This window comes from Parambassis ranga, chromosome 19, assembly GCF_900634625.1.
Source record: "Parambassis ranga chromosome 19, fParRan2.1, whole genome shotgun sequence".
Classification (NCBI taxonomy): domain Eukaryota; kingdom Metazoa; phylum Chordata; class Actinopteri; family Ambassidae; genus Parambassis; species Parambassis ranga.
This window is the reverse complement of record NC_041039.1, coordinates 9222035-9343930: the sequence shown is the minus strand read 5'-3', so window position 1 is coordinate 9343930 and position 121896 is coordinate 9222035. Positions and strand designations below refer to the sequence as shown.

Here is a 121896-nt window from a genome sequence, read left to right as displayed (position 1 = left end):
TAGGCGTTTTGGGGTTGGCACGTACATATGCCATAGGTGTAATTGTAAAATTAATTCTAAAAATCATAAACGCAAACATCTCAATGCTATCTTGATCAACGGAAGGACCTTAAGGCAGCGTGAAACCGGATGCGATGCTGCTAAGGAGCATTGCAAGACTGGGAGTGGGACACACTGGATTAAACAAAACCCTGAAACTAATAGGTCAACGTTATCTAAGAGAAACATGTTTAGTATTTAGAATTTAGTTTTTTGTTGTTGTTTTTATGTCTTACCCACTCAGGCTCACACGCCAGTATAATACAGGTGGCGGTAATGCACCTGAGAGTAGGATGCCACCCGCCTTTAAACAAGCAGAAGAAGAAGAAAATAATGTGACGCTGGCGTACGTCATCCGCTCCGCCAGTGTTTTTGAAAAAGCGGCGGTTACAGCTCCATCCTTATTGATGAAGAGATAGTAGTATTTTATCTCAGCTTTCCAGCACAAAAACAAAACGTAAGTCACCCGTTTTCTTATTGTCGGTATCGGCAAGAAGGTCTGATTTTTTTGCAACGTTTATGGTTTTCTGTAGTGCTGGTGCTGTCGACTGAAACATAAGCTATGCTATGTCAAGTCGGCTAAAGCTAACCAGTCACAAGTTTGATAGCTAGCTAGCTAGCTGAGTGTGTATCGGTTTGATGTTTGTACTGTGCAGCTGTGTAGGTTTTGACCCGTTTGGCTTCTTCGGTCTTCAGAAACTTTCTGCCAGGGAGATTATAATAATTGTCTATATGCCCTGAAATCTACCTTGACTTGTGAATATATTGAAGATAACAACACAATAGACAGACCAACGCATACAACACTGTCAAAAGCAGTTCTCAGTACTGCTCTAACGTTTGGGTTTGCTGTGTTTACTCTCATCCTTGTGTTTTGCAGTGAAGCTGGAAGCGCCTTCACTACTCCAGGACCATGCAGTTGCAGCGGCATTCAAAAGAGCAAGGGCTTCTGGGTAAACTGCATCCTAAGGAGAAGAAGTTGGAAGGGAAGACTTTTTACCTTGACAATGTAAAGAAACGCTCAACAGCTCTGCTTTTAGAGGGCATATCACTTCTGGGAGGAGTAAGTATATCCAAAGATAGCGTGCCAGGGGGTTCTTTAATTTAAAGGAGCTGATAGACATATATGTATATATGTGTTTATATGTAGGAGCTGATTTTTTTTTATTATTTTTAAATTACCTGCAAGAATTCGTCAGCACCAGTGCTGACAAACACTGTAATTTTAAAGAGGTAATCATCTGATCTGTCAGAAACAGTCAACACTTTAGTGATGTCTATCAGCACAAACTGATGTTCAGGTGTTTGTTTTTTCTTCTCAGAAGGTTGAGAGTTTTCTGCACAAGGATGTAAACTTTGTTGTGACTGGAAACCAAGAGGGCCTGAAGGCAGAGAAGTCTGTGGTTACCAAAGGCGAAGGAAATAAAACCAGTGAAGGAACACCACAACGGCAGAGCAGCCTCTGTAACGACAAACAGCAGCCACAAACTCCTAGACCAGTGGTACTTAACATTGCTGTGCATGCTTTAAAACATTTGTATTGCCATCTTTCTAGCTTTTTGTATTGGTTAAACATTACAAATAGTTTTTCATTAACTTATTTGGATGATCCCAGACTGTGTTAGTAAAGTATAGGTTGACCCAAATATACTTTATGTCTGAACTGTCTACAGGTTTGTGGCAGCCGTGGGAAAGCTCTGCTTGAAAAAGCCATTCGAAACAATGTGAGTCAGTGCAGCTAAAACATGACTTTACCTTCCGGGCACACAGATATCTTTATCTTTGGATTGTGTTCTAGGAACGACTCCAGGGGAGCAGCGTTTTGTCTAATGCTCGGTCATGGGGAGTCGAGATTTTGTTTGTGGATGGTATCCTTTTGACTAAATGGAGTGGTGGTCAGGGACATGCAATGAACCTCTGCCTACAATAGATGGCACTATGCGAGTGCTCATGTTTTCTTCTGCAATGTTGAGTCAGTCGGCTACTTAGAAAAGTTATGTTGCTCGTCATTTCTGTTACACAAGGTTTTGAGTTTTTTACATTGTAGTTTCTAATTCTCTAAAATGTAAATATGCAAAGATGTCTTGCACAGTGTTTCTCACAACCTTGATAAATGTTTAAAAATCTTTGTTGTTCCTTAATGTGGTGTCAGATGTCCTTTTATATTTGAAACGGTTAACTCGAGAGAGCTTCAGTGCTAAACACAAAAGGCCAGAGGTAAGTTTGTTTTCTTTTCACATCATTCTTATCTGACTTTCTGTTGCTTTGTGTTTTCTGTTGTTTATAAGGAACTGTACAACTTTCCAAGATAGGAATATATTTCTTTTTAATACTTTTTCCTGTTTTATAGCAGAAGACTTGCACCAAACAAGGCTGTCCGTCTGTCAAAGGTTTGTTCATTGCATACATTTTCTCACAACGGTTACTCACTACTATCGGTATATGTGGCTGATTTGTTCCTTCCCATGTCTGTTGTCCACAGCTGTTGCTTTGAGACCTCCCTATCTTAAAATTGAAGACTTGAGCAGGTGAGTCCGCTGTAGAAATCCTCCATTTTTAATCCCTGTCTGTCAAAAGACACAAGCTAGATGTCGGCGAACCAGGGAGAATATTTTTTAGCCTGCAAATGCACACGTAATGGCTGTTCAGTATCAGATTAGATCCCTTTTTTTCAGGTCAAGCATAATGACACTGAATGAACAATGGGCAGCAGTGATCTGTCCCGTTTTTGTGCCCCTTCTGCCCCACTGGGTGCTAGTTCTGCAGGTGTACATTTCAGCCCAGATGATTTTCTTAATTGAACTTGTTAAGAAGTCCCATCATGAAATGTGACAAGGCCCCAGTGAAGCCGCTCCCCAGGAGTCCAGAGCTCAAAGCGGATAAAATTTCTATTTGATGAGGCTTTGCAAGCTCCGCTGCCTGCTCCTGCAGGGGACCTCTACATGCTAACAGGTCTTTTCATTTGCCCTCTTATTTCAGTTAATTGAAGTGCTCTGGCTAATGTATCAGCCCATTGCTATGAGATATTGAACCCATGACATTCAGAAGCTGAGATGGGGTTGATCTGTGATATATGTTCACACATGAAATCTTTGCCAAATGGCTATTTTCTGTTAAAAAATATATAAGACAGTGGGAATACATCCTATTTGTTTGATCAACATGCAGTTTTCATATATATTCAGTCTCCTATTTTGTATGTAATTCTTCTGTTGTTCCTACAACCAGGAAATACAGGCCTTTGCACATGCAGTCTATGACCTTCCCCAATCTGTGGTACTGTGGCCGATTTAGTCCTTTTGAGTCTCCTCCTACTCCTCTGCTTGAAAAGCAGACAGAGCAAAGGGAAAACACAGCAAGGTTTGTGAGACATTGTTTAAATGATGTTGACCATTACCGTAAATTGCAATGTTTAATTACTTATCTGGCATTGATGGTTGTATTTAATTGATGCTGTAAAAGTCTTGTAATAATTCATTTATTTGATTTGTTAAACAGGGTAAAGAAGGTTGAAAGCAGCATTCGAGACAAATCTCAAACCCCGCTCAGCTGTAACCCTTCACCTTGTCGGCCTCGCAAAAAGGACCTGTCTTATTGTGAATGTTGTCAGCAGCCCTTCAGTAATTTGGAGGAGGTGAGCATCTAAAACAGAAATGCTTGGATGTCTTATATTTACACTTTTTAATCTTGTTTTGGTCTCTGAAGCACTTACAGTCTGACCAGCACCGCGCATTTGTGATGGATCCCTCAAACTACAGTCTGCTGGATCAACTTGTGGTTGAAATGGTTCCAGGATTCAACCCAAATCCATCTCTGCAATCAGAGGAAGCACTGAACAGGTCCTCTTGGATTCATCATTGCTAATGTTGAATTTCTATTTTTTATCTAAATTACAATCTAAATTAAGGATTGTCTGTATCCCTCTTTAGACCACCATCACCCATCCATGATGTCTGTGAACTGGAGTCTCTCACTGACGTTGAGATGGAGAACGTAATTCAGGTCCTAAAAGGACAAGAGTCATGTTTTAGTACGCATTTTTCCAGCCTTACGAGAGTCCAACCTTCCTTGTGCCCTGGCGGGCCATCATCAGGAGTTCAGTTTACTATCCCAAATCCAGCTCCGCTACCTGCTGACATTGAGCCTCTCAAGTTTGACACAGAGTGCCAGTTCTCTAATATACAGCCGCACCCTCCAAGCCCAGCCATGCCTGTATTGAATGTTGAACCACAAGCCCAGGACTTGGCTCAGCTTGACACTCCGTGTCCCCTCGCTGACCCTTACTCTTTGCCTCCGGTCCTCAGCCCACAAGTCTACTATTCCTCAATTATGGATCCTCATAGTCCTTACTCAGAACCCCCTGTCCTCAGTCCTCAGCCGCACACTGCAATAGATTCTGTGGAAGGACAAAACTGTGAAATCAACACTGCAGATAGTGCATCTACCCTACTTCGTATCTCTGTGGCTGAGATTAATGCAAAGGGAGAGGGATCTAACCAAGAAGGTCTAATGGGATTCAGTGGACTTGAATGTTCTACCGGGGGTTTGGAATACACTACGCTGTCACCGCGTCGATCTCGATCCATCACACAATTGTCAGCTGTGTCACTAAACCCCAAAAAACGCTGTCGGTCCACCAGCTCTGAACATGGCTCCAGAAAAAGGAGGAAACCTGCAATGTTTGGATACACAGAACAAAGGCATGAATCTGCAAAACCACAAAGTGGCTGCTGTGTATTATTTGACATAGCTTCTCCTCAACATGACACAAATGTCTCTTTGACGTGTACTATGGATGTGCTACCTTCAAAACAGACTTATACCCCACATTGTTTTCCTGCTGTGCCAAGTTTTTCTCTGGCACCATATCAAATTGACTGCTCCTCAAAAAAAACAAACTTTTATCCTCCACTTGACTTCCACAACAATAAATCTCACAGCTCGTTTTCAAGTCAAGACACTCAGCGCTCTCTCGCCCACTCCACCTCCATCTGCATCGACTCAGCCCTCATCCCAGACCCCACCACACTCTCTCCATCATCAGATTCTGACTGGGACTGTGACCTGCTGTCACGGCTTGGCCCATCCTCCGCAGCACCTCTGACGCTCACAGAGCAGAACTTTGAGCTCGACAAAGAGCTGCTCCACACACCATGCCCCTGGATGCACAACACCAGCTATGAGTCGCATTTGCACACTGTCCTTCAGCCTTCACCCCCAGCTGCCTCACTTTGTGGGGATGAAATGGATCCTTCTGCATTTTCCAGGACTGTGGTACAGATTGTTGAGGTTCAGCACTGATTCTTAAGATCTAAGCCACTTTCTAAGAACTGGAAGAATTGTCAGTTAGTGTACACTGAATACATATTGAAGTTAGTACTGATTTGGATTTAGAGATAAATTTCTATTTTTTTATTTTTAAGTTTATAGTAGATGCTGCATTTTCCCCTGATTGTGAGCCACATCTGTAATTTTTCTTCCCAGTGTCCTGCTATTTCTTGTGTACCCTTGAGCCATATTCTCAAATATTCTGTGCTGACTGCGGTTGTTGAGCAGCCATGTCCGGGAACATGTGGTGGTACTGAGAATTTAATGAGGCTTTTCTGAAAGGGGGCATTACTCAATTACTGTAAGTGCTGCTCCTAGATGAGATCCCACATGTGCTGCTTTTGACGGTCATGCAAGCGAGGCGGTCGTACAGTGGAGGACTGACAACCTGTGAGACAAAATAGCTAATTAATGTCAAATAGCTTTTCCTGCTTTGTGAAGGTGTGCCAAAGTACTGGCTTTGTCAAGGAGAGGCAAATGCCTCACAGCTGCAACTCCAGGGAGGTTTATTTATTCATCCCTGACTGTTACATTCGAAACAAAGGGAAATGCCACATGATTTTAGTACTTGCAATGTGAAGTCAAGCCTTTTACAGTGTTGTTAAATAAATGCTTCTTGCCATACTTATCTCCTCTTGCATGTTGTAGCAATGGTCTTGCTCTTGCAGTGAAGACAATTTTTCCTGTCCACTTAAATAAATGCTGACTCTGTATGAGCCAAGTGGAAAGGGAAGGATAAAGCAAGGGCAGCAGCAGGTCGATGTGCCCTGTTGGCTCATCACACCAGCTTCTAGCTGACTAACAATATTTGATATGTCATCTTATCCCAGTTTACATAACCTTTAACTCTCCAGATATGCTGGAATGAAGAGATGAAAGTGAAGAGTGTCGAAAGCCCCTTTAAATGGAGGAGGAACAATCTTGGGCTTAACCTTGGCTTGTTGGTGGCACATTGAGGCACCCCTCCTGGTATGTGTGGATTGTACTAAACTGGTATATTCTAATTTTTCGGATTGGTTGTAACTGTTATGGATCTGCATCCTTAAAAAGTATCCATTCCTAAAGGTCTGCATTGAATGGTGGGGGAAAGGGGGCTCTGAGTTAATTATTTTAAGTTTAAATGTGAACTATGCAGCTGCTTGCACCAAAGATACAAAAATGGTATGATTCTCTAAGCTGAATTCAGAAGAAAAATTCGAAACACTACTTTTAAGGAATTATTGCCATCAAAAATATTGTGGGTAAAAAACTATTTCATTGTGTCGCCTGTATCAGATCTTTCACAAGAATCATAAAACATGGAAATATGTTTTTCCATTGTACTCTGGAGCTGTTTACCCTGTACACTATCAGCTGCTGCGTCTGAGCGCTGCGCACCCGGATCCTGGACCCATCAGGGCTCATCAAAGCGCTAGTGTGCCCCACGTGCTCCTCGTTTCCAGGCCCACGGCTTCTCGCGCAGCCTCACTCTCGTCTTGAGTGAAAGGAGCGCTCGTAACAACGAGACCGACTGACACACAGGTGTGGAGCTCTCTGTGACACCGACGCACACCATGCTGCCTGAACGGAGAGGAGGAGCCCATTTGGGGTGTTTTTAACGCGCCAGAGAGATGCGGGCGCAGCGTTCAGAGGAACCCAGCTGTGGTGTCTGTCCTCACTGTCAACAACAACAACAGTCCTGCTGCTGCAGCTCCGCTCAGGGCTCCTGTCAGTTCGTTTAACGGCGCTGCACTGAGGAAATCACTGGGACTATGTGAGCATCATGCTCGCTGTGAGATGCCTGCTGTTCGCTGCAGTGTGTGCACGGGGCGCCGAGACAGGTAAGCCCTCAAAACAAGGGACACATGCTCAAATGCATCAGAAGTACCACACAATTTGCTGAATCTATAGTATTAAATACATTAAGATGTAAAGTGCAGCTGTTGTGTCCTCCGCAGGTCTGTGGGAATGGGTGAGTCTGGATGGTGGGATCCCTTCTGCAGAAGAGGTCGTTCAGCCCAAGCGACTCCTGCAACAGATCCACTCTGAGGAGGAGCTGCAGCACAGCCGCCTGGACACCCGGGTCAAAAACCACCCAGCTGGCATACTGGTGAGTCCGCCTGCATGAATTTACACCCTGTCTCCAAACCATCCTCACATTTGATTCTCTACATTAATAGTTGAGACATGAATGGCTGCTGGCAGAAGAACTTTAGTACTTTCTCCAAAGTGTCAATGATTTTTACTTCTGACTGCTGTTGACACATTTTATAATCAGATTATTATGATGCTGGTTTTTTTTTACATTTTTTTATATCAGCAAAGAAAACCAGAGAAAATATTTTATTTTTCACATGACTAGTTCTTTGGTGGGATTGCTTCAGCGTCTCTTCTCCTGAGGTGAGTCTGTCATTTTCACCCCACCCTGTGACAAACACACTTTCCAGCATCATGCTCGGGCCACAACAGCCCACCCCCACTCCTTTCGTTTCTTTCCACTCCATTAGATTATATTTCACACCTTGACCTGACCTCTCTTGTTACCTCACTTATAAACACTGTCAGTCAGCGGCGGACCAGTGGTGGATATGACACAGGTTTGGCATTGAGGTGCCCTCTGTGGTCAGTGGGTCGTCTCATAACCTCAGACATGAATATAGGTGTCAGGAACAATGGAACAATGGGCTAATTTGAAGGCATTACAGGCTGCTGATTTGTGCATCTACACATTTAACACCGAACAAAACACACTAACGTCTGGTATTTGTGGCAGTGGGAAAGGGCAGAGTTGAAGTGGGTCAAATGACCCTCTCCGATTGGCATTGGTGTGGCAACATGGCACCTGGGTGGACACACCTTTCAGGTCTATACAGTAATAAACCTGCAGTTGCTGCCATCCCTGTCTTTCCCTGTTCCAGCACTTTAAAGTCTTTTAATTGGTTAGATAAACTGTTTTGTTTCTCCTTGTTTGAGATAAATGTGCTGTCACAGAGGTGCTGGATTAAAAAGGAGGCTCTGCTCTTTAATTGTAGATGTTAGTTTTGGAGCTACATAAATGGTGACACTTTTATTCACCATGCATGATCTTGATTCCGGGTCCTTTTAGCAGAGAGATACAATGACTGCTGCTTTAATTTCACATCATACTGAAGCTCTGGTTTCCTTTTATTTTATTTCCTATTATTTTCATGATTATTCACAGACATAAACAGTTATATAAGCGAGCACATAAATTAAGCTGATATATAGAGAATGTTTCTGTCTAGCTGTGTTTTAGGCTCAAAACAGTCTTCAGACTGCTTCAAAGCTAAGAAAAGGGTTTCTCATGACAAAAGGTATAGGTTTGTATTATCTAACAGCAGTAGGCTTATGCACAAACTTGTAAATGTGAAAAAAAATTGTTTGTGGAGCTGATATTCTAAATTTTGATCAGACTGTGATTATTGATTAATTCTCCACAGTTAGAGCTCTGATAGGTCTTTCTCACTGCTGCTCTCTTGCTCCAATGTGGCTTCTTTATTGTACAGTATATGGACCCAGTGGAGGTTTAGATTGATACCAAGTACTGTGCAGAGAGTGCAGTGTAATACTAATGGGACCTGCCTTGCAGCCAGCCAGTAAGTACTGATGGGAGCCACCACAGAGCTCTGTGGAAAGTGGATGGGCTTCACCTTGGAGCAAGGTTAAACTGAGTCTTTTTTTCCAAAAAGCCTCAGGGATGGATGAGCTGTCAAACCCTGCAGGGGGAGGTTACAGGAGGAGGACATCTTTTATGTTTTGGGAGTCTTTGTTGCTTTTGCAAGCTGTCAAATAATTTCACATTAAGCATCCATCAGTTTTCTTCCCTCCTCCGCTCCCTCTTTATCATATTCTGTCACTTTTTTTCCACACAGTCTTTTTTTTGTGAAAGCTGGACAAATTAGTTAATCATCTGTTTGAGTCAATGTCTGGGAGCAAAGCTCTGCTGCAAAATGAATTAGAAGCAGAGTTTACTGACTTAGAAGCTTAAGATGCCTTTAAATTCTAAACAGTTTTACTGCCTCAGGGTTCACTATTTTTATCCTTTTAAACTCCCACATCTCCTTCCTCTGTTCCCCTGTCTTAGCCGGTCCATTTGGCCCAGAGCAGCTTCCTGGTGGAGGCCTTTGGCACATCCTTCATCCTTGAGTTGGAGCTCAACCAGTAAGTCAGTACACACCTGTGTAGCATTCACACAGACCTGTACCACTCCTGTTTAAATCTTGTGTGAATGTGTTTATCATCACATCTGCTGTCTGATCGACTGCATTTATCTTTTCACATTTTTGCTTTACTTAGCCAACAACTGTATGACTGTATATGTTTAATATTATTCTATTATTCTGGCTTTTCCTTCCAGCAATCTCCTGTCCACAGATTATGTGGAGCGTCATTTTGAAGAGGATGGGCAGCTGTCGCAGAATATGGTATGTTATACAAATAATTTTAGAAAAAAAATTGTTTTTATTGGCTTTATTGCTGGGAGTCAGATGAGAAAATGATCACTTAAATAGCCGGAACACGGTGTGTTCTTGACCATTTATTTCCTGGAAGCTGTGTTGGCGCACACCTTTTGTTTTAAAAGAGGAGGATTATCCTACCGGGGCCACTCTGAGAGGAGTCTGCGTGTTCTCTGCTTGTGCGTGCCTGGGATTTCTCCGGGTTTCTCCAGGTGGGATTTTCTCCCATAAAGACACGCAGCATTATATTTATCATGAGAGTGGGGCCGCTTCTGTCTTCTCATGCTAAAGAAGAACTGTATGTCAAACTTGTGATAGGAGGGGCCAAATTTCAACTTCTTCAATAAAAGAAGGATCATTCGCAAAAACATCCAAAAACCAGGACGGAGGGTTGAATCATTGTCCTCTCTTTAATGAATTAGAAACATGAGTGAAGTGACCTTTTAATAAAGACACAGACGTTTAATGCATACAGCATCTCTTTCTGTCTGTATCCTCTGCTTTATTTCAGTCTGTCTCTCTTCTCGCTCTCTGCCTTTTTTTCACTCTCCCTTTCTCTGCCAAAGAACCACCTGACCAATCAGTAGATGGTTACCACGGTAACCAGCAGTCAGCAGCAGTACCAGCGTGGGTCTTCTTGTCATGGCGTGAGGTGAATTCAAATCTCGTCTGTGTTCAGAAATGACAGAAAAAGAATCTTACATCTAGACCCTATCCTGGCCTATTCAACTTTATCTAGTAATAACTGGATTTTGTGGTCCTCAAAATATTATGCACTAAGTTGAAATATGAAAGCTGATCAGCAGTTTGAGTCCACCTGTGGAAGTGGTGCTGCTCTCAAGTCATCATGGGAATACATTACACAAGATAATATATATATACGTGTATATACATACATACAACAGTATTGCCTGTGTATGTCTAAAACAATCAGTAACTGACAACTGAACAACTAACAGAGGCCCAGCAATAGATCCCTATGGCACACTGTGGAATAATGTGATGCTGTGATTGAGCGAAATATCAAATCAAGTTGTTCATTTCTCTGCATGGATGTTTATTAGTATCAGTTTTGTCACTATGTATAGTAATTTATGATTGGCCGTATGTTTATATTTATTTTCATGACAACCATAAAATGGTTTGCAGATGCCAGATGACTATATATATATATTACTACTATATATTTTATATTCAAACTTACATGAGCTTAACGGGTATATTCTTGCAAATTGCCTCACCGACATGCAGTTACCAACATGCATTTATGAAGACACTGAATTCCCAAATTGTTTATGTGGACGTTTCCTTTGCTGCACGTTGCCTGCCGCCCCTCCCCCCACACTATCTTCTCCATATTGATTTATTTAGTTTTATTGACGTGCTCATAAATTCCTTCTTCCTTTGTGTGTCACTTTTATTGGCCCCCCATTGGCCTAAGCTATTGTGCTGAGCTGGTGGCTGTCTCTTTGGGATTGAATCTGGATGACACACGGCTAAAACCCGAATTGAATTAGGGATAAGAATAGGCTGGAGCTGATAGCAGTTGTTTTATATATTTGCTGAAATACTTGCTTTGTGGATTCCTTTTTTTTTCTTGCCTTCACCTGGGATCAAAATATAATTGGGAATGAATACATACACTGAGCTGAGACTGACACTTTGCATTAGCTCTTGTTGTCTTATTACCTTTCAAATGCTGAGTCCAGACTACACTAATTCTGTTACAGCTGATCATTGGCTTTAATCCTATGTTTCTGTAGGATTATTTTATTCTTATTGTCACTGTCCCAGCACTGATATTTCACCATTAACCCCACTATTTCTTATGCAACAAGCTGTATTTGCATGTGTGAGTGGTCAGTGTTTGAAGTGCATACATCTCTTTAAAAGCACACTCACATTCAGTGTGTGTCTGCTGTGTCAGGCAATTTGATTTCCTCTATTTAGCCTTGTAATCCTACCCTTTTTTTATTTATTATCGGGCTCTGTGCTAAGTGCTGTGGGCTGTCTGACTACTCTGTGTGAATGATGAAGCTCTTTTATTGCTCAATAGAATAGAACTGACACAGCATCTAAATAAGATTCATAACAATACGGGACATATAGTATGTCCACTGTCTGGAAGTCATAAATGAATTCAGGTCCGATTCTGTGTACTGGACTGGAGAGGTTCTTCTTCTCCTCCTCTTCTTTTTCTTCCCGCTCCTTCTTCTTCTTATTCTTTCTTTTCCCTCTTCTTCTTCCCGATCAATATTTCATTTTTTAAATATCAATAACATCAAGTGTATTCATTCATTCCATTTTTTTGCAACCCCTTTAGGATTTTCAGCTTCTTTTGCAACATTTATCAGTGTTAAACTAGTTCAAAATGGACTAAATGCCCTCTCCACCCCCTAAAAGCAACCAGCATTCTGTATTCACTCATTAAGTTTGACAGATGGACAGTTTCATCTAAAACTCCCACATGTTGGCTTTGACCTGGAAAGAGATTTAAAAGGTCTCAGGCATGTGTGTGAGTGGAGTCTGGCTGAAGAGGCTGCACTTGACAGATGAGCAGGCCAGCCATTGATTTCTCATCAACAGGAGCCTACTGTGTGTGAGGCAGTACCTGCCAGGATATAATCCAGCTAACAGCACATCACAGCTGAAAAGTCCTGACTGTGTAGCCGGTGTAGTCAACTGTAGTTTGAAATGAACTCATACTCAACTGCACAGGATCTGTGAGTGGTCATTCAGCTTTGAGTCAGAGTTCAGAGTAAAGGTTGACCAAGCATAAAGGACAGCGGCTCCAAGTTGCCCCTTTTCTTTGTGTTCCGTGGGCCGTGCTTGACAGCAGCCAGCTCGGGTAGCAGACATAACTTATTGGGGTTCATTACAAACACCTGAAACTGACTCTTATGCTGTCACACTTACACACATGCATGCATGGACACACACAATTCTAAGTGACTGTAATCTCCAGGCCCTTGAATGAAGTCTAGTTCATTAGGGATTCTTGTCCTGACTGTAATTCTGTCTTTAGTGTTTGTTTTCCTCTCCTCAAACTACCTTTATTAGCACACACTTAGACACATGCAGGTGTTGCTTGACTGACAGGTCTGAGTCTCCTCTCAGATTGTCGTAATGTGATCGTTCCTGTACTGTGAGAGGCAGTGTAGAAACACTATATTGAAAACATGATCATCCAGCTGGAGCCTTTCAGGGATTTAAGAATAATCTGGTAGACGTTTCTGGAAACCAGGTGTACAGGTAACACCTTTTCAGCATTTCTGCCAAACGTAATGTCTCCAAAAACAATACAAATGAACATAATGGCAGATAGTAAAAAGAAGTCATGATAGTGAAGACATGAAATGACATGAAAAACTGAGAACGATCTGAATTCAGTTTACAATATTTCCACGTTCTGTTGAGTATACTCACTTTACACTGAAACTGGACTCTTTGCCATGTGTCCTGAACTTCCTGCTCCTAACTCAACTAGAAAAGCCTACGGCTTTTGCTTGATGAAGTGTAGGTTTTCCCAGACAATAAGTTGTATAGTAGTCACTGATCTCCTTCCCTTTGCCCATCCCTTCTTGCTGAGTGCAGAGCTCAGGCTGATGGAAAATACCTGGCCTGCATGTGTAGGTGTCAGGAGATCAGTGGCAGAGACGGTGTTGGCTTCATTTTCTGAAATTTGACATGAATGTGTTACTAGATGATGGAGGGTTCGGTGTCTGACTGTAGTCTGTTCTTTGGTTTCAGGGAGGGGAGCACTGCTACTACCACGGGAGAGTGAGGGGGATGCCTGGCTCCTGGGTGGCTCTGTCCACCTGTCACGGCCTGCGGTGAGTCCAAATTTACAGTCTGTGTAACAGCATGTTTAATTAAGCATCAGGCGAGTTCACCTGTCACAGCCTGCAGTGAGTCCAAAACTTATTAACTAACTAATTCACATGAAATGAAGAATCATTCAGGAACCCAAAGTTGCTTTGAAGGTTCTTCTTGTGACAGACATCATACAGTCTGTGTAACAGCATGTTTAATGAACCTGTAACATGTTTTTGTGTTATTCCTCTCACTGCCAGGAGGGGGAGACAAAAGTTCTGCATTTTCAAACTGTATGTTTTGATTTGTAGTAAACACGTACGTGATGAAGAAGAACGTTTTGTGTTTTGTTTTTCTTTAGGGGGATGTTTTCTGATGGAAACTTCTCTTATGGGATTGAACCTTTTGGCACCGGAGAGGTGAGTGAAGAGCTCCACGAGCAGCGGCAAGCTCACACAAAAAAAGATCTTGAAAAAGTGTTTGTCCTTCTCACAAATCTCTGGATGGCTTCCCGTCAGTCCAGACAGTGTTACTCTATCTCTGAATTACTGTATGGAAGGTATTGAGTTGATACATAATCCACCATCACTGAAACACATCTATAACTACATGTATGACAGAAATAAAAGAAAGGAGGAAACATTCTTTAAACTAATCAGATTTGAGTTTCAAATAAATTTTGTACTAAAAAGAAATAAATGTGCAACTGAGTGAGTGAATGAATGGAGTGTTTAGAGTGGAAGAGGCTGAGCTTTTTTTTCCATTAAGGCTCACAGTAATCGAAGTACAGCTCAATTACATAGACTGGAGAGATGGATCAATAGCCTCTCAGCTCCTCTTCAAACTCCCTCGCTCTCTGTCTCTCTCTCTCTCTCCTCAGCTCTCTATCTCAGATGGGTCATTTTCATAAAGTATTTATCCCCAGCTCGAATGTACCACCGTGTCCAGTAGTGTTACTGCCATTATGACAGACCCGTGATTGATTAATTATGCATCAGAGCACTTTTCTCCTGCTGATCTGTCTCTACCTCGCACTGAAGAGCTTTTTACACTCAGGATAAGGAGAAGTTGTTTCAAGTTTGTTGGGATTTAAAAAGTTACCTTTTGCTAATAAACCCATTTTTTTGCCCTGACCTACACATTCAAACTCTCACAGAGGAAAGAGCCTGGCACACATTCAAAGGAAAGTTTAGATTTTGAAATCGATGGACTTTTCAGCTGCAGAGGCACTCACTTCTGTCCTCTCTCCCCTCTCCTGACATCCTTCAGGAGCAGAATGACCACATCGTTTATCGAATGCCCAACATTGACATAATTCCACCTCCATGTCCAGGTAGGACCCCCATCTACCACCCATTGGGATAGGAGGACAACAAAACAGTGTGTGTGTGTGTGTGTGTGTGAGACAAAATTATTTTGTCACACACACCTTACCTAGAGTGTCCTTAAGTTGTCTGTCTGTCCTCCCTGCCCTTGGTAGACATCTCATCTTCTGATTGTCCCCTTACACTCACTTCCCTCCTCCTTCCCCTCTTTCCTTCCTCCTCACCCCTAACTCCCCCCCATTTGTCCTGTTACACTCCCCCTTTTCCTGCTCTCTCCTCCGCTGGCTGTGTGATATTGATCTCTCCTGCTGGATCCGTGGACTAAAATACACAGTTACATCCTTCTATGGACTGATGACTAGCCAATTTGCCCTCTTACTTTTGTGTGTGTGTGTGTGTGCAGGATGCTCCGTGAACAGTACAGAGCCTGAGGGGCAGACAGAGAGCCACAACAAAGGAGACGGAGATCTGAAGGACAGAGACGACTGGTCTGAAAAAGAGAAGCCCATCATTACACAAGGCCTGAGAAGAAGAAGAAAAAGACAAGTTAGTTTTCCTACGAGCTGTATGAGCTCTCGCCACACACACACACACCTCTGTGCACACAGATGGCCTGCCAGGAACATGTTGTGTGTGCTGCAGCAAGTGTCACCATGAGGGGGAAAACATCAGAGATGAAATATGCAAACACAATTAATATTTAACAGTGTCAGATGATGCCAAAGTTCCACACTCATGCTGATAGCCTGTCTTGGCTTTCCTGCTAATAAGAACAGAGTCCAGTGAACACTGGATTGGTTCAGACGACGTGTTTGCTAGAAAACCTGCTTAAGAAGCTAAGCGCTACCAACCTGTGACGCTAATTATGCATAACTTCAAACCCATATGTGTAATAATTTTATTTAAATGGGTTAGTTATTTATAAAATTAACCCTATACATAAACATTGTTTTTTTTTATTGTTGTTTAATTCTGTTAAAGTTGTTGTTTTAACACTAGAGCCTGCCTCAAGTGGTCATTTGAGTAACTGCCATTTTTGATCCTTTCATGTTAAGCTGCTCATTTATGAAATTAAAACTGATACAGCCTCAAAATGAGCTTCTCTGCTAATCACTCCTGATCAAACAATTGCTGAACAGTCCTAATGATGCTGAGATTTAAATCTTACTAAATATCACCTCCTTTTTTGTTGGACTCTGACAGTAATCTGACACGCAAGCTTCGCTTAATATTTCCTGATGCAAAGTAATATGCTGCTTCATGAATGAATGATTGTTCTTCTCAAAGTTGTGTTGCCCTCTCAAGGACAAAGACTAGAGTTTCATCAGCATTAGCGTGTGTGTGTCTGTAGTCAGAGTAATGGTTCCACCATGCTGGCTGTGTGTGGGTGTGTTGTGTGAAGGTCATTGTGACACTGTATTCAAACGTGGGGCTGTGTGGATTTCTTTTGCCCCCTCCAGGTGCGGCGGGGCCAACGCACCGTTCAGACTGAGACCAAGTACATCGAGCTGATGGTCGTCAATGATTATGAACTAGTAAGTGGTGTGAAGACGATAAATTCAGGATGTTGTTTGTGTAAATGTCAGCAACATACAGTTTCTTTTCTCTAGTTTGTGCAGCTTCGACGCTCAACCACTCAGACGAAGATTTTTGCCAAAACAGTGGTAAACATGGCAGATTTGGTGAGAAGCTTTTTTCTATTAAACTTCACAAATTTACCTAAGGAGACAGGCAGTCGTTGGATCCTTTTCAGGGCTGAACAGAGGCCAGGCCGGATTGTGTTGTAGCTTTAGCTTTTAGTCAATGTGTGTGTGTGTGTGTGTGTGTGTGTGATGCAGCTGATTGGACTTTGTCCCAAACATTAATATGAAAGTGCAAAAAAATCCCCTCTGCTGCAGCATCAGCATGGGAAACCCCAGACTCAGTCATGTGGGTTTCCATGACAACCACCTGCTGCCTACCTGATAACTCAAGTATAAAGATGCAATTCTCTTCATTATCTGTAGCACTTACAGTCTAGTGTCCTACAGCACCTGCTGCTGCAGACATTCTCATGTTGCTGTCATCTGTGCTGACTTGGTTGGCGTGTATCTCTCACTGATTAATCCCGTTTAAATTTTTCCAGATCTACAAAGAGCAGCTCAACACTCGCATCGTTCTGGTGGCCATGGAGACATGGTCGGCCGAAAACAAGGTCGCCATAGGCAACGACGCCTTGCTCACCCTGCGTGATTTCATGAAGTACCGCAAAGAGAGCATTAAGGAGCGCTGTGATGCTGTGCACCTCTTCTCGTGGGTTCAGTTATAAGTTATCTCACTCTCTCCCGACTCCTCCACTTTCTTCTCCTCCACTTCCTGCCTCCTGACGCTTTCTGTTTTTATTGCAGCGGGAGGACGTTCATGAGCAGCCGCAGCGAGGCAGCCTACATTGGGGGCATCTGCTCACTCACTCGGGGTGGTGGCATAAACGAGGTGGAAAAACAGTGAATATTAGAGAGACTGTCTACTTAAGATGTGCACTGGTAGAAGTAAATAATACTGTTGATGTGTGTTGTTTCAGTTTGGGGGCACAGGTCCCATGGCTATCACACTGTGTCAGAGTCTTGGCCAGAATATTGGCATGCTAAGGAACAAGGAGCGAACAGCTGCAGGTAAAACAACCTGAAACCCTACACAAGAGAGTCAACCAACCAATGTTTCTAAAGCTACATAACAGTTAGAGTTCAGCAGTGTTTTGCAGACCTTATGTGCTTGACTTCATGAATTGCCATGACTACAAATACATTTTATGTGTGTCCAGGAAACTGCAGGTGTCCGGATCCATGGCTGGGTTGTATCATGGAGGATACTGGGTATGAAATTATTTTAGAATATGTATAGTTAAAAAGAAGATTTAAAAGATTTGTCTCAGAAAAAATATTTATCTTCTTGTGAGATATATGTTCAGTGTGGTGAAAAATATTTATTTAATCTTAGTAGACAGAAAAAACATTTGGAGTTTGTTTACATTAACCAGGAAAGGTTTTCTGTTTTTTTGTCTGTCTTAATCAGCTACTACCTTCCCAGGAAGTTCTCTCGCTGTAGTATAGATGAGTACCTGAGATTTCTCCAGCAGGGAGGAGGCAGCTGCCTCTTCAACAAGCCCACTAAGGTGAGAGATGGCCGTTTTAATCACCAGTATGAGTGCTTACTGGAAATTATGAACTAGATTGTTCTTTTCCCCCTGCAGCTCTTGGACCCTTCAGAGTGTGGTAATGGATATGTGGAGCTGGGAGAGGAATGTGACTGTGGATCTATAGTGGTGAGCTCATGAGGACTTTAGATAATATCTTATCTGAGTTTAGATCCACTTAAATAAATATACATAAAAGGAATATAAACCCTTACTGGTCTGTAGGAGTGCTCTCAGAGTGGAGCCAACTGCTGCAAGAAGTGTACTCTGACCCACAATGCCATGTGCAGCAATGGGCTCTGCTGCAGGGACTGCAAGGTGAGCAGCTTCAGTACATCATACATTAACTGTCTCACTGCTAATCATGCCCCTGATCGACTCGTTATGCCTAACAGTATGAGCTGCGAGGGGTGATGTGCCGTGAGGCGGTGAATGACTGTGACATCTCTGAGACCTGCACAGGAGACTCCAGCCAGGTGGGAGAAGCACGTCTGTTTTTATCAGACCACCTGAAAATGATCTAAATAAGATGTTCTGTTTCTTGCAGTGTCCTCATAATGTCCACAAGCTGGATGGTTACACATGTGATGCTGGCCAGGTGACGTGCTGCTCTTTGTTACGTAAATGAAGCATTCTTCGCGCTCTTCTTCATCATCATGTCCTCTGTGTTTCTCCATCAGGGCCGATGTTATGGAGGTCGCTGTAAAACTAGGGATGGCCAGTGCAGGACTCTCTGGGGCTACAGTAGGTTTGGATTTCTTTGTTTCTTGAAGTTGCACTGCCCTCTTGTGGCCGTGTTACTGTTACTTTTCTTTGGTCATGCTTGATTCTCCCCTCTCAGACTCTGCTGACAGATTTTGCTATGAAAAGCTGAACTCTGAGGGCACGGACAAAGGAAACTGTGGTCCAGAGTCCAACGGGCAAGGATGGGCGCCGTGCCAGAAACAGTGAGTGACATGTATTTAGAGTTCGACATGTAAAGTATATCATGGAGTTCGACAGATTTATTGTTGCTTCCCTCTTTTAGAGACGTTCTGTGTGGCTTGCTGCTTTGCACAAATCTGACAGCCAGGCCGAGGTTTGGTGAGCTGCAGGGGAAGCCCACCAGCCTGACCATCCACCATCAGAACAGATACCTGGATTGCATGTGAGGCAGCTTGGTGGGGTTTAATTGAATGATAAATAAATACAGAAGGTTGTTTGACAACATTCAGGGTGATTTTCTGCGACCATCTTGATCTGCAGGGGCGGTCATGCAGTGCTGGATGATGGCTTGGATCTGGGCTACGTGGAGGACGGGACACCATGTGGGCCCAATATGATGTGTTTGGAGCGCCGCTGCCTCCCTGTCACCACCTTCAACCTCAGCATCTGCCCGGGTTCCTCCACTTTACGCATCTGCTCCCACCACGGGGTGAGTGCATGTCTGCCATTCTGTTGTATTTTGTTGTGTTGCTTTGTTTGAATAAGTTTATGGTCCTTCACAGACGTGCAGTAACGAGGTGAAGTGCATCTGTGATGCAGACTACACTGGGAAGGACTGCAGTGTGTTTGACCCGATTCCCACGCCCACACCACCACCGGGCCCAGAGAAGTACAAAGGTAACAAAAAAACTGCTTGATTGTGCTTCCAGTTTGACTTGCAAATAAAAAGGATGACAACAGAAAGTTCTAGGTTCTCAGCACTCCTACATTGCCCTCAATCCCACAGGTCCCAGTGGCACCAATATCATAATAGGTTCGGTTGCCGGTGCTATTCTGCTGGCAGCAATAATCCTGGGGGGAACTGGCTGGGGATTTAAGTAAGAGCTCCGGCATGCCTCCGTCTGTGTGTGCCTGCTGTGTCCCTCTTTCAGCTAACGCACATGCCTGTGGCTTGCTGCTGAATGCTCCTCTGCTTGCTGCTTGATCCATACTCACAACCAGAGACCACATTGGTTTATATACTTGACGCTGGCGGGCGTGACGTAGATGGTTCGCCATCTGCGGGGCTTGTTGATGATGTAAGCATGAACGATAGCTTCTATTAGCACTGTTAACATTTTGAAACTTCTATCGTGGCATGAGATGACTGAATTAGTGTGGAATACATAATGTTTGGATAATTATTCTGTTTGTTTGTAGCTACATTTATATTATTTTGAATACTGAATTAATCAGTTGCTATTTTAAAGGGGCAAAGTTTAGCCACTTTGTACCACAGGAGGGCGTGACTGCAGGGGTTTCTAACATTTTGTCATTGTCAATGATTTTAGTTGAAGCTATAGTTTACTGGAACTGCAGACTGTGTTAGCCGCTCCTGGCATGAGTGTTACCTTCCATGGAGATAGTTTTTTTTTCAGCATTTGTCAACATGCTTCTCTCTGCACGGCTGGATTTCACTTCCTGTATCTTATTCACACCCTGCCTCTCGCTAGCTTTGCCGTGGCATGCTCTCAGAATGGCTTCCAGAGCAATCTTTCGCCTTCATCTCATATAACACGGAGTGTGTATCCTGTATGATGGCATCAGATCTGTCTGGATAGAGAGCACTGTGGCAGCTTGATGAAGAGATATTTGACATGCCTGCTTTGCTTTTTAAAGCTGTGGCCTGTGCATGGTTTCTTACTCTGGTTCTCTTGGACATGAAATAATATTTTATAATCTTATTGTCTTTCCACCTTGTTCCTGCCATGATGCCAATCCAGAAACATCCGAAAAGGAAGGTACGAGTCCGCCTTTTAGTCCTGAAATGATAGGACCTGAATCTCTTCTCACTATGTCGACATAATGCCACCTGTTTTATAGCAAGACAACCTTTGTTACCTGCTTCACATGTATTTTGTGTCTTTTAACACTTATGGTATACAGCATGAAACAAAAGCCACATACCACGACATTTATATTGTGCTATGCTAGTTTGCATTTCCTGTCCATGATTACCACAATGTGTATGTTCTAATTGGCCTAATTTTTTTATGTGTACTGCATGCCCCTTCGCTCAGTTGGCCGCCATTACTAGAACATACAGTACCTGCTGTTTTGTTTTGTGTTTATTTCATAAGACTTTGAGTAATAAAAGGTAAACTTTAAAGTTTTTGTTTTGACATTTTTAGTGTTCTACATAAGAAAGTCTTTCCACTGCCTCCATCTTTTTTTCTACTTCACATCTTTATCTTTAACCCGTCCTTATCTTCCCCTCTGTTCTGATTTCAGATCTTCAGGAGTCTGACTTGTGTCTCTCTGCTGTCCTTTCTTCCTTACACTGTGTGCAGTCCACTCTGAGGAGACAAAAACAAAGATGTCTTCCACTTACGAGCCCTCACACCTTTTTCTCTTTCTTCATTTATACACACTCCTACCTGTATTAAATGAATCAGTGTGTAGTCGGTGTCAGGGATGTATTGTCCGTTGCGTTTCAATTTTTTTATTCGTCTTTGACTTGTTCTCCCCTCTCGGCTGGATAGAGCTGACCTTCTGCTGTATTGACTGTTTTTCTGCTTTACCCCTTTAAAGTGATTTCATAGAAGAAGGCAGAGCACCTTCTGTCACTCTGGAAGCCGTTCACATATTTAACCTCATAGAGAGCACAGCCACCTCCTCTCAGTAGTGTGACTTTAACTGCAATAGAAGTGTATAGTAATCACCAAATATTGAATGTCTGTAGGTTAAATTTACGTTTGTTTGCTGGATCTTTACATTCCACAGTAACCACAATTCCTCCTTTTAATGCTGCCTTTCCTTCTAAGACAGTAAAGCTACATAATCTGCGATAATGTATGAATGTATAGTTGAAGCCCACAGAGGACGCTCGTTGCGTCTCTTTGACTCTGGTCAAGCTGGACAGTTGCACATGAATGTTTTATCCTCCTGTTTAAAAAGTAATCTATATACAAACTATAATGCATACGAGTATGCTGAACATGGGTGCTGTTCTATAAAGTGTACTGACTCATTTAGAGAGCAGTGACTCACTGCCGCTCTGAATGGAAGCACAAGTCTGGAGAGCGAAGACTCTTCCTGCCTGAAAAATAGTTTTGCTTTTTGTGTGCGAATATTCAGATGTAGAGAAAAAGCAAAATTAATCTCCCAGGATCTCCCTCAAATACACAAAATCCATAAAATTTGCCTTCTGTGTACCAAGTCAGACTGAGGAAATGGTTGAAATAGCAAAAATTAGACTTGAAATATGCTTTATCTAAAAATATAACTATTTAATTCTGACTGAACAATCCACAAACAAAGCAATACATATGATAATGTGTGAACATTTAAAAGAAAAAATACCACAAAAGTGACTTTTCAGGATGACAAATAAAAGCGTGCATCTATTTTACCCTCTCTGTACAGCGGGAGGTGTTACATCAGGTTGACTGATTACTACTAGACTGCAGTTGTTTATATATGAAGCCATTCTTTTACCAATAATGATACTGAACTGAGCACTGCACGGTGCCATAAGAAATACTGAACACTGCCAGTCAACGGTGAGGAATAAGGAATATGTTGACCATTTTTTAAAGATGGTCGCATTTTAACAGCGTGTCAGGTTACTGGGATGGATTTAAAATGTCCTTTAATCACTCTTTAATCCATATACACTGTATAATAAAATATATATATATACATATATATATATACATATACATATATATATATATAAATTGCTCAAGGACAGACAGGCTGAAAGCTCAGGTCACACTGTGTTTACTGTTTGTGATCACACATTGTAGTTGGACTCATTTAAAAAAGGACTTTAGCACCATTCACTGCAGAAGTTAACAGTGACGACAACAGAACTGACTTTTAGTGTAAATACTTATATTACTGTATATTAAAACACATATTAAAACAAACCTGAATAAAATCAACTGTGTGATGACTGTTGTTTAAATCCACATAACAAACAAAGCTCAAACGTTGGTTGGATATTTCAAAACTTCAATCGCTACGCTTTCCTCATCTGAGGCGGAAGGAAGAGACACTATATGACGACTTTTACTGTATTTGACATCGCTATGAGAACCTAAGCCAACTGCTCATATAGCTACACTCAACAAAAATATAAACGCAACACTTTTGTTTTTGCTCCCATGTTTCATGGGATGGACTTGAAGATCTAAACTTCATTCCAGATACACAATATTACCATTCCTCTCAAACATTGTTCACAAATCTGTCTAAATGTGTGATAGTGAGCACTTCTGCTTTGCTGAGATAATCCATCCCACCTCACAGGTGTGCCACATCAAGATGCTGATCTGACATCATGATTAGTGCACAGGTGTACCTTAAACTGCCCACAATAAAAGGCCACCCTGAAATGTGCATTTTGTTTCTGCTTTATTGGCGGTCTGGGGACTCAGAACCAGTCAGTATCTGGTGTGACCACCATTTGCCTCATGCAGTGCAACACATCTTCTTCGCATAGAGTTTATCAGATTGTCTATTGTGGCCTGTGGAATGTTGGTCCACTCCTCTTCAATGGCTGTGCGAAGTTGCTGGATATTAGTGGGAACTGGTGCACGCTGTCGTATACGCCGGTCAAGCACATCCCAAACATGTTCAATGGGTGACATGTCCGGTGAGTATGCTGGCCATGCAAGAACTGGGACATTTTCAGCTTCCAAGAATTGTGTACAGATCCTTGCAACATGGGGCCGTGCATTATCTTGCTGAAACATGAGGTGATGTTCATGGATGTATGGCACAACAATGGGCCTCAGGATCTCATCACGGTATCTCTGTGCATTCAAAATGCCATCAATAAAATGCACCTGTGTTCTTCGTCCATAACAGATGCCTGCCCATACCATGACCCCACCACCACCATGGGCCACTCGATCCACAACATTGACATCAGCAAAGCGCTCACCCACACGACGCCACACACGCTGTCTGCCATCTGCCCTGAACAATGTAAACCGAGATTCATCCGTGAAGAGAACACCTCTCCAACGTGCTAGACGCCATCGAATGTGAGCATTTGCCCACTCAAGTCTGTTACGGCGACGATCTGGAGTCAGGTTAAGACCCCGATGAGGACGACGAGCATGCAGTTGAGCTTCCCTGAGACGGTTTCTGACAGTTTGTGCAGAAATTGTTTGGTTATGCAAACCAGTTGTTTCAGCAGCTGTCTGAGTGGCTGGTCTCAGACGATCTCGGAGGTGAACCTGCTGGATGTGGAGGTCCTGGGCTGGTGTGGTTACTCGTGGTCTGCGGTTGTGAGGCCGGTTGGATGTACTGCCATATTCTCTGAAACGCCTTTGGAGACGGCTTATGGTGGAGAAATGAATATTCAATGCACGAGCAACAGATCTGGTTGACATTCCTGCTGTCAGCATGCCAATTGCACGCTCCCTCAATGCTTGTGGCATCTGTGGCATTTTGCTGTGAGACAAAACTGCACATTTCAGGGTGGCCTTTTATTGTGGGCAGTTTGAGGTACACCTGTGCACTAATCATGATGTCAGATCAGCATCTTGATGTGGCACACCTGTGAGGTGGGATGGATTATCTCAGCAAAGCAGAAGTGCTCACTATCACACATTTAGACAGATTTGTGAACAATGTTTGAGAGGAATGGTAATATTGTGTATCTGGAATGAAGTTTAGATCTTCAAGTCCATCTCATGAAACATGGGAGCAAAAACAAAAGTGTTGCGTTTATATTTTTGTTGAGTGTAGTATTCAGCACAAGATGATCAAGGGCCTATATTCCTTACAATGGTTACACTTACAATGACACATGAACACGAAGTTACAAGTCATGGCTCCCTGTTGTTTTTAACAGACGTAGACAACAAACAAACCTAGCTCAGGGACTCTCCTTTGTTGGTGCAGTTAGAGAAGTCTGTTCTCTGAAGTACAGCAATTTGAAGAGTAATGTAATCAAACTGATGGATCAGATAACTGCTGCTGAATTTCACTCATTCTTACTCATGTCATGTTGGACTCTCCGGCATCCCCTTTCCCCTTTGGCTGCCTCCAGTTAGCGTAGATGAACTCCTCGTAGTCTCCCATACCTTCAAACTCGACATCAGGAGACTCTGAGGCCAGAATTGCAGCTTCTTCTGGTCCAAAAAACTCCTGGATTAAAGAAATAAGGTCACTGCAAAGTGTTACATGTGCTAAACTAAGTTTTTGGTTTGGTTCAAAGAGAAATTCTAAAATATCTACCTCGTCATCCATCTTTAGGAACCTTTCTATGTATGTCAACATCTGTTTTTGAGTGATGGTTTGATTGTAGTATTTAAGGGCCTCCTGTTGAACAGAGACGGATCATAAAGACATGACAGGAAGTCAATCAGACTGTATACAGTATACAAGTTTGAACCAAGCGTGTGTTTTTTTGGAGACATTTGTTTTCGTCTCACCGCCCTGGGTGTATAGTGGTCAGACTGAAGGCCCCACTGTTGGCTGTAGGCTTTGTAGTACAGCAGGTTCTGGCTCATGACCTGGTCTCCAGGTTCAAACAGGAAGTAGCTGTACACACAGGGCACGGCTCTGCGGCCATCGTTCACTGGTCATTCAGTAAAGACATGTTTTAACAGCAGGAAGTGTTGAAGTAGATTCTAGATCAGTGGTGGAAAGCTCTGCAAACTCTAAACTTACATTTGTAATAAGCAAACTGGAGGTAATGGTAAAGAGTGGACACAAATTTCTCCACAAAGTAACCACCAACACTCGGCATCAGGTTTTTTTCACACTTCAGCTTGCACTGTAATATGTCAATGTACACATCTGTAGGAAAACAGAACATAGTCACTTAAAGAGAACAAAAGGCTTAGGACTTATATACTCCCACAAGACCATCTGTTTGCAGTGTCTCATGCATATTTGTGTTACTGTTAAGTCCTGAACACTAACCTGCTATAACTGCATAGAAGTCCCTGTCTGCTGAAAGTTGAATGATTCCATCACAGTCAGCCTGACACAGCTCGTACTCCTGCAGGTAGAGCCTCAGCGCTTCCTCCAAATGCTCAATGCTCCTGCTGTAGTCATGTGAGTTGATGAGTTTCACTCCTCTCACAAAGGGGGCCTGGAGAGGAAAATAGCAAGCAAGAAGACCACACAAACATCAAAGTGCTGCACTCTGCTAGGGGTTAGAGCATCTACAGACCAAATATAGAGTTGGGTTAGGAGTTTTAACTTTTTATCCTTTTTTGTTGTGACAGTTAAAGGACATTGCTGAGCTCCTATCACCTCATAGGGTCGCTCTTCGTGGTCAGTGAGGAAGCCACTCAGGTCATATTGCCTCTTGTACTCCTCCATCAGTTGGAGCATCTCCTGGTCTTCAGGGTTCCTCTGGAGGAAGGTGTAGGCACATGGAACGGCCATCTGCAGGTTGTTCAGCTGCACACACGCAATCACATCTGCCCTTGTATATATTAAATAGACTAGTAACATTTGTTTCTGACAATGTTCTTTTATTGTTTTCTAAAGTATTTTAGGGCCGTGTCAGTGTTACCTTTGAGTGAGCAAAGTGCAGGTATCTGTATGGAGTTCTTTTGCTGAAATCCTCCAGGATCTCTTTGCTGGGAGGAGGGAGCTGCAGCGCCGGGAAGTGCGCTCTGCACTTCTTCTGACAGGACGCTGCCATCATAACGTGCCAGTAAACGCGCAGACCGCTGTCTCCAGTAAAGGACGGCTGCTGGTTGGTGCTTCTGTTGCACTGTAGCATACAATGTCTCACGCTGTCCTTCAGAAGCCTGTGCAAACGCAAACTTAAATCCAAGTAGCGGATCGACTCCGTCCAGTTTCCTGCTGCGTAATGACCCAGCGCCATTCCGTAAGCGGATGTGAGGGGCACGAGCTCCTCTTTGGGATAATTTCTGAAACTGTAGTTTTCATATTGAGCGGCAGTCATATAAACAAAGGTCACACAGAGTGACAGGAGCAGTGATCTTTCCTGTGCGCACAGTGTAACCATGATTAGACAGCGTGTCCTTCTTCTGCCTCCTGTTTTTTCCACAGTCAGTGTGGTGGTCTGGTGAAGCGCTTAGGGGGTCTGTGGGAATTCCGGGATTTGGCCTTTCAGAGGTCTCGGGTTTCTCAGCAGGCCCTACAGCTGCTGCAGCTTCTTTATTTATCACAAGAATAGGCGTGCGTAAAAGTTCCTTGTGTATATACGTACGGGTGCGTTTGGTACCAGCAGGGGGTCCGCAGACATATTTGTTTTGATCACCTTTATCCTAAACTTGTCTAACAGGGACACATTCAGTGGATGGAATTAGTAGACAGTCACACTGGATTGTTGCTAAAACTCAAACTGTTTCCATTTATTCTGGTGTTTTCCATTTATTTAAATGAGATGTTTCACACGTTTCAATGATGGGTTGCTCTGTCTGCCTGTGCTCTGTTGCTCTTCAGGGGCTTCAGGCTCTGGGTTTCTGTAGAGCGCCTTTAGTGCTTAGATTTCTCAAAGTGGGAGCTGGACAGTATCTAAACTTCGCGGCATTAATGAAAAAGTTGAGAGACTTGAGGCTCCCAGGCTGCTTTACGGCTGAGGAGGCTGATCCAGAGAGGCGGACCTCTCCCTCTGTCTCAGTCTCTGCGTGCAGCTGTGGGCAGCGATGCTAAAGAGTCAAGTCAGACGCAAACAACCGGCGATATTGCTTTCAAAATAAAAGCTCACAAATTCTACGCGTTCTAAGGCACGGATGGAAACTCACCCAGGAGCTATAGCCCGCAGTCATTTAATTCTGAAAGTGTGTCAACTAACACCCTTCACACATTTTTACCCCCGACATATACGTTCACCTACTATTCTTTGCGTTTTGTCTTTTATTTGCTTAACGGAAGTGCTGCTTTCTTTTATTGTTGTAAGTTTGACAGGGACGCTTCCCACTCCCACCTCTGACACTCTTTCCACTTTGGAAGAAAGACTGAAAAAACTGTGCACGGTAACCTGGAGATTGTCCACGTTTACAGCATTCAGAGCCCGCAGCTCCACTCCACATCTGCAGCGGCTGCGCAAAGAGTGCGCGCACAGCACCGGGCATCAAGTTATTCCACTGTAATTGTTTTAAATCCTTTTTATGCTGTTAAAAAAATGTTTGCCTTGTGCACTGTGTTTTTTCTCCTCACTACGTGGTTTTCCGTGGAGAGTAACCCCAGCCCTGTGTTGGGAGATGTAGTCGTGGACAGACACTTCATCCCTAAAGTCTGCCCCAGGGAGGTCAAAAACGGAGATTATGTACGTTATCACTATAATGCGTCATTTATCGACGGGAAAACATTTGATTCGAGGTGAGTCCGTCGACATTATTTCTTGAATTATAAGTGCATGTTTTACAATTTTAACATTGTTCTCAAATCTGACAATTAGTGCGCTGCAGAGGCCTTAAACCTACATGCAGCAGAGCCATTTGGAAAATGTTCTCTAAAACTCAACACGGGCGGCCTGCAGTAAATCTCCTCAAAGTACACTTCTGTCACTTTCTTTGTTAACCTTTTCCTCACAGCCACCAGAGAGGAGCAGCCAAAGTCGGCCTGATCGGGGAGGGTCGACTAATCACAGGTGTTGATAAAGGTCTGCAGGGCATGTGTGTGAATGAACGCAGGAAAATCACAGTCCCCCCACACCTGGCCTATGGAAGCACCGGGGCAGGTAAATCCAGATCGTTGTTATAGTATTTATATTATGTATATGGGTATTGACTGTTGAATTACAGAAAAATACAACAATAAAATGCAAATTTAACAGAGAGACACTGTTATCTTGCCAGAAGAAAGTCTGTGAGGATGTGATTCTGTTTTACTTGGTTTACAGGAAACACTGTCAGCGTGTTGATGATTGTAAGTGGCTTGTTCTGTTTGCTCTATTTTCCTTTCTGATGTGTTTGAAATCATATTTTCAGGAGATGTAGTTCCTCCAGACACCACCCTGGTGTTCGACATCCAACTGCTAGATCTGTGGAACAAGGCTGACCTGGTCATTACCAAAACCATCACCACTCCTAAAGACTGCAAACGCTCTGTGATGCGTACCGACTTTGTGCGTTACCACTTTAACGGCACCCTGCTCGACGGCACCAACTTCGACTCCAGGTGAATTTAAGTGGCTGCTTGTATCTGTGTCAGTGACATTTTATCAATTAATTAGAATTAGTAAATTAAAAATAGTAACAAAATACAAATGACAGCCTCTGTGTGTCTGTACTGTGTCAGACAGGGATGTTGTGAAGTTGTGTGTTTGACTTGTATGAGCCCTACGCAGCTACACAAGGAAGCAGACCCACAATTCCTTAGTGGGTGAGGGCTGGATGATCAAAGGCATGGATGAGGGCCTGCTGGGCATGTGTGTGGGAGAGATCAGAAATATCGTCATCCCACCATTCAAAGGCTACGGAGAAAAGGGATCCGGTGTGTACAAATGGCAAATGCATCCTCGCTTTTTCAAAAAGACTCTCATGTCACATAACATTTTCACTTTCTGTCTTCAAGGCACAGAGATTCCCTCCCAGGCGACTCTGGTGTTTGATGTCCTGCTGGTGGACATCCACAACCCGAAGGATAACATCACCATTGAGAACCAGGTGGTGCCCGAGTCGTGCAAACGCAGGTCTGTGGTTGGGGATTTCATCCGGTACCACTACAACGGCACCTTCCTGAATGGAATCCCCTTCGACAGCAGGTGAGTTCAGGTCACGCTGGCTGTAACGGGTTCTTGTAATGCTGCTGGTTTTGACATTGAGGAGGTTTCATCATTGCCTGCAGTTACCGGAGGAACAGCACCTACAACACCTATATAGGGAAGGGCTATCTGATTGCAGGTATGGACCAGGCCCTGCAGGGGGTCTGCACTGGAGAGAGGAGGAGGGTCACCGTCCCTCCACACCTGGCGTACGGAGAGCAAGGAGCAGGTACGTTACTGTAGTGTGAGCAAAGGTTTCTTCTACCTCACAGTGAGAGTCTGCACCAACAGAAATCTTGAAAGTTGACCATGTAAACAATTTCACTTTGTGTGGTCTGTCCAGGTGATGTGATCCCCCCTTCAGCTGTCGTTGTCTTCGACATCCATGTCATCGATTTCCACAACCCTAACGACACAGTGGAAATTCAGATCACACACAGACCTGAGGTGTGCAATGACACCACCGCTGTGAATGACCTCGTGCACTACCATTATAACTGCAGCCTGTTGGACGGCACACTACTCTTTTCTTCGTGAGTCGCCACAGCACCATTTTCATCCTCCACACAGCAAATGTACTTTTAACTTATGTGATAACGTCCTCAGGCATGACTATGAGCACCATCAGGATGCGGTGCTGGGGTCGGACAAGGTGATTGACGGCCTGGATGAAGGCCTACAGGGAATGTGTGTGGGAGAGAAGAGGATGGTGGTAGTGCCACCTCACCTTGGCCATGGAGAAAAAAGCGGTGAGACATCTGCTGTGTGAAGAGTCACACTTTGACAGACAACAGCACGAACTTACACATTCATTTCTATTAATTACTTCCATATTAAATGAAAGTGTTGTGTTGTCATTCTGTTAGTCATTGGTGTCCCTAGCAGCGCTGTGTTGGTCTTTGAAATTGAATTGATCAACTTTGAGAAGGGCGTGCCACCTGGTTACTTGTTTGTGTGGCTCGACGACACTCCTGCAGACCTCTTTAAAGCTCTGGACATCAACAAGAATGGAGAGGTGCCACAAGAGGAGGTAGGTTTGACCAATCACCTTTTCTAATCTGCAGGCTGAATGTTGTCTCATGACAAAAAACTGGACAATTTATGGTAAAATCATCCAAGTGCAAGGCATACATACCAATTAGAGGAGAATGCAGTTTTCACCCCATTTGGTGGCCCCTGGTGGTAACATCCAGAATAACTATAATAATTACATTAATTAAATTCCTCATCTACCAAACGTAAACTATTAAAACATGTTCTGAAAGTCTTCATGAGTTCAGGGAGCTTAAACCCCACCATTTCTATTATAAAAAGCCTATGATGTATTGCTAAAGTGGTAAAGATCATGTGATATTAAATAAAAACTGTACACATGGGACCTTTTAATAACGTCTGTGCTCATATCAAAGTCTTTGATAAGATTTAACTTCTTTTTTTTCTGTCTCCTAAACTCTAGTTTGGGGAGTTCATAAAGCTGCAGGTGTCAAAGGGCAAGGGTCGTATAAAGCCTGGACTGACCATGGAGCAGGTTGTCACTGACATGTTCCAAAACCAGGACCGAAACAAAGATGGCGTTATCACGGACAACGAGCTCAAACTGAAGGTAGATGAGGACAAGGAGCGGGAGCAGGCACGGCACGAGGAATTGTGATGAGGACAAAATACTTTGTTTCTCTCAGGGATAAAACCCCAACACCTTAAAAAAAACAAGCAACAAGTCTTTCCCCGTACAGCGTCATGGTTTAATATTTCCATACCACATTGGACAGTCTTTTTTTTAAAATGACAAGAAAATAGTGCACAGATTTGTGTGTGTGTGGATTTCTGTGTTGTATGATTGTTTGTGTTTAATAATTGTATTTTAGAAAAACCAAACAAAGCACCTTTATCTGTCCCTGAAAATCACATGAATTAAAATGTTTGTAAGAAAACAGTCATCGGGTCAGTTTTTGTCTGCACAGAAAATCCTCTTGACATCTCAAAAACAACTCTACCTGAATATTGATACACTGTTGTTCAATGACTAACATTGACTTTTCATGTCTTTTCTGCACTTTTTGGAGCAAGTTGAAACATTTGCGACAAAAAGGCAGGAGTGCACAAAAAACAACAATCAGGAAAAAGTTCAACTTGGTGAGTGTTTGCTCTTTTGTACAGTCATAGCACCAAAACCAATATTAGATAAATAAAAGTCACTGAGCTGACAGGATCAAAGCTCGGGGGAAATCTGTTTAAATGGAAGGGAGATCAAGCCCTTTTTGTTTAAATAAATGAAACTTAAGATCTCTGATAATAATGCTGCCTGACATCAGGAAATTGTTGTAGCTCTGCATCAAAGCCCAGGAAAAAGTAGGTAAATAAAATACTTTAAAATGTATCAGCTAGATCAGATTAAACTATGTACACAGAGTGAGATAGACAGTACATACAGAACACACACCGAATATGAGGTCCAAGAGTTGGCAGATTGAGACATTTAAAGCAGCTTGTCTTCATCCAGTAAAAACAACAAAATAAAAGTTAGTAACTTGCTAAATGGAGTGAAAACAGGAAAGACAAAAAAAACATACTTCCTTCAGAGGGAGGGCTGCTGGTGTGTAACTCTATCCTCCCTATACTGAGTTACAGGTATGATGGGGTGGCTAATTCCCTGTCAAGTCTATAAAGCTGCCATATTACTTTTTTAGACTTTAGGTAGGATGGCTCTGATTCACAGTAAAAAGAGTGTTAAACTAAAGAGTGTGTGATGTGCACCATTCACGTGCACATGTTAAAATGTTCAGTCTCTATAACTGGTTTAAGGATAGTGGAGACTGTCCAGCATGTCCTGTGCTGAATGCAGTGAACACGTTCCTCTCTGTGTATTTTGTCACACAGTGTCCACTTCTGTTTACTTACTATCTCTTGATGAGGTGATGTGCCCGAGAATGGCGTTTGGAACGTCCATTGTCTCATCCTTCACCAGCACGATGTCAAAAGAGTTGACGTACAACTCTTTTCTTTCTTCCACCTGAGACATTCAGACAATGAGCATCCAGTTTCTGACAGTTTACTAGATAATACTACACATTAATCTCACCTGGTCGTTGAGGAAGCCAATGGTCAGGATGTTCTGAGGCTCAGATACCCCATCAGCCATGGTCAGGTCTCCCAGAGAGTCTCCCAGCAGCAGCACGTTAGGTCGACCCTGTAGCTCTCTGAGGCAAGCAGCATGTGATAGAGCACCTTCCCTCTTGTTGAAGGTGTGGATCAGTTGGCCTTTGAAAGCTTGCAGGATCCCCTAATCAACAACACAGCAAGAGGTGAAAAAATGTCACTGAAAGTCTATTATATGTGCATCACATAAAAGTTAAGAGTAACTCACAGTGTGGTCAAAGTCCATGTAGTTGGAGATGATGTGGACATTTGGATGAAAGACACGGTTCTGTCGGATCACCTCCTCCAGGACATCGCCAACACCAGCAGAGAAGATCAGCAAAGGCACCTGGTTCTCAGCCAGGCGGTCAAAGAACACTTTGTAGCCATCCCTTTAGACAAAAATACACCGGGCATGGTGGTTTAAATAACCACATGCAGATTCTTTTATAATAATAATCTTTTGTCAAGTAGTGTGACAAGAAATTAGATATCCAAAGTAGAATCCCAGCTAATTATTGTCAGTAAATATATATATACTATTGCCTTTTTAAAAATAAAGTATGAATATGCTGTAAGTGTGTACCTCAGCATGGCACTGGATTCCTTCACAGCCTGTGACAGCATGTCTTTTCTGATCCTCTGCTGAATTAGCAGCTCATGGACTTTTGTCCACCTGTAGAGAGCAGCACAAGTATGTGATTTTTACCTTGCTCGTTTTCAATCTGCTCATCTTCCTCTAGTCAAGTCAATGTTATTTATATAGCGCCTATAACAATGAGAACTTTACAGAGAAATCGTAAGAAAAACTTAAATATGGATTTACATTATGTAAACATAATCCAGAGAATCAACCAAGCTTGTGACATATACAGGTTAACACAAAGGATTATTATTTGGATGTGTTTATTTCGTACCACTCCACCATGAGAGGCAGCTTTTCTTCCACACTGCGGCTCGCATCTATCTCTATTGGATAATATGTGTTCATCAGTTCCCGCATCTGCAATGGACCAATAAAAAACACTAAAAAACAGGGTTTCCAGCAAATCATAAACTGAACTGTAATTTGTAGTTTCATCAAGCGTAATTACTGCCCTTATCACTCCACCTTTTTAGTGCAGTCTTCATTAATCAACAACCGGTTATCAAGGATGTCTACCAAAAGCAAGGAAACACAGAAACACAATACAATCCATGTGCAAAGCAGAGTGCAGGCATCAGCTCATAATAATACTGCATGATGAGGATGATGAGATAATCTGCGTGCTTACTGTGGGTGGTGGGAACTCTCTTGCCATTGTGAGCAAATCTGGTCAGTGTCATGTCAAAATCTGAGATTACCTGTAAAAAAAGATGGTGCTAAAAAAATTATCTGTCACTCACTGAAAACAAACCAATGTATAATTCATTTAAGTATACATTAAATGTTTCTAACTCTAAACCATAAAAACAATACACACACATGCCTGGCTACGACTTCCCCTTAGAGCTCTCACTCACCTGCAGGTTTCCTGCACCTGCTCGCTGCATGGCATAGATCGTCTCCTCCACTCTGCCGCGTTCCCTCATCAGCACCGAGCACTTTGATAGCTCCGGGATCTGAGTGGCAGAGATTTCAGTTTTCTAATCCATGTTTATTAAAATATTGACTCACAGATAGAAAGAGGTTTCTGGAGGTTTCTTTATAGCCATAAGCTTAACATTAATGCCAAGCCTATAAAGTTATTAGAGGAGCTTCTTCACCTCAGTTTTGATCAGCTGATGCCAGATGGCCAGAACTGTCCGCACTGGTGTGTAGATCCAGGGAACATGGTATATCTGCAAGTAAAAGTGGAAACATTTCAGAGACATACATTTAGCATGTCAGAACTGATTGTGTTTTAAAGTTGGTTTCATGTTTACATAAAAATATTTTATATTTAATTGTAAATTCAGACTTTTAGACCACTCTGCTTGTAGAAAACTACAAAATAATGAAACATTTTACAGAAATGAAACATTTTATTTTTTTTCCTTTTAGTACCCATGTTCATCTATTATAAGCAGTTATAGAACTATTTAACTGCTTTACGAGCTTCTTCTCGGTCTACACGCTACAGCTAAAAATAACCTGCTGACGGTGCAGTATTGCAGCACAGAAATAATACACGGACTGTTCTAATGCTAGACAAAATTAGCGCATAAAAGAATAAAACAAAACACTTAGTCCTTCGTTATTATTATTATTACACCTAAAGTGTGACAGTATTTGAACGTATTCGGCCTGTCCTGCTACTCTTGCAACGATTACGTAACATCTAACACCAACAACTTACCATTTTCAAACGGAAACGGTTACGTGTCAGCGAAACTTAACGTGCCTTTGAAACAATCGTTATATTTTGTTCATGTATATGTGTCTATATACACATTTTAACTGTGAATACGTGAAATAATCGTTTACAAGCCGCTGCAGCGGTTTGAATGGTGTTTACATTCCTATAGGTTGCACCAAAAAGCTTCCCCCTACCACTGCATACAAAACATGGTTCCGGCCTATATTTGTTCCTATTGCACTGAGAGGATGCGGCGTTCCATACTAACTTTTTATAAATGTTTAAACTTTAATACTGATACATCTGTCGTTGACATTATGAGGGTAATTCTGGCTTTCCCATGTTTGAAATTTAGTGCTTGTACTGCTCCACGTTCCTTATTTTAACACATACTATGAGTTCACTTATTTTTGTATATCGCGTTTATATCAAAGGAGGACATGCCGACCATGAGATATGTTACATATAGGAAGCATAAATCCAACCCCATAACCCGCATAACCCCCCATAACCCCACTTCAAACTAAACGAGCTTTTAAATTAATCACAATCAGAAAATTAAATTCACTAACAGCACCACTAGATGGAGACAAACCTCTATCTTTTCCACCTACTATAAGGCTTGCTATCTAAGTTTTCACACTTTATTCGACGTTTTACTGATAGTAACCTTTTTATTTCCCGTTTTATGTTTTGTTTGTGAAGCCTGTGCTGAAAATTATGAATTTATTATATAATATTATATATTATATTGTATAATATTATCATAATATTAAAGGAATTGTTGATCCCGTCTGACTTACAGCTTCCCTCTTTTAAATCCCCCGCATGGATTGATTTGATCAAATTTACTGGTAGGGGCATTTCAGTGGTTGTTGGATATTGGTGGCGACTGTATATGGAGACATGTCCCCACCCAATGGCTTTAACTAATAAATAAAAACAAGCACAGTAACATATACAAAGAAAATATTTATTTCTGTGCTAAACTCTGAGTTACAGGTTCACCCTGCATGATTCATCACGAGGACAGCTATTTGTTTACATGATATATTGGTTTAAAACTTATTCTCCACGCACAAAGAATCAAATTCCACAGGAAATCTTCTGACACTATACACAATATGTTATAGTGGAACACAACAGAGTTGTGCAGTTTCAACGGAGCAAGGAATACAATGAATGTAGCTCTTTAGTTATACCCGGGACCTGGGGTCCTATGAAACACTTTGGAACAGTGGATAAACAGTGCATAAAATTATATGTGTATTTTACACAACACAACGTCCATTTGATAACGTGCTCTTATTCATTGAGGCAAAAAAGCAGAATAAATACTGCCGGCAAGCAGTGCACACACAAAACGAGTCCACTGAAACCAACAAACCATCCATAAGGTTAGGGAATATGAGCCAGTGTCCCTAAAGCACGAGAACAGATTTTCAATCTGTTTAAGTAAAACCAAACATGCCCCCCCCCCCCCCCCCCCATTTATTTGTGTCTATTTATGCAACAATTTTTTTGTCCAGATATAATATTTACTACTTAAATTCTACATATGAATTGGAATGGCAGATTTTCCTTTAGTCCTTGCTACAAAAACTGACTCTGACACAAAACTATGACACATGATTGTCTGTTTTAACACTTACAAAATGTTCACAGTGCAAAAAACATCAGCAAAAACTGGAGGTAGGAAAGAATTAGATGTAGCAAGAAGTTTGTTGTTACTATTTTTGCACTTACATTTTTTTTAACATTCATCACAATTAAAGCAGACAGAAAGCTTGCTTTGCTACTGTCATTTGGCATTTTTCCTCTGCAGGAATGGACTATTTCAGGGCAAAAGACCATATGCGGAATTCTTGCAGAAGCAAAACGAAGAAGAGCAGCTATTCCTGTAAAGAACTACCTATGCATGCCCAAGGTTCCTGCTGTGGAAGGACATGTTTACATTTATTATAACCTGCATCACAAACGTTGACATCATATTTTCTTAGGCATTAAGAAATGCCACAATTAAGAGGGCTAAGCTAAAAATTAAATAATAAAAAGCTCATGATACTCAACAACATTTGTTGGAAAATATAACAGCAGGCACAGTCCTATAGACAGAATAAATGTAAGGCCTGAGCTCAAAATGTGAGGCCAAATGATAACATCAGAGTGATATTTCTTTAGCCTGTCTGGCTGTTTTTCCTACACATCAGCTCTTAAGGCAAAACAAAACTTGGAAAACAACTAGGTCTATTCATCAGTAGATTAGGATGTGTTGATCAAAGCAGAGTCTCAGCATTCAATCTGAGACTGCAGCTGTCTCCGCAGAGTTAGAGTGCGTCGGTGGAGCTGCTGCATCTGCTGCATGCGGTCTCGGTGTCGAGCCAGGTTCTGGGGCATGGGGAAGTGTTGGCAGCCGTAAAGATACTGGTATGGGATGCGAACATGGCATGCCGCCGCTCTGCACCGTGGCTGAGGTAAAGGAGGCAGCAACGTCCAGCGCTTCCTCTCTGCACAGTAACGGTAGGCGTCCTTGCGGTACTGCCTGTCCACGTTGCTGCTGTTCTTCCACCCACCGATGATGAAGATGTCTTCACCCAGAAAGCAAACGGCAGCACCCTCAGTGCTGAGGACCTCTGACGGGAGGCTGTCGATGATGTCGTCAGAGATGTTTCTGCTTATTGTCTGCTGAGCGGCCTCAACTGTTACCTTGTAGTTCTTTGGACAGCAGGAAGCGGTGTGGTAGAAGCTGGTGGATGAAACAGCCATTTGAAAACTACAGTAGTTATCAAGGAGCGGTAAGGAGTCCACTTCTTGCCACTTGCGACTCTCTGTATCGTAGCAAATTGTCACGGTGCTCAGTCCGTCCTCATCGTCCGTGTCTACAGGGGTCCTGGCCATCACATACAGATAACGATCCTCCACACTCACTGTCTTTACATCTCGTAGGATCTTTGGTGCTGGCTCAAGACTTAACCACTCATCCTGCTCAGGTTCATAGACAGTGACATCCTTGAAGCCTGGACTGAAGTTGCCATGGCCACCGATACTGTAGAGCAGATCTCTGACACATGTTAGGCCGAAAGAGTGTTTGCGGGTGGTCAGGCTGTTGACCTGCTCCCAGCTGTTGAAGTTGGGGTTGTAGCGCTCCATCGTCTTTGCAAAGCCCGGCTCCATGGAGCCCGCCACATAAACATGGCCATCAGTTACAGCAATGGCGTGTCCGTCAAGGTGGTTGTGAATGTGTGGCAGGTTGACCCAACGGTCCTCAGCAACAAAATAGCCCACACACTCACTTAAATAATCTCCCCCCTCTGAAACACCACCCACAACCATGATTACATCCATGTTCTGACCAAAACGTGGCAGGATGGCTGCCGTGTAGGAAGCGCAGAGCTCTGCGCCAGATGACTTTAGCGTTTCATTGCGAACAGCATGGAGCTCCAGAGCATCAGACACCAGCTGCTGACAGGCTGCACTCTGTGCCACCAAGGGCTCCTTTCTCACCCCCTGCATCAGGTAGGACGGACCAATCTGCGGCAGCCTTAAAAGCCTGAACAGCTCCTCAAAATGTTTCTCTTTTTCCTGTATGTTTTGCTGGACCCACTTTACCACAGCCTCAAACAGCTTCTGCTCAGAGTCCACTATGATCTCCGAGTCAGACAGCCAGTCTCGCACCAGGTGGAATGGCAGTGTGTAGAATTCTTCATTGCAGATAACTTTGGGGAAGTTTCTTCTGATGGTGTCTGCAGCTTCCTTAGCCAGCTGGTCCAGTGTGTACATGTGAGCGAGGCTGTGCACGGCCACACAGTTAGACAGGGTCAACTTCTTCATCAGGAACTCGGCACAGAAGGATTTCAGCTGCCCCAGCAGGAACCTGATGGATGCAAAAAACATTTAAACTGAGGGTTCAGAGGCAGATATTACATTTCAATGGTTTTTTAATCAATTCTACTGAATCAACTTTCATCATTTGCCCCAAAATGTAGGCCTTAAGCTGTAATTTAACTGCTAAACTTGCTTTTTTCAGTCAAGCCAGTACAAGGTGTGGTTCATTTAGCGCCAGAAAGAATATGGAACAAATGTTATTGTATGTCTGAAAAGTAGAATCACCTGTCTGCGAGCTCCAACACTTCATGCACATTGGCAGTGGTCACCCTGACTTCTCCTGTGTACATGAACTGTATGACGCTCTCCACAGTCTCTGGCTCAGGTCCCGTGGCGGAGCTCCACTCTTTTAGCTCCACGCTGGCGGACTGTGACTCTGAAAACTGTCCGCCCAGCAACAGCGTGAAGTACTGCGACGCAGCGGACAAAACCGAGCGATGTGCGGCCAACGTTTGGACCCTATTCCAGGAGCTGAAAACCAGATTCACGTCGCAGAACAGCCCTGCCTTCCTCTGCTCATTCTGCCGCCGCGAGAGCTCCGAGCAGTGGGCCGAGCAGGTAAACTCCTCGGCCTCCTCCTCAGGTTCTCCGTCACCTGTTAGCGCTCCCCGAGATCCGCCGCTCTGGCTGCTGTCCTCTGGCTCTTCTGCTGCCATACCGCAGAGAGAGAAACTCAAAGGCAAATGAAATCTCTGCACTATCTTCGGTAAGAACTCATAGGTGTATATAACGCAGGTAAACAGGCATTCAAAGACTGACATACATGCGTTGCGTTCAGAGGCTTGATTGGAAAACAGGAGCACTCACTTCCGTCTTCAAGAATATTCCAAATGTGACAGGTTTGGACAGACGGACCGAAGACACCTCTGTCCGCACAGTGCTGATGGAAATACAAGGGAACTACAGGTCTTGTTGATTTTTCTGTTTTTGTTTTTTTTTTTTTTTTTTGGCGTATGAAAGATTCTTTCTTTCGGGGAAGTTTACCTTTTGTTTGAGGGATACACCGGTTTTACGCATGCGCATTGAGACTTGATACAACTGCTGGTGGTATGCGCCCTTCTGTTGTTTATATTCAGTGCTTTAATTCACATTGCATACAGCTCACAAAAATGTCATCAGATATTGTTTTGCAATACAAATTGATAACACAATAATAAATAACTTAATTTTCGCCATGCAAAGGACAGTGTTGCATTTGGGTACAACGAAAAAATACGACATGTTGGTGATAAGTTGTGTTTCATGCAGATCTTCATCATCAGAGCCAACAAAGCTCCTATCTTAACACTGTAAGACAAAAAAAGAACAATAATAATAATACACATGCCCCTCCATTGTAAAAGACAATATCAAGAAATATGTCGTAATAATAAGGTGAAAACATAGACCGTATAAAAAAACCCATCAAGCAGCAAAGCGCTTCTGGAGGCTGTGATTGGCTTTTGACATCGGACGAGATCGGGCTTCTTCGGAGCTCTCTTTCTTTGACGGCCTGCTGTTTGCTCGTTTCATTGGTCGTGGCAATTGCATCACATGATAAACGAATCAGGAAGTATTTTGGTTACACAAGGCGGAAGCTGAATCTGAAAGTGTTTTAGGGGAAAAGCATAAAACGCCATTATCGAGGAATAACACTGTCATATTTTACCCTTCACAAGGTGGAGTGGATATTCTTGTCCATTCTTGGTAAGAACGCCAACATGGTTGTGGTACATCTTTTGTTATTTTTCGTATTAGCCGACATTAGCATTGCTAATTCATCACGTTACAGGCGAGCTTTAGCCTCGGAGCTAACTTGCTAGTGGTGTTGTTTTTGTTCGTGTAGTTAAGAACAGCAGGTTCAACTGGTTTTGTCATCAGTTTGTTTAGACTTTGTTTTTCTTAAATAATAATATATCAATAAAAAATTAGGGTTGGTTATTGGAGTCAGTGTGGACGCGAGAAAAAATAACAATTGAGTATAAACAGTCACTTTACCAGATGCATTGTTGGCACAAAGTATATGTAAAGTGGTAACAAGGGGGAAAACGTTTTTTGGAAGTGATTACTTTATAATTAAGTTGACAAAATAATGTAGACGTGACGTGAAATTTGCTTCCAATTGGTTTTGATTTGATTGGTCAAATTTAATATTTTGGAAGCCTGGATACTAAGCCTTTTGATGGATAAAAGTATCAATCACATATACCATAATACCAGGGATGCACAGTCTTTAGATATGGTCTGTTTGGACCTTATTTTGTTAAGTGTGTGCATTTAAGATCATGTGTTTCAGACTACAGCTGCTCGTCCCATTATGGTTTTTGCCACCAAGAGTTTGATCTTTGACTTCTTTCACTATAAGTGCCTGTGTTCCCAGACGGTACTTCCATATTTACACCTGCTAATTTCCGATCATCTCATCCTCAGTCTCTTACCTGTCAATGGCTGGGCGAGGTGGAGGAGCGAGCAGGCCTAATGGTGCTGCTGCAGCAAACAAAATCTGCCAGTTCAAACTGGTGCTGCTGGGGGAGTCAGCTGTGGGAAAGTCAAGCTTAGTGCTGCGTTTTGTCAAAGGCCAATTTCATGAATTCCAGGAGAGTACGATTGGAGGTAAGAGACACCTGAACACCAATTATAAAATGCTATAATTCCACCTAAGTGCATTGTTCTTCTTTTTCCAGCTGCCTTCCTCACACAGACTGTCTGCCTTGACGACACCACTGTGAAGTTTGAGATCTGGGACACAGCAGGTCAAGAGCGCTACCATAGCCTGGCTCCGATGTACTACAGAGGAGCACAGGCAGCCATTGTGGTCTACGATATTACTAACACAGTAGGTTTAAGATGAAATTCAGGCATTGCTAAAGATAGAAATTTTACTACTTACCGTACTAGTTTTTTCTGTGTGTTGTTAGTTTGTTAGTTTTGTTAAAAGTTGTGTGTTTAAAATTAGTTGAAACGTATGTATTTGTTCATACATGTGTTGATTTTCAGATCATGTCATAAACATCCTGTCAAAAGTACAAATTGTTCCATCAAGTTTAAAAAAAGCTGTTATTAGGAATACTTTGGGTGAGAACGATACTAATAAAGTGTGTCGGGTTATCAGGATACCTTTGCACGTGCAAAAAACTGGGTGAAGGAGCTCCAGAGACAAGCCAGTCCCAACATAGTGATCGCTTTAGCTGGCAACAAGGCAGACATCGCAAACAAGAGAGCCGTAGATCTTCAGGTATGAAGATTTGTAAAAATGACTGTCAATGAATTTAAACATATTAAATGACAACATTTATACTTAAATCGAAATCTTGTGTGTAATGTCCTCAGGAGGCACAGGCATATGCTGATGACAACAGTCTGCTTTTCATGGAGACCTCAGCCAAGACTGCCATGAATGTTAATGAAATTTTCATGGCTATTGGTGAGTAAAACTTACAATTTTCAGTAAATAAAAGGTGACACTGTTCTGATCAAACTTAACTACAATGACAGATTTCATTTAATTATCTGTATTCCTGTCCCTGTAGCAAAGAAGCTACCGAAGAGTGATCCTCAGGGCGGGGCTGGACCAGGTGGTCGGACAAGGACAGGAGTGGATCTACAAGAAGCTAGCCCTCAGGGCCGCACCAGCCAGTGCTGTGGTGGCAATTAACAAGTACAAAACAATGAACTTAGTAAATGAGCCCTGAACATTATTTTAAGGACTACACATAGCTAAATAGCTAAAACCCAGAGAGGCAGGGGGGGCAGAGCTGCTCACCACTCCTGCACTTAAACTGAAAGTACAGATGAGATTATCTGGATCCTCTTTGATTAAAGGAACTTTTTTTTAAAAAAAAGAATCATAAGCTAGAGGGAATTCACAATATCCCTCACTACTTCTCTTCTGTCTTTCTCCCCATGTAATGTCTGTCTACCTCTCTTTTCATCTTCAGCCTCTGTCTCAGTTGATTGAAAAAAAAAACAGTTTTAAATGAACTTTTGTGAAGATGAGGTTGTCAGCCATTTTTGTATGTGTGTATATAGTATATAAAGCATATACTTATATATGCACTCACACTTACACATGTTCTATTAATTTCCTTCCACACTGATCTTTATAGAAGAAATACCCAACTATTACCAATGCAAAATTACAAATGGTGGCATTGTTAAGGCTTTTGTCTTCTTGCAATTTAGATTTTGAACCACGTTTGCACCTGCTGTTAGCATGATAACATATCTGGACAATAAGATATGCTTTTATCGTATCTCCTCAATTTGCAAATTCGTGACATCCCAGCTTATGGACGTGCCAGGAGACTTGCATACTAAGTCCAGCAAAAGAGTTTAGTAGCTTCTCATCTTCTCAGCATGTTAAAGCTAATAGGGAGACACAGAGGTGTGAAAGCTTGCTGAGTGATGCCTGTCTGGCCATTTGCATACCAGTCCGAATGTGTTTTGTGTGCATTTACACAAATGATGTCTTCAGGCATCCAGATAGAAATCATGTTTTAATGCCAGGTGTTATTCGTTATAGGGACCTGGATAAGACAAAGCTTCAATCTTTGCTCACTGAAGCAGATCACAATCTGATTTCAGACTACAAACCCTGGGAGGTGTTTCAGACCCGTATAGCAAATGCCGTTTTCATTCACTGTGCATTGACAACTGTAATACCAGAGAGTTGTTAGCCTTTTATAAACAAAATGTGAACTTCTAAATCTAAAAAGTAATAAATAACATTCAATGCAATTCTTTGGTTTTGAGTTGATTTGCAGTGTACAGTTTGGCATTAGATGACATTCCTAATGCATTTTTGTGCATGTGCTCGTTTAAAAATTACATTTTAAAAGAAAAATCACAGATACTTGCTGCAAATATCAGCTTTAATTTGAGGTGCTCTTTACCTAACTATAAACAAATGTCTGAATTAAAATGTGTCCATACATTGCAGAGAATTTCTGTTGCAGGTGGAAAAAAACCATCAGTAAACACTAGGTGGCAGCATCACACTTGATTCCTAATACAAAACACTACTGATCGCATGTGTAGCTTCTGTTCATCAATAAACAAAGAGATAGAAGCTGTCATTCACCATTTTTTATTACTTAAGTGTTCCAGTTAGCACCATCAGCTTATGTTCCTGCACTGCTGGACTTTGATTTAAATAATTGTTGTGATGACTAGCTTTGAAGTCCACATCACTGGTTGGAGGCTGATAAATTCCACTTGCATCTTGCCTGGCTGATTTTTTTTTTATGAAATGGCCAACATTTTACAGTGATGATGAGTTCAGTGTGCTTAGATTGGGGGTGGTGGAACAGAATTAACATCTTCACATTCACGGCAGAGCTGCGATTAGCTACAGCTTGAATTGTGCCGTCAGTCTGCCATAATCGCTCAGCCATTACACATCTAAATCTGTGTGCTCTCAAAACGACATGTTACTGGGTGAAAGCTGGGAATCTGCTTTTATTATCTGATAACTGGTGAAACCTTGAAACAAGATACTTATCTACACACTGTGGATAAGTATCTTGCTTCTAGCCCTTTAATGGGATTATTACAACATGCATCTGGAAACATTTATACCAGCTGACAGTCTGCAGATGTATATAATTTAAATATATCCTGTATGTGCCTGTGTTACAGTACAGAAATGTATCCTCTACAACGGCAGTGCACATAAAATGGCAGTTTGACGAATTATGCTGTTGTGTTGCACCCCGTGGAGGATTCAACACACCAAAAAAGACTTATGACTTAACACTAAAAAAGGAATATGATAAGTCTTAATGTTTAATGTGTGCTCAGAAAATCCTGATCCTCCACCTAAACATTAAAAAAAAACCTAAACATTAAATCCACTCTTAAAGCTATACACACAGGCACAAACATGCCTCAGATATGGCAGCATGATTTCTCATTTGTTGAGCTGTCAGTCAAGCTGGGTTCTGTCAGAAAAGGAACTCATTTCATGCTTGGCCTCTGTGAATCATAATGGTGTGAGAGCGGCGCTGAAATTGACTGTGTTTATAGAGGAGGAGGTTTAGAGAATAAAGGAAATGTGCCCTGAAAATCAATGCCATTTTGATTCCTTGCAACAAATGAAACAGGTAATGTGGCCAAACGGTGTGGTTGTCATAACAACAAGAATTTTTTTGGATTAGCTTTAGTTCTGTAAATATGTTTTTGTTTGGGGAGGGGACCAGCAGCTCAATTTTATAGCTCAGTTCAAAAAGGGAAAGAAAATGCTAAGAATTTTCCAAACAGTCACGCTGATTGACTCCCTCTATCTTCCCGGACAGAAAGAAATGTCATTAAACAGCAAGGGCACAGGGACGCGTATCAGGACTCATTCTGTGGTGCACTGCTGATAGCGACAGTATGTGTGATGTGCTACAATAATTGCCTCTTATCTAAAATGAAACATCTAACTGTGGTTACCACCGGATGGGATATGAGTGAGTGAAGGAACTGAGGGAAGAACAATTGAGCGATTTTTATATTTGCTTACTTATATTTCCTGAATGTTCTCATTGTCTCTTAGTGGTTTAAAAGTGTAAACACATAATAAGGGGAGCAGCAGTCTAAATATTCCTGGAACTTCAGGAATACAGTTACATTTTGTTTTAAATATTTGAAATTCTCTCATCCACAGAGGACAACAGCACAACTGATACGGGGGAGATGTTTAGCATTCTCACACTTTCAGGATCAAAATAAAGAAGGTTTACTGAGGTGCTTATTCTTGGCTTACATAGCAGGATTTGTACTGTATTTATGTTTTTACAGTTGCCTACCTAAAATGTGGTCTTCTGTGTCTTTTTTTTACCGCAGTGATTCAGAGACATTCTACAAAACAAGAAAGAAAATTCAATTGTTCAAAGGTTTTAAGCTTTTACAGGCACTTCCTCTTTTAGTGAGTCATGGTCATTTTTTATTGAAAATAAAATGTAATGGGACTTCAATAACACGAAGACAAGGACGAACACTCGAGTAGAGCTACTTTCCCACAATGCATCTTGAAACAGGAATCATAAACTGTTCGTTTGTTTTGATGAGGTATCTTGTTGAGAGCGTTTTGAAATGTTTAGGAGACCTGAAAAAATGCAATCAATCTATTTCAAAGCTTGATTGATTCTTTCATTTGCTGCTACAATATCAGCAGATGACTTATGTCCTTTTCATTTCCTGACATTTGTCACATAGAGCAGACAGGATTAATACCTCTGCCATTTGTAAGCATTACTCATGCGTGACATCCCTGAACTGTATTGAACTGTCCCTGCATAACTAGTCCTACTGGGTGTCAAAAAGTGGACATCGGATGATCTTTACAGCTGACTTCCAAGCTGTGTACTACCGCCATTATCTGACTCCAAAATGGTGCCATTCTTCACTTCTATAGTCCACATCCTTCAAGTGCCATCTCAATCAAACTTTGAAGTCAAAAAGATGGACTGAATACATTTTTAAAAATATGTTACCATGGCGACCAGGTTAAACTGCAACACGTGGTTTTGAGCTGTGGACCAGTGTTATTCTCAATGATTCTAGGCGCAGCAGAATAAAAATGTCCTTTAATGACAGCACTCAAGATGATGATGGAGCCAAGGCCTGGCATTAACTTTGATCGCTAGGACATGTTGATTGAGCTCTGTGGAAATGGAGCAGCCGAGTACACCCTACATTTGGAAATCCAGCCTTAACAACAGGAGACTAATTCTACTTGGATGGGCAAACAGAGTGTGTGCGTGTGTGTGTGTAGCTGCTGTTTTCTTTTGCATCTGATATCTTACTCCCTTGTCTCTGTTTGTATGCGCACATGTGCTCCTTTATTTTTAGGGCTGCTGCCTTGTGTTGGGGTCAAGCAGGGTGCCAGAGGACTCCAACAAGAAGGACATAGCTCAAACTCCAAGTATGTTTCCACCATGCATCCATCACAGTGAAATGACAGCTGATTCAAACGCACACCATCACCAGGTCGGCCACAGCAGACACAGGCATGCGCCCGCGTCACTGTATGCCCGAATTCATCTGCAGCAGGCATCTGCTTTTGAACATAGCCCAACAATGTTAATAAGGGGGGGAGGGATTGGGGAATGAGCTGGTAATAGGCCCCACAGCACACAAACAGGACCTAAAGGTGGAGAGGATTTGACATGTCAGGGAGGCGGAACATTTTCCTTTGACCCCCCAAACAATTCGTCTTAGTCCAAGTGGCCATTATGTTGTAGCAGCGTGGCTTTTATTAGAACAGTCCAGGGATATATATTAGCATTGTTTCACAGCTGTAAAAATACCAGCAGGTGTCTGACAAAGACTTTAAGTCAGGCCATTCAGAAATCCACTTTCACTGCTCAAAAGGAAAAAATAGTGAAACAGATTATATATTATAGGTGTATTTTATTTATATTTTATTAGAGAATGATGTCAATTTTAATAAACCTGAAAATGACCTCTTTTATAACAAAAAAAGGCTGTGTCACAATCTGGATGTTAGAAATGAGTCAGACTCCAACAAAATACACTACCCAGTTGCATTGTGGGAAATGTAGTATGTGATGTTTTGCACACAGTGCGTACCAAAAGACATCTCATCCTCTGCTGCTTATTTTTTTTTTCAGTACTTTCCTTCATATCCACCCTTTCATCCAATCACTGCTGTGAAAACTGAATTACTGTTGTCCTAGTTAAGGTCTGCTCTCTGCAGCATGTCAAACAGAACCAAAATAGAAAAGACAGATTGGCTGATATTATCATACCATAGATATTTAAGCAATAGAATAAGCAACTTGTTTGTGTTCCGTGACAGGGAAAGAGTTATTAAACATATATAGCAGCAATAGTATGGATAAATGACTCCTGTCATAATGAATGACCTATAGTGACCTTTAGGTACACCTTATACCCTGTAAAAAAAGATGCATTTTCCTACAGATATCCTGTAAGAAGTTACTCTTATTGCTCATTCATGTGAACATTTTACATTTCTAACATTGCACCTCTGTTGACCGAGTTCCTCTCTCTCTCTCTCTCTCTCTGTCTCTCTGTTTGTCTCTCATCCCCGCGCGCAGTGATTTTGGTATCTCTGTCGCGCAGGTGGCAGTTCCACAGCGCGCGCACAATAACCGCGTGGTCTTTATCTCCTCTTCTTCTTGACTCGCTCGCGGGACTGAAACGCCTGCAGCTGCGCTCGCTCTGTAATCTGTGACAGCTGGACATGGACAACAGAGGAGCCGTGACACCGTCTCACACAGGTAAGAAGCGGCTTTTTAACGCCGAGCTTCGCTTTAGACACACGTGGATTGTTTATTGTTGTGCTGACTGGTTTTCTTTTGCTTTTCTTTTTGTCAGCACTGAAGCTGTTTTGTTCCTCTTTGCCCTTTAGTAGAAATGCGGTTGTTTTAGCAAATAGGCTGATATATTTGCTACTACATACTTATGTAGAAGTCTAGTTACTGAACCACTGTTTGTAAATGTTTTGGGAACATTTGTGCCTGGATACAAACTATTTACTGCCTTTATTGTTCTTTTTTATCCCCTAAATGTCTCTTTTTAAACATACGAAGGGTCTGGTTGCCTCTATGAGTACAAAAATGGTCTAAGAAGAGTTGTAAAAGCAGCATGCAAAAATCTCTTCATTGATCATAATGTTACCTGTCCTAATCATTTTTAATAATGTCTTGGCACAGCTGTTGTCCCATGGATAGTAGATGTGGGTGTGTATTTAATTATAAATTGAGCATCACTGGGCCAATGAATGAAGTTATTATTTAGTCAAGGTAGCGCCTGAGAGTCTCTCACTGTGTAAAGATGTGCTGCTGTGGGGCAAGTGGGGAATTAAATGTAGAACAGTCACAGTGTTACATATTATTTATATTATTAATTATTACCTGTATGCTTGTCCTGTGATTCTTGTTGGTCACCTTGGTTTTTCACAAAGAGGGAACCATGTTCAGTGTCTTGGAACTTAGTTTTTCTCCTTAAAGTACGTGACATATTTAGGTCAACTTTATCTCAGGTTGAGGGACACGTTGCTTATTAACTGTGTGGTCCAACCAATATGAGTGGTTGACTTTAACACATTGCACCATCCTGCAGATGGTGCATGTAAATATTCCTGGTGGTGGCTGAAAAAAAATGATGGAGAAGCCTGTTGCAGGTATGTTTGCGATGTACTGTGTGTTTAATGTTGTGAAAGGGTCACACCATTGTTTGCCTCACCTAGATGACGTAATGTTGCCTTTTGTGCAATCACTGCCAAGCGACTGACTGTGTTTTATGTCAGATGTGTTTAGCATATACAGTATTTGTGGAGTGGATCAAAATTAATCACTTTGCATGAAAGCAAATTTCTCTGTTGCCCTGGCAAGAAGAAGAAATGAACTCGGTACTTGGTGTAGGTGGGCTTGAGTCTTTGTCTGACATAATGTTTTACTTTGTCAAAAGATTTTTAAAGCAGTTAATGAATTTTTGGCATTTAGTTTAAAAATAGAAATTTTCTGTTTAGTTACTATTTCATTTAAATGATTTACAGCATTAAATATACACAATTTACTATGTATGGGTCAATAATAATCTGGACATTGTCTGTAGTCAGGACAGACTGGCTGTGTTAGGTGCATTCTAATGATTTCTGTTGTGTTGATATCAAGATTTTATGTATTTGAATGTATCTGGATTATCTGGATACAGCAGAAGAGGGAACAAATCAGCTGTCTCAACATCATCAGCACGCCCACTCTTTCACTGTGAATTTCCCCAGGGGAATTACCTGCTGCATTCACACACAGGTTCAGTTGGACAATGCACAGATGTTGTACTGGGGAGTGGGCGCACATCGAAGTCAGTTTAATGTCTGGCCTGACCGACTCAACCATTTGTGTTCTCGCGTACAGCAACTCTGGAAAAATAGAAAATGTCTGGAGCTGGGGCTTACAGTAAGTGTCAGCTTCCCTACTCATAGTTCAGTTCAGTCTCTATACCTTCCTATAGGCGTCTCACGCTATCATTATGGTGAGTGTTGCCATGGCATACTCAGCTGCTACTCAATGCAAGCAGAGTAGGCACTGTTAAGCACCCAGCACTGGCCACATCATCATGTTCTGCATCCTCTTTAAATGACCTTGCTCTCCTGTGTCCCCCTTCTGCGTCAGCTTCAAATGTAAATGGCTCCAAATCACGCCCGCTTGCCTGCCAAGCGCTGCCGAAGAGATGTCCTCTCCAACTGCATGGAAGCAGTCATTTTTGCTGTGAACAAAAGGTCCTTGATTCATCAAATCCCGCACCTCCTACTGCCCACTCCCCAGAGTGATGCTGTAATTTTCACTACCACTCCTCCGGTGTGAGGCTGGGGGAGTTTTTCATTTTTTAAAGTACCTTGTGTGATTCCGTTGGGTTCTCTTAGGTGTGTATACATCTGGGCCAGGCTCACCCTCCTCTGTCTCAGGATGAGGGATCTCATAGACTTTTTGTATTGAATGCAAAGATAAACTGCACTTGTTACACTTGTTAGTGTAGCAAATGGACAATAGCTTACCCAAACGTGTCACATAAAAAGCACACAATACTTGCGATCTACGTTGTTTTCTATGCTGCTTTTAAAGAAGTGAGAATCTGAGCATCTCTCAAGTCATCAAAAAGGTAATTTAAGTGGCCAGCGGCAAAGAACTTGAGAGGTCTGGTTAGCCGATAGCTTTTAGGACTGTAAAACAAATTGTGGTGCAAGGCCATGAAATGCTGTGTGGGAGGAAGACACATTCTCAAAGGTAATGCTAGCAAGCAGGAGGCTAGTGTGATTGCAGTTAGCTATTTAACAGAAAGTAAATGGAATCTGTAAATTGTGCGTGTGCATTTGTAGCTGGCTCTGTAGTGAGAATTTATAGCCGACATCTTCACATTCACGTTAAAATAAGGCCTGTATTGTCAGACTTCATCTTCGAGCGTCCCTCAATACCCTACACCTTGACAGAAAGTCACATTCGCAGATTACGTCCACCCCCAACATTGGTGGTGATGAAGTTGAGTGACCAGCTTATCATCTTTCTCCCCTCACCATACCTCATCTCAGAGCTTTCTTTTCTGTACTTTGGCATTTGGCTGCTGCCGTCTGTCTCAGTAAAAACCATCAGCTGTGAAATTGAGAATAATCATGTGGAACGAGATTGGGATGGGAGCAGCTTGAGTTCCAGCCCTTAACTGTCAGCCGACTCATGGCTCCTGCTGATAAAGTCCACCAAAGATTGAACAATCATCCACAAAATATTTTTATATGTGTATAGGTAATATGACTTTTTTTCCCCCAAAGATTATTAAGCCTTTTCCCTCTCAGGCCCTTTATTGTCAAGGGAGAAAAATTGCCAATAATTATGCAGGAATGCATTTCCCTAAACAGAGATTGATAAGATGATCCTTCAGTACTTCTGGACAGTATACAGCAGCCATGGGTTGTGTGCCATTTTTATAGTGTCTTGTGACTAATGGCTCTGACAGCCGAAAGGCTTGCTGATCTTTTCCATCGTTATTTGAAGGTCTCTGGATCGTTGGCAAGGTGCAAAAAAAAACAAAGAGAGTACAATGCTTTAAATTTTACGGAAAAAGGCACTGTTGAGATGCAGATTTTCAAGCAGAGGTGCTTTCTTATGCAATCAATGCAAGCTATTTTACAAAAAGTTTAATACAAAAAATAAATACTGAAAAGCTTATTTGTATTGATTGCTTTTTTTCAGGAAATATGAATGACATTAAATTGGGTCCAGTCTTATGTCTGATAATTTATAGTGGTATTGTTCAGCTGTGTTCCTGTTTGGTCTGCCTAATCACACAATGCTTCATCATTTTTGAGGTATTCCATCAGTGGCTGTAAATTGCTTTCCTATACACATATTGTAGTTTGATTATTTTCCATTCTTTTGAAAGTGCAGATGGAGCTTGCCACCTGCTCTGTGCCATCTAGGACCATGGGTCTTAAATTAGTTTTAACATGCTTCTCTCACCATCGTCACCTCCACCTCTAAAACATGGTGCGGGTTTTTTGAGTTTTTATTTTTTTAGTATATATATTGTATTTTATTAACCTCAGGTGGGATATTTTAATAAAGAAATCAGAGTTAAAAACAAAATTGTCATACTGTTTATATCATCAATTTAATTAAAAACATTAATAAGTTAAAAAAAATAGCAAAAAAAAAACGAGGGAAATACCACAATTCTCACCTTTTGAGAAGCTAAAACCACACAGTATATGTATGAGTTTTGACTTTAAAATATATTGTCCGATTTATTCATTACTGATTAGTGTTTTGTCGATTAAACTAACAGTCTGAGCTCATTTCATTTGCAAAAGAAAGTGCTGGAAAATTGCATCGAGAGGGAATAAAAGGGGTGCATGTAATGCAGTCTGTCAAAGCAGTCTCACATCCACATCCAGCGTACCGCGTGGCAGCCATTTTCTGCCCTGGATGTTATCTTTGCAGTGGCTGCTCGTGCACATTTTCTCTGCAGATGCCCGATAGTAGCATGGAAAACAAAGCCAATGTTTCGACGCTTCTGTCCTCATTTTATGTGCTTAAAACCTTTATCATGGGTAATTATTTGAAATGGACTGATGCTAAAATTACGTACATCATCATCAAAAGGAAGCTTCCACCAGCAAATTGCGGGTGCAGTGTACACCTTATCACAATAGACTCACAGCAGATTGCGCTCCCCAACCTCCCCTTCAGAGCCCTCCTCACCTCAGACACTCTGAAATGGATTTCTGCTTAAGTCTCCCATCAAAGACGTAATGACTCTCGGGCTCTGTCATTGTAAGTCAGATGACAGTCTCCTTCACACACTGGCAGCTTAAACTGCCCCTGGACCAGTAACTGTGATCTTTATTTGGCTTCTCAGAGGTGAAGACAGGGTAGATCCACCTTCCTGGCTATCAACTCATCCTCCCCGTCCCCTAACAGATATCAGCCAGGGTGAAAACACAGTCCATCAATGTTCTGCGAAAATGTCAAAACGCCCACAAACAATCAATACAAGACATGTTACGACAAAACATGCTGGTCAATAAACTGATGAGAAAGCTGCAATAAGGCTATAATAAACTAAAAGGAAACCAGGCTGCTGGTTGTGCTGATGTTTTTCTTACACCTACAGTGAGTAGTTTTCACAGCTGACACACAGGATCACTACGTCGACAGTGTGAATCATCCACCCTGAGGCTGGTTTATCAGCTGCCCTGTTGGGAGAAAGATCTACGTTTTTTTGTAAGCTTTCAGACACCAAATCTATATGAAGATGAAACAACATAAAGCCACATGCATATAGTACATTTCCTCTCCCTCATAAGCAATTCTACACTATTCAAAAGAGCTTCCTGCCGCTGTGCAATGCACACGGTCTTAGTGCCTCCATTTTTTTCCTTCGTTGAATTGGAGACAGTGCCAAATGTAAAGTAGCAGCCCACACTGTCTGGTATCACCTGAAAAAGGATGCATCGCATGCCAAGTTATGCAGTGTGCTGCATCAGTGAAGCACCTCCTACCTGTGCCCTAAGCGTAACAATTCAGTGTGTCATTATCATAAACACAGGCGACATTACACACAAAATGAGACCAAACTGGCATGCTGTTTATACACCTTTCCACAAAAATGCATTGGCTAAGATTGATGGTCGGTCTTCGAGTCTCCGTCATATGGACAGAGGGATGCATAGACACCTGGAGGGCTATGTGGGATGTTACATTTTTGCACAGACCATTACCTCTCCATTCCCTTGTGGCTGGATTGCAGGTACAGATTCAACACAGCAGGAAGCAGTGCGAAAATGCTCGTCTGGGTGTGTTGTGTATGGGTGTGTACGCTTACATGTAGTATGTGTGGCCTGTAAGAAAATGATCCTTTATAGTTGACATGAGCATATCGCTCTAGGCTATAGGAAAAATATAGGAAAAAAAAAAGAAATGTGTTTTTGGTCATTTCTGTTTGTCAAGATTTAATATCAAAAGGTGAAGCAATCCAGGAAAGGTTTACTTGTTTTAAATTACACACACAATTGGCCATCCTCTGCTTAAAAACGGCATATTAGTTAATTCACTTAAAATCTCCTGGGCGTGTTTGGACTCACAATGGAGGCTAAGAAAGTAGTGGAGAAGCTTGTTGCAAATGGTGAGGGTTTTCCTGACATGTGTAATGTTGTGAAATAATACATTTAATTATGTATGTATATATGATATTTTCCAAAAGTAACTGAAAAACAAGACAATACTCAAAGTGACAGTGTCTGTATTTGGATTAATGCCATTTTAATTGCCTCCTCCATCTGACTTAAATATTTTTGTTGTTTCTGTTTGCTTTCTTCACCAGATATACGTTGTATAAAGGTATGCACGTTTTAATCCCATGGCTGTTGTTGTGGCAAAAATTTTGATTTACAAGTGCAGGTTGCATCCTATACAGAGACAATAAGGGAGCCGCCTTCATGGTTCATTTTCTCCCTCTATATAATTCTCACCTGTACAATATTGCATGTTCCATCATAACCCAGAGGGAATAAACTGTCTTTTGTTTTAGAACTACTAGTTGTCCTTACGTTTTGACACCCTTCTCCTGAAATGCAGAACAGAACTAGCTGCAGGCTTTGGCTACTGGTGTTAATGAGAAAATGTATTTCATTTGCCTGTGAGAAAACCCAGCAGAGGGACTTAAAGTTGATCTGCTTTCAGTCACACTGTACAGTTGTCAAAATTGTTAGTCAGATTTTGGCGAAAAGGAAAGAAGCTCATCCATTTGAATGATTTCTGTCCTTGTGGTTCCCTGAGATTTGCTCTGCACCTGACCTGTCATGCAGCCTTTTATTCTGCAATAATTTCACTCTTTGTTCCTCCATTAAATGGTGTGTTATACTCCCTTTAATGGCTATTACTACTGAGCACAAAAGACCATTCAAACGGGCCAAATTAAATGGCCATTAATTGAAGGGGCCATAATTGCACAGCTCTGCTGCTGCTTGTGCCGTCTGCTTCAATCATGACTGAATCACTAGGACTTGGGCTCTTATGGGTTAATATAATCTGGCAGAGGAAAAACTCAAGATGAGTTCATACCTTGTGTTCCTTATGATAGTGTACTGATGTGTGTAACTACTACTCCATCGCCGATGGAGCATTTAAGTCAGGTGATGGATAGGCACTACTAATAGATCCATTCTTGTCTCATAATAAAAAAAACATATGACTGAAGTACAGTAACTACATGTGATTTACATCCTAAAGAAACCACACTTCTATTCATTTAAAGTGCCAGTTTTAATCTTTGGTTGTACTTGTACAGTCAAAGACCGTTTTAAGAATTAGATATCAAATTAGGTGTAATTAAAAAAAAATACCAGAGTAAAAAATTGAGGCAGATGAAATTGAGAATTTTCTGTTTCAGGCTGATAACAAATGGTAAAAAACTGACTGATTAAAGTAAACAAGTGTAGGTGTGTCTCTTCTTGCCCTGTTGCCTTAAGGAGCCAGCAAGATAATTGAAACAATTAAACCTATTTTATCTAGGGAATGCACCTAATTAAAAGTCAATCCAATTTAGTCTGTCAGTTTTCCAACGCCAGTCGGAACAGATAAGGACTTGGTGGATGGAGAAGTGGTGGGAGCAGAAGCGAAAAAGAGCAGCAATCTTATCTGCAGTCATCTGTCAACGTTTGATGTGCTGTAGAAATTAAAATTAAATACCACTACATTTCTACCATAGGCATTCTTACTGAGGTAGAATTAATTTCATCTGAAAGCCTGGCTGGAGAATTTCTAATGCTGTTAGCAACATAATAACACATTAATATCAGCCAAAGTATTAAAACCACTGATGGGGGACGAGACTAACATTAATTATGTTGTTACAGTGACATACATGCAGTGGTGCATAGACCTATATTTAGCATTGAGTGAACAGCAGGAGTGATTTGAACGAAGGGGTCAAATTGTTTACAAAAACTCCACGTGTGTGTTTAATGCCTGCCTAAAGTGGTCCAAGGAAGGACAGACGGTGAACCTGTGGCATGTTTCTTTTAACTTACTGCTCCATATAAAGTTTGCAGTCATTATAGGGTGCCTACACAATGTGTATATTTAACAACCAGACATGACCTAGACAAATGACTTGGAAAACCACCCTGAAAACATCTCTTAGTCATCCTTGTTAGTCATCTGTGCCTCTGAGCTTCCCTCGTCCTCCTACCTCCTCACTTGCAAAGCATACGTTTTTGTTTAACATATCATCAATTAGCTTAAATACTGCTCAAGTTCTAGAAACAACCAGTGTATAACTTGGAACCAAAGCTAAAAAGAAAGAGCAAGAGATAATGTGTATTTAGAGGTGCCTGCTTTAGGAGCATTATCAGTGTCATGCATTCGGTGATCTGAGAGCTGTCAGGAACACGAAGCCCAAAGGGAATATCAGGCAGAATGCGGCTTAACTCTGCTCTGTACAGAAGTCTTTTCCAAATGTAAACATGTGTTCACACCTGTGGGTCAGTGCCAGGAGACTGAGCTGCCTTTCATTGAAATTCCTCAAGTCCCTGCTCACTTCGTTTCCAATGCCAAGTTTGTATCCAAGGTTATTTTCAGAATTTAAATTATGAAGTGTAATAATGACCGACCAACAACCCACAGGTCAAAATAGAGCTAATGCCAGACGTAGTTGGAATAAGTTTGAAATCCAAGTTAAAGATGGAGCAGCTATTTATAAAGAACTTGTAGAAGAGAGAGTTGTTAACCCAGGAAGAGACATCATGTGAAGACAGCCGTTTGTCTGTAAACTTGATTTTGTTGCAGGAGATACTTTCTCTCTGGAAATTCAAACAAGGTGCACAACACTATAATGTCCATTTAAATCAGCAAAATCTGACAATGACTTGAATGAAAACATGACCAGATAAAGAAGAACATAAAGAAGGGATCTTTTCTAGTTAAATGTGTATAGTATACTCTTTGCTGTTCCAACAAACTGTATATTGATGTAAATCATCATGTATGGGCTACTATTGGGTGTAAAACATCGTCACTTGGCATATTGTAACACACAGTAGGTAAAGCATGGACAGTTGTTATCTTGACTACGTTGCTGAGTGAGTAAGCCAGACATGTACAACTAAAAGCAGTCACGACTCCATCACTGTCTCCTGAGAAGAGTTATAGCAGGCTTTAATGTCATCTTTCACTTATGCTGGACGTATTGATTACAATCACATGATGTCATGATGGCTCAGAAAAACATCTCCAAAAAGGAATTCAGAGTAATCGCCGGGATTTTGAAAAACAAATTGAGCAGCCACTTTTATAGAATGTGGTGCATTATGGCAAATTTTTGCTCCAGTCTAAATTAAACTGTCTAAAATTATTAAACAGAATTTAGGTCAAGTCATGTTTTAAATGTGAAGAGAAGGAAGAAGAGGATTACAGCTGACTGCAGGCCAATCCCTTCAACAGCCCACATCTTGCACAGTTGTTCCAGCTAATCCATCTCATTATAATCAGCAGTCCTCCTCAACACATTTTACTATATGGCTCTCCGTCTACCAAGAAGCTACCACAATCAGCGTAAAGCTTCTGCAGCATTCACACATTCATGGGGATTTGTCATTGGAGGCCGAGGAGTAGCTTTTTACATGGCTATCAGCTGCAGTTTAAGTTTTAAGGCAGTGGGCGATGCTTTTGTAATGAGTGATGACAGAAATCCTCCACAGGCCAGTATTCAACAATGTCTTCTTCATTCTACATGTCTGTTACTAAGCCATTAAAGCAAATAGCACCATGGCCACCTTGCTTTATGTCACACCTTGTACTGAAATTCTGTGTTGTATTTCTTGCCTTCCTCTGCTCTTTGCAGCATGTCAGTGTTCTGTACTTTACTGTCGTGCTCAGGTCACATTTGCTTTGGTGCCCACAGGAGCCTCAGGGCTCTCCCAGATGGCCGATGACAGATGCCCACAATTTGCTGTTGCCCTTGGTTGGAGTGCAGTCCCTCCCTCCAGATTAAAAAAAATATTCCTGATTTCCCACAATGTCTCAGTTTTCCTATTTGTCCAACCACCCACTGCCCCTCTCTTTGCTTATGCCCATTTAGCATCTGACAACCTCCACTCTTCCCTTTTTTTACTGTACTGTTCTATGTCCCTGGCTTGATCCTATGTCTTCTGCTCCTTTTAATGGGCTGGGTGCCTACCATTTTTTACACATGATTTTAAGATTCTTTTATTCGTTTTTAAGTGCTTGCATGGGCTGGCCCCGGATTATTTATCAGACCTCTTGGTATTGCATCGGCCCTCCAGAGCTCTTAGGTCTGCTAACCAAATGGCTCTGGAGGTCCCCCGATCTCTTTTAAAAACTAGAGGTGACCGGGCCTTCTCAGTCGTGGCTCCCACTCTGTGGAACGCTCTGCCTCTAGCTGTGCGGTCGGCAAATGGCCTCACCACTTTTAAATCTCTACTTAAGACTTACTTATTCACCTTGGCCTTTGCCTGAGTATTGGCAGCTCTTGGGGATTTTATGTTTCATGATTGTATCTTTGTTTTATTGTATTTTACTGCAGTTTGTTTCTTTTATGTATTTTATCAGTTTGAGTTTATTTTATGTATTTTAATGTTAAGCACTTTGGTGGGCGACACCCTTATAAATGTGCTATATAAATAAAACTGACATTGACATTGACAAACTGACATACCAAGGATTCAAACAAGATTTCAATACTTGTATCCTTTTTGTCAACTCATGACCAGGTATATAGTCTCTAGATGAGACCCTGTTACAACAGAATTTTTGCACTGAATCTGTCTATTGTTTGAAGTCACATTTTCTGCTCTGGGGCTTTTTTTGTTACTCTATACATCAGAAAAATGACTGCACAGCCAGATGCCGGATGACACTTTTGTTTAAAAGACTCCACCTGACAAAAGGAGATAATGTTTTGTCTGCCTGACTGTGGCCCACCTCAGTAGTGTTTACACAGAGCACAAACGATCTTTCTGTGAATGCGTCAGGACTGAAAAAAGATGAAGACTAAGGACAGAAATTTATTCTGGCCATTGCCAACATTTGATAATGGCAGTCTTGTGCGAAAATGTGGCTTATATTTAGATTTCTTGCGTTTCAGTCCATGAGCGGAAGCTCAAGTGGACTGGCCCCTTGACTTCCTATCTGTCTGTTGGTCTGTTTTACTGTGTGAGTAAACAGTACAGCACAGTGGGCAGGCTCATATTGCACACAATTTGCGAGTCTGTGGTTATGTCCATTTGATTTCATTTTTATTTGCATAGCATTATGACATCGTTTATTTATTTATTGTTGATGTTGTTAAGATTCTCATAATCTTAATCATCTTAATCTAAATCAAATTCTCATAATGGAAATTTCGTTCACAATATTGTGGTTATTGGTTAGGATACATCACAGCAAATGAATGTAAGTCAGTGTTTCCCAGAGGTGATGGAAACATGGTATGTGTACCCTGAGATAACAGTGGTCTAATTAAAGACCTGGCATGTCTGCCCCTTTGTTTAACACTGGACCTAATCTCGTACTACAGAGAGCTGTGTGTGTCATCTTGTGATTTTTATGAGGTGTCTACAAGATGATGCCAAACCTGTAGACATTTGTTGGAACATGCCCAAAAAAAACCTGCAGAGGAGAGAGCGTGTTTGTATATCTGGTTGTACAATATCACAACCACAGCAATATAATCCATATATGTTTACATGTTTTTGTAAACAACATTGCTTTGAATCATATTCTGAAAAAATCATCAATCGTTGTTCTTGTGTGTTACTTGTGAATCTTCACCTGAACTGTACGCTACAGACAGCGAGTCCAGCTCAATCAGGAGAGAGTTTAGATGAGAAAATATTTATTGATGAGGCCGCTTAAACAGGATTCCCCCCGGGTCTAGACCTGGTGGTGGTGAAAGAGCTGAAGAGCAAGAGATAAGAGGCCTTGCCCTGATGAGGAACTGGTGGTGCTTGTGGTGGAGGAGGGTTTCCGAAATCGATCTGAAACACAGCTGGAGAGGAGACGGAGAAATTTTAAATGATTTGCTGAGCAGTGATTGGGCAGGAGAGGGACGGCTCAGCCACTGTTTGGTGGGGGAGTTGCTCTATATTAACCAGCTGATTAAGTGGGAGGCAGAGAGAGAGAAAAGGGGTGAGGGAGAAGGAGAAATAAGTGTAAGGAGGATGACAAGGGAGAGGTGGTTTGAAGAAGTGATGAAAATGTGAAGATAGTCTTCCTGATTGAACTTGCACTAAGAGCTTCATAAGTTGAACCTAGCCGGTAGGACTTGTTGGCAGCTTCTTCACTGTCAAACTGTGAAATTCCTAGCAGGCGTATAAAATAGTCAGTGTGTAGTCATACAGTGTGACATAGATCCGACAAAAGGCTTTCCCTTTAACCTTGCGTGGTTTTTGATGCACATGCAGCTCGTCACTGCCCCGTGTTCCCGGTACCATCTGAGTCCGAGGGAAACGTAGAGACTAAAAATATGCACCATCTTAACAGCTCCCACTCACTTACCTAACACGGTGAATCACAGCATTATATGAGTGGAACATTTGCAAATGACCTTGTCATAGAGAGCTGACACACAAAGGGCCGCTCGTGCTGTTGGATTATGTATACCAACACAGCTGTGTCTATATGGCATATAGACACAGTGTGTGTGCTGTGTGTGTGTCGGTGTGTGTTGTGTGAGAGTCACAGTGTGGGTCTTTGAAAGCTGACCATGTGTAACAGTTCAGTGCATCTTTACACCAATGAGCCGTCCAGGTGAGTCATGCATCTCTTTGAGCTCCTTGCTTAATAAAGAACTCTTTGTCATCCTTTTTTTTAATGCACCACAGAGAAAAAACATATTCACACAGTTTAAAAGGCTTTTCCCTCAACACATTAGGATTTAAATGCATTTATTTCCTAACCAATTTATTGAAGCACGTGCCTCAGTTTTCCAATAAAATCAGAAAATTTTCATGATGGATGATGTTTTTTTTTTTTTTATATCTGTTGATGAACTAATCAATTAATGAGGCTTAACCTCGACCACTCATAGTAAAGGGCCAGCTTTAGCTATGGCTCCTTCACACTGAGAGGTGCCATTTTTCAGTCTGTGCTTCCAGTGCTGCTGGGGAGAATGTATTTTTTTTTATTGTTGGTTTTCTGGTCCTTTCTGCACAAATTACAGCATAATTGACCTGCACTTTGTGTGGAAAAGGTACAAAGTCATATTCATCCAGGACATCCAGGGTTGCCTAGCGACCCGACTTGTAATTGTAGTCCACCTGTTATACATTTGTTCAATATTCAAGACACAACAAAACTGTTTCATAGTAGAAATGGTTTATGTGAGGTACAGAATTTATTGCTCTGTAATAGTCTGTTCTCTCATCACTCTGTGAATTCACCTTCTGTAGTAAACATTAAATTATTACCCCATTTCTTCCACTGTCTAGTTATTCCACTGCAGGCTGAGTGCTTCGTCTGCTGTCGTCTGTTGTTGATGTAATGGAACAGTGATGACAGGTGTTGCGGTCAGAGAATCTTCTTGGCCTCTGTGTCTGGTATAATGCCATTTTTAAAAGAGCGTATGTCCGTTCCAAATTATCCCATTCACAGTTGCCCTGTGTGAAAGTGCTGAAGGCCTTCGTCCACCTTTTAACACATCTGGATTAGACTCTCTTATTCCTGGAAGTTTCCTTGGTTAAAACACTAAAGAGCTGCTAAAGTTCACAGGTTTATGTGGATTATTAGCATGAATGGTTGTTCATTTGGTCTGCCCTAATTTTTAAAGGCCAGTCTAGTTATTCCTGGGACACCCTGTGTGATTATTATTCAGCACTCTATGATTGTATAGATACAGATGGCTGTTAGTAAAGGGAAAAAATAATAATACATTAAAACAGTAACAGCCACATAACCTCTATAGTGTAATTGATATACAGTTCAGTTATGGGGAGCTATGAGCATCTATATATAGAGTGTCATGCTGTACTATGACCCACTGGGAAAATATGGAACATTAATCCATGTGCTGATTGAGTGAATTTATCGCATAATTAAAGTGATATAAAAATGGAACAAGATGTTAAACACTCAAATTAAAAGTTTTCCAAAACTTTGCAAGGCATCTTTTACAGCTGGATTTGTGTGTTCCCTGCAGAAAACTTTTTTCTGATAGTGCTTCATTCTGCCGGAGCTTTCTTGTATAAAGCATTTGTCAGAGCTCACGCTGTACAGATGTGGAGAGCAGGTTGATGGAGCCCGGTTGAACAGGTTGACAGCCTGTCAGAACAGTGTCCACCTGGACTGTGTGTGACTGCTGCTGTTAGCCTCTATCCAACATCTCAGAGTCTTGGCTTTAGCAATGACAAGGAATAACAACGTACATAAATGACAGTATGTAGAGGAAGATGAGTTCTTGGGTAGACAAGTTTAATTCCACATTCCTGGATTGCCACTGTGGACTGGTGGGCTGGAGCATTATTCTGGTCTAGTCCTCCTCTTATCAGCTTCACACACTGAATCTTTTTGATTTTCTCCTGTCACTGTCTCAACAGATCAGTGTTGTCAGGTCCCTGTAAAAGGTGGTCCATCAGCATTACTCCATTTTACAGGGAGTTCCTTTATAGAGTAGTCTGGTGACAGATCATTAAAATGCAGCTGTCCCATGCCATAAAACAAAGATGCTGAGCATGAGAACTAAACACAAAGATGCTGGCAGGTGAACAATTTTTCTATCAACTGTCTTCATTGATTAGAGACAAGAATCATTATTGGAAATCCTTGAAGACGATTGAGATGCAGAACAGTACCAAATATTTGGTAAATCCAAATGACACACGCAAGTGATGTCATTAGATGCAACAATTAGGCACATGAATAATACTAAGAACTGGTGTAAACAGCAGTAAATGTGTGGATCTCGATACACAAACGTGTGACCTGCTAATTTGTTTATGACTTACTTTATACAGAGAGCGCAGGAGTTCATAAGCTGCTTTTATGACCTGCGTTTTATATTCTTGGCCTTGACATACTATATAATCTTCCCTCATCCTGGACCATCAGCTGGACAGGCTGATGAGTGCTGGTATTTGAAAAACTGCTGGGGCCAGATAACTTCACTGCTAAGAGGACAACAGATACTGTGTCCATAGATAAAGTCACTATGTTTCAGATGCTTGAATTCCATGATAGGCAGACCCTTTCTGCATGATGTGGTCTATCTGCAGTCACCTTGTGTAGCTTGTGGGATGGGGTGAGGGGGTCTGTTCACTGTAGTTTGCAGTCTTTTGCAGCCTTTATTGCTGACAACCTCAACCCCACGTCCACATTTACTGTTTTTTGGAATACCTGGCCAGCAGATGTCTTTTTTGAAGTCACACTGATTTATGCTGGCGTTCTTGTGTGCAGCGTCTAAACAGGCCATTGAGAACAATGTTAAGCTGATTAATAAATAGCAGCACTGACTTTTTGTGAAGGATTTTTTTTCATTACTTTGCAGGTGCCACAGCCTGCTCTGTGGAGCATCGGTCACTTCAGCACATTTGGTCCGTAGTAGTGGACTGGGCTGTTCCCAGCTGCCCTCTTTCTCTGTCCGGTGCCAGACAAGCAGAGCAGTGCTGGCTCGAGATCCAGCAGCTGCTGGCCAGCAGGCAACCTGTTAAAAGTTGTTTTTTAATGGGGCTGTCACTGCCAACTCCAGCTGAACACATAAAGATGAGTGAGTGGAGCAGCTTGGGTGGTTCCATCAGAGTGCAGAATTTAGCAAACTGAACAGTAGAATAAAAACATGCTGGGGCTTCAATCCAGCAACATGAAGAGCTTTTTTGGTAAATACCTATTTATAAATACTGTATAGATTAAAATAATTTTACTGATTGTTAGCTATTATGCAGTTCAACAGAAAATAAGTATGGCAAATCTGTGTATAATGCTTAAAATTGTTTTTTTTTTTTATACTATTCCTTTAGCTGTACAGTAGAAGTCTCATAATTTCTATATAGACATACTCCAGATGCCAATAATTTACAGCCTCAAAACCCAGATAACAGAAGCAGCAGCAGCAGCATACGTCTGCAATTAGTCGTGATGCACAACAATTAGTGCATATATACCGTGCATATATACCTGCATTCAAAGCTCAAACACAGGCAACCATGTCAAAAATGACATAGAAGTCCCATTCTGCTGCTGTCTGTACCTGCCGTCTGGAAACTGAGCAATGGTCACCATTTTTCTAACACTTTGGATGTCACATATTGAGTCACTCCACATTCCAGTCAGCATCTTCCGCTCATGTCCCTGCACTGCCAGACTTTGATTCAAATAATTGTGGTAGTGGGGGGGCTGCACCTTTGAAGTCAGTATTGCTGGTTGGAGGCTGATGAATTCAAGAGAACACATTTATTCCACTTTCATCTTGTCCAGTTGATTTTTTTGAAACAGCGAACAGTTTTAAATGATAATGATTGTGTTTTTTTAAGGTTGCCGAGTGGAGTACGTTTAGGCAAGTCAGTGGTTTGATATATGACGTTGTAACAGCAGAGCCTGCATTTAGCTGGAGGTTGAGTTGTGCCGTCAGTCTGCCATAATCACTCAGCCGTTACACGGCTAAGCTGCGTGCCTGCACAAAGAAACATATTGCTGCACATACACTCGGAAAAGGCTTTTAATATCTGATCACTTAAAGATCATTGAAACAAGACTTATCTAAACATTAAGGATAAGTGTCTTGTTTCAGTCCTTTAACAGAAAATAACAAGCATCTGGAAACACTTGTATAAGCTTACACTCAAAATTGAAATTGAAATGTGGCCCTTGTATGCTAGTGTTGCACCTAAACATCAAAAAGTGCAATACACTGCAAATATAATTGCAGTTGGATTCATGAAAAAGGACAGGACTACTCACCTCCAAATCAAGTCATGCTGCTCTGTTGCCCCCCTGTGGAGGATTCATCAACATGCATATCAAACTGTAAACCATTACTTCTGTTTTCCATAAATCTTCACCTCTAAAATGCCTTTTCTTTCTCCAGATATGAAGCGTCCAAAGAACAATGATTGGCTGGACACCAGCCCTCCACCCAAGAGTCAGGAGGGACAGGAGGAGGAAGGAGAGGAGGAGGATGAAGAAGAGAGGAGAATAGAGGCAGGAGGACTTAAGGCCAAGCGGGAGCGCCGCCAGGGTAGCGGCACTGCTACGCTGTGCCATGTGTGCAACATACAGCTGAACTCTAGTGCCCAAGCACAGATCCATTACAGGGGGAAGACTCATCAGAGGAGGCTACGCCGACTGGCGAAGGCTGCAGGTAGGCATTCACAGGTCTTATTTTCTTTAGCAGGCAGAAAGAGACCACACTACTGCACCTTCCCTCAGCAGACATTTTGAAATGGTGTAACTAATGAAATTAATGATGCCTCCATTACATGTTAAATGTCTCAATAAGACACCACAGCACCTAAATGGGACAGAGCCATCATTAGTGTTATTAATTCTAACTGAGCATCGGTCAAAATGTTAAAAATTGTGTGACAGTGACACTTACAAAATCTCATAACCTATATTGACTAGGCAGCAGTGCAAACTGCTTCAAAATGATAACAGTTTAATCACAGACTGTTATGCTCTGAACAAAAACGCACCATTATGAATTTGATTTTATAATTTACTGCAGGACCATTGTATTGTCAGTGTTTTTGTTATTTTGTCATCTTCTGTATTTTAATCATTTTTTCCCTTACATAGTGCTTGTTTACGAGTGGTAGGGGTGTTTGCTGTGTTGTTTTCTTACTCCTGTGCTTCTCGTTTCTTTCCCCACCATTTGGTTATAGAGCAGACAGGAAACTTTTTTCACACTAGCACAGATTTATCTGCTTAAGATTTTACAGATAAGTGCCCCATAAAAGGTATATAAACAACATAAAAAGTATAGACCAATTAGAAAGCTTTGTTTTCCTGGAGATGCAAACTTTCCACTTAAAAGAGTCGTGATATGCATCATACATATCATTTGATATTCCAGAAGCTAATTCCAAATATTTTGTGCACACCTGTTTCGTCAAAGGGCCATTAATCACCTTCACTCACCAGCACCTGTGTCACTCCGCCACGCTGACCAGCTTGATCAGTCAGCACTCAGAAGGGAGAAAAAAAAAACTCTAATGAACAACCGGCCAACAAAATGTCACTTTTTAACATTGATTTATGAGACTGTCACTCGATGTTGGCTTACCACACTCTTTTGGCTGTTCCAGGGTAATACAGTGCATTAAATAAATTACATCCATTGTTTAATTTCTCCTCTATTCCAACATTATTTTATTGTCATCAGACTGTTATTGACTTTTCTGTGTCAGGTAATAGCCTCATCATTCATATTTAAGAGTGTGTTGGTGTGTGCGCGTGCACTCTGGGCTCCATCCACGATACCTGGTGTATTTGTGATTTTTTTTTTCCCAATGCTTTAATGTGAGCTCCAGTTAGCTTCTGTTGAAATCTGGGTCAGCGGCTAACTCTCTAGCCTTTTGCTACAGACACAGATGCCTCTGTGTGCATCGCTCCTTCCTATTCAGGCTGACAGGCTGTAGCTAAAATCACCCTTACATATTCACTGCATAGGAGACCCTAATGTTTTCCAATCATTGATCAGTGATTCTTAGAAAAAACCTCTGAGCACCGATTGAATCACAACAACTCCAGCTGTTTTAAAATGTTTTCAAATGCAACATTTTTATAATACAAACTTCTTGAAACTAACCTGCACCCGACCTGTTGCGAGCCACATTGTCACATCCGTCTTATCTGATAATTGATAGTTGGACTCTTGCGTCAGTGCCTCGGGGGTGAAGGGCCTGTCTTTTCCCTACACAGGGCGCACGGTTAGATTTCACACCTGCCATGTTTGAACCAGTTAAATGATCCCTGCAGCGTTTGACCCCATTTTGTTTGGGCTGTTGAGAAGCTGACAATACCACAGTCAAATTAGTAATTACGGCATGCCTAAAATGATCTATGAAGTGGTTTATTTGGGAGGAAAAGTGCAAGTAAACTACAGACAGGAAAATTGCCTGTCAATGGTCTATTTAAATACGCAGTGATTTTCAGTCACTTATCTGTTTTATTTTATTTTTAAAACATCAGTAAATAATGAACATTTAGTTTACATTCAAGAAAAGCTACAAATCTTCACATTTAATAACCTAGCAAGATATAAAATATTTATCTTTTTTTCTAAAGTCACATGCATAATTGAAGGTACACAGTATTTGAACTTTTGTACAGATTGCACCTAGCATACAGACAAATTGAAATGAAAAATCCTACACAGAAATAACAGGTGGGTTTTACGACGTTTCATTCAGTCTCCCTGTCACTTGTTTCACAGTAGAGAGGAGGAAAAGAGGACGAGCCAAGTCAATTAAGGTGACTGTTGGTATAATTCAGTCTGTGCTGCAATGAAACCAGCCTAATAATACCCATTCCCATCCCACAGCTGAACTGGCTTTCCCCTTTATTTAGCCTCATGAAGTGATTGCTCAAACGAAAAGAGATTTTAATAGGGTGGCTCTCACTGGGGGCCTTTTCAAAAGGGAACAGAGAAAAGTACTTTCCACATCCTTTACTCCTCACTAAATTGTAGAACAACATTGGGGCATTTCAATTCAGGGTTCTGGTTTTCAGATGTTTTGCTATAAAACAACAACTTTTGTTCATGTCATTTTATTCTTGTTGACTAACTTTAATAACGTGTTGCGTTTGCTTCACATTTGTAATTGCCCATTATGGAGTAACAGTGACTCCTCAGTGTTTGTGCAATTTTAGGGTGTTACTTTTAGTAACCCGAGTGTGTATGCAGTACACCCATGTAGAGTTCCAGTCTTCTTTGATTAGATGTAAGACACACATCCTGACTCCGACCTGAAAATTAATATTGTTCAGAGACATGACCTACAACATTTCCTGCACCATTTTTATAACAATTTAGCCACTGAAAGGCAAAATGAAGTTTTTCTGTCTTCCTGCAGCAAAACCTCTTCTCGCTAATGGAAATTCTCTAATTTTCTCAAGCAGAGCTGCACAGCCGATTGCCTTCATTTAATGCTTTTCAGAAGGTTGAATCCTTTCTGTTCCCTGAATATCAACATACTGTAGACACATGGTTTACACTGTATAGCCTACAGCCACATATACAAACACATACACATGCTGACACATCGGGTGAGCTGTGAAATAGGACAATTATCAGCTTGAGTTTTGTCCTCATTTCATACAGAACAGGTTGTTGAGCTAATGTAGCTATTTATTCAATTGTCATCAGCTAAGTCATCAGCTTCTATTCTATAAAGACTAAGATGTAGAAAAAAGGAATGGTCGTCCAGTTTTTGCCTCGCTTGTGGTCCATGGTGTTTTCGAGGTTGGGCAGAAAGCTGTATCTGGATTTCAGATTGAATAGATGTATTTTTAGAGTGTGTCTTTATTTTACTTGTGTATGCAGTAGCAGTGATGTGCTAAAATGCGGCTTTGTCAAATTTTCCCTGTTTTCATTGCTTTCTTTCTATATATGTGATGTTAAGTCGCATCGCATGTGAGTCACACCATCCCTATATATATATATAAGGATGGTGTGACTATATATATATATATATATATATATATATATATATATAATCGCCAGTGTTTTAGTTGGTCTGTGGCTGGATGAAAAGCATGATCCGTGTTGTGCTCCAGGCCTTCTCCCTGCATTTTCATCTGAATGCAGCAGACTGAAATCAAGTGTAAAACTGTCAGGATTTGTCAGTGTTGTGCTTCCACAACACATTTATTCAAGTGGACAAGGAGCCAGTGAGCAGCACACAGAGCAGACACAATCTGTGTGTGTGTGTGTGTGTTTTTGTGTGTACAGTGTGAGGACCCACCCCCCCTTTAGATGAACAAAACTGAAGTCCTCATAACATAAAATGTTTAAGCACTGCTGCTTGGTTCTGTTGAGGATAAGACTCTAGGGTATGAAGTGCTGCAATGTTCCCTGAAGGACTGTGTGTGTGTTGACAACACTTGTGTGACATCTGAGGCCAGGGTGTCAGGGCATAGACTGTAAAAATAATTTTATTTATTTAATAGTGACTGCTGAATGATTAGCAATACACCGACAGCTTGCCATCCCTCTTCATATACCTACCTGTTTCTGGATTGAGTAAACACACCTCTTCACTGCAACTAAACAGAAGAAAGCTAACAAGGATAATGTCTGTTAGATGCATTACTTTGCCTAGAATTTAGCATAGGCCATTGTTTGCAGCTCGAAGAACTGTTTAATGTAAATATCACACAGAAAGCTTTACAAACTTATAGAAGCTAGGAGCAGATGAGTTTTTATGAAGCATGGCAGGGCTGCATATCCAGATCCAGCTTTGCTCCACAGTGTATAATAGACTAATCAACAAAACGAAAAGTCAGGAAAATTAGTAGGCTATTCTCTGAACAATAAACTTTCCCACCTGCTCATTAAAATAAACATTCAATCTCAAATTCAAATCAGAACAGAGTGTGGTAAGAGTGGCACTATCAATAGAGAAAGTGTGCATTTAGACTTCTGTGATGCACAGAGTAATTGGAGTCGAATGGAAGCGTTTTAAAATGTGCTAATTAGTAACGGCTTGTGTAATTGTACAGAAATAGGATTTGCATGTACATTTACTGTCTCTTCCTCCCATTTTAACACAGAAACACATAGATCCATTAATTACTTTGGAGATTTATGCACATAGTAAACATGACTCTTTATGTGTATGCTATGCACCCACATGTCATGTCTAAATTTTTTGGTCAGGGTGTGACTCCTCACCATGGTAGACCAAAAAATGGCAGAGGCTTGCTGCAGATGGGAGGGGTTCACCTCGTAGCATGTCATAAATATTGTGACAGGGTTTGTTTTTAACAAATTGGTGATCTTTCCAACCCTTACCAAGTAGTTTTGGTGCTTAACCTAAGGCGCAGTCTCCCCACATCTATTGTTTGTGGACTTTGGTTGAATCTTAAGAGCCTCAAAAACGTTGGTGTCATGTAGGTCATGTAGGAAAACTGTGTATTTAACTTCTAAACCTACTTAGGCTGGTCAGTGGAAGTAAAAATAATGACCCTTACACAAAGAAAATGTAAACCTAATTCATGCACCACAATCTCTGACTTAACAAATGCAGGATGTTGGATGTGGATTAAACATTTTTGAACTTGAGAACAAAATAGCACAGCTGCATTTAAGGACAGAATAAACGGCTGAGTGATGCTTATTGTTGTCAAGTAATATCAGAAAGGAAATTACTTTAAAGTGTCCTCAGGGGAGCATGCAGGTGTGAACTCTGAATGGAAACTGATGATGAGGAGGAGAAGAAGAGATGTTCATGTTCACAGCCAGTGCTGTGCCAGCTGCCTCTCTCTCCCCTCTTTCTCGCTCACTCTCTTGCTTGTTCGCTCTCCTTTACATACTCATACACACAGAGGAGTACACACTCGCTCTTCAGACGCTCTGAGCCTCTTTCCTCTCTCCACTGCTTTTCATTCTTGCTCTTGCTCTTTCTCTCCAACGCCTCATAAAGGGCAGCGCGATCAGCAGAGCATGACACTTTTAATTGACGCACATTTGTGTCGCTCTTTCTCCGCGGCAGTTTGGACCATTGCCAGGACTTGTCACTGACTGGGGAAGGACTGCCATCTCACCTTAGAAAGATCTGAAAGGAGGCACTTTGTTGGTTTTTGTACAACTTGTCAGCAGACAGGAGAAACCTAAGTGAAGATCAGAAGAGAGTGGAAAGCAGAGGAATCGCAAAACACGTGGAGATGCTGTTAGGTAAGACTGTTGAGTGTGTGTCAGATTTGTGGGAACGCAACAAACGCTTCACAAGTAGCTAAGGTTTTATGATTTGTCTTAAGATGTGTTGTTTTTGTGGCTCCATCTGCCTAAAAGGATGTGAGCGCACCCCCATCACAGTGTGTTTTTACAACAATGACTTCACATCGCTGCTCAAGGGCAGGCTCGGTCTCCTGCCTCCCATCTGTCCTCATTCAGTTCTTCTGCATCCAAAATGAGTCCCCGGCCTGTTTGTTTTTCTAATTGACCCCTTTTGATGAAGCCAAGTATGGAGTTCAGACCAATGCAACCCTCGTCGTTCCCAGATGTGTCAAGTCATTTTAAACCACACAAGAACAGCTCTGATATCACTGTGCAGATTGCTGGCAATTATGTCCTTGCCTCCCCGGGGAAATATGCCCAGATTAGCTCGCATAATTGGAGCCTGTTAAAGATAAAGGCAGTGTGGGGGTTTTTAGTCATTTGTGTTTGTTTTTGAAGCTAAGGGAGCAACATGCTGATGGCATTTAGTGAATTTAAATTTAGAATCACTTTAGGGTTGCCAAGTAAAGCTCTTTTCATTTCCCAGCTCACCTTGATACGCAAAGTTTAGCGGCCACATGTTTTAACTACGACCAGTGTATGTGTTAATCTGCAAGTTAATGTCTCTTTCATGTCAAAAGAATGGAAATTTGCCTATTTTGCATCTTAATTGTGATCGTTTTATACAGTTCTCTTTTGAATATTTTTTGGGCAGTTGAACAGCAAAATCTGTAAATAAACAAACTAGTTGGTCATTAATTTGACCAGAGGTTTACAGATAAATAGTCTATACGGATATCTGAAAAAAAGGAAATTCTTTACATGATTGAAATCTGGATGATGTTCGCATATTAACCTTCTTGTGACCATGCTAATAAGTGCAGAACAGTCTCATGGCTGGGGAAGGTCTTGTCAGGGTAGCCAGGAAAATGGTGACGAAGTAGAAGTTTGACTTGAGAGGGTTTGTTGTGATCTGTTCCTAAATCTAATCAGGATATTTGGTGCCTAAATGTGAAAGTGAAAAGAATAGTGTGGTACAGGACATGAACCTTTGCCCCTGGGGTGAAAGCTGGGGCATGATTAAAGCCTTCTGTCAGTCTTTGAAATGCCACATGATGTATCCATGTACTGCACGTTGCCTTGGGAATCACTGGCAGTTATGTTGTTCATGTGTGACATGCTAGATGTTTACAGGCTATATATGAGGATGTTTATTCTCTCATTGAGTCAATATATATCACAAGCTTATGGGCACAGGCATCAGTGTGGATGAAAGTACTGAGAAGCGTCTGTGTAGGGGCTTTGGATGCTTTATTCTTTAAATGGCAGATTAGGGAGATCAAAGGGAAACTGTTGGAGAGGCGATAGCTGTGTAGTTTTTGCCTGTTGGCCATGCTGCTTCTGTCCCCACCCCTCGTCAAGAGCTCCGTTTTGAGGTTGCACTGACATTCGGCGTGTAGAAATCTCATCTCTGCTCAGCCCGTCATGCAAGAGATGTGACAATTGAGACAATCCTTGAATAAAGAACATCTTTCTGAGCTTTGAGACGTATGTCTTCCTCCGTGTCCTTCTGTTTAGACTTTAAATAACATGCAGCACTGTAGAAACTGGAGGTGTTAAAATGGTAGTGTTGTTAGATTTAGAATATTTATACAATGCAGCAAATCAGGAACAACGTAATACACACTAGGGCTTACTCATGCAATCACCTACAGTGACAACTCGATTGCACCACAGCTGGAAATTAACCACAACCACAGATCTAAAGAGCACAGTATAAGTTCCTGAATGCTTCACAATGCAACAATATATGTTATGTCCTATTGGTAGAATTTAGTTGAACGATTTGTAGATTTAAAGCCACACTACAGGTCATTTCCCTAAAAATAAGTCACTTTTTAAAAAATGGGGGGGGGGGTTCTCCTCCCACATGTTTTCTCTACTGTCAGCAAACGAATATCTTCCCTCTAATGTCTAGATTTAGCTGTGCCTTTCTGCGTGCTGTCTTAAAAATAAAACCCCAAGATGCATGTTTATCCCCCACACTAATTGAAATGACTGTCTGACAGCAAATTGATTGCCGTTATATGCAGCTGTGTGTTTACTTTATGATGTACTTCCTGCCAAATCAAACTTGATCTCTTTATAGACATCCATTTAAATCTGAATGTATGAACACACACGTTAAAGGTAGGAGATTTCATTCTGATGCACTTTTTGTTAAATTAGTGTAACTTCTCTTTACAATCCGATAGCAACCGATTAGTTCGCTTTAAAACGAAGAATATGAATCATCTGTGGAAGCTGTAAAACGCTAAAAACATCAGCCTATGAGGTGTCCTATGAGGTGCACCTGCGCGGAGTATTGGCTGGTTGTCACTCTCTTCCTGCTCTGCGCGCACCAGAGAGGTACGTGCATGATGGCCGAAGTCACAGACTGGTTGGGAGGCGTGGCTTTGGGGTAAGCTCTGAGAGAAAGGGGCGTATGTTTACTTTCAAAATCTGGCTGACTCTCACTGAGTTTTCAAAATCTCCTACCCTATACCTTTAAAGGTGAAAAAAAAAACTGATCATTTTAGTCACAAGTGAGTCGCTGTCATGTTTTTAAGTTTACTGGTTGAAATGTGTGACAAGTGCCATGGAATACATTTTTTGCTTGATAAAATGTTAACAATTTTCTGTGTAACAAAATCAGACCAGACTTGTCTTTGTTATCTTTTCACTTCACTTTCACTTCACTTCTACTACAAAACATTTACTACAAATGAAACCACAGTCAATTAGAACTATGGGTTTGCACCACAATATATATATATATATATATATATATATATATATATATATATATATACATATATATATTATATATATACACACATATATATATATATATATATATATATATATATATATATATATATATATATATATACACACATATATATATATATATATATATATATATATATATATATATATATATATACACACACATATATATATATATAATATATATATATATATATATATATATATATATACACACATATATATATATATATATATATATATATATATATATACACACATATATATATATATATATATATATATATATATATATACACACATATATATATATATATATATATATAAGTCATCGCCCCTGTTATTAGACAATAATCCTCATTTCATTGCTGTATTATGGGGAAAAAAGTTTTCAGGAAGTTCAGCAGTCGATTTGTATCGAATCATTAATTTTTCTGTTGGGACATATATTCACCATCCAGCAGTGTTAATGACTCATTACTCTACTCGAAAGGTAATAAGTTTGACACAGTATGGTTTTAAATGCAAATTTAATTAGTCTGGTGGTATTTTAATATGTGTCACAGCAGTGCAGGTGACAAAGTTGATTTCAGGACATTTGAATGTGTAGAATTGTTGTGTGTTTATAATGTAGGACTGTTTCACTGGTGGACTCTTTATGGTTGAAATGCAATGTTTTTGCTTGCTTGAGCATGAGAACAAAACGTGTTTTCTTGACACAATGGTTCCTCTAGTTCCTCTGTCAGCTGACACACACCACATTGACTGACAGGCCCAATCAGTCATTGTGGTGTGTTGACAGTGTGAGTTTGATTATCCTGTAGCTAGTAATGATTCGGGAATAAACGCACACATACACACACACACACACACACACACACACACACACACACACAAACACACACAAACACACACAAACACACACACACGTCTTTTCCCTAATCTCAATCAAAGCCATAAAACTGGCTGATCTAAAAATTAGATCAGAGTTCTCACAGTGTGACTGTATTAACAGATTAATGCCACTTCAATCACAGTTTTACAGCTATACACATATTTGAACTGGTGCCATCATGAAAAGAGCATATACATGTGAGGACTGGAGATGATTTTTTTTAGTTGACAAACAGATGACATTTGTAATCTCTGTGATTATTCTGTACTGTTGTTGACGTCTCAATTCAGATTCTTTGTTTAATGCCTGATATAGTAAATTAACTTAAAAAACATCAGAACCCATTGAAGGATAATGAACTACACATTCATTTTCTCCTTTATGTCATATTAGTTTCCTGCAAAGAAAAGCTTAGGGTGACTCCCATCATACGTCAAAATGAGGGCAAAATTTTCCATGTATCCTGGAAATGGAGCTGCATGCCAGGACTACAATAGGTCATTTAAATTTCTGTTATACTGGAGATTTGTGATATCTGGTGACCAGGGTTGTACTACAGTATCCTGGATGGACATCAGAGGTCTATTGGGCACATAGTGAGTACACTGAAGGCGTCTACTTCTGCATTGAAAGTGTAGTCTGGTTTATTTATGTTAGTTTTACCAATAGATTTAAAATGACATCCCTGCAGAGAGGGAGGTCATTTTAACCCCACAGTCTGTCCATCCAACTAGAAGTGAGTCATGTGTCCATTATGGATATCAGACAGAGCAAGAGTCATTAATATGTCACCATCAGGATACAGCAGTGGGATGAAATAATGCCTGACAAACTGTTTCTCAAATGGCCACTTTAGACAGGCCCATCAAGCCTCATGTAAAACACCCTTATAGCTGAGATGAACATATTTGTGGTCTGTTTTTCACTAGCATAGATACTGTACCTCACAAAATCTTTGGTCATATATATAAATATTATCCTTCTGAATGAGCCAAGATGGAGCTCTGGCTCTGGTACTCCGTCCCCAATGTGTTCTGATACAGTATTTTTCTTTTGTGTCACCACCACTGGGGAAGCAGACTCCTGAGGACACTGACATTGATACTTCTTGTATGTCCTTCATGGAAGGACATGGAACTAACAGGAGTTTCTAACATATGGCTCTAACTCTGCCCGAAAACTCCTCTGTACATAAAGTGCAAGGACCTCCTACTGGTTACTGTGCATGACCCACAGCTGTCTTCTCATGAGAACTAAGCTCTTTGGAGTGGTGACATACTATTGATGTTAATTGTTATAGAGCAGGTGTACACAAACACACAAATATCCCCTAACTGCACAGACCGTCAGCAAAATGCATTCACGTGTTGATATTTTGCTGAAATGCTGACATGAATGAAAATATTCTGCCTCCAAATCCAACAACGTGCCCTGAGAATCATGCAGAAAATGCAAAACCTGCTGAAATATGCAGCTGCTGAGAGACATGACATTGCCTAACAAAAATTGTTGCCTTCTGTCTGTAATACACTGGTATGAACTGTGCCTGATTAAGTTAGCTGCAGTGAGGTAATGATATTGCTTTAAGTATTTTTGAAGCCTGAAGTTAAAATGGAGGATTTTAACCAACATTGAGCTATTAGTAAGATCCTAAGGGAAGTTCACTAATTATCATGGAGACTCCATCAGTTGGTTAAAATCCTCCATATATGGACATACCATATATATATATATATATGTGTGTATATATATATATATATATGTGTGTGTATATATATATATATATACACTCAACAAAAATATAAACGCAACACTTTTGTTTTTGCTCCCATGTTTCATGAGATGGACTTGAAGATCTAAACTTCATTCCAGATACACAATATTACCATTCCTCTCAAACATTGTTCACAAATCTGTCTAAATGTGTGATAGTGAGCACTTCTGCTTTGCTGAGATAATCCATCCCACCTCACAGGTGTGCCACATCAAGATGCTGATCTGACATCATGATTAGTGCACAGGTGTACCTTAAACTGCCCACAATAAAAGGCCACCCTGAAATGTGCATTTTGTTTCTGCTTTATTGGCGGTCTGGGGACTCAGAACCAGTCAGTATCTGGTGTGACCACCATTTGCCTCATGCAGTGCAACACATCTTCTTCGCATAGAGTTTATCAGATTGTCTATTGTGGCCTGTGGAATGTTGGTCCACTCCTCTTCAATGGCTGTGCGAAGTTGCTGGATATTAGTGGGAACTGGTGCACGCTGTCGTATACGCCGGTCAAGCACATCCCAAACATGTTCAATGGGTGACATGTCCGGTGAGTATGCTGGCCATGCAAGAACTGGGACATTTTCAGCTTCCAAGAATTGTGTACAGATCCTTGCAACATGGGGCCGTGCATTATCTTGCTGAAACATGAGGTGATGTTCATGGATGTATGGCACAACAATGGGCCTCAGGATCTCATCACGGTATCTCTGTGCATTCAAAATGCCATCAATAAAATGCACCTGTGTTCTTCGTCCATAACAGATGCCTGCCCATACCATGACCCCACCACCACCATGGGCCACTCGATCCACAACATTGACATCAGCAAAGCGCTCACCCACACGACGCCACACACGCTGTCTGCCATCTGCACTGAACAATGTAAACCGAGATTCATCCGTGAAGAGAACACCTCTCCAACGTGCTAGACGCCATCGAATGTGAGCATTTGCCCACTCAAGTCTGTTACGGCGACGATCTGGAGTCAGGTTAAGACCCCGATGAGGACGACGAGCATGCAGTTGAGCTTCCCTGAGACGGTTTCTGACAGTTTGTGCAGAAATTGTTTGGTTATGCAAACCAATTGTTTCAGCAGCTGTCTGAGTGGCTGGTCTCAGACGATCTCGGAGGTGAACCTGCTGGATGTGGAGGTCCTGGGCTGGTGTGGTTACTCGTGGTCTGCAGTTGTGAGGCCGGTTGGATGTACTGCCATATTCTCTGAAACGCCTTTGGAGACGGCTTATGGTGGAGAAATGAACATTCAATGCACGAGCAACAGATCTGGTTGACATTCCTGCGGTCAGCATGCCAATTGCACGCTCCCTCAATGCTTGTGGCATCTGTGGCATTTTGCTGTGAGACAAAACTGCACATTTCAGGGTGGCCTTTTATTGTGGGCAGTTTGAGGTACACCTGTGCACTAATCATGATGTCAGATCAGCATCTTGATGTGGCACACCTGTGAGGTGGGATGGATTATCTCAGCAAAGCAGAAGTGCTCACTATCACACATTTAGACAGATTTGTGAACAATGTTTGAGAGGAATGGTAATATTGTGTATCTGGAATGAAGTTTAGATCTTCAAGTCCATCTCATGAAACATGGGAGCAAAAACAAAAGTGTTGCGTTTATATTTTTGTTGAGTGTATATATATATATATATATATATATATATATATATATATGTGTATATATATATATATATATATATATATATATATATATATGTGTATATATATATATATATATATATATATATATATATATATATATATATATATATATATATGGATATATATGTATATATATATGTATATATATATATATGTATATATATATGTATATATATATATATATATATATATATGTGTATATATATATATGTGTATATATATATATGTATATATATGTATATATATGTATATATATATATGTATATATATATATATATATATATATATATATATATATATATATATATGTATATATATATGTATATGTATATATATATAATATATACTATTAAAGTAAAGGAAATAAACATCGTTGGTAAGATTACTCTCTAATTTACATTCAACCCAAGAACTTCATCAACTACATTTCTTTGACAAACAGGCTAATGTGGACGAGGTATGAATGTAATAAATTTTCTATCTTGTCTTATTTATTTTAGCCTTAAAAAAACATCTTCTGAGGTGTGATCATCATCTGTGAAGCTGGTAATGCACAGTTCTTCAGTTTCACTCCACCGGGCAGACTCGGCCATATTTACTGCAGCTCAGAGAGGAGCATCGAAACAGAAAAGCTGCTAATTACTAAGTTCATGAGGCGCATAAATCTGCGTGCAGGCTTTAAATATCAATAAGTATTTGCTGCACATTTGCTGAATGCCATTCAGTAGGTCTGATTGAACTCTTATCTCCATTCATGCAGATGGTGGCAGTTTATTTTGTGAGTGTTTGGTACGGAACACTGTGTAAAGGGCACAGGGTCGTTAAAGGAAACAAAACGCAATAAACATTGCTCTTTGTGAACAGCATTGATAGTGCAATCACACTCATTTCCCTACAGAGCCGCTTTATCTCTTAGAGCTTGTTTATCCTTTGTCACGATGTTGCATGAAAATGTGAATGTGAATTATATTTGAGGTGAGTAACTTTAACTATATTCACCAGACCAGGCAGTGAATATTGCAGTAAATATAATGCCTTTGTAAGCTCTGAAGAATTAAAAAAAATCCCAGTAAGCTCTCATCCTCCTGTACGGCTCTGTTTGAAGAGATATGCATCACATTTGCTTGCTGATCTGCTGCTTTGTGTCAGCAGCATGGATGATGAATTCTGATTATCGTCATTGTTTTTATTTTAACTCTGTTGTAGCACCTCAGCAGGGTTTTTTCTTTCTTTCCTCTGACCAAAGGACACCAGTCCTGGATTTCACCTTGAACAAATTCAATAAAAGTTTATGGACCCTGGGGTGAAAATGGGCCCACGGTGCTTCAGTTGAAAGTAGGACAGATTACCACAGGGAGCCTGATCTGGGCTGGATGATGCCCGGCAGGTAGAAATTCTCCTGAAGCCACCGGCTCTGCCAGCTGCGGTTGTACAAGTTTAAATAGACATTGACAGCCAAGCAGGAGAATTTGCCTGTTGGCTGCCAGTTGTGGCCTAAATGTACTTTGTCACAATAAAGATGATTTATTTAAAGACCACACAGTGCAAGACGGGGGCAGTATTTCAAGCCATCATGGAAATTAGGCCTTCACTCACCACTTTCCAGCAGAGAAAAAGGAAAAGCTCTGTGGAGCTGTCAATGGCACGTTTAATGGATGCTAATTCATCCTCCAGAGCTCATCATAAATGCCTAGCTTGCTGCCTGTTGTGTAAGCAATGAATGGCACCATCATTACTGCAAAAGCGCAGCGCACTCTCCCTTGTGAATCAGAAAAGCTGTGTTTCATGCTATTATGAAGTGGAAAACATTGCATTCAGATGGTATGATTTGACAGTACATTTTTCAGACTCAACAGCAAGCTCCGAGAGGAAACAGGGCTTTTTTTGTGTGTGTGTGTGTGTGGGGGGGGGGGGGGGGGTCATGTGCAATACTAAATATGATATTAGCTTATTACAACTTACAAAAGTACCCAAAAATGTCCTGTTTAATAAAAGTTTTTTTAAATAATATAAACTATTAAAAGCAGCTCTGTATTTAGTGTGAATGCTAACCAGCTGAATAGATGGTAAAAATGACACTTGACCTGAATTCAGATTTGTGATGTGGTGAGGCCTCGATGTCAACACCAGATATTCTGTGAAGACATTTTCAGATTGGCAGATTCTAAAAGGAATAAAAACACAAATTACACTTCAGATCAGACACAGAAGCATTGATTGAATTTGACCTGATGTCTGTGCTGTTTTAAATTTAATTTAAAGCCGCTGTGTAGAACATTCATCCCTCCCTCCTGGCAGTAAACTGTCTGTGGCTTAGGCTGTGGGAACTATGAAGTAGTAACACAAACTCTTAATGCAGAGAGACACCTGCATGTGAAATCTACCACTGAAACCAGATTCAAAATATGCTCTGAAGCAAAGAAATTTACTGGTGGTTATTGTGCAGGAAAAACACACAGTCGCCTCCCCCTTGTGTTAGCATGCTGCAGTGACATTGGTTTGGACAATTGTACATATATGCACACCTACATTTTTCAACAATTAAACAGAAAATAGACCTGATTAGAAAATGGATTAAATGTTAAGACTACCAGTGTCATCTGACAAATGCTGCAGCCCAACTGTTTATTGCAATATAGGCCACATTAGTCTTGTTCAGACTAAAGGAAAAACAAGAAAACACATACGATGAATCCTGACTCAAGCCTGTGGGAATAAAAAGAAATTAGAGCCCAACCTAAAACAGTTTGGACTTTGGAATATGAATCACCAATAATGTTAAAAATATCCCCCGAGGAGTAAAAAAGCTGCAGGTTGCTCCAGTTTCCTTTCTTCATTGTGTCGATTCAGTTCATTCCACACTGTTTTCATGACAGAGTTTGTGTCCATCATTTTATAAGAACAACATTTGGAGGCTTGTTTATTAAATGCAATTAGATGGACAAAGAGCTAATTCAGTTGTTAATGTCACAAAGCATTAACACCGCACAGAGGAGGCTCATCAGGGGATGTTGCTAGGTGTCAGAAATGAGGCCGTGCCTTCATGCCGCCATGTTGGTTCAGAGTGAAGACAGAGAGCCTGGCTCAGACAGATAATCCCAGGAAATGTGTTCACCATGAAAAAAGCCAAAGCAGCCTTTCCTCTGATGCTTCTGCTATGATTTGCTGCTGTGAAAGCTTCTCATCCCCCCTTTTTGTCCACCCTTTCTGAAAAGATGCCATTTCTCTCCCTCTGTGATTGCTGTGATGTTGAGTCACCCAGAGACTAATCTTGGAAATAATAGAGATTAAGCTTTTCCTAGTATTTTTTTTTTCACGATGCCGTAATTTCTCCTGCTCATAATCTTTTATCCCTTCTCAATGCGGGAAGGTTGGCTGCTGTGACCTACACTCTCATCCTTCCCTTCCATAGAAAAAGAATAAAAACAGATTAGCAAGCAGGAACTGGTTCATTTTAAAATGCGGATTTACATTTATAGCAGCAAGAACAAACAATCAGAAGTCACCCCAGAGTCAGGCTTTGAATTTCTCCACATACTGCTATGGCGTGTGCAGGTTTTGAGTGACGCTACATTAAAATGTATGTTGAGAGGTGGCTTTCTAAAACCAGACATATGTTTCAATTAGTGTGTTTGTAGGGACGCGCAGTTGTAAACGGACATGATTAAACAACATCAACTCATCATGTCTTTTCATTAAATTTATGATGTCGTAGAGTTTACATAACATTACAAGATACACTTATAGTTATGGACAGGAGAACTGCATAACAAGATGGCCCCTAATCCTGCGTTAATACCTATACAGATCACATAAAAGTACTCAGTTAAATCTCGTTCCCATGTGCAATCCCAACGCTCATCAATGTAATAAAATAATTTCATCAGATGTCTCCTCTGCACATGTCATAAGGGTTAAGTGAATGGTCAGGGTTGTTGTACTGTTGCTGTTTTCTCCTGCAGCTTTTGAGGTTATCTTTAAATTGTTGGCCTAAATCCCTCTCTGCTTAACCCTTTAATTGTAGGTCATGGCTGCAGTAATTGAGTTCATGAGTTTGAAGTCATGAAGTTAAAGAGACATGCGACTATTTATATGAACTCATCAAGGCCTGCTGGTGAACACATTCCCAACATGACTAAAATAACCACAGCATTAGTTCATCTTGTCAGATTTAGCAGGATGAAGCTTTTTGCGACGCTTTCAGGATTCAAATGAGAAGGAGATTGTCAGAAGCATGTTCCTCTTGTCACCAGATGTACAAATTCTCAAAAAATGGTTTGTTCAGCGCATAATGCAGTTAATTAAACGTCTCGCTCTGGTGTGTTCTGTGAATATGTTTGTAGGAGATTAATGAGATCAATTTCAGATTTGTAGACGAGAGGGAATCAGTGTCCCCAAAAGTCACACTGACAGGCAGATTAAGCACATCGGCCTAGTGGAGGGAATGGATACTCTCTCTCTCTTCCTGTCTCTCTTTTACTTTTTTGCAACTGTGTCATTCAGTTCAGTGTAATGCATCAGTGAAACATAAACAGTCTTGGTGGAGCATTTAAATGAAATTGGGATTCAACAAAATCAAATGTGTAAACATGTATCACTTTGTTTTTGTGTTTGTGTGTTTTCCATGGAGATCTGGGCTGCACATTACAAATGCAGGATCAAATAAACAGTAATAATCAGATCTAATCAGTTCATCATTTTAAATTCTAATTTATATAAATGCATAGCACATTGGAGCAGCTGTAAATTACTGAATAAACAGAATAAACTATGCACACAGAGCAAAAAAACAACAAATGTTTCTGCATATATTTGACATTAATTAGGAATTTGAGGAATTGGGGAGGTGTTGTTTGTTTTAATAAACAAACAACTTCTTTTCTCTTCATCTTTATGTATCTCTGAATGTAAACATGAGGTTATTTAAGTAATATTGAGCTACAGTGGATCATGGGCTAATGATGGCAGGCAATCCAGACTGACATCCCTCTATGTACTTTGGTGGCAAGGACTTAAAATGAAAAAAATCACAAGTGATGACACAAAAACACCAATGGAATTCCCTCCATTTTTTCCTTTGTATTCTGCTTTTACAAAATGGTAATGGGGCACCATTAGGATGGTGAAAATTGAACTGTTAACTGGAAGCAAAAACTGACACTTCTTTTTTGAGTGTTATATGTGTTCTTGTGACATCCCCACTGATTTAATTCAGATAAAAATGACCTTTAGTCTAGTTTTCTTTAATTATTTACTGTAACTTCCATACAAGATTTAATACGACTATAACTTTGAAGCAAGGCATCTGGACTTGTAGAGTTTTCTTGACGACGTCTCGCTGCTCCTCTAAGCAGCTTCATCATTTCTGTTTGGTGGTGAAACAGGTTTATATGTGGTAAAGGACCTCAGTGCATCTATGTTAAGCTGGAAAAACCTTCTCTTAACAGAGGTGGTGGTCTCAGACATCATCTTTCTACCTCATACATTGCAGCTTCCATCCATTACCAGGAAGTGTCACTCACAGCAACAACAATGGGCTGTCAACCTGTCCCCCTACAGCCCCCCTGTGGTCTCATAGTCATTACAGTCGTTAGCTGCTTGGATGAGCAGTGGAACGTCGGAAGTCCAGATGCCTCGCTTCAACCTTCTGAATAAAGATGACCTGGATGACTGAGAATCTTCATCATCAGTCATATTTAAAACAAATTCTGTCAGGCTTTATCTTTTACCACATGTACCGCCAGAGGAAAGCACCCCAAGGCCTTTGTATAGCCGCAGGCGATGATAAAACAAGACATGCTGTGGTGTCCACTGCTACTATTAGCTGTTGCCTTTAGCATAGCACGGGACCACCTGCATGGAACAAAACATCTCTGATCATTCTCTAACCTCTTTTAATGTAACTCCCAGGATCTCTGCATGCACTAAATAATCTGTCAGCACCATGTTCATTACTTTTCTTACAACCTGTTTAGAATCTGAATTAAAGTCAGAGGTGAAAAGAGAAGTAAATTGAGGAAAATTGCTTTCGTTTTGTGCTTTTCTTGTACTGACTGTACAATGCCCTGTTTAGAATTTAGCTGTTCATGAGTTCCACACCTGCCTGTCAGCGTTTTTTTTTTTAGTTTCTTCGTGATTAATTTGATAAATACATCTAATTATCTTCTCCAGAAGGAGATAATGCCTTCAGTACTGGGTGAAGGTAAACACCATGTTTTCCACCAAGATCTTTCCAAAACCAAAACTAGAAAGTCATTCATCCTCATCTTCCACTCATCATCTGCTATGTTAATACTGTATGGTTTATCTGTCAATTTCATTTAGTTTTTCTACCAGCCACTGCTCCTTTCATCCTTCTCATCATCTCTTGACATTTTCCATCCTGCTAAAGCCAAATCGTCCCTCCACTACCCAATGATAACCACAGATTTTTAATCCATACCAAGTCTAATATAATAATAAAAAGACATTATTCCACATTTAGTTCAATTTTTTACCCCCTTTCCCAGTGGCGACATGCTCCAGAAATTGAAGCCAGTTTTATCTCGTCCTCTTACATTTACACACAACCTTTTTAACCCAACAACCTGCAGACTTTTAGCGTACACGCATTAAAAACACTCTATAATCACCATGCTTATATAAAACGCTGTGCATTTTAATGTCAGCATGCTAATGTTCCTTTGGGTCTAGACAAAGGTCAGTGCAGTGGTGCTCTTTTTTAAAGCATGAGCAGTCTGAAAGCATTTAGGCCGACCAAAGTTAAATGTGATGAAATGAGAGGTCATGTGGAAGAGGGAGTTCGGACTAAAATGTGTCAGGTCTCACCCAAACAAACACTGCAGATTCAAAGGAATACATGGCAGGAAGTAGAATACTGCAACAGCGGCTACAACAACAATAAAACACATTAAAAATCGAGCAGCCTGATGTTTAAACCTGCTTGTGATTCCATTCTCACTTTGTTGACTGAGCTGTTTTCATCATCTGTGGAAGAAACCACACAATTACAGACACTAGTGTTGTGTTTAAAGGCCACAGACATTTGTCAAGATAAACTATGGACTTGTAAAGCAGGAAAAGGCCACACAGAGCCTCTCATCATTTATCCCCCGCTATTACTGAAGTCATTAAAGCTTTACTGAGAGAATCATTCTCTGTGGGGATGGGGCTGGCTCTCACATTGTATCCCTGTGTGTGTATGAGGATATGCAGCTTTGGTGGCCTAAAATGAAGAAATGTCTTGTCCTTGCTGTAGGTGCACTGTCTCAGAACCAGGTCCACCCACTGCTGGGCTCCCTGCCAATGCCAGGTCAAGCCCTTCAGACTCATGCCCAGCTGGAGCACTTCCTGCCGCTCAGGGTCAACGGCTCTTCGCCACTTAGCCTCTTCCCCAATTTCAACACGGTAGGTGACTGCATCTCACATATGTCACGGTGCTACAGATACTTTGAAACTATGACCCACAAGGCCTCACACCTTACACAAACCTGAGTTGCCTCTTTAGTATAGCATCATGTACCACTTATGTGTGTTAAGAAGAATACATATGCACTCTTCAGCCAAGTAGTGTCTGCTAAAATGTGTGCTACCTTAATACCTCTAAATCTCAGGCCATATCTAAGGGTCCCTCTCAGAAAAAGACACTATGTCCCTCTAGTGTCTATAAGGTGATTGGGTAAGGAGTAGGCCCATCTCTACATTTACCTGTGGTGATGAACTTTGGGGAAATAATTGAAAGACACAACGCAAATATAAACTGCTTCCATTTTTTTCTTTCTGCTTGTTAGAGGGGTCCTTTCAGAGGTCTTTTAAACACGGCCTGCAGAATTTCCCCCTGTCTCTTGTCTTCATGCTAAGCTAACCTTGATCTTCCATCGGCAAAATAACAGCATTAATTGTTTTTTTTTCTCAGCATGACCACATATTTCCCAGAAAAGTCATTAGTAATTTAGAAACTGGAGTCAGCTGATAAACCAGTGTGATATGAATGTGAACCACATTAAACGTCATTAAGGATGAAACTGAATTACAGTTATTAGAAGAAGGCTGAAGGCTGAAGTATTATTACCTAACAAAAACTATCAGTATTGTGTGTATTATCCAGGAATCTATTAGTCATTTAATTGCTTAGATTAGATGCAAACATATGCTGCAGACTTCCCAAATATAACACCTTTGTCACACATACACATATACATGTTTGGTCTGGCTGTAAATCCTGAGGCAGCAGACTTTTCTGTTTATTTTAGCTTTAATCCTTAATGAGGAAAGACCGAGGAAAGTGTTAAATGTATCAGGCATGTGGGAGGCTGAAAAAATATTCTTGTCTATCACCTAAAGCTAAAAATACAGCTTGAATTCTGCAGCTGCACTGTAGGGATTAAAACACGAGCAGAAGAAGTGATCAAAAAAAAGGGTGAATACAGGCCTGAGGTTATTAGGTCTGTATCGGTTTATATTTAAAAAAAAATACACAAAGCATGCACGCATTCCGATTAAATAAATGTTCAAGAATATTTAGGAAATAATACTAGTTAAATGTACCCCCCATCATCATGAACATCCAACATTCTGTCACAGAATGAGTCTGAAGATGGCAGTAGTAGTCTGCAGATCCAAGCCATTTTTGTTTCAGAACAACAGGATAGACCTTTTATTGATAGTTGAGGAAATGTGTTTTATACTCTGTATACATATTTGAGTGTGTTTCACCTTTTAGATGGACCCTGTGCAAAAGGCAGTGATCAACCACACTTTTGGTGTAGCTCCACCCAAAAAGAAACCCATCATCTCCTGCAACATCTGTCACCTGCGCTTCAACTCCACTGTAAGTAAAATAATGTTTTTTTTCTGGCTTTTGATCTGCTGAGGCACCCAGGGCACAGGTTATATCTCATGACTGCTGCAGTATGTAATCATTGGCTGCAGTATTTCAGATCTTTTTTTGTATTTACCCGGTCAGCATCTTGCATTTCCTTAAAGCAGGTTTTTCCAAACAAACGGTCACTTAAATGTAATCTTATGATTATCCCTGCTGTCAATTGTTCATATATTTGCAACTTGTTATATATTTTTGCATCTTGATGGTCAAAAACAATCAACCCTTCTTATTCCTTTGTATTAGAATAATCCCATCCTTTCCACTGTCTAACCACTGAGTGCTTAAAAGGAAAAGTCTGCTCTTTCTGTTGCCTTATCACACCTGCCTTTTCATATTCATTTGACACCCAGTCCTGTGAGTTCATTTATGCATATTTGCATTCATATTGTTAGGAGGAACCTTGCAGAATGACAATTACTCTTCTTTTTTTGTGGAATGGGAAACTTGAAAGAAGCAGGACACAGAGTAAGGCCCATTGCAGTGAACAAACGTCCTCATCTCTCTGTGTTTTCTCTACTCTTCACCTTTGGACATACAGTGTTGGTGTCAGGAGTTGGTTTTCTAGCTAACAGGTGCTCTCCTCCTCCTGCAGCTCTGATGAGAAGTGCTGGTTGACCCAGGAGTTGGATGCCAGGTTGCAGGCAGGTACCAGGTCCCAACAGGGGGCAGCACAGATGAGCTGGAATTTGCTCCACCCACAATGAAAACTGATTAAAGGAATAGTTCAGAATGTCCAGTTGTATTTTATACTCACCACTTAAATGGTATGAGGTACAGTAGGTTTCATTTTCACAGTCTTCCACATTTATTTTTCACTCATCACGTCTTCTGTTGCCAGGTTTACCAGATCATTGCATGTCTCTGATAAGAAAATGACTTCTACTATGTAGAATACAACATATTTGTATGATCCAATGCATCCATCAGTTACTGCATATCATTTTACACTAAACATTAATTCAAATCTGTAAACATCCGGGTTTATATGGAACCATGAAGACCTCTATCCAATATGTCATTTCAGTAGCTGCAGGCAATAATTTTAAGCAAAAATAACCTGAATTGTAAGGTCAAGTCGGTGACTAGCTTGCCGATTGTTGCTCATAAGCAGCTAAAAAGAACTATGTACAAAGGATGGAAGGCTGTGGAAGTTAAACCTACATACTGCTTCATGATTGGTATGAATAGGACTGAACAAATTAGAAGTACTTCAAATTATTCCTTTAATCCTCTGAACCTACCAACAAAAGCATGCCAGATTCAACTCAGATGGGATGCACATGAGAGTCTGATTTTTCTGTCCCTGTGTGGACACCCGTTGCTCATTGTGTTCGAACAGTTGCAGCATCAATGATGTCAATGCATAAAGCAGCTTGAATCAAGGTCAGAGGGGGCCGAAGTAGTCCTCACAGTCTCCTTCAAGTGTCTTTTACTTAGGATCTTTGTTTTGTTGTCCCTAGATACTTTTAATGTGTTTTTATAAAGATGCTGGAACATAGTGAAGTCATACTACACTGGCTAAGCCAGATAGTATGCAGATAGGAACAGAGTCATCCCTCTGACTCAGTTGAAAATCACGCTGAATGGTTAGTGTGCACTGACATTCAACGTAGCCAAAGGGCCTGCATACCCTTTGCTCAGCCCTGTATTCCCTAACACACACTTTGACCCATGGCAGTGCCTTTTCCGTGTGTGGCTGTCAAGCTTTATGCAAAGTGTTGAAGGGGTTGACTTCTACCGCTCCACAGTCACTTAAGATCACCTCTGCACACTATGAGTTTGCATTAGCAGAGGCTGTACAGTGTGTGCCTGGAAACTGGCATGGATAATTTGAGCAGTGACAAATTATCTAACAGCTTGTGTGAAGCCAGATACTTCTCACACCGATTCTCTGTTTATCCCTTGCGGGTACTTGTGTCCTTTAATATATACTCTCTAGGCAAAGTGTGAGTGTTTTATTGTCCTATTGTAAATAAATGTCTTCAACATTTGCTATAGAGACAGTACGAAAAATCATTTATTGCTTCATCCAATTAAAGAATTTGTCAATAGTAAGAGAAATATAGAATATACACATATATACCTATCTATGTGAGTTCTGCCTGTCCTGTACCCATGAGGTCATGGATTGTTAGCTTGCTGATAGTGAACTACCTGGAAAGGGCCAAACTATTACCACAGGGCCTGGTCTTTGAGACAGCCACAGCAGAAAAGCTGACAATGGAAGAGCTATTCCATATCCAGGAATGCAGATTTGTTAACCTAAATGATTAACCTAAATGATCATGTGCATAATAATTTCAGTTGCATTGTTTAGCTGTTGGTGCACTCTAAGTCGCTGGAAGTTTATCTTACTCTGTAGAGCAGGGATGTCAAAGTCAAATACACAGAGGGCCAAAAACACAAATTGGCTATAAGCCGAGGGCCGGACTGATCAATCAATGTTTATTAAAACATATTGAAATGATTGCACGTAGCCTATTGAACCAAGACCTAACACAGTGTATTATTTAATGATTAAATGAATAATCGGGAAAACATTTTTTAGCAGGCACACAGACAAGAACAAACTGCCTTCAAAGAAAAATCACATGTCCTGTACATTCTTCTTCTGTAGCCTTTGTTCCGTGTCCATATTCTTGTCTTTGTCTGTGTGTTTCTGAGACGTTTCATGGTGCCTTCTTAAATTGTATTCTTTCATTACAGCCAAACTTTCTCCACACAGAAGAAACACAGGTTTGCCATTTACCTCAGTGAACATGTACTTCCGTTTAGCCATTTTTTGGGGAGGAGGTAGCTGAAAGTTGACATCTGCTCTGACTACTAGTGAATGATGAAGCCGAAGTCCGCTTGCTGCACTGCAGTGAGTTTGCGGGTTACCGTTGCATTGTGGGAAATGTAGTATTGGTGCGTGCAAAACACCAGCGGGCGGCTACGGCCTGCGGGCCGGTTCTAATACTAATCAAATATCATCCCGGGGGCCATAGATAATTCATTCAGGGGCCGAATTCAGCCCGCGGGCCTTGAATTTGACATATGTGCTGTAGAGTATGCCTTACTTTAGAGTATGCCTTACTTTTCTAATAACGTCATCCAAAGCCATCTTGGGATCCCAAATCTGCATGCATCTGTTGTCTTTCTGCCACAAATGTGTTTTCTCCTACAGAGGAATGCACAGAGGTCATTTCGTGTTGCAGCACAACAGACACAGGCCATTTTGTGTCAGAACAGATCAGGGGAAATATGAGTCACAGAGCTCAGTGGATGGCCATGAGATGCCAAGAGTTCAACTGATGCTCATTTGTGCACCACCATGTCAGTGATGATTATCAAAATAATGTGTGACTATTCCTCCGAGTCAGATGCTCAAAGTGCATAATTTCCCCCCAACTCCATGACGCCAAAGCAATGGAACAGATGGAAAGATTGCAGTTTCTGTGCATGTCATTCTGTGCATATACTGTCTGCTGACTTTACCCTCTGCCTGTCCTGCTTTTGTGTGCATATTTGTGTGTATGTCATGGCAGACCCAGGCAGAGGCTCACTACAAAGGTCATAAGCATGCTCGGAAATTGAAGGCCTTGGAGACGCAGAGGAATCGGCAGAAGAACGGACACAGTCAGCCCACAGCAGGAAAAGGCAGGGACAGAGAGCGGGGGACAAAGGGAGGAGCAACAGCAGCAACAGACTCACAGTGGCATGACAAAACAGGTATAAATTTTTCTTTTTTTAAAAAAAGCAGCCCGCTTGCCACCCTCTGAGTAATTAGTTGTAATTGGAGAGATGTAAGCACTAAGGCTTGGTAGCTGCCACTCAGTTGCTTAATTACCAGCTATTACCTGTCCTGCTATCATTGGCTGTGTCAGTTAGATAATTACTCCCATCAAGCAAAGGCATTCTGCAAGATGAGAGGCCTTAAAGCACTTAAAACGAGAAGCATGCTGAAGAGGGATGTAGAGGCATTACACAATTTTGATTTTGGTTGTAATTCCACCCTCAGTTCTTTGTTCCTGTTATGAAATGATATGCTGTCGGTCATGTTAGAAAATACTGATGTTTACTTCCCTGGATCATTTCCATGTTCTTAGTTGTTGCATCGCCTACAAATCTCTGGCAATGACTTTACTGTTTGCAATTTTACAACATTTCAGTCATTAGTCACTGTGCTCTGGATGCTGCCTGTCTAAAAAATGTCACCATTTTCTTTTTTGTTCTCAATTTGGATTTCCTTTTCTTCATTGATCCTCTCCCTCCCATTTCCCTTCAGCGCCTATCAATTTTCCCATAACCACATAATGATAAGCTTGTTACACTCAGTGGTTGCCATGGCTGTTGATTGATGGTGGTGACAGAAGAAGCATCAGCAGAGTGAACAAATGACAGAGAGATGTGTGGACAAAAGAGTGATTGAAATTGCAGGGAAAAAAATGAGAAAAATTTCAAATTAAAGAGAGATGATAAAGAAGAAAGGAGGTTAAATTAAAGGAAGAGGACAAAGAAAATTTTGCACATAGGCCAGATTGCATTAGTTATATCAAACTAGAAAAAATCTCTATTAGAATTAACACCTCTCTCATAGCATACATTTAACTTTATGGACAGGGCTCCTAGTCTGCACCGGAATGCAGATGCGAGATGTGGTTTCCAAAGGTTTGTCTGCTTATATTCACCAATCTGTTCACAGGCCCAAGCACTTCATCTCAACCGGCACAGCAGCAGCAACCTAATAACAGCCAGGCGAACTCAGTTGCAGCTACCCCATCTTCACAGCCTTCATCTGTGGAATCCACCTTGCTCCACTCTCCTCATCCTCAGCTTTCTGATCTACCTTCAAACGGTCCACCGGAGGAAGGGTGCAGCCTGGCCACCAGTTCACCACCACGCTCTGACCCTCAGGGAAGCTCCACAGGGGGGGAGGAAGAGGAGGATGTGAAGGTAGATGAAGTCAAGGAGTCCAAGAACAACATGAAACATCTCCACTGTCCTGCCTGCAAAGTAACAGTAAATTCCAGCTCCCAGCTGGACGCTCATTGTAGCGGTATGTACTTTAAGCGGTTAAGCCCCTTTGAATTTCTTGTGTTTCTCCATTTGATCCTGCTCTCTGGTTCAATCAGGCTCCAAGCACAAACAGATGCTGGATGGTCAGCACAGCAACCAGTCACAACGCAGGGCCAAGATGACATCATCGCCCAGACCAACCTGCCGGATTAAGCAGCGAATGGGCAGCAAGAACAGAGCGGTTGTAGGTGTAACCAAGCAGCCCTTTCACTGTGAACTGTGCCAAGTGTCTGTCAACTCTGAGACACAGCTGAAGCAGGTCCATCCTATTAATACTTACTGTGTGAACCATTACAAACTAAAAATGCCAAATACCTAAGCTTTGTATTCTACAAGGGAACTTATGGGTTTGTTCTGTGGTTTGTTGATCACAGCTGCTTAGACTGATTCGCTGTCTGTCCCTGTCCTCTTTTAGCACATGAACAGCAGGAGGCACAAAGAGCGTCTGGCTGGGAAGCCTGTCAAGGCGAAGTTCACCCCCTATAATAAACTGCAGCCCAATGCTGTCTTAGCGGTGAGGATTTGTCTCACACACATTTGGTTAAACTATGTGTTTTAACCACATTGTACGTGGCCGTTAAAAAGCACACAATAAAAACAATAAATGGAGATGAACCGCTGTCACATGCTGTAACCATGTTGATATGTCAGGAAAGATTCAGGTCATTTTTCATTCAAGAGGTTAAAGCAGGGCAGCTGGATTTGTGGAATTTCTTGAGGATATTTTGTTGGTCGTCTAAGCAGCTTCATCAGTTCTGACTGACCAGTTTGGCATATCTGGATTCCCTGCCTCCCTGCCTCCCCTTTAAAACCATCTGTCATCTTGGTCTTGAATGTGTACTTCATTGTCTTGGAAAGTGTGTTTCTTAGATGGACTGCTGAGTCCTGACCTGTGGAGCTCTCCTGTGCTATGCTGTGCACTTGTGTAGTGTTTGTTTCAAGGAGCATTCCTTGCTTCACTGAACTGCATATATCACATTGCCTTTGTTTTTCCCTGGGAGTTCCGTCCTTACGTGGACATCATCTTATTTTATCTCATGACTCAAGATTACACTGACCAAACAATTAGAACTGATGAAGCCACTTCAGTGAAACATGTTTAAGAGACTCAAACACGTCTAGTTGCCCTGTTCCAAGTGGAAGTGACAGCAAATACTAACATGCTATCATGCTAAAAATGATATAACATTGTGCCTGCCAAACAACAGCTTGCCATTATGGCATGCTAGCATGCTGATTTTAGCATGTATGTAACTGAAATCCAACTTGTGGAAGCACAGCTTCACAGTGCTGCTGCATTTGCATGGTTTCAGACACTTATCCTTTACTGATTATTTCTCCCTTGTATTTGGTTTCAGACTAAGCTGGCTCTGCAGAAGCAACTAGCCAAAGCCCTGCCGGCAGGGTTTCTGACTAGCCCCCTCAACCCAGCTGCCTTGTGCACCATGGCTTCTGGACCCCTAGCACTACGCTTGCCACCAGGTCCAACAGCAATTATCCAGGGTCCTCTGATTAGTCCCTCACTCTTCAGACCAGCCCCGGGACCTCTGAGGGCCACACATGCACCTATTATCTTCTCTCCTTATTAGCAATGAGCACTGGGCTGGCGTGGAACTGACCCAGCCAAAGATGGACCTACAGATGAGATTATCTTGACCTGCTGAGGACAAATCACACAAGGGAACACAGGACACTATGCAGTGGCATATCAGCATGTCAAGTGTGGCAGGTTCAGGTCATAAGAACAGTATGCACAATCCCCTGGTGTGGATTGAGATTTCAGCACTGACTGTGCCCATTGCTCAGCTGTTTCCTCTCAGCAAACCACTGAGTGCATGTTCCCCGGGGTCTGGACCCTCAGGAAGCCATAATGACAAGCATCTTCTAGGTTTAATTGTAAGACAATATACACTAGGCTACACTAGGCTGTTTAAATGTTACAGTTGATTGCCAAATTTTCTTTTGAGAAATGTGTAACTCTACTCTGGAAAAACATGAAATGATCCATGTTTTAGTTTATGTTCTCAACCTTAATCAAGAAAATCCAGATTGTCTTCAGTTCAATATTCTTTTATAAATTCAGAGCCATTTATGTTCATTCTGTTCTTCTACTAGTCTGTGTTTTTCTGTGTAATATGGTGACAATCAATTAATTCTCTCGGTATGGACATAAGATATATACATTATATAAGATAAATATTCAAAACTTCCTGTATTTACAGTTGCTTTTGCAAGCAGCATATAAACATTAGTTATATGGTTTGTAGCAGATTATAATGTAGTTCAAGGGTAATATGTTTTTGAATCACTTTGTCTGTTAAAGTAACTCCATCTGTGGGTGCCTCATGACTCACAGTTAGTGTAAAAACAAAATAATGTTGTTTTTAACATATGCTGCTTATAAAAGCTTAATAAGGAGACTTGAAGCATTCAGACAAATTGAGGTGTGCAATTCTATACCATCAAGGCGTCATCCACAAGTTTTTAAATGTGTGCACAAGATTAAATTATTATTTTTATAGAGTGTAAAAACCTTTCCTGCATTATTGAAATCTCTTACCCACTTGGCTGAATCACCTTAAGCAATATGTATTTTTGAAGTGTCACCTGGTAAAAAGAAAATAATAATGACTAGTGTAACTGTGTATTAATTGCAATAATGTAAAATATTATGTGGTAATGTATTCTAAATGAACTTATAAATACTCTTGGTTTTTACACCACTGTGTCTGTTTTTCCTTTTTTTACTGTAGTTTTGTAATTAATTCTGGCTAATTATTCACAGGGTTTGGACAAAACATTAAAGCATCCAGGCACACACTTACTAGCAAAGTCTTCGGCATGGGAAAAAAAACGTGATGTCAGTCATTTTGACAGACTGGTATTTGAAAACCTAATAGCTGACAGGAAGCCACCAAAGTACACTGTATGATACCGTACTGCCCTCTAGTGGTGTATATGATAACGTACATGAAACAAGGTACATGCAGCTGCATGTTCTGCGGTGAGGTCTGACCTATATGTGTCAGACCTCACTGCTAGTGGCTAGATGTGAGTGTATGAAATGTTTACATGTAAATCCATAATTTGTTAGATAAAATCTAAATAAAAAATTTAAATGAAACAGAGGAGTACACTCCACCGTCGCACACTTATCATTACTTGTTTTTGGTAAGATTTAAACACCTAAATATTATTTGCCTGGCCATTAAATAAATGAATGGTAAAATATCTTAGATTTGTTGTATTGATATTTTTGTTGCACCAATTTGCAGTAACCGTACTGGCCTAAAAAAAATATATATATATATATTGGGGAGAAAAAAAGTTCCCGGAAATGACGTCAGTTCACCATCGTCCTTTCCAGAAAAAATGGCAGCTGTTGACATCGACGTGCCGGTGGAAACAGAGCCCAAAATCGGCAACCAGGAGGACCTGGAACGGTAAACAGAAATTTAAACAGTGCTTTAATGTGTCGTGCGTGTAATGTGAAAATAAACGGAATGAATTCAGACGGTGAGGTGACAAGAGTCGGCGACAACAGCGAGGAGACAAGCTAACCCGGGGCTAGCCTGCCGCGAGCACACCGCTGTCATATTTTTTGCTAAATCTGAGATTTTAGCACATTTTACAAGTCGTAGTCGTTAGTGTTGTCGTAATTTCGACGTTTTAAAATCAGTCAGATTACGATTTTTTGAAATTCGTTGTAACAAAACCGCTCTGATTGTTAGTGGTTGTAGGTACAAAGAACCTAATTGTTTTGTCACACGGTTACCCACATACTATAACCAAGAATTGATCATTTTAAAACTCATTGGGCTGAATAAAAAACATTGTTCATACATTTTTCTTACTTGGGACGTTGAAACATCGCAATAACTTCTTGCTAGCAGTCAGTGTTGTCCTCTTTCGAGAAACTTCCAAAGAAAGCTAAGCACCCTGACTGGTGGCTATGTATGTGGTATGGCTCTTACAGATAGTAACTGTACGTTACTTTACATACATTTAATAGGTTCATTTATAGATAAAGATTAGGCAATTTATTTTCAACGAAGATTTTTGTAGTAAACGCAACAGTACGTCTCCCGCGGTTTTAGCGGGACTTATCCTGTCCTGATGTGTCATGACATGTGAGTCTAATTCAAGCTGAAAGCTGAAATTATGGCATGGAAACACTCTGAGATCGTGATAAATTAAGGTACACTAAAAAGCTATTTTATGTCAATGTAAGTGTCCGTTCCAATTGTAACTAGAAAATGCAAGTTTGATTGCTGCAGCTGAATCATTGCTTTGAACGTCAATTTGAAGGGTTGCTCTGAATTGCTGGAGAATCAGAGCAATTCAGAGCTTTGTATGCCTCTGTGTCATGATGGTAACAGCAGAGTCTGTAGCGTGAAATTTGTAGGAGGAGATACATTTGGGAGATAACCCTCGTTGGAGGGCTCTCATAGACACCCATGGTAAAAATGACACCGAAATTGCTTAATATTTCAAAAATTATATTTTTTTAAAAAAAAACTTGAAGTTGACCCGGAATGTCCTTTGTGAGATGAACATTTTGATAGTTGAATGGCTGAAATCGGTCAATGTATGCTGAAGATACGCTGCGCCAAAAAGCATATGGAAGAATAAAAAAGAAGAAAGAATGTGAAGAACAATAGTTTGATTGCCTAGCAACGGCTGTCTGAATTTGATATCTGTTAATACAGGAATTTTAACAATTTTAATGTAATTTATTGACTCATGATTATATTTAAAATTTTCACATAAGTTGATAATAAAAATGTCCAGTTACTACTCTTCAAGATTCAAGATTCAAGATTCAAGAAGTTTATTGTCAAATGCACAGCACTTTACAGTTACACTGAGCAATGAAATTCTTACTTTGCGAGTTCCCTTCATATGACTTTATACACAACTAAATTAAGATAAAAAAAAATAAACAGTAGACTTAGGCATAAGAATAAATAAAAATACGAATAAACAATAGGAAAAAAAAAATAAAATAGAGTAAGCAAAATGTGCAGTTCTATGTACAGAGGTAGGACGTTTAGAATGTGCAAATATTTTAAGAGATTGTACATGCAAAAACAAATATGTGCAATTTTTGCATTGTGGAAAGATAAAGAAAAATGTCAGTGGTTCAGTAGCCTGATGGCCTGTGGATAGAAACTGTTTTTTAGTCTGGTTGTCCTTGCTTTCACGCTCCTGAAGCGTCTGCCTGACGGCAGGAGTGTGAACAGTGAGTGCTGTGGGTGAGTGCGGTCTTTGATGATATTGTGGGCCCTCTTTGTGACCCGGGCATTATAGATGTCCTGTAGAGGTGGGAAGGCTGCTCCACAGATGAACTGAGCCGTTTTAATGACACGCTGGAGAGCCTTCCTGTCCTGAACGGTGCAGTTCCCATACCAGACTGTGATGGAGTTTGTCAGGACGCTCTCCACTGTACATCTGTAAAAGTTGCTGAGGAGTTTGGAGGGTAATCCAAATTTCCTCAGCTTCCTGAGAAAGAAGAGTCTCTGTTGAGCCTTCTTGATGATCTGCTGTGTGTTGTGAGCCCAGGTGAGATCCTCACTGATGTGGGTGCCGAGGAGTTTGAAGGTTTTCACCCTCTCTACCTGGGCCTTGTTGATGAAGAGTGGGGCGTGCTGGTCTCTCCTCTTCCTTGGGTCAATAATCATCTCCTTAGTCTTCTCAGAGTTTAAGGAGAGATTATTTTCCTGGCACCAGGACACCAGCTGAGCCACCTCTTGCCTGTAGGCTGCCTCATCTCCTCCAGTGATCAGCCCGATGACTGTTGTGTCGTCAGCGAACTTGATGATGGACGTGTTACTCTGGGAGGGGACGCAGTCGTAGGTGAAGAGGGTGTACAGCAGTGGACTGAGCACGCAGCCTTGGGGGGTTCCTATGCTCACAGTCTTTGTGGCTGATATTCTGGCACCAACTCTGACAGTCTGGGGTCTGTCTGTGAGGAAGTCCTGGACCCAGCGGCAGAGGGGGGATGTCAGTCCAAGAGTGAGGAGCTTTTCAGCCAGTGTGCTGGGAATGACAGTGTTAAATGCTGAGCTGTAATCTATAAACAGCATTCTAACATAGGTGTCTTTGTGTTCGAGGTGTGACAGAGCTGTGTGGATGGCTGCATTAACGGCATCGTCAGTGGAACGGTTCTGATGATATGCAAACTGCAGGGGGTCTAAGGTGTCTGGGATGGTGTCTTTGATGTGGGACATGACTATCCTCTCAAAACACTTCATTACAATGGAAGTGAGGGCAATGGGGCGATAGTCATTCAAACAGGTTATTTTGTTTTTCTTGGGGAGGGGCACTATGGTGGTGGTCTTGAAGCATGTGGGCACAGATGACTGAGAGAGGGACAGATTGAAAATGTCTGTGAAAACCTCAGCCAGCTCTGAAGAGCAGGCCCTCAAAGCACGGCCGGGGATGTTGTCAGGGCCAGCTGCTTTTCGGGGGTTTGTCCTCTTCAGAGCCCTGCGCACCTCAGTTGAAGTCACAGTGAGTGAAGAGCTCTGTGCTGCCTCTGCTGGTAGAATCCCTCTGTGCTGTTTGGTGTTGAGGGTGTCGAAGCGAGCGTAGAACTCATTCAGCTCATCTGGTAGTGTTCTGTGGCTGTCTGTGACCGTACTGCTCCTCTGCTGGAAGTCTGTGATGTGACGTAGGCCCTGCCACATGCTCCGGGAGTCTGAGTTGTTGTAGTATCCCTCCAGCTTCAGTCTGTACTGCCTCTTGGCTTCCCTGATGGATCTACGTAGATCATATCTGGCCTTTTTGTAGGCTTCAGCATCACCAGAGTTGAATGCAGTGAAGCGTGCATGCAGCATGGAGCGTACCTCACAGTTCATCCAGGGTTTCTGATTGGGAAATATTTTGCAGCACTTGGTGGAGACAATGTTATCAACACAGGTGCTGATGTAGCTGGTGACGGCTGAAGCATATTCCTCTAAGTCCACAGAACAGTGCTCCTCTCTCCAAGCAGCAGTTTTAAACACGTCCCAGTTTGTAGCATTAAAGCAGTCCTGAAGCACCATGTCAGTCTCTTCATTCCAAACTTTGATGGTTTTGCTTACCGGGGGGGCTTGTTTGAGGAGCTGTCTGTAGGCTGGGTAGAGGAACACAGAGATATGGTCAGATTGTCCAAAGTGGGGGCGGGGCGCTGCCTTGTATGCGCCCTTCACGTTGCTGTAGACCTGGTCCAGAGTGTTGTTGTTCCTTGTAGGAAAAGTCACATATTGGTGAAATTTTGGGAGCACAGACCTGAGGTTGCAGTGGTTAAAATCCCCGGCAACAACAAACACAGCATCCGGGTGTGCAGTCTCGTATTTGCCAATGATGTCATGCAGTAGTCCTAACGCTGTGGTCTGATCGGCCCGCGGTTGGATGTAAACAGCCAGCAGAAACACAGCACTGAACTCCCTTGGCAAATAAAAAGGTCTGCACTTCACCATCAACACTTCGATGTCCGCACAGCAGTGTTTCTCCACCACCTGAGCGTCTGTGCACCATCTGTTGTTAACGTAGACACACACACCGCCGCCTTTGTTTTTACCTGCGGCTGATGTGCGGTCTCCGCGGTGCACTGTGTGGGTCTGAAGCTGAATGGCTGAGTCCGGTGTACTTGCAGTAGTCCATGTTTCCGTGAAGATAAGAGCACAGCACTCTCTGATCTCACGTTGAGATGTTGTCCTTGTTCGTAGCTCATCCATTTTATTTTCCAGAGAGCGGACGTTAGCTAACAGAAGGCTGGGTAGTGGTGGTCGTGTGCCTCTAGCCTTTAGCCTAGCATGTAGCCCTCCTCTCTTGCCCCGTTTCCGTCTCGCTGTTCGCCGGTCCCTTTGTTTACTCGGGCCTTGTGGTGGTGCGGTCTGCCGGCTGGAGTTGGTGGGATCCGTGCAGAGGAGAAGAGAGCTGTAGTCCAAAAGTTCTGAATTTAGTTCGTGGTAAACTTTTCCGATGTCCAGAAGTGATTCTCTGCTGTACGTGATCCTTGTGAACAGGCACTGAACATTTGCAATCCTTATACACACTAAAATAAACAATAAACAAAGTCGATGTCGGGAGCTCCTCGCAAACACGTCTGCCGCGTGGGGCGCCATGATATCTTACTCTTCATTTAGTAAAGTGAGATATTGTCAGCTGTGGTTGACTTACCACCAATATTTTATGTTGAATTGATGTAGTTATTTGAATTGTAGATAGATTTGTTTTTCGTGTCAGACGTGTTTAAACCCACCACTACCTGTGTGAGTCTTAGCCACGCCCTTGTTAATTTGCTGTTGTACGTCAGAACAACTGCAGAGTATTCCTGTAAAACGAAACAGTGCAGTACAGTTTTATCCTCTGGCCCCATGTGAGTCTGCACAACTTGGCACTTCTGACAGGACTGAAGCAAGTAAATTTCACTTCTATGTTTAGCACTGAGGACTGCATATACCCTGCGCCACTGCCCCAGATAAAACATCACAGTTGAAGCTTTTTAAAATACCTATGTTTTGGCCATTTGTAAGACATTTCCTGATTAATTCAAACATCCTATTTTGCAAACACAAAAAGATCATGTTGTGTTTCATGACAAGCCGTGACATAATGTACACCCATAGCTTCTGGAGTGCTATATTGATTCATAGGGGTGGGCGATATGGCAAAATCTTTATATCACGATTCTTTAATGACAAAATCACGATCACGATTTTATCACGATTTGTTTTTACATTGACACTAATTTGCATGTTTCTGTGTAAATGACTTCAGGTAGCCTAATCTGTCACTCGAAAATGATCAGTACAACAACTCTGATAACGTGTACTCAGTATTAGTTTTCAATAAACATAAAAAATTTAAATAACAATTACAGAACAAAATAAAGTTATATTTTAAATAGGTTAAAAAGAAGACTAATGTAATTCCGTAAAGTATTATTCAACAGTCATTCAAACAGACTGAAGTGTGCCTCCTAGGGTTAAACAATAAATACAGTATTGAGACTTAAGTAATTCTTAAAGTTCAATGTGATCAAACTTTAATGGGAATCATATCTATGGAAAATCGGAGCTGCTGCTGTCACCTCTGTCCACCGTTTACCAGAGCATGTTCATCAAATGCCTGCGTTATCATTGTTTTGGTGACATCATTAGCTGTTGCCTCTGTCTGCATCTGATGTACACACGCGGCCCTCCCACTGCGCGTGCACACATGCACAGGTTTAGAGGAGCTGCTGACGGCAGAACAGCGGCGAACCTGAATATAACGAGCTGATGATGTTCAGAGAGGTGGGCGCGTACGTGCTCATAGCATGATAACACATACGTATACACACGGCCCTTCCACTGCGACACACGTCGCACACACACACACACACACACACAGGCTTAAAAGCCGCGCCGCTGCTGCCGGCAGAAAAAGTACCGAACGTAAAGGTGGAGTTTGTTTTAGGGACCAATTCCTCCGTTTTCATTTTCAGCCATAGCTTCCTAACAGGGAGGCTGTCATTGGTTGGACATGTTCACATTAAGCGCACTGAGAGTTAACCAAGGGAAAATCTCATGCGTCTGCGCGAACATAGAACTGCAATTAATAGAAGGTGCCCTATGGACGATAAAACGATCTGTCCGTTCTGGCAGATCACAGACACGTTCAAATCCTTCACGATCATTTATCGTCAAATCGCACACCCCAATTGATTCATATCATAGATTTATAGCCATTTTTACCTGTGTTTCTCTCTCTCTCTCCAGGCTGGCTGAAGGCTTCAAAGAACAAGGAAATGGGTTTTACAGCAAAAAAGATTACTCCGCGGCTTTTAACTATTACACTAAAGCCATTGGTGAGATGACTGGTAGATTGTAAACACTTTGCACATCCACCTTGTTTCTACATAGACTACTGTTGCAAAATATAATGAAATACCTGTGCCCTTATTGGTTGGAGCTGCAATAAATCTATTCTTATTTCTATTTCTACAGCTGTGCTGCTGGTCGAGTGATGTTTATCTGCAATGTACGGCTATATGTCGCAATATCTGTGTAATATTAATTTTTTGTTATCTAAAGATGCATGCCCTAGAAATGCCAGTTATTATGGCAACAGGGCAGCCACCCTCATGATGCTCAGTCGCTTCCGAGAAGCCCTAGAAGACTCCCAGCAGGCTGTGCGTCTGGATGACTGCTTCATGAAGGTCAGTTTGACTAGAACAGGTTCTTCATGCTTATGTTATGCCCACCAATTTGGGTCATAACTGCAATTGCACCCTCTGATTAGAAAGTGATAACATTAGCATCTTTCCTGTTGTAAAAAGAAACTATTGCTTTGATCCCACAGGGGCATCTACGTGAAGGCAAGTGCCATCTGTCTTTAGGAAATGCGATGGCAGCCACTCGCTGCTTTAAGAAGGTTCTAGAGCTGGAACCAGGCAATAGAGAGGCCGACCAGGAGGTGGGAGCTCTTAACATTTTATATAACCACTGTAGAAACAAAGCATTGATTTTTTTTTACTGAATAATCCAATGTAATTACATTTATCCTGTGTCTTAGAATAAGAATGCAGCAACGCTGCTTGAGTATGAGCGAATGGCAGATTTTGGCTTTGAAAAGCGGGATTTTAGAAAGGTACTTGCTGCCTATTCCTCATAACAATAATAACAATAGAATACCTTTTACAAAGTTCCAAACATTTGTATTTCATTTCAAGTGTTTTTTGTTCTTATCTAGGTGGTGTATTGCATGGACCGGGCTTTGGCTCTGGCTTCTGCTTGTCACCGCTTCAAAATCCTTAAAGCGGAGTGTCTTGCTCTGCTAGGCCGCTATCCAGAAGCCCAGTCTGTGGCAAGGTAGGGAGAGTAGCTTTACGAGTATTTTCTTCTTAATAAGTGGCGAGGATAGCAGATTTTTTTTGTTTTACAGTGATATCCTGCGAATGGATTCCACAAATGCAGATGCACTGTACGTTCGAGGCTTATGTCTTTACTATGAGGACTGCATTGATAAAGCAGTACAGTTCTTTATCCAGGCTCTGCGCATGGCGCCTGACCATGAAAAGGCCCGGCTAGCCTGCAGGGTAAGACTGTCATTTTTTCTCAATTACTATGGCTTTGTAATCTCTTAAAACTCTTTGAGTGTTGAAATAGCGTTTTACTTCTCTCTCTCTGAACCAGAATGCCAAGGCTTTGAAAGCAAAGAAGGAAGAGGGCAACCAGGTATTTAAGAACAACAGTTATGAAGCTGCCTACCAGCTCTACACTGAGGCACTCATGATAGACCCCAACAACATAAAGACCAACGCCAAGCTCTACTGCAACAGAGCCACAGCAGGAGCAAAGGTACAAGGCAACACATCAACACAACTTACTATCAGCTACTATATTTTATATGCTGACACAACCTTGCAGAATAGTCGGGGTCCTTTAACTTCTTAATTTATCAACAGCTGAAGAAATTTAACCAAGCTGTTGAGGACTGTTCCAGTGCAATCAAACTAGATGACTCTTACATCAAGGCCTACTTAAGGAGAGCTCAGTGGTATGCTATACAGTCCCTTTGAATAAATTAATTTCTCTTTTGTTGTCTGGCATTATGCAGTGTTTGACTGACTTTATATGACCCTGTAGTTACATGGACACAGAGCAGTACGAGGAAGCTGTGCGGGACTACGAAAAAGTTTACCAGACAGAAAAAACATCAGGTGAGCTGCTGTTGTAGTTCACTCATTGTTTTTAACTGACAGGTAAGTTGAGCAGAATTTTTCTCATCCTCATGTGGTTTGCTTTTGTCTGTCCAGATCACAAGCATCTGCTGAAGAATGCACAGAAGGAGCTGAAGAAGAGCAAACGAAAAGATTACTACAAGGTGTTGGGAGTTGCCAAAAATGCCACAGAGGATGAGATCAAAAAAGCCTATCGCAAACGGGCCCTTATGCATCACCCAGGTATTCATCTCATACAAACATGGCCGATACTAGTTTTATTCTAAAAGATTGTTTATCAAATGCATAATTATTTTCTTACAGACCGCCACAGTGCAGCTACTCCAGAGGTGCAAAAGGAGGAAGAGAAGAAATTCAAGGAGGTGGGTGAGGCTTTCACCGTCCTCTCCGACCCAAAGAAGAAGATCCGTTATGACAATGGCAACGACCTGCAGGATGATGGCTGCTTTGATGGTGGAGGTAAGTTCTTTTAGTTTTGTTGTGACATTTTAATAGAATGTAGATTTAGTGTTACTGTTAGCTATCTACTAAGACATGTAAAATATCTGTGTGAAAAAATGGCCTATTGTAACATAAAGTAATGAAGAAGGTCCCTTAATCGTCCCATACTATATGTAGAGCTATTGTGCCACTAGGTGGTGTCAAACAGTTTAAAGTTTCATTAATTTGACTGAAGTCATGTTTCCCTTAAAATATTTGTTTGTGTGGATTTAATTGTCTCTACATCCACAAGGGAGTAAAATCTCAGCCTAAGTCTGTAATATGTAGTTTTGTGTGTGTGTTGGCCACTACATTAAAGTCAATCAACTTCTGGAACTGAACTGTCTGTCCCGCTACATCCTACGCTTTATTTTGTCTCCAGATTTTGATGCAAACAACATCTTCAGGGCTTTCTTTGGTGGCCACGGTGGAGGATTTAGTTTTGATTCCAGTCCAGGTATGTTTTTTTTTGTCCACCACTTTTCTTTGACTTATTTTTTTAAGCTTTGTAGAAGTAATCACATGCATCTTATTAACAAGCTTATTTATTTCTCTGTTTTCCAGACTCTGGCCCTGGAAACTACTTTTTCCAATTTGGCTAAAGCAAAGATTGAGGTGGGAAAGTTCAGCCTGTTGGAGGACAAAATCTGTTGGACCCACAGTCACCTTATGATCTTTAATTTGACTGTTGTTTTTCCAAGAAGACTATTGCATTTATTCCTAAATTGAGTCCCTACATCAATGCTAACAAAAATTTTGAAAGATAATTTAGAAGCTTCAGTTATAAAGTAACACTACAAACATAATTTTTTGAGGGGTTTTGGATCAGTTTCTTAGCGTGTCTCTACTGCCTAAATTGTCATTAATGAAAATCTGAATTCTGCTACAGTCTTCGTAAAGGTGATGAGTAGTAATTGGAAATGTAAGAATAAATTTTGTTTATTTCTAAAATACTTTTAAGGATCTCCAGTGACTGCAATAGTCAATGTGCTGTGGAAGTTCAATATCAAAGCTGAGCTCAGGACAGCTTGTTAAAGACATTGTTGTTCTGTCGCAGGTGTGATCAGGTTTTATTGGCTCACTTGCCAGACATAGTATCCACTTGCAGGGTTTTTGCATTGTATATTTAATTTGAATGTAAAGGATTATGTGTATACATTTCTTCCCTCGGTCTATTTATATTTATTGTACTCTGTATCCTGAACTGTATGCAGCAGAGTGCCAGTAGTCTTTGTCTTCCTCCTTTTTTAAGAGATACATTTGTAAATGTTCCTCCATGTCCTCCTCTTAGCTCTAAAAATGCCAAAACCAGAAAACATCTTCATATTATCTTCTGTGTAAAGCAGGTTGACACACACCCTTTCAGCTCCAACCACACATCCCGCCCCACTGACTTATACAAATGCAAGTGGTGCCTTACCAGAACCAGTAAAGCTTCTTACAGTAAAACCCTGTAATTAAATAAAAACATAAAAAGCTGTAGAGAACATGCATGTCATATCTGGCCAGTAGATGACATTTGACCTGTCAAACATGTAAGACTGGTTGAATTATCAGCTAGTAGTAGTCATTCACCTGTACTTGTCATGCATGTTCAGTTCAGCCAGTGGCCACTGACAGTAGGTTGGAAGCTTCTCTTGTTAATTGACCTATCACTGATCCATTTATCATTTTTAAAACTTTTTACAGTATTAGCAAGATATGTTTTTTTTATTATGGAAATAAAGGCTCTTCTTTTACTGTAATGTTTGACTTTTTTTCTTACATTGTGTGTTGTGATGTAATTGACTAATTCTAGAGTCCAGTATTTTAATACATTAATTTTAAGTTCATCTGATATTTGGTATAGAATTATTATAAAATACTTGATTGATGGACATTTTTAATAAGAAAAATGTAGGTTAGAAATTGCCCGGTCATTCAGGTAAGTTTTTAGTGGTTTTACATTATTCACTGATTTGTTTCGTGGGCGTAACGGACGTAACCACGTGACATTATTTAAGCCAATCAGGCGTCCGCATCTACGTGTAATCGGTCGCCAGATTATGGTGCGACTGGAGGAGAGTGAGGTGGCAAGAGACAGGGTTGAGTAGACTGCGAGTACAAGAACAAGAGACCGCTTAGCTGTGTTATATTACAGCTAGGAGACGATTCCACTTTTCCAGAAGGTGTTACTTTTATTGTCAAGGTAACAGGTTTTTTTATTTTACTCTGCGCAGCTGCGTTAGTCAGCTTTACTCAGATAGCATTTAGCTAGCGACTGACCGTTTGTCACTGTGAGGCTACAGTAGTTAGCCGGCAGGCAGGACTTCATGATAGCGTATATGGGATGCTGTGAGGCTTGTTTGACTAAACTGACATCACAGTGAAAAAATACAACTGTCTCTTCTATTTCTGCTAAGGCCTAACGCGAATTGGTTGACTTCCTAAAAACGCAGGCTAATTTAACCTTACATTATGCGCACACAGCATCTCCCTGTTTTAGCAAGTTTATTTCCCCTCACGGAGGTTTTTCTTCTTGTTTCTTCTTAACCGGATGCTTATCCTTGTTTACACTCCGAGATAAGCTAAGTGTTAGCTTAACTTGCTTGGCTTGCTAGTCTAGCCTTCAGTCTGTGGAGTGGGTGTGGTAGCTGGTACAGAAGTTTCATTCACAACTGTGCTGGCCTGACGCACATGACGTCGCTAGCTGAGGAGGTGATGCTAACTAGAACCCCGATGAGGTCAAACAGAAGCTGCGTCTGAAACAGTCCCCTCCACTTGACCCATGTGATGCTGCTGCCTGTAATGCCATTTTTTTCTTCATCTCAGGAGGCTGTATGGAGTGACAAATTTCACAGGGAGGTTGCTTCAGACAATATACTGGACCCTGGGTTATGTCAGACTAAATACTGGGACATCTGTCTTAGAGAACATGACAGGGTAGCCTGCTAAGCTAAATCCTAGCCAAACACCTCAGGTTAGTTATCACATTCATCTTGTAGGCAGCCTCTCTTTGCTAGAGAAGCATAGTCAAACCACCATTAAATGTTATTAACGATACAGAAGAGACAAGATGCATGCAATCAAGACTCGGAATATGTGGCTGATGCTGGAGGTGAATATACAGAACCAGTTAGGACTTTTTATCCAACAAAATATTTTGCTCTATTAAAATTAGAGCATAGAGTAAAACTTTAGCTAAAGAAAACATGACCTACATATGCATGAGTGTGTTTGTGGAAGTTGAGGCAAGGTTGGCAGAGCCAGCTTTTCGACATACTGTGATTCTCAAAACAGGAATGTCAATTTCACTATCAGTGCAACCTGTTGACTTTTCTGGGGCTAACCTTATCCATCAAATCCTTGTGAGTTCTCCAGACATGTTAGATTGATAATCTTGTATGTGACACTGTGTGTTTGATTGAGGAACCTCTTCACGTGGCTAGGTTGTGTGTTTGTTTTCACTTTAAGATTGCAGTTAATTGTTTATCAGTTTCTTCCCCCATTTATAAATTTGCCCATGGATGCAGTATTTTATGGTGTTTTTACATCCAAATGTTAGTCAGAGACTGGTTTGTTTATTAAAGGGACTGCTGAATTTGGCTATATGTACTATGAAGACATAAAATGTACTTTTTTAATTTAGCATTTAGGTTTAGAATAGAGAGTAAGCGAGCTGTCATTAGTCACATATGATACCCTTAAAACTCTGCAATAACTCTGTTGAATTAGTGCTTTTTCCAGTGGCTAATTTTGTTAGCGTTAACAGAGAGATGATTCTTTTTCAGATGAATGAGACCATTTAAGTTCACTAATGCACATACAAAGTGATTAGAGGTTCAAACTGGTTAGATAACCATTTTATCTGCAATAACTGATCTGTTATTGCAGTATTTCAGGCAAGCTCAAGTTCTTTGAGTGTCTGAGTATGTTTGTTGTCTTTAACCAAGACAAATGTAATTTATATTTCAGTAATTGCCAAAATGCCTCATACTGCAAGTGTTTATACAGCTACATCAGAGGAATGAACCTTTCTCCTCTGTCTCCCAAAGGCTCTCTGCTATCCTGCTTTGCCATGTCAGCGAAAGCCATCTCGGAGCAGACAGGGAAAGAGTTCTTGTACAAGTACATCTGCACCTCTGCGGCTGTGCAGAATCGTTTCCGCTATGCGACTGTAGCTGCAGAGACTGACTGGGGCCGACTCACACAGGAGCATCCATGGCTGCTGACAGAGGTAATGTGGCTTGCGACAGGCAAAGTACTGCTTTAACCGTTAACTAGCCTGCTAACTTTCCTATGCTGGCAAACAAAGAAATCCTAAAAGCTTATTGAATCTGTGCGTACAAAATTTGCAGGACATTATAGTAGTAAAGAAGCTTATGACTGGGTCCAGATTTAATAAGTGACTGTTTAAAACTGTGGCCTTCATTGTGTTTTGAACATGTTCCTTCTGCAGCGGCTGGTGGTAAAGCCAGATCAACTAATCAAACGGCGCGGGAAGCTTGGTCTGGTGGGCATTAACCTGGACCTTCAAGGTGCCCAGGAGTGGCTGAAAGCACGCCTCAATAAAGAGACCACTGTGAGTTTGCCTTGACTAAATGTATGCCTATATTACAGTCTTGTTCAATTTTTGTGGGATGATTGTGTTTTTTAGGGGGATGCTGTTGCTCTCAGTGTTTTTAGAAAGAAAATTACGTTTTTCCATGGAGATTTAATGTTGGTATGAACATGGCCTTAGTAGTACTTTAATTAACTAGAAGTAATTGCAACTTAAACTTAGTACACAATCTTTGTTGTTAACTGTAAACTCTGATTAATTATGTTATAAATGAAGATAACACTGCAGCAAAAGAGGCTACTCCTGGTAGTAATTTGCAACATTTTGTTTCACCCTACATGTGTCAGCTGCATTAGTCCCAACATATGGATCTGTTACATGTCAGAGCATACTGACCACTGCCAGAGGCCCGGGGCTTATGTTTAGACCTCTCAGGGGCTAGTCTATTCTGGTCCAGCATACATGCATACAGGCATACTTACTGCAGGCGGTTAGAGGGAGTGTTTTGCTCCAGCCACACCATTGTTAAATATCACCATGTTCTGGACTTTGTTCCTAATTGAAAAATGTATGAATATATGAAAACGCAAAAGAAGAATCAATCAATCAGTCTGAATTTACACTAGTTGTTGCAATACCCAGCAATCAATTTACTGTCTGTATAAGTAGATTAAACTAACATCAATGATTGTAACATTGTTTTTGTCTTGAATAGGTGGGAAAGGCAAAAGGTGTGCTGAAGAACTTCCTTATTGAGCCGTTTGTTCCACACACACAGGTAATGGATGTCAGCTTCTTGTGTTTTCAGAGCCAGGTTACATTAATTTGTAAGTTTTTTTTATAGATGCACTCTGAAAGACCTCACAGGCTCACTTTAACCATTCAGTTGTTTTTGTTGGAAAATGTGTACAGTAAATACAGCAAAATGACTGTTTGTGTGTGATGTTTGAAGCCTTATAAACAGAATATATATGTATATAGAAAATCATGCTATTTACAAACAAAATGGATGTGTTTGGCTAAAACTCTACTCACTTGTGTGCTCAGGAGGAAGAGTTTTATGTGTGTGTCTACGCCACACGTGAAGGCGACTATGTACTTTTCCATCACGAGGGAGGAGTGGAGGTGGGTGATGTTGATGCCAAGGCCCAGAGGCTGATGGTTGCAGTGGATGAGAAGCTTAGTGAAGAGCAAGTCACAGAGCAGCTTCTCACACATGTTCCTGATGGCAAGAAAGAGTATGTGCTTTTTTATTTGTTTAACATCATGTTGTTGTGTTTCACTTTTGTTACTTTAACGTAAAGTTATAAAAAGGCACTCTTGTGCAGTTGATGTGTCCTTTGCTTGTGACCTTGAGTGTGATAAGTTTAGAATGTTTCCTTTTCCAAGCCACTCCCAGTTCTGCTCTGTCTTTAAACTGAATAACATTAATGTGTGTGGCTAGTTACTACTGCCACTTTGAACTGGAACAACTTCTTGTATTCTGTCACTGCGCTAAATACCATTTCTTTTTCTATATTATAGAGTCCTGGCCAATTTTATAGTGGGCCTCTTCAACTTGTATGAAGACCTCTATTTCACGTATCTTGAGATCAATCCCCTTGGTAAACCTCCTCACTGCACAACATTATTTATTCAAGAGATTGGATTCAGTAGTTCAAGTGGATAAAATTAATTATTTACTTGAGGAAACAAGTCAATAATTCTGCTGATTTAACCTAGAAAAAAAGTTTTAATCATGATAACTGCCAGACTCTGCAACATATTAATTAATGTCTATGTTTTGTACAACTAACTTTTTTTTTTTTTTTTTTTTTTTTTAATCCTTACCAGTTGTCACCCAAAATGGAGTGTACATACTCGACATGGCAGCCAAGATTGATGCCACAGCAGATTACATCTGCAAGGCAAAGTGGGGTGATGTGGAGTTTCCTCCACCCTTTGGCAGAGAAGCATATCCGGAAGTAAGATTATTTTGGCGGCCAGTTCATTTTTGTTTGTTTTTTCCCACTGTTGTCTCTGTTAATTTAACTGGTCTTTGTTTATATCACTTTTAGGAGGCCTACATAGCAGATCTGGATGCAAAGAGCGGCGCCAGTCTGAAGCTGACCCTGCTAAACCCTCGGGGCAGGATCTGGACCATGGTGGCTGGAGGAGGTGCTTCAGTAGTTTACAGGTAGTCCCCTTAACTATAAAGATTTGTATAAGTTTGTGTAGTTTACAGTGTCTTACAGTGTTTCACTTCTTCAGTGACACCATCTGTGATCTGGGTGGGGTGGATGAACTTGCCAATTATGGCGAGTACTCTGGTGCACCCAGTGAACAACAGACCTACGACTACGCAAAAACTATCCTCTCTCTCATGACACGTGAAAAACATCTTCAAGGTAGGTACAGCCGACAACTCAGAACTTATTTTCCAAATGCGCGTCAGCAACTGCAGGCCAGGGGTGACTAGGTGCTGGGAGAGTGTTAAAATACACACATGACAGACATATCCGTATAGTAATGATGCCTGTTCATGGACCCTTATCCTGTAATATTACCCTTGCTTGTTCTCCTCTGTCTCTATTTAACATGTGATTGTTACCAGCAATAGACTTGGTGACTGTCACCAAACTATTTAATGGGGGAGTCAAATTTCAGGCACAAACATAATCTTAACATGTGTCTTCATCCTGCAGGCAAAGTGCTGATCATTGGAGGAAGTATCGCCAACTTCACCAATGTAGCAGCCACGTTCAAGGTGAAATATGCTGATATCTTTATCTGAAACACTGTGGCGTGTAGGGTATGTTGACTTCAAATGTTATCACAGTGTGGTGTCTGTATTGTAATGTTCTGAAGCTGTTAGAGCAAAAGAAGTGCTGCAGTGTCAGCATATTGGAGATTAGATTTACACCATTACAAATTAGGACATTATTATAGGTACATTTTGGAAGGCTAATTAGATGTGTCATTAACATGAACACCTGTGCTCACTGCTAGCTGTGTTGCTCCTCCTGTGTTTCTTTGTCATAGCACTGTAACATGTAGAAGGCCAACAGTATTGGCCTGCAGTGGAAAAAGCCAAGACGAGAATATAAAGGAATATAAATTCTCTCCTCAGGGCATCGTCAGGGCCATTAAAGACAATCAGGGCCCTCTGAAGGAGCACGAGGTCACCATCTTTGTCCGACGTGGCGGGCCTAACTACCAAGAGGGGCTGAGGGTAATGGGTGAAGTAGGTAAGTGAGATTGGACTGTGGGTCTCGGTGGTCACACTCGAAGAATTGCATCATTACTGTGTTAAACACTTGTCGAATGATTACAGCACAAAATACAATCAAAGCTGTTGAATGCTAGCTTTTATATTCTAAGATGATGCTGTTTAACAAAAGTGTTCTTTCTGCTCCATATAGGGAAGACCACAGGTATACCTATTCATGTGTTTGGTACTGAGACGCATATGACAGCCATTGTTGGAATGGCACTGGGCCACCGGCCAATTCCCAACCAGCCTCCAATGGACGCACATACAGCCAACTTCCTCCTTAATGCCAGCAACAGTGCAAAGGTGTTCTTATTTAGTTGTTTGGTAATTACTGGGTATTTTCTTATTACCCTGGGCTGTGTATTTTATCAAATACTGGTACGTTAATATGTAGCTACCTTATGTAGCTACACTTCTCCTATTTCATAGAGCTTAAGAAAAATACAGCCTTTTTTATTTCCCCTGCAGCCAGTTGCAAATGTCATGTTGATATTTATGTTAACTAAAATGGGTTAGGGTTAGGGTTGTCAGTTGTTAGTGGAGGGCCTTCCTATTATTTTCTGCTAGCTTTTAGAACATTTATTAACATAAATCTTCATATCTCTGTACCAGACTCCAGCTACAACAAGGACAGCTTCATTCTCTGAACCCAGGACATCCAATGATGTCAGCCCAGCCAAAAAGTCTAAAGCAGGTCTTCCAGCAGGTAATAAACACAAAGGTGCTCACTTCTGTACTGCTTCTTATCAGCAAGACTCTGTATTTACTCATGCACTTCTGCTTTTCATTTTTCTTATCTTTGCTTGTTGTATTTTTGCTCCCCTACCACAAAATGCTGCCTCTACTGTCATGTATTTTAATTGTCATTCCTTTTCTCCCTCCTCCTGTTCCTTTTGTTATTGTTTTGCTACACGACCTCTCCACTCACCCTTGTCTCTCTCATGCTCGTTTCTCTAAGACTCCCTTCATTCTATACTGTGGCCTCTGAAGAATATGGTCACAGGTAATTGGAAAGGTAAGTGATGGGTGTGCAGCATCCTCACTGCGTTCAGCTGCCCACACACTCTGCATTGGCGTGTCCCCTTTTTTCCTTTTTACCCATCCTTCTGATCTCAGTAGAATTTGACACAGACATGTACTTATCACGTTCTCTGTAGTGTTTCTTATTTTGATTGAAGACTTTGTATCTTCTCTCAGAATAGGTTGTGATTGAAATGGATAAAAACTGTATGTTTTGTGGATAATCTACAAATTAGATGATAAGACTCATAATGCAAAGCTTTTTAGAAACAAAACATTCACCAATCATCTGACTTTGTGTTACTGTGGTAGAATACTGCTGATTATAGTTTTAGAAGTCAAAAGTTCAGCATTGATGTACAACTTGCAAAAGTAAGACTTACAGCAGCACAGTAAAGGCATGCTTTGTAGCAACTGAGTTTTGCATGCTGTTTCCTCTGCTGTGCTTCTCGTGGAGTGTTGTTAGAGCTGACAAACATTGCCAATGATTAGATTATGAAGGTCTCATTCTTTTTTTTTTCTCTTTTTTTTGTGCTCATTTTGTCCCATTTTATATATTTCTCATCCTGTGGGGTCACAGAAGGTCAAGCCTCTTCAGGCTGCTGTGGAGGTATGGAAGGGTGTGAAAACCTGTCTTCCTGCCCCTCTGTCCGCTTCCCTCTGACTTTCCATTTTTTGTGTGCTCTCTGATTAACCAAAGTCTGTTCTTTTTTGCAACCTCATGGTGGCGTACCTGCCTTCAGGGGTGATGTTTTATGTTAATTAACCTTATACCGGCTTAGCAGATGATTCCTTCAGACACTGCTGAATAACCACATACCTAATGAGGAAAAACCGTGAGGCCTGTGTTAAAGGTAGGGTAGGAGATTTCATTCTGATGCACTTTGTTTGTTAAATTAGTGTAACTTCTCTTTACAATCCGATGGCAACCAATTAGTTTGGCAGTTTCGCTTTAAAACGAAGAATATGAATCATCTGTGGAAGCTATAAAATGCTAAAAACATCAGCCAATCCTACGAGGCGCACCTGCACATTTAGTTGGCTGGTTGTCACTCTCTTCCTGCTCTGCGCGCACCAGAGAGGTACGTGCATGATAGCCGAAGTCACAGACTGGTTGGGAGGCATGGCTTTGGGGTGAGCTCCGAGAGAAAAGGGCGTGTGTTTACTTTCAAAACATGTCAGTGATGCTTCTGTACAGTCAACAGCTGGGGAGGACTGAAACAAATATGTAACTTCATTGTTCAGCACAGTTGAAACATTTAACTTTTTAAATTCTCAGTTTGTCTTCCTGCTGGGTTGCTGTGATATTTGGACATTTTTGTACTATTGGTACATAAAACATTATATTATTATGTACTAATAAAATAATGAGTCTTTCAGAGTTTCTTGATTGTAATGCAGTTACATGTTTTCTTCTAGTTTTAGATTTACAGTGGAGGGGATTAAAATAAACGAGCATTTGCCAACTAAAAAGGATGTCTGGCAGGACATCTGGCACTTTGATGATTATGATATGTTAAGGGATGTGTGGCAGTGCTCACTGTTGCAGTGTTGAGCTGTTTTCTCTACTTGCTCCATCTCTGTCTTTAGAGTGAACTCTACTCTGCCTGTCATCATCCTCCATTCCCGCTGTTTTACTGATCATGTTTCTAATTTGTCTATGAATGCTTTTATTTGGCCTTCCAGTTTTGACTTGAATCTTTCTGCGTCTTTGTCTCCTCAGCCAAAGCAACCACACTCTTTAGAAAACACACCAAGGCCATCGTCTGGGGCATGCAGACACGGGCTGTGCAAGGCATGCTGGACTTTGACTACGTGTGCTCCAGGGATGAACCCTCTGTGGCAGCTATGGTCTACCCCTTCACGTATGTTACCTAGCACTGAATTATTCCCTGAACTAAAAGATTTTTACCTCACAGAAAGGACTGTAAAGTCTGTAAAGACCTCTTATACCATTGTAGTATTTATTTTGAAACGCTGTTCTTGACATCTTTAGCTGTAGTGATAATAATATATCTTCTTGTGTTTCCCAGTGGTGATCACAAACAGAAGTTCTACTGGGGCCACAAAGAGATTCTCATACCAGTTTATAAAAACATGACTGATGCTATGAAAAAGCACCCTGAGGTGGACGTCCTGATCAGCTTTGCCTCTCTGCGCTCAGCATTTGACAGCACAGTGGAGGCCATGCAGTACCCACAGGTAGAAACATGTTTAAATTAAAAGCTCACAAATGTAAGATATTATGTGATATAAGATCAAATCTGAGTGGATCTGTGTTGTAATCCTGATAGATTCACACCATCGCCATCATAGCTGAGGGCATCCCTGAAGCTCAGACAAGGAGGATGATCAAGATGGCTGATGAAAAGGGTGTCACTATCATCGGCCCTGCCACGGTACGGAGCTTCATGACACTGTAAATGTAGTGGTCAAAGCCTGTGTTATATAGTTGTTTATGTGACCAGAGATTCAACTTGCACTTACTGTTCTTGTCTTCCAGGTTGGTGGCATCAAGCCAGGCTGTTTTAAGATCGGAAACACAGGTGGCATGCTGGACAACATCCTGGCCTCCAAACTTTACCGTCCTGGAAGTGTAGCATATGTGTCACGCTCAGGTGGCATGTCCAACGAGCTAAACAACATCATCTCACGCACTACAGACGGTGTCTATGAAGGTGTGGCCATTGGAGGAGACAGGTACAGCAGCATGGTTGCATAGGAGTAAATTATGTGTTTTTGTATGATTGTTACGTCTGCTTTTATGCATCCGTGTATGTAATGTTCCTCTCTGTCCAGATATCCAGGCTCCACCTTTATGGACCATGTCCTACGCTACCAAGACACTCCAGGAATTAAGATGATAGTTGTGCTGGGAGAGGTGAGATTAGCTCAACCAATGCTCATATCTTTGTCTATCCTATTTATGTTTCTTATTAATATCTCTGTAATTTCATTTTTAATTCCAGATTGGAGGCACAGAGGAGTACAAAATCTGCCAAGGCATCAGTGAGGGCAGAATAACCAAACCTGTGGTGTGCTGGTGTATTGGAACCTGTGCCACCATGTTTGCATCAGAGGTCTGTTGGCTTTGTCTGGAATAAATAGCTGGCTGTGTGTCTTGTTGCAGTTTCTAACATCAATTGCTGCCATCTTCAGGTTCAGTTTGGCCATGCGGGAGCCTGTGCCAACCAGGCTTCAGAGACTGCTGTGGCCAAGAACCAGGCTCTGAGGGACGCTGGAGCATACGTTCCAAAGAGCTTTGATGAGCTGGGAGATGTCATAAGGTGGGAAATTCTTCACATAGTTAGAGTTTGTGTTTATGTAAAGACTGCTTTACTGATGGTGTATATTTGTTTTTAAAAGGACTGTTTATGAAGAACTGGTGGCCAATGGTACTATTGTTCCTGCTGAGGAAGTGCCTCCCCCAACAGTACCTATGGATTACTCCTGGGCAAGGGTAAGACCCTCACTTATACTCCAATTCTGAGACTGATCATTTTTTTCACAATGTGAAGTGTGTACCTTTTTTATTATTTGTGTGCTAAATTGTTTTTCTGGAAACTTTCCAGGAGTTGGGCCTGATCCGTAAGCCAGCATCATTCATGACGAGCATCTGTGATGAGCGAGGACAGGAGCTCATCTACGCAGGCATGCCCATCACTGAGGTCTTTAAAGAGGAGATGGGTTTAGGAGGAGTGCTGGGCTTGCTCTGGTTCCAGCGCAGGTTAATATGACGACAAGAGACACAAGCACTAAGAGGAGATTTTGGTGAATTAACCTTTGTTTTGGTGGAATAATGTCTGATCTTCTTTTGAAGGTTGCCGCGTTATGCCTGCCAGTTCATTGAAATGTGCCTGATGGTGACTGCTGATCACGGGCCTGCGGTCTCTGGTGCTCATAACACAATCGTCTGTGCTCGTGCTGGCAAAGACCTTATCTCAAGCCTCACCTCTGGCCTGCTCACCATCGTCAGTATTGCTCATACACACACACACATTTAACAACAGCCTCTTCTATGCTCAGCTCTGGACACACTATGACTTCAGGAAAACAACTAACCCAAATCCTTCTGTACCGAAACATGATTTATCCCTCAAATCCAGGGAGACCGTTTTGGAGGTGCTTTGGATGCAGCAGCAAAGCAGTTCAGCAAGGCATTTGACAGCGGCATGCTGCCCATGGAGTTTGTCAACAAGATGAAGAAGGATGGCAAACTGATCATGGGCATTGGACACAGGGTCAAATCTGTAAGCAGTACTCAAGTTTAAAGCATTAACCTAGCTGTTTCTAGAGTAATCTGATGGATTGAATTATTTGTGTTTTCAGATCAACAATCCAGACATGCGAGTGCAGATTCTGAAGGACTTTGTTAAGCAGCATTTCCCCGCCACCCAGCTACTAGACTACGCCCTAGATGTAGAAAAGATCACCACCTCCAAGGTATGGGTAAGGGAGTAAACTGCTGGTCCGGTGAGCAGGTTCTGCAGCGCCAGTATTCGTTTGTGCACAGTGTAGTTTTCCAGGATGACTGACGAAGTGAGCCATGAGCGTCCAGTGTGTCGTTTGATTGCACACACCTCAAACAAGTTAGAGCCGCTAGTTAACCAGATGTATATCAGGCTTCCTTTTCTTTCTGTAAGCTTCTTTCATCATGGGCACAGTGCATTAGACAAATTTCAGTTATTATTTTACCATTAATCCGTGTTTTCCTCATGTTCTTCTTTGTTTTGTATTGTTATGTTGATGAAGATTCTCAGTCATCCAGTTCATCATACGTAGAGAAAATTGAAGCAAGGCGTCTGGACTTGTAGAGTTTTCTTGAAGATGTTTCGCTGCTCATCCAAGCAGCTTCATCAGTTCTCTCTACAAGTCCAGACGCCTTGCTTCAATCTTCTCTATGTATTTGTTATCATTGCTTAAAATAAATATGGAGTTATTATTGAATCTCTCAGAAATAGTTGAGTTAAGCGTTTACATCTGTAGGTTAGCATTATGTTGAAATCTAGTGGAATGCAGGAAATTGCATCTACTAAAAATTGTCCCTCAATATTTTCACAGCTTCTGATGACCCTGAGGGTCAGAATAATCACCACTGTTCAATGGGCCTAAAGATACCACTGTAGTCTGTGTCTTTGTGTCATTTATGATTTCAGTATAAATGGAACCAATATTATTAATGTATTAATGTATTAATGAATTAATGTTAAAGTGCAGTTACAGTTACACAGTTGGTTACATACGACGGAGTATTAAGGCCATTGTAAGAAAAAAAAATACTGACACGAAAGGGGGGGTAATATTCTGAGATTAAGGTAGCAAATCTAGGAAAAAAAGTCCCTCATTTTTTTCTAGCAAATTTGCTACTTTAATCGCAGAACGTTAGCCCCACCCCCTTCCAGGTCAGTATTTTTTTTTTCTTACAATGGCCCTAATACGCCATCATAGTTACATGAATGCATGTCTGTTAATAAATACATTTCAGTTCATGCTGAAGTCATGTTTGTGTCAAAACATTGGTTGCATTTGGTTTTACTGAGGTTAGAAAACAGAAAATAAAGCTGTGAAATTAGAATAAAGAGGTGTCAGAAAAGTTTAGTTTTTGTCCTAAAATTTGATTAAAACTAAAAAATCAAGAATCTTTGTCACTATGCAAGGCACAACGAAATTTTGTAGCCAAGACTCCAGGAAGAGTAGCACAGTTAAACAGTCCAGTGTCTAATGGTGATCTGATTTCAACTTGACACATAATCTTCATATGTCCTAAATTGTGGATATAGGCTGTGCCTCCACCCCTCCTCTATCCCCTTTATGAATATGGCTTGCTGCGATTCAACCAGTTATGTTGTAAGGTGTTTCATATTCATGCTCCATTTTTTATATATATATATATGTATATATATATATATATATATGTTCATACAGAATTTGGCTGGCTAACTTAGTTTCTTATTTTTTACTTTCTCAATTTGTAGAAACCCAACTTGATCCTTAATGTAGATGGATTTATTGGCGTTGCCTTTGTGGACCTGCTTAGGACATGTGGTGGCTTCACACGGTAAGAATATCAGACTGAGGTGTCAATGATTTCAAATCCGTTGGTGTTAATAAGAGTGTATTTCTCACACTGTAAGATGCATTGTTCTGTGTTGTGGGCACACTGCCTTGTATTGTTTCTCAAATGAATGTTGAACTGTTTCCAGAGATGAAGCTGATGAGTTTGTGGATATCGGTGCTCTAAATGGGATCTTTGTCCTCGGCCGTAGCATGGGCTTTATTGGTAAGTCTCATGCAAACAGAGTCATGACATAAACTGTCCAAGCGTTCAGAGCAGACTATTAACCCATGTCACACATTGTTTTAGGCCATTACCTAGACCAGAAGAGGCTGAAACAGGGTCTGTACCGCCACCCCTGGGATGACATCTCCTATGTGCTTCCTGAACATATGTCCATGTAATTCCCTCATCACTTAAAGGGGCTCTGGAGGTGGCAGTCAGGCAGCATAATACATCTTACCTTAAGTATATGTACTTCCTGGTGGGGAAAACCTAGGCAGAAAAAAAGGAAGTTCTGTCTGAGGGATCTGGGTAGAAGTTTTTCAATCTAGTTTTTATGGAAAAGAGGGAAGTATATTTTTAGATTTAGTTTTGACAAATTATTTAAATTACCGCAATTGCATGAGCACAATGTCAAGCGGTATGTAAATAAAAATACACAGAAGTCTTTTTTGCGCATTTGGTACAAGAGCAGGATTTAAATCCAGACTTCTGAACTACATCTGGATCTGCATAAACAGCTGAAGATGTGAAATATCTGCAAGCTCAGCAATACAGTAATCCTTTTATATTACTTATAGAAATTAACAAGGGTTTATTTTAATCGACCTGTGTAGGTCACAAGAAAGTAAGCTTACATGTGCTTTCTGTGTACGGCACCTTTTGGTTAAACATTGGCAAATCCTAATGTAATGCCAATTTTTAAGTTGTCGCTCCATGCTTTAATCCCACTGAGAAATATTTGTCTCTATAAAGCACACCAAAGGTTGTTTTTTTTTGGGGGGGGGGGGGGGTAGTTAGTAGTTTTTAAGTTGGAACAAAACAGGGCTCAGTGGTAGATGTTACAAGTTATGAAAAGGAGATCTCTCCACTATTTGCTTTTCCTGGAACAACCATGTTTACAACCATGGTTGCAGCGGTGGTAATTCATCAGCTACTGTAAATTAAAGGCTGTTTTTAAGGTGTTCAGGTCTCTTGACTTCTGAATAACTGTAAGAAAACAGGGAGATGTAGAAGCAACAAGAGAGGGAGGGATAGGGGCAAACAAAACGCTTCATGAATGAGCCCTGTGAGTCTTGAAGTCTTTTGGCGAGGGACCATGAAGGCCGTTTTGCTGGAGATATTATTGCACACAGTGCAGATGTTAGCTCTCTAAAGATGCTGCTCAGCTTTCACTAGAGACTTGAAACCAACTTAAAACACGTTGTAACTGTCCACTGTAATGCCTGCTGTGTTCTGTCTTTGTGCTGCTGTTTTTATTTAACTGTGAAAAAAAGCTTTGTTTTTTTTGTAATACGCTGTCATATAGTAGTATAATGATTATAATAATAAAGAACCTAATGTTTTACTTTTCAGTTTGGATGGAGTGGTCAGTGTCCAAATGTGTTAAAAACAAATCATAGAAATGACTAGTCTTAGATTAACTGTTTGTACTGGACAGATTGATCTGTAATCCCAGTGTTGTTCCCAGATTGAGAGGTAAAACAAAAATTAAATACATTTAAATCTGTATGGAAATGAGGTGTGATACATAGGGATCAGAATGGATTTATTTCTGGATGTCGGGGATTTCATAGTAGGAGGGTTTTAAATATTCTTCACGGATTAGAGGAGAATACAGGAAAAGCCTTCCTGTCTTTAGATGCCGTAAAGGCTTTTGACAAGGTTGAGTGGCCTTAACCTTTTTAATGTCCTCGAACAATTTGGACTTGGACATAAAATTTAGTGTGGGTGCAGCTATTGTATTTTAATCTTAAAGGTAGGGTAGGAGATTTCATTCTGATGCACTTTTTGTTAAATTAGTGTAACGGCCAGTCGGTGTAGTCGGCCATTTTAACATGGGAGTCTATGGGAAATTACTCGCTTTTGGAGCCAACCCCCAGCTGTTGCAGCGTGAATTACAAGTTTTGACACTTCCGCATGGGCTTCCACTTTGAGCCCCGAAGGTTGCCGCTTGGTTTTTACTTTCGAAATCTGGCTGACTTTCACTGAGTTTTCAAAATCTCCTACCCTACCTTTAATAAAACTATTTCAACCATATTAAAATTAATAAAGGCCTTTAGCCAAATCTCAAGATATACAATTAATAAGGCCAAATCCTCAATTTTACTACATGATGAGAAAGAGAAAAGGAAACGGAAGGAGGTCTCAAAATTTAAAGTGGTAGACCAGTTTACTTATTTGGGAGTAGAAATCACATTCAAACTAGAATCACACTTAAAACAGCCTACTAAGCGCAATAACACAACCACACTGAATTTTTACAATTTTTACACGTCATTGAACAGATCAAATCAATTTTGTCAGTTGTTTAGAGAACAGCAGCCATTCAACCATGGAGCTACATTACTTTTTGTAAACCTTTTTTGTTTGTTATCATGTTTATTGTAGCTATTTCTGCTAGTATTAGATTCTATATGGATTGTAATCATTGTTGAAGTTAGGACTAAAAGAAATAAAGATTTTTTACATTTTTATCTACCGTATATTCCGGACTCACACTCCGCAGTATGCGTC

General features: G+C 41.1%; 10 protein-coding genes across 17 annotated transcripts; 7 read left to right on the top strand and 3 right to left on the bottom strand.

Annotated features, from left to right (window-relative positions):
* The first annotated feature begins 403 nt into the window (after window positions 1–403).
* On the top strand, window positions 404–5863 carry dbf4b (DBF4B-CDC7 kinase regulatory subunit). Of its 2 annotated transcripts, none has more exons than XM_028431355.1 (12): window positions 404–496; window positions 920–1102; window positions 1362–1541; window positions 1713–1763; window positions 1838–1907; window positions 2192–2256; window positions 2393–2429; window positions 2522–2567; window positions 3268–3399; window positions 3538–3673; window positions 3745–3878; window positions 3969–5863. In XM_028431355.1, exons 2-12 carry the CDS (start codon window positions 953–955, stop codon window positions 5338–5340), a joined length of 2373 nt encoding a protein of 790 aa, XP_028287156.1. In that variant the 5' UTR covers window positions 404–496; window positions 920–952; the 3' UTR covers window positions 5341–5863. The 2 variants fall into 2 exon arrangements, with proteins under 2 accessions (XP_028287156.1, XP_028287155.1); XM_028431354.1 differs by having other exon boundaries at window positions 2390–2429.
* Window positions 5864–6889: 1026 nt separating this feature from the next.
* Window positions 6890–22785, top strand: adam11 (ADAM metallopeptidase domain 11). Of its 3 annotated transcripts, none has more exons than XM_028431950.1 (27): window positions 6890–7187; window positions 7305–7456; window positions 9452–9528; window positions 9725–9791; window positions 13575–13657; window positions 13999–14056; window positions 14907–14970; window positions 15366–15508; window positions 16423–16497; window positions 16573–16644; window positions 17088–17254; window positions 17350–17434; window positions 17523–17613; window positions 17763–17814; window positions 18014–18113; window positions 18192–18263; window positions 18372–18452; window positions 18530–18610; window positions 18682–18732; window positions 18815–18878; window positions 18976–19081; window positions 19162–19281; window positions 19380–19548; window positions 19622–19736; window positions 19846–19936; window positions 20822–20839; window positions 21330–22785. In XM_028431950.1, the coding sequence occupies exons 1-27, from the start codon at window positions 7130–7132 to the stop codon at window positions 21343–21345; spliced, it is 2328 nt and encodes a 775-aa protein (XP_028287751.1). In that variant the 5' UTR covers window positions 6890–7129; the 3' UTR covers window positions 21346–22785. The 3 variants fall into 3 exon arrangements, with proteins under 3 accessions (XP_028287751.1, XP_028287750.1, XP_028287749.1); XM_028431949.1 differs by having other exon boundaries at window positions 18360–18452; XM_028431948.1 differs by lacking the exon at window positions 21330–22785 and having other exon boundaries at window positions 18360–18452; window positions 20822–20858.
* A 2109-nt stretch (window positions 22786–24894) lies between these two features.
* On the bottom strand, window positions 24895–27045 carry LOC114451627 (endoplasmic reticulum protein SC65-like). Its single transcript, XM_028430391.1, has 7 exons — window positions 26584–27045; window positions 26319–26468; window positions 25983–26154; window positions 25728–25856; window positions 25490–25635; window positions 25293–25376; window positions 24895–25202 (listed from the first exon to the last, which is right to left on the bottom strand). Exons 1-7 carry the CDS (start codon window positions 27043–27045, stop codon window positions 25053–25055), a joined length of 1293 nt encoding a protein of 430 aa, XP_028286192.1. The 3' UTR covers window positions 24895–25052.
* A 1122-nt stretch (window positions 27046–28167) lies between these two features.
* On the top strand, window positions 28168–31682 carry fkbp10b (FKBP prolyl isomerase 10b). The gene is made up of 10 exons (XM_028431952.1): window positions 28168–28364; window positions 28580–28725; window positions 28976–29165; window positions 29335–29480; window positions 29562–29751; window positions 29835–29980; window positions 30095–30284; window positions 30358–30500; window positions 30618–30781; window positions 31208–31682. Exons 1-10 carry the CDS (start codon window positions 28168–28170, stop codon window positions 31400–31402), a joined length of 1707 nt encoding a protein of 568 aa, XP_028287753.1. The 3' UTR covers window positions 31403–31682.
* Window positions 31481–35364, bottom strand: LOC114452576 (7-methylguanosine phosphate-specific 5'-nucleotidase-like). Of its 2 annotated transcripts, XR_003672283.1 has the most exons (11): window positions 35205–35364; window positions 34633–34707; window positions 34390–34488; window positions 34161–34230; window positions 33998–34044; window positions 33804–33889; window positions 33473–33562; window positions 33116–33278; window positions 32831–33031; window positions 31835–32761; window positions 31481–31804 (listed from the first exon to the last, which is right to left on the bottom strand). XR_003672283.1 is itself a non-coding variant. In XM_028431953.1 (10 exons), the coding sequence occupies exons 1-10, from the start codon at window positions 35205–35207 to the stop codon at window positions 32642–32644; spliced, it is 954 nt and encodes a 317-aa protein (XP_028287754.1). In that variant the 5' UTR covers window positions 35208–35364; the 3' UTR covers window positions 31481–32641. The 2 variants fall into 2 exon arrangements, 1 of the variants encoding a protein (XP_028287754.1); XM_028431953.1 differs by having other exon boundaries at window positions 31481–32761.
* A 1421-nt stretch (window positions 35365–36785) lies between these two features.
* Window positions 36786–39989, bottom strand: klhl11 (kelch-like family member 11). Its single transcript, XM_028431951.1, has 2 exons — window positions 39315–39989; window positions 36786–39078 (listed from the first exon to the last, which is right to left on the bottom strand). Exons 1-2 carry the CDS (start codon window positions 39848–39850, stop codon window positions 37494–37496), a joined length of 2121 nt encoding a protein of 706 aa, XP_028287752.1. The 5' UTR covers window positions 39851–39989; the 3' UTR covers window positions 36786–37493.
* Window positions 39990–40616: 627 nt separating this feature from the next.
* LOC114452577 (ras-related protein Rab-5C-like) lies at window positions 40617–43805 on the top strand. Its single transcript, XM_028431954.1, has 6 exons — window positions 40617–40775; window positions 41499–41681; window positions 41753–41904; window positions 42181–42303; window positions 42399–42492; window positions 42599–43805. Exons 2-6 carry the CDS (start codon window positions 41513–41515, stop codon window positions 42721–42723), a joined length of 663 nt encoding a protein of 220 aa, XP_028287755.1. The 5' UTR covers window positions 40617–40775; window positions 41499–41512; the 3' UTR covers window positions 42724–43805.
* A 4430-nt stretch (window positions 43806–48235) lies between these two features.
* LOC114452133 (zinc finger protein 385B-like) lies at window positions 48236–94175 on the top strand. The gene is made up of 9 exons (XM_028431270.1): window positions 48236–48316; window positions 65130–65416; window positions 85433–85561; window positions 86877–86984; window positions 90566–90749; window positions 91723–92076; window positions 92153–92355; window positions 92512–92610; window positions 93455–94175. The coding sequence occupies exons 1-9, from the start codon at window positions 48280–48282 to the stop codon at window positions 93683–93685; spliced, it is 1632 nt and encodes a 543-aa protein (XP_028287071.1). The 5' UTR covers window positions 48236–48279; the 3' UTR covers window positions 93686–94175.
* Window positions 94176–95438: 1263 nt separating this feature from the next.
* On the top strand, window positions 95439–105956 carry LOC114452039 (dnaJ homolog subfamily C member 7-like). The gene is made up of 14 exons (XM_028431112.1): window positions 95439–95539; window positions 101846–101934; window positions 102161–102285; window positions 102429–102542; window positions 102642–102716; window positions 102819–102937; window positions 103011–103164; window positions 103262–103426; window positions 103534–103625; window positions 103715–103788; window positions 103885–104031; window positions 104113–104268; window positions 104672–104746; window positions 104854–105956. Exons 1-14 carry the CDS (start codon window positions 95469–95471, stop codon window positions 104889–104891), a joined length of 1494 nt encoding a protein of 497 aa, XP_028286913.1. The 5' UTR covers window positions 95439–95468; the 3' UTR covers window positions 104892–105956.
* A 356-nt stretch (window positions 105957–106312) lies between these two features.
* LOC114452280 (ATP-citrate synthase-like) lies at window positions 106313–120737 on the top strand. Of its 4 annotated transcripts, XM_028431513.1 has the most exons (30): window positions 106313–106477; window positions 108324–108505; window positions 108728–108850; window positions 109545–109607; window positions 109877–110067; window positions 110354–110433; window positions 110663–110793; window positions 110887–111005; window positions 111080–111216; window positions 111514–111575; window positions 111939–112056; window positions 112231–112385; window positions 112695–112788; window positions 113041–113097; window positions 113683–113712; window positions 114826–114967; window positions 115136–115304; window positions 115397–115501; window positions 115606–115802; window positions 115902–115983; window positions 116072–116182; window positions 116262–116389; window positions 116469–116562; window positions 116675–116829; window positions 116923–117073; window positions 117209–117352; window positions 117432–117545; window positions 119078–119160; window positions 119306–119382; window positions 119467–120737. In XM_028431513.1, the coding sequence occupies exons 2-30, from the start codon at window positions 108347–108349 to the stop codon at window positions 119559–119561; spliced, it is 3366 nt and encodes a 1121-aa protein (XP_028287314.1). In that variant the 5' UTR covers window positions 106313–106477; window positions 108324–108346; the 3' UTR covers window positions 119562–120737. The 4 variants fall into 4 exon arrangements, with proteins under 4 accessions (XP_028287314.1, XP_028287316.1, XP_028287315.1 ...); XM_028431515.1 differs by lacking the exon at window positions 113041–113097 and having other exon boundaries at window positions 119467–119561; XM_028431514.1 differs by lacking the exon at window positions 113683–113712 and having other exon boundaries at window positions 119467–119561.
* Window positions 120738–121896: the final 1159 nt, after the last annotated feature.

Excerpts from the sequence above, each read along its gene's own strand:
- dbf4b (XM_028431354.1), top strand. The coding sequence starts at position 953 with ATGCAGTTGCAGCGGCATTCAAAAGAGCAAGGGCTTCTGGGTAAACTG. Across the intron at positions 1,103-1,361 it reads GCATATCACTTCTGGGAGGA|AAGGTTGAGAGTTTTCTGCA; the intron begins GTAAGTATATCC and ends TTTTCTTCTCAG. Across the intron at positions 3,879-3,968 it reads TCAGAGGAAGCACTGAACAG|ACCACCATCACCCATCCATG; the intron begins GTCCTCTTGGAT and ends ATCCCTCTTTAG.
- adam11 (XM_028431948.1), top strand. The coding sequence starts at position 7,130 with ATGCTCGCTGTGAGATGCCTGCTGTTCGCTGCAGTGTGTGCACGGGGC. Across the intron at positions 9,529-9,724 it reads CTTGAGTTGGAGCTCAACCA|CAATCTCCTGTCCACAGATT; the intron begins GTAAGTCAGTAC and ends TTTTCCTTCCAG. Across the intron at positions 19,082-19,161 it reads TGGGCGCCGTGCCAGAAACA|AGACGTTCTGTGTGGCTTGC; the intron begins GTGAGTGACATG and ends TCCCTCTTTTAG.
- LOC114451627 (XM_028430391.1), bottom strand. The coding sequence starts at position 27,045 with ATGGTTACACTGTGCGCACAGGAAAGATCACTGCTCCTGTCACTCTGT. Across the intron at positions 26,155-26,318 it reads ACGAAGAGCGACCCTATGAG|GCCCCCTTTGTGAGAGGAGT; the intron begins GTGATAGGAGCT and ends TTTCCTCTCCAG. Across the intron at positions 25,203-25,292 it reads TCCTAAAGATGGATGACGAG|GAGTTTTTTGGACCAGAAGA; the intron begins GTAGATATTTTA and ends TCTTTAATCCAG.
- fkbp10b (XM_028431952.1), top strand. The coding sequence starts at position 28,168 with ATGTTTGCCTTGTGCACTGTGTTTTTTCTCCTCACTACGTGGTTTTCC. Across the intron at positions 28,365-28,579 it reads GGGAAAACATTTGATTCGAG|CCACCAGAGAGGAGCAGCCA; the intron begins GTGAGTCCGTCG and ends TTTTCCTCACAG. Across the intron at positions 30,782-31,207 it reads GAGAGGTGCCACAAGAGGAG|TTTGGGGAGTTCATAAAGCT; the intron begins GTAGGTTTGACC and ends CCTAAACTCTAG.
- LOC114452576 (XM_028431953.1), bottom strand. Across the intron at positions 33,890-33,997 it reads ATGAAGACTGCACTAAAAAG|ATGCGGGAACTGATGAACAC; the intron begins GTGGAGTGATAA and ends GGTCCATTGCAG. Across the intron at positions 32,762-32,830 it reads TTGGCTTCCTCAACGACCAG|GTGGAAGAAAGAAAAGAGTT; the intron begins GTGAGATTAATG and ends TGAATGTCTCAG.
- klhl11 (XM_028431951.1), bottom strand. The coding sequence starts at position 39,850 with ATGTCAGTCTTTGAATGCCTGTTTACCTGCGTTATATACACCTATGAG. Across the intron at positions 39,079-39,314 it reads GTGTTGGAGCTCGCAGACAG|GTTCCTGCTGGGGCAGCTGA; the intron begins GTGATTCTACTT and ends TGCATCCATCAG.
- LOC114452577 (XM_028431954.1), top strand. The coding sequence starts at position 41,513 with ATGGCTGGGCGAGGTGGAGGAGCGAGCAGGCCTAATGGTGCTGCTGCA. Across the intron at positions 41,682-41,752 it reads CCAGGAGAGTACGATTGGAG|CTGCCTTCCTCACACAGACT; the intron begins GTAAGAGACACC and ends TTCTTTTTCCAG. Across the intron at positions 41,905-42,180 it reads TCTACGATATTACTAACACA|GATACCTTTGCACGTGCAAA; the intron begins GTAGGTTTAAGA and ends TCGGGTTATCAG.
- LOC114452133 (XM_028431270.1), top strand. The coding sequence starts at position 48,280 with ATGGACAACAGAGGAGCCGTGACACCGTCTCACACAG. Across the intron at positions 48,317-65,129 it reads CGTGACACCGTCTCACACAG|ATATGAAGCGTCCAAAGAAC; the intron begins GTAAGAAGCGGC and ends TTCTTTCTCCAG. Across the intron at positions 92,356-92,511 it reads CTGAGACACAGCTGAAGCAG|CACATGAACAGCAGGAGGCA; the intron begins GTCCATCCTATT and ends GTCCTCTTTTAG.
- LOC114452039 (XM_028431112.1), top strand. The coding sequence starts at position 95,469 with ATGGCAGCTGTTGACATCGACGTGCCGGTGGAAACAGAGCCCAAAATC. Across the intron at positions 101,935-102,160 it reads CTATTACACTAAAGCCATTG|ATGCATGCCCTAGAAATGCC; the intron begins GTGAGATGACTG and ends TGTTATCTAAAG. Across the intron at positions 102,717-102,818 it reads AAAAGCGGGATTTTAGAAAG|GTGGTGTATTGCATGGACCG; the intron begins GTACTTGCTGCC and ends GTTCTTATCTAG.
- LOC114452280 (XM_028431513.1), top strand. The coding sequence starts at position 108,347 with ATGTCAGCGAAAGCCATCTCGGAGCAGACAGGGAAAGAGTTCTTGTAC. Across the intron at positions 111,576-111,938 it reads ATGTAGCAGCCACGTTCAAG|GGCATCGTCAGGGCCATTAA; the intron begins GTGAAATATGCT and ends TTCTCTCCTCAG. Across the intron at positions 116,390-116,468 it reads GAGCTGGGAGATGTCATAAG|GACTGTTTATGAAGAACTGG; the intron begins GTGGGAAATTCT and ends TGTTTTTAAAAG.